This window comes from Ranitomeya variabilis, chromosome 5, assembly GCF_051348905.1.
Source record: "Ranitomeya variabilis isolate aRanVar5 chromosome 5, aRanVar5.hap1, whole genome shotgun sequence".
Lineage (NCBI taxonomy): Eukaryota > Metazoa > Chordata > Amphibia > Anura > Dendrobatidae > Ranitomeya > Ranitomeya variabilis.
Window position 1 is genome coordinate 549,641,856 of NC_135236.1, and position 144,179 is coordinate 549,786,034.

Genomic DNA, 144,179 nt, shown 5'->3' on the forward strand with positions numbered 1-144,179 from the left:
AGCTAAGCCTTGCTGTTCACGGGCTAGTGGGTTGTTGTTATCCTTGCCCATCCCGAAGAGGCCTTGGATGCACATTTCCATGGATTTTATTTCTGATCTCCCGGTTTCACAGAAAATGTCCGTTATCTGGGTTGTGTGTGACCGCTTTTCTAAGATGGTTCATTTGGTGCCCTTGCCTAAGTTGCCCTCCTCCTCTGAGTTGGTTCCTTTGTTTTTTCAGAACGTGGTTCGTTTGCATGGGATTCCGGAGAATATCGTTTCTGACAGGGGATCCCAGTTTGTGTCTAGATTTTGGCGGACGTTTTGTGCCAAGATGGGCATTGATTTGTCTTTCTCGTCTGCATTCCATCCTCAGACGAATGGCCAGACGGAGCGAACTAATCAGACCTTGGAAACTTATTTGAGGTGTTTTGTTTCTGCTGATCAGGATGACTGGGTTGCTTTTTTGCCACTGGCCGAATTTGCTCTTAATAATCGGGCTAGTTCGGCCACGTTGGTCTCTCCTTTTTTTTGTAATTCGGGGTTTCATCCTCGTTTTTCCTCTGGTCAGGTGGAGTCTTCGGATTGTCCTGGAGTGGACGTGGTGGTTGACAGGCTACATCACATTTGGAATCAGGTGGTGGACAATTTGAAGTTATCTCAGGAGAAGACTCAGCAGTTTGCTAATCGCCGTCGCCGCGTGGGTCCCCGACTTCTTGTTGGGGATTTGGTGTGGTTGTCTTCTCGTTTTGTCCCTATGAAGGTCTCTTCTCCTAAGTTCAAGCCTCGGTTCATCGGTCCTTATAGGATCTCGGAGATTCTTAACCCTGTATCTTTCCGTTTGGATCTTCCAGCATCGTTCGCTATTCATAATGTGTTCCATCGGTCGTTGTTGCGGAGGTATGAGGTGCCTGTTGTTCCTTCGGTCGAGCCTCCTGCTCCGGTGCTGGTGGAGGGAGAATTGGAGTATGTTGTTGAAAAGATCTTGGATTCTCATGTTTCCAGACGCAAACTCCAGTATTTGGTTAAGTGGAAGGGTTATGGTCAGGAGGACAATTCTTGGGTGGTCGCCTCCGATGTTCATGCGACTGATTTGGTCCGCGCCTTCCATAGAGCTCACCCTGATCGCCCTGGGGGTTCTCGTGAGGGTTCGGTGACCCCTCCTCAAGGGGGGGGTACTGTTGTGGATTCTGTTTGCGGGCTCCCTCTGGTGGTTACTGCTGGTACTGGGTGACTTTGGTGGGTTGCGGCCTTTGGTTTCCATCTGTCCATCAGAGGCTGGGTGTTTCCTATTTTACCTGGCCTCTCTGTCATTTCCCTTGCCGGCTATCAATGTGTTCAGATGTGCTCTGTTTGGTTCCTGCCTACCTGCTCCCAGATCTTTCAGGATAAGCTAAGTGCTGATTTTCAGTTGTTTGGTTTTTTGTCCAGCTTGCTTAGAATGTCTCTTTGTTAGCTGGTTGCTCTAGTGGACTGAGGTTTTCCCCATGTGCCATGAGTTGGCACATGGGTTCTTGTAATCTCAGGATGGTTTTTTTGATTAGGTTTTTTTGCTGACCGCTCAGTCCCCTTTTGTGTCATTCTGCTTTCTAGTTTTCAGCGGGCCTCTATTTGCTAAAGCTATATACATCATCTCTATGTGTGTGCCTTCCTCTCATTTCACCGTCAATACATGTGGGGGGCAACTATATCTTTGGGGTTAATTCCTCTGGAGGCAAGTGAGGTCTTTGTTTTCTCTGCAGTACTAGTTAGCTCTTAGGCTGGTGCGTGGCGTCTAGAACCAATGTAGGCACGCTCCCTGGCTATCTCTAGTTGCGTTTGTCAGGCGTAGGGCAGCGGTCAGCCCAGGTTCCATCACCCTAGAGCTCGTCCGATATTTATTATACTTTGCTCATCCTGTGCTATCCCTAGCCATTGGGGATTCATGACAGTTGCCTCTGGGAAGCCTGGCACACATGAGCTAATACATGCTGCCATGCCTGCGCATTAACTGCTGAGTTGCCCATGTTGTCAACAGTTCAGATTACTGGGTGGCCACCCTGCTGGATCCCTGCTACAAGGACAATGTATTGTCTTTACTTCTGCCACTGAAGTTTGAGCACAAAATGCATGAATACAAGCACACACTGGTAGAGAAACTACTGATGGCTTTCCCCCCGACTGACAGCATTGGCTCAGCTGAAGAACAAGGTTAAGGCAGAGGAGGAAGTCAGCAATGCAGGTGGGGCACCGCCAGCACCACAGAAGGCAGGATTAGCATGGTCGAAATGTGGCAAAACTTTATGAACACGCCACATCATACACCACCACTATGTAATATGGTCTGTTTTAGCAGGAACCAACATTTCAACAACATGGCGGAAGAGTACCTGTCCAGACATATCGATATGCTAACTGCTGTGTTAGCCTCATTTAACCGGAATATTGAAGCAGTTACTAAAACATGATGATCACCACTGGGTGATCTTCTTGGATGGCCAGTCAATGACCATAGTATGTAGCTGTAAGATGCTAGCAGGTGCGTAGGATGAAGTGACACACAGGAGGCAGAGCAAGGGTTAACAGATTTTGTCAAACGGTAATAGTACAAGCAGAGGGGGTAAAAGATGTGAACTTGTGGAAGGGAAAAGTCAATTTGCTGAAGATAATAGATTAACTTATCAGTCTCTAGGCACTTGAGGAAGGTGTCTGGAAGATCCCTTGGCGGCACCGCAGGTGGCACAATATGTCTCCGATCCGGTCCCGCAGAAGGGCAATGCACTGTCTCCTTGCGATGATGATTCCTCTGGGTCCTTCGGCACGTGATCTCCTGATCCGGGCACATGGTAGGGTAATGATGATAGTCGGCGGCACGGTGGAAGAAGCAGAGAGTTCAGTAGACAAGGCCACAGTAGAAGCACACAGTCCAGCGGACACAGCCACAGCCAGGGGCCTGTCCTTAGCAGGCACCGCAAGGATGGGACTAAGCGGGGCCTCCGCTGTGGTGAGCGGAGCCAAGGTATGCACTCCATCCTGGTCACTACCCAGTGTGGATGTCTCTCAGGCCTGAGGGTAGAATGTATTGGCAGTCTTGCTAGCCAGGGATATAGGCACAGCTAGCTGGTGTGGGTCCGTCGAGGGAGTCAACCATCTCACTGCTCACAAGCTCATTCCCCACCAAGTGTCTTGTCTTCCCGCTCAGACTGCTATTTATGTCGGACTCGCCCCCACCAGTCAGGTGTCCTGAGCTGCTCTGGTCCAAAATCTCTTCCCCCTGAAACAATGGTAACAGCCCCGACAGTTTTGGCCCAGGCAAGCAAGAGAGACCGTTAGCTTGGCCCTCCTATCTACATAGCCATAGCCACGGAAATGCCAAAAGCACAAGTGCATCATAAAGTGTAAAAATTAAAAAATATATATCTTATACGTGTAGTGCACCAATCTGAAAAGTTATCTTCACTGTCTGGAATTGGTATTGTTGAGCAATTCACGAAGGTTAGCTTCAGCAGCATCTGCAAAGAAATTAAAGGAATTTTCACCCTTTTGGCGAGAGAGATGTCCATAAAATTATTTTCTCCTCTGGAATCAAAATGCACTTGTTCCAAGAACAAAGAGGAACTGTAAGAAATGAACAAAAGCAGGAGTAAGATATCTGTATTGGGGGAAAAAGTTAATCTTAGATTGATACCTCCCATTTTGCCAAGGGTCTAAAATTCTCCCAGTTTGGGCTTCAGTTTCGAACAATTTGTATGATAGTGATCCCATTCACTTCAGTACAGAGTCCGACACTAAGGACAGTACTGGATCTTTTGACTGATGTTCATGGATTCCGTTTCAACAATTCTGGGAGGAGATTTTGAAAAAATGTTAGAATGTGAGACATAGGAATCAAGTGCTTTTTCCTTACACCATTTTTTAGAATGCAAGTTTACTCGGGTAGCAATGGAAACCAAGTAATCAATAGAAGATGGCAAATCTCTACCAGTGAGTTCATGCTTGATTCCAGGGAATAAAGTTGATGTAGAAGACAGCTAGGAGACCATCGTTGTTAGAGGTAAATTCAGGAGATAGGGTGCAGAACTGGATGTCATAAGGTCCAACAGATTTAGTTCCTTGTCTGAGCTGCAGTGTGGAATCAGCTGTGGAGTAGACATGACCCAGTTTATCAAATGCTTTACAGAAAGCAGAGAGGAAAGATAGTAGGGAGCACATTATAGGGTCATCTCAATCCCACAAATGGTGCAGCCCATGTGAAAGCATCCCCAGAGAGAAAAGAAAAAATGTGGGGCACTTTTAACCAGTCAGAAAAAAATTGCTAGGGACATAACTAAAAATATATAGTGCATTGTTTCACAAAGCTCTAGTAGGCCTTAATGTCTTCATCAAAATGAGCAGGAGTGGAAAAATGTAGTGATATTCCCCAAGCCGAATGTTTTAGGTAAGTATCAGGCTGTGGGAGGTGTGGCACGTAATGGAGCAAACCAAACATGTAACACTATAGTTGCAATCCTAAGATGCAGGTGTGTCTGAATGGGCCTTAGATACATCTAGGGAGATTATTTTAAAGATCCACTATGGAAACCTGCAAAACCTGACGGTAAGCATAGCAGAGGTCAGTGAACCCAGGGTAAGGAATCATTGCCTGGGATTCCTGGGATCCATTTGCTATTTGCTATTATGTGTTTATTTAACCATTTAATGGTATCAATCACTGACCACTTTTATTTTTAATTATTTTTCTATGTAATTGCTAACACAGTGCAAAGATCTATTTTTCATTGGGATTGTTAAACTTTTTTCTTGATGTCATGATTTGGCTTGCTGATATTAAACGAAAATTTTGTGTTACACCTACCTCCTCTTAGCTTAGCAAATCACCAGTGTATAGAATTTCTGTGGAAAATCTCCTGTGGGGTTTTATAGCAATGTCAGTCAGTAGACCATTGAAACATAGTGAAGAAGATCTACAAAAACATATTTGTTTAAAATTTTAAGTGAAATATTTTCCAACACTCAATGTCACTTTCATTTTGTGTTTTACTTCTTTTTCCTATGTCAAACTGATATGATAAATACAAATAATTCCTATCATAATTCAGGATATGTTGTACTGGAAATAAGAGTCACCTTTCAAACATTTTGTTTCAGTAGCCTCAGGCAAGTTCATTCCTCTGTTGTTTATGTCTTCCATGTCTAGTGAAATAAGAACAAATTCTATCCTTCTTTTCAGCTTTGAGCCACATCTATCAATTATTTGAACTTAACAATGAGACGAGATACTGATTTCAAATACCAAGCAATCCACATTGGCATCAAGAGAAGAAAAACCGTCTTCCACTCATACATCACGAAGCATCTTGTCAACGACTCATTTGATTAAAACATCCCTTAGGGGCCGTACATTCAATTGAAGTGGAATTGCTCTGAAACCATAACTTTTAAGAGACAGTCTGCTTCTTCGAGGAGCAAATATGTAGATGAGCTATTAATTCTATTGTTAGATTGAAATCTGCTCTTATGACTCTCGAAAGATAGAGGGATATTTCATGACAGCATTTGTTTATTAAGCAAGCCATAGCTTATATATTCCTCTATGTTACAATTGGAAACAGTATGCTAAAGCTCTAACCAAATGGGTAAATGCTATTTATAATGAAAGTCCTCTCCCCTCTGTACCAGCAAAGTCGGCGTCTCATGAAACCCGACCCGATCCCTGTGTGGGGTCGGCCATGCGGTATGCGACTTTCGCGCCAAAGTCACGTTTCAATGACTCTAAAAGCACCATTTCTCAGCCAATGAAGGTGGACGCAGAGTGTGGGCAGCGTGATGACACAGATCTCAGTCCCCACCATCTTAGAGAAGGGCATTGCAGTGATTGGCTTGCTTTCTCCCGCGTTACAGGGGCTATAAAGGGGCGTTCCCGCCGACCGCCATCTTACTGCTGCTGATCTGAGCGTAGGGAGAGGTGCCGCTTCATCAGAAGCAGGGATAGACAGTGTTAGGCAGGGTACATTCACCCCCAAACCGCTTGTGCTGTAGCGATTTCCACTGTCCAACACCACCTTTTGTTTGCAGGACAGTGGAAGCTACATTTTTTTTTCCTCAGCGCTGTAGCTCATTGGGCTGCCCTAGAAGGCTCCCTGATAGCTGCGTTGCTGTGTGTGTACGCCGCTGTGCAAACCAACTGCTTTTTTCAAAGCACAAATCCTGTTGTTCCTTCCTTTCTGCACAGCTATCTTGTTTGTTTGTCCACACTTTTGTGTGCAGCAGTCCTTTTTATAGCTGCCTGCCATACTTTTCTGAGATTACTGCAGGGAGATAAAGATTGGCAAGTCTGCCTCTGTGCCAGTGCTGTGTGTCGCATCTGTCTCTCATTGTGTGCCACAGAAAACCTAGTGTGTAATATTATTTTTTTGTTTTTTTGTTTTTTTTTAATTCTCCCTGAAAAAAAAATAAATAAATAGTGGGAGATAAAGATTGGCAAGTCTGCCTCTGTGCCAGTCCTGTGTGTGGCATCTGTCTCTCCTTGTGTGCCACCGAAAACCAGTGTGTAATATTGGGCCATTTTTTTTTTTTGGTAAATTCTCCCTGTAAAAAAAATAATTAATAGTGGGAGATAAAGATTGGCAAGTCTGCCTCTGTGCCAGTGCTGTGTGTGGTATCTGTCTCTCCTTGTGTGCCACCGGAAACCAGTGTGTAATATTGGGCCATTTTTTTGGGGGGGGTAAATTCTCCCTGTAAAAAAAAAAAATAATAGTGGGAGATAAAGATTGGCAAGTCTGCCTCTGTGCCAGTCCTGTGTGTGGCATCTGTCTCTCCTTGTGTGCCACCGAAAACCAGTGTGTAATATTGGGCCTTTTTTTTTTTTTGGTAAATTCTCCCTGTAAAAAAAAAAATTAATAGTGGGAGATAAAGATTGGCAAGTCTGCCTCTGTGCCAGTCCTGTGTGTGGCATCTGTCTCTCCTTGTGTGCCACCAAAAGCCAGTGTGTAATATTGGGCCTTTTTTTTTTCGGTAAATTCTCCCTGTAAAAAAAAAATTAATAGTGGGAGATAAAGATTGGCAAGTCTGCCTCTGTGCCAGTCCTGTGTGTGGCATCTGTCTCTCCTTGTGTGCCACCGAAAACCAGTGTGTAATATTGGGCCATTTTTTTTGGGGGGGGGGGTAAATTCTCCCTGTAAAAAATAATTAATAGTGGGAGATAAAGATTGGCAAGTCTGCCTCTGTGCCAGTGCTGTGTGTGGTATCTGTCTCTCCTTGTGTGCCACCGGAAACCAGTGTGTAATATTGGGCCATTTTTTTTGGGGGGGTAAATTCTCCCTGTAAAAAAAAAAAATAATAGTGGGAGATAAAGATTGGCAAGTCTGCCTCTGTGCCAGTCCTGTGTGTGGCATCTGTCTCTCCTTGTGTGCCACCGAAAACCAGTGTGTAATATTGGGCCTTTTTTTTTTTTTGGTAAATTCTCCCTGTAAAAAAAAAATTAATAGTGGGAGATAAAGATTGGCAAGTCTGCCTCTGTGCCAGTCCTGTGTGTGGCATCTGTCTCTCCTTGTGTGCCACCAAAAGCCAGTGTGTAATATTGGGCCTTTTTTTTTTTTTTGGTAAATTCTCCCTGTAAAAAAAAAATTAATAGTGGGAGATAAAGATTGGCAAGTCTGCCTCTGTGCCAGTCCTGTGTGTGGCATCTGTCTCTCCTTGTGTGCCACCGAAAACCAGTGTGTAATACTGGGCCTTTTTTTTTTTTTTTGTAAATTCTCCCTGTAAAAAAAAAAATAGTGGGAGATTAAGATTGGCATTTCTGCTTGAGTGCCGGTCCTGTGTGTGCCATCTGTCTAAAATTATTGGGGCACAGAAAACCTAGTGTGTAACATTGGGCCTGATTTTCCTTTCAGTGTCAGGAACCTATAAAGGTATATATAAATCCTACAGAAGTTTGAGTTCACCTTATAAGTTGTTTTACAGTAACAAATACCTTTACTTTGGTTACGTTTTGCAAACAATGAGGAAGCCTAGTTGAAGAGGTCGTGGCCATGGGCGGTCATTGTCAGCTGGTAATGATGGTAGTGGTGGTGGAGCATCAGGTGGTCGTGGTAAAAGCATTACAGCACCTAAGTCTCGAGTTGTTGAGCCAGGTTCGTCGTCTGGCTACACAAGGCCTCGAACGCTCTCTTTTCTGGGAGTAGGAAAACCACTTTTGAAGCCGGAGCAGGAGGAACAAGTATTGGCTTTCATTGCTGACTCTGCCTCTAGCTCTTTCGCCTCCTCCTCGGAAAGTGCCAAATGTCAGAGCAGTATATCGTCAGTGGATGCTCCCGGTCAGGAACAAGTCGCTTCCTTGTGTCCTTCACCCAGAACAACAGTGAAGGATGCGTCAGTCGACACAACAGGTTACTCCATGGAGCTCTTTACACATATCGTTCCTGGGTTAGACAGTGAAACAGTTAACAGGCCATGCCCATAAGAAGTTGAATCGGACATGGAGTGCACAGATGCACAGCCACAGCCAGATTACTATGCTGTTCCTTTGACTCAGACCAGAACATTGCCCTCGCAGTGTACTGAGGCAGAATCAAAACCAGCGGAGACTATGGTGCCCCGTCACGAACGCTATACCACCGACTTACACGGTGACACAGACGAAGTTGCACATGACATAGAAGAGGAGGTCATAGATGACCCAGTTGTTGACCCCGATTGGCAGCCATTGGGGGAACAGGGTGCAGGCGGCAGTAGTTCTGAAGCGGAGGAGGAGGAGCTACAGCAGGCATCAACATCACAACAGGTTCCATCTGCCGGGCCCGTATCTGGCCAAAAACGCTTGGCAAAACCAAAACCAGTTGTAGGACAGCGTGGCCATCCAGTTAAAGAAGCTCAGTCTGCAATGCCTGAAAAGGTATCCGATAGTAGAAAGAGTGCAGTCTGGAATTTTTTTAAACAACATCCAAATGATCAGCGCAAAGTCATCTGTCAAAAATGTTCAACTACCTTAAGCAGAGGTCAGAATCTTAAAAGTCTAAATACAAGTTGCATGCATAGACATTTATCCACCATGCATTTGCAAGCCTGGACTAACTACCAAACGTCCCTAAAGGTTGCAGCACCCTCAGCCAATGAATTTAGTCAGCAACGCTACATCCCTTCCCTCCCTGTAAGCCCACCATTTCCCGCACCACCTGCAGTATCTGTGCAGCTTTCGTCGCCAGGCCAAAGCAGTCAGGGAATCACCAGGTTAGTAGTAGGAAACACTGCATGTAGGGCACCGGCAAGAATACCATCTCCAACCCTCTCTCAGTCACCCATGTCCACCGGCACCCCCGCTAGTTCCACCGTATGTAGCTCTCCAGTCCAGCTTACCCTTCATGAGACTCTCGTTAGGAAAAGGAAGTACTCATCCTCGCATCCGCGTACACAGGGTTTGAATGCCCACATTGCTAGACTAATCTCATTAGAGATGATGCCCTACCAGTTAGTTGAAAGCGAAGCTTTCAAAGCGCTGATGGACTATGCTGTACCACGCTACGAGCTACCCAGTCGACACTTCTTTTCTAGAAAAGCCATCCCAGCCCTCCAACAGCATCGTCCATGCACTCAGGCAGTCTGTGACTACAAAGGTGCACCTGACAACAGATGCATGGACCAGTAGGCATGGCCAGGGACGTTACGTGTCCATCATGGCACACTGGGTGAATGTGGTGGATGCAGGGTCCACAGGGGACAGCAATATTGGGACAGTTCTGCCTAGCCCACGGTCAAGGAGAGAGTTGGCTGTAGGCGTTCGCCCCCCCTCCTCCTCTTCCTCGTCCTCCTGCAGAAGCGAGAGCTCGTCCACAGACCGCAGTCGCACATCCACTCCATCCGCAGCTGCCACTGTTGCACACCAGGTGTGCCATTATGGGACAGCTAGTGGCAAGTGTCAGCAGGCTGTATTGGCAATGAAGTGTTTGGGCGACAACAGACACACCACGGAAGTTCTGTCTGAGTTCTTGCAGAAAGAAACTCAGTCATGGCTGGGCACTGTACATCTTGAGGCAGGCAAGGTAGTGAGTGATAACGGAAGGAATTTCATGGCTGCCATAGCCCTTTCCCAACTGAAACACATTCCTTGCCTGGCTTACACCTTAAACCTGGTGGTGCAGTGCTTCCTGAAAATTTATCCGGGGTTACCCGACCTGCTCCTCAAAGTGCGCAGACTTTGCTCGTATATCCGCCGTTCGCCCGTACACTCCAGCCGTATGCAGAACTATCAGCGGTCTTTGAACCTTCCCCAGCATCGCCTAATCATCGACATTGCCACAAGGTGGAACTCCACACTGCACATGCTTCAGAGACTGTGCGAACAGAGGCGTGCTGTTATGTTTTTGTGGGAGGATACACATACACAGGCAGGCAGTTGGATGGCAGACATGGAGTTGTCAGGTGTGCAGTGGTCGAAGCTACAAGACCTGTGTCAAGTCCTTCAGTGTTTTGAGGAATGCACATGGCTGGTTAGTGCAGACAACGCCATAATAAGCATGAGCATCCCCCTAATGCGTCTGCTGATGCAAAGTTTGATGCACATAAAGGAGCAGGCGTCTGCAGCCGAGGAAGAGGAAAGCCTTGATGACAGTCAGCCAGTGTAGAGGACGCGGTAGCGGGCGAAGAGGAGGAGGAGGAGGACGAGGAGGATGATGGGGATGAGTACTTTTTTAATGAGGAAGCTTCTCCTGGGCCAACCGAAATTAGTGGCATTGCAAGGCCGGGTTCTGTTTTTTTAAGGGAGACAAGTGCCGTAGATTTGCCTGTAACTGCCCCTCAAACCAGCACAACCGCAGATTTGACAACTGGAACTTTGGCCCACATGGCGGATTATGCCTTACGTTTCCTCAAAAGGGACCCACGCATTATTAAAATGATGAGCGATGACGATTACTGGTTGGCCTGCATCCTTGACCCTCGCTATAAAGGCAAATTGCAAAATATTATGCCACATGAGAACCTCGAACAAATATTAGCAACCAAACAAGCTACTCTTGTAGACCGTTTGATTCAGGCATTCCCAGCACACAGCGCCGGTGATGGTTCTCACACGAGCTGCAGAAGGCTACAGGGCAGAGGTGTTAGAGGTGCACAAATCAGAAGTGGCGTTGGACAGAGGAGTTTTCTGACCAGGTTGTGGAGCGATTTCGCAATGACCGCAGACAGGACAGGTACTGCAGCATCTATTCAAAGTGACAGGAGACAACATTTGTCCAGTATGGTTACTAACTATTTTTCATCCCTTATCGATGTTCTCCCTCAACCGTCATTCCCATTTGATTACTGGGCATCCAAATTAGACACCTGGCCTGAATTGGCAGAATATGCATTGCAGGAGCTTGCTTGCCCAGCAGCTAGTGTGCTATCAGAAAGAGTATTCAGTGCTGCTGGTTCAATATTAACCGAAAAAAGGACTCGTCTGGCTACCCAAAATGTGGATGACCTAACCTTCATTAAAATGAACCACTCATGGATTTCAAATTATTTTGCCCCACCTTTCCCGGCTGACATCTAGCTTTCCTATAAAAAGGTCTTGCTTGTGGACTGGTCTTACTGAGTGTTCCAATCTGTTTGTCCAGCATACGACATCTTTACACCTCCCTCAATGGGAAAACTCCCCCCACGGGGCCGTGGTCTCGCCACTTGGCGCAAGCACCCGTTAGAGTGCCATTTGTCTGAAGAGGTGGGTGTGCCCGCTTTTGGTCGACGGCACTGCCACTGAGTCCCTCATAGTAAAATAAAGTGTCTCTGGCGGTGGTGGCACGCACCCAACGTCAGACACACCGTTGTAACATGAGGGGCCCTGGGACGGTACCGCCGGCCACAAGAGAGTTCACCCCCCCCAGCTCAAACTGTGCTCTACCACGTGCAAAATTATCTCTCACAGCTCCACCAATGTTTAGTCTATGCGCTGACATCATTCAATGCCTGGCACTGACAATACCAATTTGTTGACATCTATGATGCTAGTTAAAGTAGTCTGGGTCAGTGTCCTATATTGACGCCAGTAAATACTTACTGCCAAATTACTATGTCAGAAACTCAGCAGATGAGCCCACCCCTGTACCTGAGTATGCCACACTTTTTTTTTTTTGTTTTTTGGCGAGACATTAACATTAGTGTTGAGCATTCCAATACCGCAAGTATCGGGTATCGGCTGATACTTGCGGGTATCGGAATTCCGATACCGAGATCCGATACTTTTGTGGTATCGGGTATTGGTATCGAAACAACATTAATGTAAAAATGTGTAAAAGAGAGAATTAAAATAAAAAAATATTGCTATACTCACCTCTCCGACGCAGCCTGGACCTCAGCGAGGGAACCGGCAGCGTTGTTTGCTTAAAATTCGCGCTTTTCCTTCCTTACGTGAAGTCCCGGCTTGTGATTGGTCGCGTGCCGCCCATGTGGCCGCGACGCGACTAATCACAGCAAGCCGTGACGTAATTTTAGGTCCTTCAGGATTTTAAAATTATGTTCTGGCTTGTGATTGGTCGCGTCGCGGCCACATGGACGGCACGCGACCAATCACAAGCCGGGACTTCACGTAAGGAAGGAAAAGCGCGAATTTTAAGCAAACAATGCTGCCGGTTCCCTCGGTGAGGTCCAGGCTGCGTCGGAGAGGTGAGTATAGCAATATTTTTTTATTTTAATTCTTTCTTTTACACATTAATATGGTTCCCAGGGCCTGAAGGAGAGTTTCCTCTCCTTCAGACCCTGGGAACCATCAGGAATACCGTCCGATACTTGAGTCCCATTGACTTGTATTGGTATCGGGTATCGGTATCGGATTGGATCCGATACTTTGCCGGTATCGGCAGATACTTTCCGATACCGATACTTTCAAGTATCGGACGGTATCGCTCAACACTAATTAACATCTATTTATTTTTTGTGAGTACTAACTGTGTCAGACACTCCTTGCAATCGTCCTCCGCTGACCACACCAATGCTGCCTGTGTACCCCTGCGAGATAACTCTAAGTGCCTTGAGCCTATTTTTTTTTATTTTAGGCCTAGTAAGCCTGTCTGCGGTCTCTCCTTGCAATCCTCCTCCGCTGACCACAATGCTGCCTGTGTATCCATGTAACCGATTTAAAACTGCCTTGAGCCTATTTTAAGTTATTTTAGGCCTAGTACGCCTGTCTGCGGTCCCTCCTTGCAATCCTCCTCCTCCGCTGACCACAATGCTGCCTGTGTACCCCTGGAACCTATTTTAAAGTGCAAAGAGCCTATTTCTTTATTTTATGTAATATTAAAAAAGCCATGATGGACTACGCTGTCCCACGCTACGAGCTACCCAGTCGACACTTCTTTTGCAAGAAAAGCCATCCCAGCCCTCCACCAGCACCACCTCCATTGTCCATGCACTCTGGCAACCTGTGAGTACAAAGGTGCACCTGACAACAGACGCATGGACCTGTAGGCATGGCCACGGAAGGTTGCGTGTCCATTACGGCGCAATGGGTTAATGTGGTGGATGCATGGTCCACAGGGGACAGCCTACTAAGTCTGTCTGCAGTCCCTAATTCAAATTTTCTTCCACTGTCTAAATCTGAGCTTCAACCTTCTGGCTCTCATTAAGTGCTTTTTTAAAAAAAATTGGTGGTTGGGGCCTAATAACTATGTTTGCCACTCCCTGGTGTTGTCCTCAACTGAATAAATCTGAGCTTCAACCTTCTGGCTCTCATTAAGTGCTTTTTTTTTAAAAAATTGGTGGTTGGGGCCTAATACCTCTGTTTGCCGCTCCCTGGTGTTGTCCTCAACTGAATAAATATGAGCTTCAACCTTCTGGCTATCCTTAAGTGCTTTTTTAAAAAAAATTGGTGGTTGGGGCCTAATACCTCTGTTTGCCGCTCCCTGGTGTTGTCCTCAACTGAATAATTCTGAGCTTCAACCTTCTGGCTCTCCTTAAGTGATTTTTTAAAAAAAATTGGTGGTTGGGGCCTAATACCTCTGTTTGCCGCTCCCTGGTGTTGTCCTCAACTGAATAAATCTGAGCTTCAACCTTCTGGCTCTCATTAAGTGCTTTTTTTTAAAAAAATTGGTGGCTGGGGCCTAATACCTCTGTTTGCCGCTCCCTGGTGTTGTCCACAACTGAATAAATCTGAGCTTCAACCTTCTGGCTCTCATTAAGTGCTTTTTAAAAAAAAATTGGTGGTTGGGGCCTAATACCTCTGTTTGCCGCTCCCTGGTGTTGTCCTCAACTGAATAAATCTGAGCTTCAACCTTCTGGCTCTCATTAAGTGCTTTTTTAAAAAAAATTGGTGGTTGGGGCCTAATACCTCTGTTTGCCGCTCCCTGGTGTTGTCCTCAACTGAATAAATATGAGCTTCAACCTTCTGGCTATCCTTAAGTGCTTTTTTTAAAAAAATTGGTGGTTGGGGCCTAATGCCTCTGTTTGCCGCTCCCTGGTGTTGTCCTCAACTGAATAATTCTGAGCTTCAACCTTCTGGCTCTCCTTAAGTGTTTTTTAAAAAAAAATTGGTGGTTGGGGCCTAATACCTCTGTTTGCCGCTCCCTGGTGTTGTCCTCAACTGAATAAATCTGAGCTTCAACCTTCTGGCTCTCATTAAGTGCTTTTTTAAAAAAAAATTGGTGGTTGGGGCCTAATACCTCTGTTTGCCGCTCCCTGGTGTTGTCCACAACTGAATAAATCTGAGCTTCAACCTTCTGGCTCTCATTAAGTGCTTTTTAAAAAAAAATTGGTGGTTGGGGCCTAATACCTCTGTTTGCCGCTCCCTGGTTTTGTCCTCAACTGAATAAATCTGAGCTTCAACCTTCTGGCTCTCATTAAGTACTTTTTTTAAAAAAATTGGTGGTTGGGGCCTAATAACTATGTTTGCCGCTCCCTGGTGTTGTCCTCATCCTGAGTGTTCTCCTCCTCCTTGGTGTTCTCCTCTAGGTTGCCTTGTCTGAGCTTCAACCCTCTGTCTCTCATTAAGTGGTTTTTTAACAAAAAATTGGTGGTTACGGCCTACTAACGGTGTCTTCCGCTCCCTGGTGTTGTCCTCCACTGTATAAAGCTGAGCTTCAGTCTTTAGGCTTTCGGCCTATAGTATCAGATATTAAACTGCATTTGGCCTTCAACTTTGGATACGGCCTACTAACGGTGTCTGCCGCTCCCTGGTGTTGTCCTCAACTGTATAAAGCTAAGCTTCAACCTTCTGGCTCTCAATAAGTGCTTTTTTAACAAAAAATTGGTGGTTACGGCCTACTAACGGTGTCTGCCGCTCCATGGTGTTGTCCTCCACTGTATAAAGCTGAGCTTCAGTCTTTAGGCTTTTGGCCTATAGTAGCAGATATTAAACTGCATTTGGCCTACTAGTGTGGTTGGGCCCTTAAAACAGTGTCTGCTGCTCCTGGGTTTGCTACTCCACTGAACAAAGCAATGCCGCCTGTTTAGTCCTGTTACCAATTTTGAACTGCATTTAGCCTACTTTATTCTTTGGCCCTATATCTGTGTTTAGTACTCCTCATCCTGCCCATTGCCCAGCCACTGCTAGATGAGTCTGCTGGTACATTGACCTAGACCACTACATTCCCCTTGCACTCTACACAGCCAGAATCTGACCCTGCTGAAAGTAAGGTTCCCCTTCCCGCATGTTATACCACCTTACACAGAGGAAGGTGCAGATGAAAGTGCAGGCTCCTTCATCAGGTCGGGGGGCATACTCGTTGGCGACGTCACTGGCACAGGGCCCCTCAGAGTATGCAAAAATGTCTCTGCTGGTGGGAGGCGCCCCCGCTGTGCAAACACACCGCTGTACTTTGAGTGGCCCTGTGCCAGTGCCAATGCCAACGAGTGGGCCCCCCCTGCTTGCTTAGGATCACAGCACGTAGTCCACGTTTCCTGGGCCCACTAAAACCTTGAACCAGCCCTACCCCCCCACAACTTTTGCCAAATGACCCCCAATTTCCAATGCCCAACTATTATTATAAAGTTAATTAAGATTGACAAGCTTCAGAAACAAGAATGGATGTTTTTGGCATTAAAATGGGCACTGTAGGTGTTTTCCTGGCCTCCACTCACTGCCGACTATGCTTCCCCATTGACTTGCTTTGGGTTTCGTGTTTCGGTCGATCCCCGACTTTTAGCGATAATCGGCCGACTGCACTCGACTCGACTTTGGACAAAGTCGGGTTTCGCAAAACCCGACTCGATCTTAAAAAAATGAAAGTCACTCAACCCTAATCTTCAGTCTAGGCAATGCTCCTATACAGCCTGGACTCTAAACTGCTACATTGCAGGTAACTGTCATAGAGTTTACTGCAGACTGCAATTCAGTGCCTAGACCTATTCAGACTATATAGCTAGGCTGTGAGTGTGCAACTCTTAAAGGGAACCTGTCACCTGAATTTGGCGGGACCGGTTTTGGGTCATATGGGCAGGGTTTTCCGGTGTTTGATTCACCCTTTCCTTACCCGCTGGCTGCATGCTTGCCGCAATATTGGATTGAAGTTCATTCTCTGTCCTCCGGAGTACACACCAGTGCAAGGCACTGCCACCGCATGCAGGTAATCATTACATACGCCATCTATTGAATGCTACTTTAGGCAGAAATTTTGTCCCATAAATAGGCTATTTAAGATACCTAATGGATCATCTATTTATTGTATCACAGGGTTAAACCACAAGGTTTTTTCATTAATTTATATAGGGTTGATTGCCCCTTTCTCTTTATTCACAAGCCTTTTTACTTGCTTTACTATGGGCAATAACATACCATGCCTTTAGGATATATGTATTCTTTTTTGGTGAACATATGGATTCTTATACGTACATTTACTGTATATTCCACTGCTTACATCTATGCATATAGTTACTAAATATTTCATGGCACTGGTCATGCAGCTTAAGAATCTTATTTTTTTGATTTTTTTGATTTTTTGCGTATTATATTCTATCTATATTGGCATATATTTATTATAGTAATTTACTAATCTTGATTCTTTTGACATCAAAAGAGATCTTACCTTTGCCTATGTGGTGGTTGGCGTTTTCTGTATAGTTTTCCCCATTTTTTCACGTTTATTATTGTATGAACTATTTTTAACTATTCTAATAAAATTTTGTAATTTTACGGCCATGATGCTTCCATGTTCTTCTTTTGATATGTGTCGTCACTACACCTGTCGATAAATTCTGAAAGGGGTATAATTTCAAAAATGGGAGAGTTGTACTCACTGTTGTGAGATACTGTATGAAGAGTGCAGAAGAGGTTTATTCTCAGGCTGAAGTTTTGTATTATGCACCATAGTAACAGCAATAGCTGCAGCAGCTGTAGAAGTTGCAGTTGGTAAGAAGATCATTCTGAACCAGAGATGAACCTCAGGCAAAGATGGCTGACAAACACGGACACTGGAGGAAGAGGGGAAAGGTAACTTGCATCAGAGCTGGACTACAGGAAGAGAGACAGGACAAACACGTTTTAGTTAATTATTCTAAATAACTAACAAAATAACTATTATATTGACTAGGTATTAAAATGAATCAAATGTCTGAAGCATTGAACAGCAGAGAACTACAGATTGCGTTAGCGAATTGAAGCATGAATGTCCCAAATAAGCTCTTATAAGGATTACATTCCATAACAGTGACTGCAGGCTCCAGCTTCATTTATATCCTGCAGATAAAGAACAACACCAGGGAATACTAGGACAGCCTTGATGATCTGTGTATGGAACATAAAAATCTCAAGGGTGCAAATACTTATATTTTAATAACCATAAGACCTAAATATCAAATCATGCAGATTTGAACTTCCAGCACTCATCTAATACAAATTAACTCAAGTCAAAACTGCAGACCATTTTCTGACATAACCTCCTTGAGAGATCCATTTAAAGAAGATTCTTAGAATACATCTTCACTGTCGTATGTGAAAAATAAAAATAAGATACTTGAAGAAATCAAGACTAAGCCCCCTGGTGAGTTTGGTAACAGGAAAAATAATCCGACAATGAAGAAACTTACCTAGTGGACACCTATTGCTATGGGCTGCTGTGCACCATGTGTACATTGCTCCATCTGAATTGAGGGCACAGGTCAGTTTATACCAAACCTCATAGAGAAAAGTAAAAGCCTGCACTGAGAACTATGGGTAGATATAATAATGTGACCTTGAAAGCTCATTCATTCTATCCCCCGGTCTCCGGAGATTGTAAAGGTTTAAGCTTTGACCCATTACTATAGCAATACAAGAACATTAGTCATTGACATTAAAGGTCACTTTACTCTTTTAGAGCCCTGGCATATAAATGATACTGCATATTATTCTCAGTCTGTACCATAAAATACACTTATTGATATAGGAGAAGCAGCATGGATAAGTCATGAGGGACAAGAGGACTTCAAATGCCCAGCTCATTGTCATTTGGGGTTGTCATGGGGTAAAGGGATATGAATAATTAAATTCCTATTCCCATCAGAGTTATTTATGGTAAATCCAAATTCCAACGCCGGAACGTAATTTTAAAATCCTGAAGGACCTGAGATTACGTCACGGCTTGCTGTGATTGGTTGCGTCCCGGCCACATGGGCGGCGCGCGACCAATCACAAGCCGGGACTTCGCGTAAGGAAGTTAAAGCGCGAATTTTAAGCAAACAACGCTGCCGGTTCCCTCGGTAAGGTGCAGGCTGCGTCGGAGAGGTGAGTATAGCAATATTTTTTATTTTAATTCTTTATTTTACACATTAATGTTGTTTCGATACCGATACCCGATACCACAAAAGTATCGGATCTCGGTATCGGAATTCCGATACAGCAAATATCGGCCGATACCCGATACTTGCGGTATCGGAATGCTCAACACTATTCATGATACAAAATGCTTCTGAAAGATCTATAAGACTGTGACAAATTTTTGTTGCTCCTATACCTTATTATTTCTTTTTAAGTTGGGAAATTACAAAAAGGTAGCCTCAAAGCTAAATAACTTCTTTTAACTGATTAAAAACTAAACAGCCATGTTTATTTTTTTTTGCTTTCCTCTCATTATCCAAATCTTATAAGAGCCATATTTTGCTATTCAGTCAACATAACTGCATGCAAATTAGCTTTTTAAGGGACAAGTTGCAGTTTTGAATGCAAAATAAGGTATCATATAATGCAATAAACATAGAATAGAATGGAGAAAGAACTCAAAACAGTAGTTGAAAAATGGTATTAAAATGTTCAGATAAAAAATTTGCTTACTAGGCTGAAAGGTATTTCTCTGTAGCATTTTCGGATATACACTATAAACATTGAGCCGTAGAAATCTGCATCGTGTGCTGTATCCTTATCCTTATATGTTAACAACACAGAAAAGAAAAAGAAATACGATATTGATGCACACACCTAAAATTCTGACTAGTGTCGAGCCACCCCCCTAGTGTTCGAGTTCGGTTCGGTTCATCGAACTGGGGCGTGTTCAACGAATGTTCGTCGAACACCGTCGAACCCCATTGAAACCAATGGCAGGCAAACACAAACACATACAAACACATAGAAAACACCTTAAAAGGTGTCCAAAAGCTGACAAACCGCTCAGAAGACACAACAAACACATGGAAAAGTCACAACTACATGAAAAGAAAAGAGGTGGAGGTGTAAAAGGAGGAGGAGACACAGATATAGGCATGTCATGCCCTTCTAAAATCAAGAAAGGCTGGAGTAAAAATCTAAAATTACCAACACCCAGACATTGTGACAAAAAAAACTAAAACATAAATATGTTTAGGTAGAATAGCAGCGGGTCCATTCAGAACACTTTCCTTAGAAGACGTAGTGGTACCCCCGTTGGGAGTTGTGCCAAAAAAGGAACCTAATACATTCAGACTAATCCACCATTTGTCATATCCAAGGGGAAGGTCAGTAAATGACAACATCGACGCGGAACCAAGTACAGTACTATGTACTGTACCTCCTTTGACGAGGCAATCAGGTGGGTCAAGAAGTTGGGAAGGCGCACCTTAATGGCCAAAACAGACATTGAGGGGGCGTTCCGGTTAGTACCTGTGCCTCCAAATAGTGTCCTCCCATTGGGCTGCTTCTGTGAAGGAGCATACTACATAGATCGCTGTTTGCCCATGGGATGCTCCATATCCTGCTCACTATTTGAGGCGTTTAGTTGCTTCCTCGAATGGGTCGTCATGGACGTTTGTAAGGCAGCACATATGATCCATTACCTCGACGACTTCTTATGCCTGGGCCCAAAATGCTACTATGCCCAAAAGAATTTCTTGGGCTAGAGGCAGTTAAAATTAGTAATTAGATAAACAGGCGGTGTAGCTTGCTTCATGGGTGGAGTACTCTGCTGAGTAGCACAAAATGCTACTATGCCCAAAAGGATTTCCTGGGCTAGATGCAGTTAAAAATTAGTACTTAGTTAAACAGGCAGTGTAGCTTGCTTCATGGGTGGGGTACTCTGCTGAATAGCACAAAATGCTACTAGGCCCAAAAGGATTTCCTGAGCTAGATGCAGTTAAAAAATAGTACTTAGGTAAACAGGCTGTGTAGCTTGCTTCATGGGTGGGGTACTCTGCTGAGTAGCAGAAATTGCTACTAGGCCCAAAAGGATTTCCTGGGCTTGATGCCGTTAAAAAATAGTACTTAGGTAAACAGGCGGTGTGGCTTGCTTCATGGATGGGGTACTCTGCTGATTAGCAGAAATTGCTACTAGGCCCAAAAGGATTTCCTGGGCTAGATGCAGTTAAAAATTATTACTTAGATAAACAGGCGGTCGGTGGGTGGGCTACTGTGATGTGATGCAATGTGATGTAAAACACAGCAAGGGGACTCAATAAAGAGTCTCCATTTTTTCCAAATATTCGGCCAAAGACACCACTTAAGTGGCATCAATTTCGCCAGAGTTTTTTAAAACGGTTGGTGATGGGATTTTCAAAAGTCATCAAGCTTTTAGTCTCCCCAGGATGACACAGGGGTAGAAAAGTCCTTGCGGATCCAGGATTTGTTCATCTTGATGAACGTTAGTCTGTCTACATTGTCACTGGACAGCCGCGTGCGCTTATCTGTCAGCACACCACCAGCAGTGCTGAACACATGTTCAGAGAGAACGCTGGCTGCGGGGCATGACAAGATCTCCAAGGCGTGAGTGGCGAGCTCAGGCCATTTTTCAAGATGGGAATCCCAAAATGAGCAAGGGTCCATTTCCACAGTCGTGGCACCGATGATAACTTGGAGATACTCTTGTACCATCCTCTCTAGGTGTTGGCTGTGTGTCAGACTTCTTGTCTCCTGTGGCCTTGCAAAGGATGGTCTAAAAAAATCTTGAAACAATTGGAAAAAATTGCTGCTACCACCAGATACGATGTTACTGTTACGGTTTGAGTGATGACTCGATAGTCCCACGGTTGGCAAGTTAGAACTCAGAGATTCACTACGTGCACCACTGGTGTTTTGTGGAAAAGCAGATGTAAGATTCTGTAACAGCCTCTGCTGATACTCCTGCATGCGTGAATCCCTTTCTATGGCAGGAATTATTTCACCAAATTTACTTTTGTACCGGGGATCTAAGAGTGTGGCAACCCAATAGTCGGCATTACTTCGGATTCTGACAATCCGAGGGTCATGTTGCAGGTAGTGCAGCAAGAAGGCACTCATGTGTCTTGCGCATCCAGGAGGACCAAGTCCTTGTTGTCTTGGTGGAGGCGAGGTGAGAATCATGCTTCCTTCCTCTGCCCTCTCCCCCCAACCTCACACAACAGGAATTTGATCAAGGTCTCCCTCATCTGATGAGTCTTCCATGCCCAGCGCCAGTTTGTCCTCCACTTCTTCCTCACCTCCTGCACCATCCTCAACAGTTTGGCTGCTACCATGCACCCTCGGTAATCCCTCTCCCCCAGCCTCCAATGCCATCCACCTTGGTTGCTGCCAACCATCTGGACCTTGGAGATATTATCCCTTCCGCATATGACTCCTCCTGTTCCTCCTCCTCCTCCTCTTGTTCCACCACCTGACTCCGAATACTGTTAAAGGTGTGCTCCAGCATGTAAATCACCTGAATAGTCATGCTGATAATGGCATCGTCAGCACTAAACATCTTTGTCGCTATTTCAAAACTGTGCAGAAGGGTGCATAGGTCCCTGATCTGAGACCACTCCTGCAGCATGATTTGCCCCACCTCTGGATCTCGTTGGCCCAGGCTATACGTCATAACATATTGCACCAGGGCTCCTCGGTGCTGCCACAGTCGCTGCAACATGTGCAGAGTTGAATTCCACCATGTGGTCACATCGCATTTCAGCCCGTGAACTGGCAGGTCCAACGACTTCTTTAAAGATGTATGTCGTTGAGCTGCGGGATGCGAACGGCGGAAGTGAGCACACAGCGACTGTGCCCTCTGCAGAAGCCCATCTAGTCCGGGATAGTTGGATAAAAATTGCTGGACAACCAGGTTCAAAACATGAGCCATACAAGGCACGTGTGTGACATTGCCCTGGTGAAGGGCTGCACCCAGGTTTACAGCATTGTCGCACACAGCCTTCCCTGACTGCAGGTTGAGTGGAGACAAACATTGATGGAACTTGGTCTCCAGAGCTGACCACAACTCCTCAGCTGTGTGACTCACATTTCCCAGACATTTCAATGTAAACTCCGCCTGATGCCGTTGAGCACTGGTGACAGCATAGTAAGGAGGTGTGCAGGATTCATTCTGCACAGTTAGAATGCGGGTGGCATTACCAGACAGGCTTTGGGTGCAGGTGGCGGACCGAGAGGAGGTTGAGGAGGCAGAAGCAGTGGAGGAACTTCTAGATACAGAGGATCGACGAGCAACTCGTGGGGACGGCAAGACTTGGACAGCAGCCCCATCTCCTGATGTCACAATAGTTACCCAGTGCCCAGTCACCAACATGTAACGCCCCTATCCATGTCTACTCGTCCAAGTGTCTGTGGTGAAATTCACCCTGTCACACACAGAGTTTCTCAAGGAAGTGGTGATGTTGTGCGTGACATGCTGTTGTAGTGCAGGCACAGCTTTCTTTAAGAAGTAGTGGCGACTGGGCATCTGGTACTGGGGCACTGCCATGGACATAAGGTCTCGAAAATCCTCTGTGTCCACCAGGTGGAAAGGCAGCATTTCTGTAGCCAACAGCTTGCAGATGGTGAAATTCAACCTCTTAGCTTTGTCATGGCTAGGAGGAAATGGTCTTTTACTTGTCCACATCTGAGGGACTGAGGGCTGGCTGCCGTGCTTAGAAGGAGTTGAGTAGGGTGTCCTCAGCAAACTGCTGGTCTGTGAGGAAGGTGCACGTGGAGATGCTATGTTGCCTTGATCAAAATGTGGTCTCGATGTCGGATAGCGCTCAACACCAGCAGGTGTTTCCACTTGTAAATATCCGGACGACCTTCCAATCACACTGGCTGTTGTGGGTAAAAAGGTGGAAGGTCTGTGTCCAAAACCTATCGTCCTCAGAGCCAACCTCTTCCTGCCCTGACTGAAAAAGTCAAGTTTTCGTTCCAATCAGGTATCTCAGTCTCATCATCATCTTCCTCATTGTCTCCACCAACAGAAGTTACAGTTTGGGAACGAGGGTCTACATTATGCTCAGAACCTTCTTCATCTGGGCCTGGATCCGACTCACAAAGATTCTGGGCATCAGTGCAGATCATTTCCTTGTCTGGATTCACAGGAGCTCTGGAGCAGACCTCTGATTCCCAGGCTATAGTATGAGTAAACAGCTCTGCAGACTCAACCATCTGTGTTACCCCATACACATACGGGTGGCTTGGGACTTGGGAGCTGTGAGGAAGCAAGTGTGATTGGTGTGACAACTCTGAGGACTGGAGTGTGATGTTGAAGTTGACATGGAGGAGAGAGAGTGCACTTGAACGAGCACTTGATATCCGTTCAAGCACCTGCTGTTTTTGTGCCTCATCTGGAAATTTTGGCGATGCTCGTAGCCATGGTCGTAAGAAAGGGATCATATCAGATTGTCCACGAAAATAAGTAGACATCTTACTTTGGCTGGAAGATGGTCTTTCTTCTGCAGATGTTACTGTTTCTTTACCACCTACCCCACGGATAAAACCTTTTTTTCCCTATCCAACATGCCTATTCCCCTTTCCACCAGCAGCAGGCCCTTTGCCACTCATTTTGGTGCTTAACTAATTGGCAACTCTGTATCTGTAGTTGTTGGCACAAAAACCGAAGGATGAAAACCGAGCAGAACTGAGTGGCCAAACTGTGGTACTAGGCCCAAAAGGATTTACAGGGTTAGATGCAGTAAAAATTTAGATACACAGGCGGTGTAGCTAGCTTCACAGCCGGGCTACTCCGCTGACGTGCAGACACTGCTACTAATTCCAAAATGATTTACTGGGTTAGATGCAGTAAAAATTTAGTTGCACAGGCGTGCAGACACTGCTCCTAGGCCAAAAACTAATTACTGGGTTAGATGCAGTAAAAATTTAGATACACAGGCAGTGTAGTTAACTTCACAGACGGGCTACTCCGCTGATGTGCAGACACTGCTCCAAGGCCCAAAACTATTTACTGGGTTAGATGCAGTAAAAATTTAGATACACAGGCAGTGTAGTTAGCTTCACAGGTGGGCTTCTCCGCTGATGTGCAGACACTGCTCCGAGGCCCAAAACTATTTAATGGGTTAGATGCAGTAAAAATTTAGATACACAGGCAGTGTAGTTAGCTTCACAGATGGGCTACTCCGTTGATGTGCAGACACTGCTACTAGTCCCAAAATGATTTACTAGGTTAGATGCAGTAAAAATGTAGTTACACAGGCATGCAGACACTGCTCCTAGGCCCAAAACTAATTACTGGGTTAGATGCAGTAAAAATTTAGATACACAGGCGGTGTAGTTAGCTTCACAGGCGAACTACTCCACTGACGTGCAGACACTGCTCCTAGGCCAAAAACTATTTACTGGGTTAGAAGCAGTAAAAATTTAGATACACAGCCGGTGTAGTTAGCTTCACAGGCGGGCTACTCTGCTGACGTGCAGACACTGCTCCTAGGCCCAAAACTATTTACTGGGTTAGAAGCAGTAAAAATTTAGATACACAGGCATGCAGACACTGCTCCTAGGCCCAAAACTAATTACTGGGTTAGATGCAGTAAAAATTTAGATACACAGGCATGCAGACACTGCTCTTAGGCCCAAAACAAATTACTGGGTTAGATGCAGTAAAAATTGAGATACACAGGCGGTGTAGCTAGCTTCACAGGAGGGCTACTCTGCTGACGTGCAGACACTGCTACTAAGCCTAAAATGATTTACTGGGTTAGATGCAGTAAAAATTTAGATACACAGGCGGTGTAGCTAGCTTCACAGGCGGGCTGCTCAGATGACTACCAGGACAATGCTACTAGCCCAAAAGGATTGGCTGAGCTAGATTACACCAAATGCTGTGACAAACACTTGCACAGCACTGGCACAGACCTGCTTGGCAAAAAGTGCTACGAACTGCTGTAACCTACCCTGAAAAGGGCTGATATTACAACTAGTCCCGACTCCCGACTCCCTAAACCTATCTCTCAGTAAATTTGCTCCAAAAAAAAAACTCTTAGTATGTTTAGCGCTCACAGCAGCAGCGGTGCCATCTAACACTAAGCTGAAGCAGTGAGGAAATGGTGGCGACGGGGAAAAAGGCTGGTTCTTATAGGGCAAGGACATGTGACGTACACAGCCAATGACACATGCCCTTTCTTGTGTGCATCACATGCACATTGCTGTGTGTGTGTGTGCACTGCTGATAGGCTGAGAGACTGCACCACCCCACTGTAAATGTGGGAAAGAAAAAAAAATGGAGATCGGCATTATTTCAGCACAGATCTATTCCCCGCCCACTATACACTGAAACAGTCTATTAAAAATCCATAACACTTTTTTCCAATCTTCCTCTGTCCAATATTTGTGTTCTTTTGCCCATATTAAGAAAAAGGACATAATACCACAGTAACCAAAAACCACTGTTAAATAGTTTATTAATTATATAACAAAGATTTAAAAATGGAGGAACTAACAAAATAATCCACAATACATATTACTTTTTCAAAAGACATCAAATAGGGTACAGATCAACCATACTGGAGAATAATCCCCAATGAGACAGATAAACATATATACATATCATAAGAGGTCCTAACACCAAATAAAGTGCAAAAAAAGTCTCTAAACATTAATACCAGTGAAGAGATGATCCATGGTTCCCCAAGACTCCAGCTCCAACGTACGTTTTGCCTCTGTGGCTTTTTCAAGGAGTCTGTATTCTATTTTATACAGGTCTCAACCACTCAACCACAGTAAAAAATATTTTCTTCTGTTACTAACTAGAAACAGTAGGAGAGATCTCAGGTTGAAATTGTTTGGAGCATATCTTCAATGTTATACAGGCCTCATCCGCACTAAAAAATACTTTATTCTGTTACTAGCGTTATACAGTAGGGGAGATCTCAGTTTAAAATTGATTTGAGCATATAGTCTTTGTTAAACAAGCCTAATCCGCACTAAAAAAAATAATTTTGTCTGTTACTAATGTGATACAGTAGGGGAGATGTCATGGATCCCAATGGCTGGGGATCGCACTGGACAAGCAAAATAACATAAATAACGGACGAGCTCTAGGGTGATGGAACCTGGGCTGACCGCTGCCCTACTCCTGACAAACACAACTAGAAATAGCCAGGGAGTGTGCCTACGTTGATTCTAGACGCCACGCGCCAGCCTAAGAGCTAACTGGCACTGCAGAGGAAATAAAGACCTAGCTTGCCTCCAGAGGAATGAACCCCAAAAGGTATAGTTGCCCCCCACATGTATTGACGGTGAAATGAGAGGAAGGCACGCACATAGAGATGAAAATAGATTTAGCAAAATGAGGCCCGCTATAACTAGAAAGCAGAATGATACAAAAGGGGTCTGAGCGGTCAGCAAAAAACCCTAATCAAAAACCATCCTGAGATTACAAGAACCCATGTGCCAACTCATGGCACATGGGGAGAACCTCAGCCCACTAGAGCTACCAGCTAGCATAGAGTCATAATTAGCAAGCTGGACAAAAAACCAAACAACTAAAAAACAGAACTTAGCTTATCCTGAGAGATCTGGAAGCAGGTAGTCAGGAACCAAACTGAGCACATCTGAGTACATTGATAGCCGGCAAGGGAATGACAGAAAAGCCAGGTTAAATAGGAAACACCCAGCCTCTGATGGACAGGTGGAAAGCAGAGACCGCAACCCACCAAAGTCACCCAGTACCAGCCGTAACCACCAGAGGGAGCCCAAAAACAGAATCCACAACAGTACCCCCCCCTTGAGGAGGGGTCACCGAACCCTCACGAGAACCCCCAGGACGATCAGGATGAGCTCTATGGAAGGCGCGGACCAAATCAGTCGCATGAACATCAGAGGCGACCACCCAGGAATTATCCTTCTGACCATAACCCTTCCACTTAACCAAATACTGGAGTTTACGTCTGGAAACACGAGAATCCAAGATCTTCTCAACAACATACTCCAATTCTCCCTCCACCAGCACCGGAGCAGGAGGCTCAACCGAAGGAACAACGGGCACCTCATACCTCCGCAATAACGACCGATGGAACACATTATGAATAGCAAACGATGCTGGGAGATCCAAACGAAAAGATACAGGGTTAAGAATCTCCAAGATCTTATAAGGACCGATGAACCGAGGCTTGAACTTAGGAGAAGAGACCTTCATAGGGACAAAACGAGAAGACAACCACACCAAGTCCCCAACAAGAAGTCGGGGACCCACGCGGCGACGGCGATTAGCAAACTGCTGAGTCTTCTCCTGAGACAACTTCAAATTGTCCACCACCTGATTCCAAATCTGATGTAGCCTGTCCACCACCACGTCCACTCCAGGACAATCCGAAGGCTCCACCTGACCAGAGGAAAAACGAGGATGAAACCCCGAATTACAAAAGAAAGGAGAGACCAAAGTAGCAGAACTAGCCCGATTATTAAGGGCAAATTCGGCCAGTGGCAAAAAGGCAACCCAGTCATCTTGATCAGCAGAAACAAAACACCTTAAATAAGTTTCCAAGGTCTGATTAGTTCGCTCCGTCTGGCCATTCGTCTGAGGATGGAATGCAGACGAGAAAGACAAATCAATGCCCATCTTAGCACAAAAAGTCCGCCAAAATCTAGACACAAACTGGGATCCCCTGTCAGAAACGATATTCTCCGGAATCCCATGCAAACGAACCACGTTCTGAAAAAATAAAGGGACCAACTCAGAAGAGGAAGGCAACTTAGGCAAGGGTACCAAATGAACCATCTTAGAAAAGCGGTCACACACAACCCAGATAACGGACATTTTCTGTGAGACAGGGAGATCTGAAATAAAATCCATGGAAATGTGCGTCCAAGGCCTCTTCGGGATAGGCAAGGATAACAACAACCCACTGGCCCGAGAACAGCAAGGCTTAGCCCGAGCACACACTTCACAAGACTGCACAAAGGTGCGCACATCCCTTGACAAGGAAGGCCACCAAAAAGACCTGGCCACCAAGTCTCTAGTACCAAATATTCCAGGATGACCAGCCAACACAGAAGAATGGACCTCGGAGATGACTCTACTGGTCCAATCATCCGGAACAAACAGTCTTTCTGGTGGACAACGATCAGGTTTATCCGCCTGAAACTCCTGCAATGCACGTCGCAAGTCTGGGGATACGGCGGACAATATTACCCCATCCCTAAGGATACCAGTAGGCCCAGAGTCTCCAGGAGAGTCAGGCACAAAACTCCTGGAAAGAGCATCTGCCTTCACATTCTTTGAACCTGGCAGGTATGAAACCACAAAATTGAAACGAGAAAAAAACAACGACCAACGAGCCTGTCTAGGATTCAGACGCCTGGCAGACTCAAGGTAAATCAGATTTTTGTGATCAGTCAAGACCACCACACGATGTCTAGCACCCTCAAGCCACTCCTCAAATGCCCACTTCATGGCCAAAAGCTCCCGATTACCCACATCATAATTGCGCTCGGCGGGCGAGAATTTTCTAGAAAAGAACGCACATGGCTTCATCACCGAGCCATTGGAACTTCTCTGTGACAAAACCGCCCCCGCTCCAATCTCGGAAGCATCAACCTCAACCTGAAAAGGAAGTGAAACATCTGGTTGACACAACACAGGAGCAGAAGAAAACCGGCGCTTAAGTTCCCGAAAGGCCTCCACAGCCGTAGGAGACCAATTAGCAACATCAGCACCCTTTTTAGTCAAATCAGTCAAAGGTTTAACAACACTGGAAAAATTTGTAATGAACCGACGATAAAAATTAGCAAAACCCAAGAACTTCTGAAGACTCTTAACAGATGTAGGTTGTGTCCAGTCACAAATCGCCTGAACCTTGACGGGATCCATCTCAATAGTAGAAGGAGAAAAAATCTACCCCAAAAAAGAAATTTTCTGGACTCCGAAGAGACATTTTGAGCCCTTCACAAACAGAGAATTGGCCCGCAGGACTTGAAACACCTTCCTGACCTGTAGAACATGAGGCTCCCAGTCATCAGAAAACACCAAAATATCATCCAAATACACAATCATAAACTTATCCAGATATTCACGGAAAATATTGTGCATAAAGGACTGAAAGACTGAAGGAGCATTAGAAAGTCCAAAAGGCATTACCAAATACTCAAAATGGCCCTCAGGCGTATTAAATGCGGTTTTCCACTCATCACCCTGTTTTATCCGCACAAGATTATACGCACCGCGAAGATCTATCTTAGTGAACCACCTAGCCCCCTTAATGCGAGCAAACAAATCAGTCAATAATGGCAATGGATACTGATATTTGACTGTATTCTTATTCAGAAGGCGATAATCTATACAAGGCCTCAGGGAACCATCTTTTTTTGCCACGAAAAAAAAACCTGCTCCCAGAGGGGACGAAGATGGACGAATATGTCCCTTTTCCAAGGACTCCTTAATATAATTCCGCATAGCAGTATGCTCTGGCACTGACAGATTAAATAAACGACCCTTAGGGAACTTACTGCCAGGAATTAATTCTATAGCACTGCCCCATCCCTATGAGGAGGGAGCGAATTGAGCTTAGGCTCCTCAAAAACATCCCGATAGTCAGACAAAAACGCAGGGACCTCAGAAGGAGTAGATGAAGCGATTGAAATCAGAGGTTCATCATCATGAACCCCCTGACATCCCCAGCTTAACACAGACATTGTTTTCCAATCCAGGACAGGATTATGAGTTTGTAACCATGGCAGACCAAGCACTAGTACATCATGTAAATTATACAGTACAAGGAAGCGAATCACCTCCTGATGAACGGGAGTCATGTGCATGGTCACTTGTGTCCAGTACTGCGGTTTATTCATAGCCAATGGTGTAGAGTCAATTCCCTTCAAAGGAATAGGAACTTCCAGAGGCTCCAGACTAAAACCGCAGCGTTTGGCAAACGACCAATCCATAAGACTCAGGGCAGCGCCCGAATCCACATAGGCATCGACGGAAATGGATGACAGTGAACAAATCAAAGTTACAGACAAAATGAACTTAGACTGCAGAGTACTAATGGCAAAAGATTTATCAACCTTTTTTGTGCGTTTAGAGCATGCTGATATAACATGAGCTGAATCACCACAATAAAAACACAATCCATTTTTCCACCTATAATTTTGCCGTTCACTTCTGGACTGAATTCTATCACATTGCATAGTCTCAGGTGCCTGTTCAGAAGACACCGCCAACTGGTGCACAGGTTTGCGCTCCCGTAAATGCCGATCAATCTGAATGGCCATAGTCATAGACTCATTCAGACCTGTAGGCGCAGGGAACCCCACCATAATATCCTTAATGGCCTCAGAAAGACCATCTCTGAAGTTTGCAGCCAGGGCGCACTCATTCCACTGAGTAAGCACCGACCATTTCCGAAATTTTTGACAATATACTTCCGCTTCATCATGCCCCTGAGAGAGGGCTAATAAAGCCTTTTCAGCCTGAATCTCCAGGTTAGGTTCCTCATAGAGCAATCCCAGTGCCAGAAAAAACGCATCCACACTGAGCAATGCAGGATCCCCTGGTGCCAATGCAAATGCCCAATTCTGAGGGTCGCCCCGCAGGAAAGATATTACAATCTTGACCTGCTGAGCAGGGTCTCCAGAGGAGCGAGATTTCAAAGAAAGAAACAATTTGCAATTGTTCCTGAAATTCAGGAAGGTAGATCTATCTCCAGAAAAAAACTCTGGAATAGGAATTCTAGGTTCAGACATGGGAGTGTGAACAACAAAATCCTGTATGTTTTGAACTTTTGCAGCAAGATTACTCAGGCTGGAAGCCAAACTCTGGACATCCATGTTAAACAGCTAAGGTCAGAGCCATTCAAGGGTTAAGAGGAGGTAAGAAGCAGCTAGACAGCAATTAAGGGCTAGGCAGCAAAACTCTGAGGGGAAAAGAAAAAAAAAAAACACTTTTTTCTCCTGCTTCAGCCCAAACAATTAACACTTTGTTGGCCGGCTATACTGTCATGGATCCCAATGGCTGGGGATCGCACTGGACAAGCAAAATAACATAAATAACGGACGAGCTCTAGGGTGATGGAACCTGGGCTGACCGCTGCCCTACTCCTGACAAACACAACTAGAAATAGCCAGGGAGCGTGCCTACGTTGATTCTAGACGCCACGCGCCAGCCTAAGAGCTAACTAGCACTGCAGAGGAAATAAAGACCTAGCTTGCCTCCAGAGGAATGAACCCCAAATGGTATAGTTGCCCCCCACATGTATTGACGGTGAAATGAGAGGAAGGCACGCACATAGAGATGAAAATAGATTTAGCAAAATGAGGCCCGCTATAACTAGAAAGCAGAATGATACAAAAGGGGTCTGAGCGGTCAGCAAAAAACCCTAATCAAAAACCATCCTGAGATTACAAGAACCCATGTGCCAACTCATGGCACATGGGGAGAACCTCAGCCCACTAGAGCTACCAGCTAGCATAGAGTCATAATTAGCAAGCTGGACAAAAAACCCAAGCAGAGACCGCAACCCACCAAAGTCACCCAGTACCAGCCGTAACCACCAGAGGGAGCCCAAAAACAGAATCCACAACAGGGAGATCTCACTTTTAAATTTTTGCAGCGTGTCTTCTATGGTATACAGGCCTCATCCACACTAAAAAAAATATTTTTCTGTTACTAATGTGATACAGAATGGGAGATCTCAGTTTGAAATTGTTTAAAGCATATCTTCTGTGTTATTCAGGCCTCATCCACATAAAAAAAATATTTTCTTCTGTTACTAACACGATACATTAGGGGAGATCTCACTTTTAAATTGTTTGGAGCATGTCTTCTATGGTATGCAGGTCTCATCCACACTTAAAAAATATTTTTATGTTACTAATGTGATACAGTATGGGAGATCTCAGTTTGAAATTGTTTAAAACATATACCTTTTTTCTGTTACTAATGTGATACAATAGGGAAAATCTCAGTTTGTAATTGTTTGGAGCACATATTCTTTTCTATACAGACCTCATCCACTGTAAAAAAATTCTTTCTTTTGTTACTAACGTGATTCAGCAAACCATATTTCATGTTGTCATTTAGTGCCTCTGAAATTCAGCTGTATGCAGAGCTGGTGCAAAGTAAAAAATCTAATTTTTCGTTGCTAATAGTATGCTCCTACCACATTATCTGAGCAAAAGGAGTGGGAAAAAGAGAGGTTGTGGTGGAAGGGAAAATAGGCTTAGTGTTCAAGGTGTATGTGGAATAGGTCGTAATGTTAGTGAAAGCACTAGAGAACCAACACCATAACGTCCTATCCAAACACAACTGCTAACTTCTGTTACAGGATAGGCTACTCCACTCTCTTTCTTTGGCAGCCTCACAGTGGTATGCCTTGATGAGGGCCAGAAAGAGCATGTGCTCAAGTGAATGGCAAGCGCAGCTTCAAGTGGCTTCTCTTCCTCTTCTTCCACATCAACATCACACACAGTACAGTCCACAGAGGTGGCACCCCAATTACCCTTGCTTCCCCTCACATCACAACTCTCCAACTGCCCAACTGACTGTAGGGAACCAAAGATCAGTGAGTCTGCAGAGCTGTTCACACATTCAATGCCATGGTGTCACCGGTATGACAGAGGCTGCAGACAGTCGCACCGCATATAGTTGCAGAAGGTCTCAGCGGTTGACTTAGAAGACTCCTTCCTAGTTCCTCTGACTTTAGGACCCACTGGCAACCTCCCCCAGCTCTAGTTGATACACCTGGATTGGGGTGTTTATAACCCCCAGCTTGCTGCTGGGAGTTGCGGTTGATATTTTTATTTCCATTTCCTTGTTGAGGCTTGGAGCTTTAGCAGTCGGCTACCTTCCTTCTTTTTGTTGCTGGAGGACATCTGTGTTTTCCTCTACACCTAATCAAGCTAGGTGTTCTTCTGCTTTGTCTATCCCTTCTGTCTTTAGTGGTAGTTGGGATTTACTATTGTGCATCCTGTTCTTCCCGATGCAGGGCTTATCGCCAGGTTCTGTCAGGGATTGGGTATCCTGCTCAACGATAGGTGCGGAACCTATATAGGGATGACAGAGCAGACAGGGTGATGTTAGATCTGCCTATGGTTCTCTGTTGTGGATTCTGTTTGTGGGCTCCCTCTGGTGGTTACTGCTGGTACTGGGTGACTTTGGTGGGTTGCGGCCTTTGGTTTCCACCTGTCCATCAGAGGCTGGGTGTTTCCTATTTTACCTGGCCTTTCTGTCATTCCCTTGCCGGCTATCAATGTATTCAGATGTGCTCTGTTTGGTTCCTGCCTACCTGCTCCCAGATCTTTCAGGATAAGCTAAGTGCTGATTTTCAGTTGTTGGTTTTTTTGTCCAGCTTGATTATTATGTCTCTATGCTAGCTGGTAGCTCTAGTGGACTGAGGTTCTCCCCATGTGCCATGAGTTGGCACATGGGTTCTTGTAATCTCAGGATGGTTTTTTGATTAGGGTTTTTTGCTGACCGCTCAGACCCCTTTTGTATCGTTCTGCTTTCTAGTTTACAGCGGGCCTCAATTTGCTGAACCTATATATATCATCTCTATGTGTGTGCCTTCCTCTCATTTCACCGTCAATACATGTGGGGGGCAACTATACCTTTTGGGGTTCATTCCTCTGGAGGCAAGTGAGGTCTTTATTTTCTCTGCAGTACTAGTTAGCTCTTAGGCTGGTGCGTGGCGTCTAGAACCAACGTAGGCACGCTCCCTGGCTATCTCTAGTTGCGTTTGTCAGGCGTAGGGCAGCGGTCAGCCCAGGTTCCATCACCCTAGAGCTCGTCCGATATTTTGTATTACTTTGCTTGTCCCTTGCTATCCCTAGCCATTGGGATTCATGACAGTATAGCCGGCCCACAAAGTGTTAATTGTTTGGGCTGAAGCAGGAGAAAAAGAAGTGTTTAAGGGAAATTTATTTATTTTTTTTTTTCCTTCAGAGTTTTGCTGCCTAGCCCTTAATTGCTGTCTAGCTGCTTCTTACCTCCTCTTAACCCTTGAATGGCTCTGATATTAGCTGTTTAACATGGATGTCCAGAGTTTGGCTTCCAGCCTGAGTAATCTCGCGGCAAAAGTTCAAAACATACAGGATTTTGTTGTTCACACTCCCATGTCTGAACCTAGAATTCCTATTCCAGAGTTCTTTTCTGGAGATAGATCTACCTTCCTGAATTTCAGGAACAATTGTAAATTGTTTCTTTCTTTAAAATCTCGCTCCTCTGGAGACCCTGCTCAACAGGTCAAGATTGTAATATCTTTCCTGCGAGGCGACCCTCAGAATTGGGCATTTGCATTGGCACCAGGGGATCCTGCATTGCTCAATGTGGATGCGTTTTTTCTGGCATTGGGATTGCTCTATGAGGAACCCAACCTGGAGATTCAGGCTGAAAAGGCTTTATTAGCCCTCTCTCAGGGGTATGATGAAGCGGAAATATATTGTCAAAAATTTCGGAAATGGTCGGTGCTTACTCAGTGGAATGAGTGCGCCCTGGCTGCAAACTTCAGAAATGGTCTTTCCGAGGCCATTAAGGATATTATGGTGGAGTTCCCTACGCCTACAGGTCTGAATGAGTCGATGGCTATGGCCATTCAGATTGACCGGCGTTTACGGGAGCGCAAACCCGTGCACCAGTTGGCGGTGTCTTTTGAACAGGCACCTGAGACTATGCAATGTGATAGAATTCAGTCCAGAAGTGAACGGCAAAATTATAGGCGGAAAAATGGATTGTGTTTTTATTGTGGTGATTCAGCTCATTTTATATCAGCATGCTCTAAACGCTGCGGTTTTAGTCTGGAACCTCTGGAAGTTCCTATTCCTCTGAAGGGAATTGACTCTACACCATTGGCTATGAATAAACCGCAGTATTGGACACAAGTGACCATGCGCATGACTCCCGTTCATCAGGAGGTGATTCGCTTCCTTGTACTGTATAATTTACATGATGTACTAGTGCTTGGTCTGCCATGGTTACAAACTCATAATCCTGTCCTGGACTGGAAAACAATGTCTGTGTTAAGCTGGGGATGTCAGGGGGTTCATGATTATGCACCTCCGATTTCAATCGCTTCATCTACTCCTTCTGAGATCCCTGCGTTTTTGTCTGACTATAGGGATGTTTTTGAGGAGCCTAAGCTCAATTCGCTCCCTCCGCATAGAGATTGTGACTGTGTTATAGAATTGATTCCTGGCAGTAAGTTCCCTAAGGGTCGTTTATTTAATCTGTCACTGCCAGAGCATACTGCTATGCGGAATTATATTAAGGAGTCCTTGGAAAAGGGACATATTCGTCCATCTTCGTCCCCTCTGGGAGCAGGTTTTTTTTTCGTGGCAAAAAAAGATGGTTCCCTGAGGCCTTGTATAGATTATCGCCTTCTGAATAAGATTACAGTCAAGTATCAGTATCCATTGCCATTATTGACTGATTTGTTTGCTCGCATTAAGGGGGCTAGGTGGTTCACTAAGATAGATCTTCGCGGTGCGTATAATCTGGTGCGGATAAAACAGGGTGATGAGTGGAAAACCGCATTTAATACGCCTGAGGGCCATTTTGAGTATTTGGTAATGCCTTTTGGACTCTCCAATGCTCCGTCAGTCTTTCAGTCCTTTATGCACAATATTTTCCGTGAATATCTGGATAAGTTTATGATTGTGTATTTGGATGATATTTTGGTGTTTTCTGATGACTGGGAGTCTCATGTTCTACAGGTCAGGAAGGTGTTTCAGGTTCTGCGGGCCAATTCTCTGTTTGTGAAGGGCTCAAAGTGTCTCTTCGGAGTCCAGAAGATTTCTTTTTTGGGGTACATTTTTTCTCCTTCTACTATTGAGATGGATCCCGTCAAGGTTCAGGCGATTTGTGACTGGACACAACCTACATCTGTTAAGAGCCTTCAGAAGTTCTTGGGGTTTGCTAATTTTTATCGTCGGTTCATTGCTAATTTTTCCAGTATTGTTAAACCTTTGACTGATTTGACTAAAAAGGGTGCTGATGTTGCTGATTGGTCTCCTGCGGCCGTGGAGGCCTTTCAGGAACTTAAGCGCCGGTTTTCTTCTGCTCCTGTGTTGTGTCAACCAGATGTTTCGCTTCCTTTTCAGGTTGAGGTTGATGCTTCCGAGATTGGAGCGGGGGCGGTTTTGTCACAGAGAAGTTCTAATGGCTCGGTGATGAAGCCATGTGCATTCTTCTCTAGAAAATTCTCGCCCGCCGAGCGCAATTATGATGTGGGTAATCGGGAGCTTTTGGCCATGAAGTGGGCATTTGAGGAGTGGCGTCATTGGCTTGAGGGTGCTAAACATCGTGTGGTGGTCTTGACTGATCACAAGAATCTCATTTACCTTGAGTCTGCCAGGCGTTTGAATCCTAGACAGGCTCGTTGGTCGTTGTTTTTTTCTCGTTTCAATTTCGTGGTTTCATACCTGCCAGGTTCAAAGAATGTGAAGGCAGATGCTCTTTCCAGGAGTTTTGTGCCTGACTCTCCTGGAGACTCTGGGCCTACTGGTATCCTTAGGGATGGGGTAATATTGTCCGCCGTATCCCCAGACTTGCGACGTGCATTGCAGGAGTTTCAGGTGGATAAACCGGATCGTTGTCCACCAGAAAGACTGTTTGTTCCGGATGATTGGACCAGTAGAGTCATCTCCGAGGTCCATTCTTCTGTGTTGGCTGGTCATCCTGGAATATTTGGTACTAGAGACTTGGTGGCCAGGTCTTTTTGGTGGCCTTCCTTGTCTAGGGATGTGCGTACCTTTGTGCAGTCTTGTGAAGTGTGTGCTCGAGCTAAGCCTTGCTGTTCTCGGGCCAGTGGGTTGTTGTTATCCTTGCCCATCCCGAAGAGGCCTTGGACGCACATTTCCATGGATTTTATTTCTGATCTCCCGGTTTCACAGAAAATGTCCGTTATCTGGGTTGTGTGTGACCGCTTTTCTAAGATGGTTCATTTGGTGCCCTTGCCTAAGTTGCCTTCCTCCTCTGAGTTGGTCCCTTTATTTTTTCAGAATGTGGTTCGTTTGCATGGGATTCCGGAGAATATCGTTTCTGACAGGGGATCCCAGTTTGTGTCTAGATTTTGGCGGACGTTTTGTGCCAAGATGGGCATTGATTTGTCTTTCTCGTCTGCATTCCATCCTCAGACGAATGGCCAGACGGAGCGAACTAATCAGACCTTGGAAACTTATTTGAGGTGTTTTGTTTCTGCTGATCAAGATGACTGGGTTGCTTTTTTGCCACTGGCCGAATTTGCTCTTAATAATCGGGCTAGTTCTGCCACGTTGGTTTCTCCTTTTTTTTGTAATTCGGGGTTTCATCCTCGTTTTTCCTCTGGTCAGGTGGAGTCTTCGGATTGTCCTGGAGTGGACGTGGTGGTGGACAGGCTGCATCAGATTTGGAACCAGGTGGTGGACAATTTGAAGTTATCTCAGGAGAAGACTCAGCAGTTTGCTAATCGCCGTCACCGCGTGGGTCCCCGACTTCTTGTTGGGGATTTGGTGTGGTTGTCTTCTCGTTTTGTCCCTATGAAGGTCTCTTCTCCTAAGTTCAAGCCTCGGTTCATCGGTCCTTATAGGATCTCGGAGATTCTTAACCCTGTATCTTTTCGTTTGGATCTCCCAGCATCGTTTGCTATTCATAATGTGTTCCATCGGTCGTTGTTGCGGAGGTATGAGGTGCCCGTTGTTCCTTCGGTTGAGCCTCCTGCTCCGGTGCTGGTGGAGGGAGAATTGGAGTATGTTGTTGAGAAGATCTTGGATTCTCGTGTTTCCAGACGCAAACTCCAGTATTTGGTTAAGTGGAAGGGTTATGGTCAGGAGGATAATTCCTGGGTGGTCGCCTCCGATGTTCATGCGACTGATTTGGTCCGCGCCTTCCATAGAGCTCACCCTGATCGCCCTGGGGGTTCTCGTGAGGGTTCGGTGACCCCTCCTCAAGGGGGGGGTACTGTTGTGGATTCTGTTTGTGGGCTCCCTCTGGTGGTTACTGCTGGTACTGGGTGACTTTGGTGGGTTGCGGCCTTTGGTTTCCACCTGTCCATCAGAGGCTGGGTGTTTCCTATTTTACCTGGCCTTTCTGTCATTCCCTTGCCGGCTATCAATGTATTCAGATGTGTTCTGTTTGGTTCCTGCCTACCTGCTCCCAGATCTTTCAGGATAAGCTAAGTGCTGATTTTCAGTTGTTGGTTTTTTTGTCCAGCTTGCTTATTATGTCTCTATGCTAGCTGGTAGCTCTAGTGGACTGAGGTTCTCCCCATGTGCCATGAGTTGGCACATGGGTTCTTGTAATCTCAGGATGGTTTTTTGATTAGGGTTTTTTGCTGACCGCTCAGACCCCTTTTGTATCGTTCTGCTTTCTAGTTTACAGCGGGCCTCAATTTGCTGAACCTATCTATATCATCTCTATGTGTGTGCCTTCCTCTCATTTCACCGTCAATACATGTGGGGGGCAACTATACCTTTTGGGGTTCATTCCTCTGGAGGCAAGTGAGGTCTTTATTTTCTCTGCAGTACTAGTTAGCTCTTAGGCTGGTGCGTGGTGTCTAGAACCAACGTAGGCACGCTCCCTGGCTATCTCTAGTTGCGTTTGTCAGGCGTAGGGCAGCGGTCAGCCCAGGTTCCATCACCCTAGAGCTCGTCTGATATTTTGTATTACTTTGCTTGTCCCTTGCTATCCCTAGCCATTGGGATTCATGACAGTTCTCCACTCCCCTTTTCCCTAGTGTTTGGTTTCCATTCCTTTATCCCTTCATGTTGAACTTAGCCCTTTTTACACATTGTGTGACACATGGGTATCAGAAGTGTACTCCAAAGATACACAGAGTCAAGAGGAGGAAATCAAATGCACCCATGCCCAAATTTTTTTTAGTTTGGATATGGGCAGGAAAAATTAGGGTGTGAGCAGAATCCTGACCCTCGTCACCAGATGTTAACCCCTGAAGGGGGAGGTGATCCTGATGAGACTCAGATATCTGAGGCTCACACGGACTGTTCTGTGCTATGAGGGCAGGAAGAGGAGGAGAGTGACTGTCAGGACAAGGAATGGGATAACACAGTGGATGATCATGAGGTCACAAATCCCACTTTGTGTGGGAACCCAAAGGCACACAGTTGAGTAGGTCATCTGAGGAGGTGGAGGAGGGGAAGACAAGGAGGTTACATTGCGTCCTATGGCTCAGAAAGGGAGCGATGCAACCACAACAAGAGATACATCCTCAGCCACAACTGTGGCTGTGGCCAGCAGTGTTCGCGGGTCTGCAGCTCACAGTGGCGGCAAGGGTTACCTAGCCTGAGCCTGTTTTACACCGCAAAGGATGAGTCAACGCACATTGTCTGCCAACTTTGCAAAAAAACTGAGTGGAGGGGAAATGTCCAATAATTTGACTACTACATGCATGAACCTTCACATGCGCCATTAATATGCATTACACTGGCAATCCCACTACGAAAAAATGCAGACCAGCAGATCTCACCAACCATCAGTCCCCTCATCAACCGCATCTGCTGCTTCTTCCTCCTTCTCTGTTACCGTGCCAAGTAGTGTTACGCAGGTCTCTGACCTAAGAATCTTGGGTTCTTTTTCCACTCCAGTCAGGCTGAGTGAGAGCCCATAAGTTGTATGGGAAACTGACATGCGTGCTGGTTTTGACCGATCTCAGAGAACAAGCACACCGCAACTTTATCAGTCCACCATAACATCTCCATCTGCGCCTCAACCATTGCCTTAATGGGAAACGAGTTCCAACAGTGCAGAGGGAATCCCTACCACCTTCTTACTGCGTGGCCAGGGCTCACTGCATATAGGCAGTGTTAAAATTGATATGCCTTGGAGATTACAGTCATATAGCTGATGAGTTGTGGAGAGCTCTCCAGGCCAAGTTTGAAAAATGACTGTCTCCGCTGAACCTTCATCCAGGGAAGGCTGTGTCCAATAACAGATGTGCCTTGCATGGTTTACATCCTTAACCTGGTGGTACAGCATTTTCTCCACCACTATCCTGGCCTGGGTGAGTTGCTGCAGAAAGCACAGAAGCTGTGTGCTCACTTACACCATTTGCACCCGGCAGGTCATCAACTTGAATCAATGCAGAAGTCTTTGTCCATGCCAGTTAACAGGTTGATATGCGATGTGCCAATACAGTGGAATTCCACTTTGCACATGTTGCAGCGACTGTGGCAGCAGCAATGAGCCCTGACGCAGTATGTCATGTTGTATAGTAATGCAGTACGGATGTGGGGCATACCACATTTATGGAGTGGGCACAGATTGAGGACCTCTGCACCTTTCTGCACAGTTTCAAAATGTCTACTAAGATGGTTAGTGCTAACAATGCCATCATCAGCATCACTGTTCCGGTCATCTACAGGTCCTTCTCAAAAAATTAGCATATAGTGTTAAATTTCATTATTTACCATAATGTAATGATTACAATTAAACTTTCATATATTATAGATTCATTATCCACCAACTGAAATTTGTCAGGTCTTTTATTGTTTTAATACTGATGATTTTGGCATACAACTCCTGAAAACCCAAAAAACCTGTCTCAATAAATTAGCATATTTCACCCGTCCAATCAAATAAAAGTGTTTTTTAATAACAAACAAAAAAACCATCAAATAATAATGTTCAGTTATGCACTCAATACTTGGTCGGGAATCCTTTGGCAGAAATGACTGCTTCAATGCGGCGTGGCATGGAGGCAATCAGCCTGTGACACTGCTGAGATGTTATGGAGGCCCAGGATGCTTCAATAGCGGCCTTAAGCTCATCCAGAGTGTTGGGTCTTGCGTCTCTCAACTTTCTCTTCACAATATCCCACAGATTCTCTATGGGGTTCAGGTCAGGAGAGTTGGCAGGCCAATTGAGCACAGTAATACCATGGTCAGTAAACCATTTACCAGTGGTTTTGGCACTGTGAGCAGGTGCCAGGTCGTGCTGGAAAATGAAATCTTCATCTCCATAAAGCATTTCAGCCGATGGAAGCATGAAGTGCTCCAAAATCTCCTGATAGCTAGCTGCATTGACCCTGCCCTTGATGAAACACAGTGGACCAACACCAGCAGCTGACATGGCACCCCACACCATCACTGACTGTGGGTACTTGACATTGGACATCAGGCATTTTGGCATTTCCTTCTCCCCAGTCTTCCTCCAGACTCTGGCACCTTGATTTCCGAATGACATGCAAAATTTGCTTTCATCAGAAAAAAGTACTTGGGACCACTTAGCAACAGTCCAGTGCTGCTTCTCTGTAGCCCAGGTCAGGCGCTTCTGCCGCTGTTTATGGTTCAAAAGTGGCTTTACCTGGGGAATGCGGCACCTGTAGCCCATTTCCTGCACACGCCTGTGCACGGTGGCTCTGGATGTTTCCACACCAGACTCAGTCCACAATCTTCCTCAGGGTCCGGTCACCTCTTCTCGTTGTACAGCGTTTTCTGCCACATTGTTTCCTTCCAACAGACTTACCATTGAGGTGCCTTGATACAGCACTCTGGGAACAGCCTATTTGTTGAGAAATTTCTTTCTGGGTCTTACCCTCTTGCTTGAGGGTGTCAATGATGGCCTTCTTGACATCTGTCAGGTCGCTAGTCTTACCCATGATGGGGGTTTTGAGTAATGAACCAGGCAGGGAGTTTTTAAAAGCCTCAGGTATCTTTTGCATGTGTTTAGAGTTAATTAGTTGATTCAGAAGATTAGGGTAATAGGTTGTTTAGAGAACCTTTTCTTGATATGCTAATTTATTGAGACAGGTTTTTTGGGTTTTCAGGAGTTGTATGCCAAAATCATCAGTATTAAAACAATAAAAGACCTGACAAATTTCAGTTGGTGGATAATTAATCTATAATATATGAAAGTTTAATTGTAATCATTACATTATGGTAAATAATGAAATTTAACACTATATGCTAATTTTTTGAGAAGGACCTGTACATGCTTGCGCAAACTTTGAAAAGCCTGCAGAAAAAGGTGGAGGACACAGATGAAGAGGAGGAAGCAGAGGAGGATGTGGAAGGGATAACAATGTCTCAAAGTTCCAGACTGTCGTCACACAGGTGGGTGCCAAGGGAAAGTGGATTACTGCTATCGAGGAGGATGATTATACCAGACAAACTGTTAGTTCAGGTGCAAGAATCGAGGAACAAATTGAGAAAGAGGTGATGGGTGAACAACTGTCAGGAGATGAAGAGGGTAATCCTCCCCTCTCTGTTGTTCGTGGTTGGCGGGAGGGGACGGAGGAAACAAGTATCACTGTTACCCAGCCAGCAACACAGCATGGACTTGGACCTCATGGAAGAGCCCGACATATGAGTGTCTTCTTACTGCACTATCTGAAACATGATCCCCATATAGTTATGATTCAAAATAGTGCTGACTACTGGGTTGCCACTCTATTAGATCCACATTATAAGAGTACATTTTACAAGATGATTTCCTCCCAGGAAAGGGAGAAGAGAATGCTGGAGTATAGGGTTGAGCGAAACGGGTCGGCCATTTTCAGAAGTCACCGACTTTTGGCAAAGTCGGGTTTCATGAAACCCAACCCGACCCCTGTGTGGGGTCGGCCAAGAGGTCGGCGATCTTCTGAATCTGGTATCGGAATTCCGATACCGAGTTCCGATATGTTTGCGATATCGGGAATCGGTATCGGAATCCATATTTAAGTGTTAAATAAAGAATCAAAATAAAAAATATTGATATACTCACCCTCGGACGCGCCCTGGTACTAACCGGAAGGCTTCCTTCCTAAGAATGAGCGCGTGAATGACCTGCGGTGACGTCGCGGCTTGTGATTGGTCGTGAGCGGTCACATGGACAAGCCGCAACGTCATCTAAGGTCCTTCACGCGCTCATTCTTAGGAAGGAGGGCTGCCGGAAAGAAGCAGGGCGCGTCCGAGGGTGAGTATATACCTAATAGGAATATACTCACCCTCGGACGCGCCCTGCTTCTTTCCGGCAGCCTTACTTCCTAAGAATGAGCGCGTGATGGACCTTAGATGACGTCGCAGCTTGTCCATGTGACCGCTCGCGACCAATCACAAGCCGCGACATCACCGCAGGTCATTCAAGCGCTCATTCTTAGGAAGGAAGCCTGCCGGTTAGTACCAGGGCACGTCCGAGGGTGAGTATATCAATATTTTTTATTTTGATTCTTTATTTTACACATTAATATGGATCCCAGGGCCTGAAGGAGAGTTTCCTCTCCTTCAGACCCTGGGAACCATAGTATCCCATTGCACTGCATTGGGTTTCGTGTTTCGGCCGACCCCGACCCCGACTTTTTTATAGGATCGGCCGATTTCACTCGACCCGACTTTTGAGAAAGTCGGGTTTCGTGAAACCCGGCCCGATCCTATAAAAATAAAAGTCGCTCAACCCTACTGGAGTATAGAAAATGCTTGTACACAACCTTAAAGGGAAGCTGTGACCCCCAAAATTGCAGATGAGCCAAGCCCACAGGCATCAAGGGCTTATCTACAGCATTCTGGATTGCTGTAGATAAGCCCCCGATGCATCCTGAAAGATGAGAAAAAGAGGTTATATTATACTCACCCAGGGGCGGTCCTGCTGCTGTCTGATCCGATGGGCGTCGCGGTCCCATCTCCTTATGATTTTGGGGGTGACAGGTTCCCTTTAAGAGAGGTTTTCCCCAAAACAGCACTAAGGCACACAGTGTGCATTGCAGCTCTAGACTTCCAACCTCCGTCATGTCAGTTCGTCAACATCAAAACATTAGCAGCAGAAGCTGTGTAAGTGGCAGAAGCAATCTCTGTGAGTCCTTTGACATATTTTTTAGACCAGCTCATGCACCAGCACGTGGTTGAATGACTGGAAAGGATGGTGCAGTAGTTTATAGAACTCAATATCAATACCATCAGGGATGGTTTGCACCCTTTTAAAATTTGGTCTTGTGACTTGAGTTTGCCTGTCACACCTTGGATATTTCATCATGTCTGGCAGCCAGTATTCTTTCAGAACATGTCTTCAGCACTGCTGGTCTTGTCCTGATGGATAAACACATCCAGCTGTCTCCTGAAAGTGTAGACCACCTAATGTTCATCAAGATAAACAAGTCATGGATCTCCAAGGACTTTTGCACCGCATTTGCAGACTGTACAGACTAGACGATGGTGTTTTTAATGTGATGCATTTTTCTTACTTAATTGCAGTCTGTGATATCTTTAGTGGGGCTTCTGTGCCTGTTGTTGCTGCTGCTGCTGCAGATGTTAACACTAATTTGTCAAAATGTGAACACTCCTGGTTGGGTCTCTCCAATTTCTAAGTTGGCGTTGGCTATAGTGGAAAAAATGTCGCTCTCCATTATACTATTTCTACTCTGGTGAAATTGATGCCACTTTGGTGGTGTCTGCCCCTAAATATTTTAATTTGAAGACTCCTGACCTGATTGGGTCTCAATTAGTGTTGAGCATTCCGATACCGCAAGTATCGGGTATCGGCCGATATTTGCTGTATCGGAATTCCGATACCGAGTTCCGATATTTTTGTGATATCGGAAATCGGAATCGGAAGTTCCCAGTGTATGGTTCCCAGGGTCTGGAGGAGAGGAGACTCTCCTTCAGGCCCTGGGATCCATATTCATGTAAAAAATAAAGAATTAAAATAAAAAATATGGATATACTCACCCCTCCGGCGGACCCTGGACCTCAGCGATGTAACCGGCAGCCTCCGTTCCTAAGAATGCAGTGAGTTTAGGACCTGCGATGACGTCGCGGCTTGTGATTGGTCGCGTGAGCGGTCACATGAGCGGTCACGCGACCAATCACAAGCCGCGACATCATCGAAGGTCCTTAACTCTGCATTCTTAAGAACGGAGGCACCGCTAAGAGCAGGGGCCGCCGGAGGGGTGAGTATATCAATATTTTTTATTTTTATTCTTTATTTTATACATGAATATGGATCCCAGGGCCTGAAGGAGAGTTTCCTCTCCTTCAGACCCTGGGAACCATTCCGATATTTTGTGTCCCATTGATATGCATTGGTATCGGGTATTGGTATCGGCAAGATCTGATATTTTGCCGGTATCGGCTGATCCAATCCGATACCGATACTTTTGCATATCGGAAGGTATCGCTCAACACTATTCTCAGTCTGCTGGATTAGCTGTAGTGGAAGAGATGTCGGTCCCCATTATTCTGTTTCTACTCTGGTGAAATTGATCCACTTTGGAGGTCCCTGCCACTAATTTTTGGAAATGTGGAGACTCCTGATTGGGTCGCCATCTGCTGGATTGGCTGTAGTTCAAATGGTGTTGGTCTCCATTATACTATTTCTACTGTGTTGAAATTGATGCCACTTTGGCGGTGCCTGCCACTAATTTATTAAAAAATGGAGACTCCAGATTGGTACTCCATCTACTAAGTTGGCTGTAGTGGAAGACTTGTCAGTCCCTATTATACTATTTCTACTCTGGTGAAATTGATGCCACTTTGGCGGTGTCAGGCCCTAATTTTTGAAAATGTGAATAGGGTTGAGCGACTTTTACTTTTTTGGGGTCGAGTCGGGTTTTGTGAAACCCGACTTTGTCAAAAGTCGAGTCGAGTGAAGTCGGCCGATTATCGCGAAAAGTCAGGGATCGACCGAAACATGAAACCTAATGCAAGTCAATGGGGAAGCATAGTCGGCAGTGAGTGGAGGCCAGGAAAACACCTACAGTGCCCATTTTAATGGCAAAAACATCCATTCTTGTTACTGAAGCTTGTCAATCTTAATTTACTTTATAATAATAGATAGGCATTGGAAATTGGGGGTCATTTGGCTAAAGTTGTGGGGGGTAGGGCTGGATCAAGTTTTTAGTGGGCCCAGGAAACGTGGACTACGTCACGGCGGTGGAGCAGTGAGAGGTAAGTATGTCAAGTTTGCAAGTGCCGTGATCCTGAGCAAGCAGGGGGGGCCCACTTGTTGGCATTGGCACTGGCACAGGGCCCCTCAAAGTACAGCGGTGTGTTTGCACGGCGGGGGCGCCTCCCACCGGCAGCGACACTTTTGCGTACTCTGAGGGGCCCTGTGCCAGTGACATCGCCAACGAGTATGCCCCCCCACCTGATGAAGGAACCTGCACTTTCATCTGCACCTTCCTCTTTGTCCCTGTGTAAGGTAGTATAGCATGCGGGAAGGGGAACCTTACTTTCAGCAGGGTCAGATTCTGTCTGTGTAGAGTGCAAGGGGAATGTAGTGGTCTGGGTCAATGTACCAGCAGACTCATCTAGCAGTGGCTTGACAATGGGCAGGATGAGGAGGAAACACAGATATAGGGCCAAAGAATAAAGTAGGCTAAATGCAGTTCAAAATTGGTAATAGGACTAAACAGGCGGCATTGCTTTGTTCAGTGGAGGAGCAAACCCCGGAGCAGCAGACACCGTTTTAAGGGCCCAACCACACTAGTAGGCCAAATGCAGTTTAATATCTGCTACTATAGGCCAAAAGCCTAAAGACTGAAGCTCAGCTTTATACAGTGGAGGACAACACCAGGGAGCGGCACACATCGTTAGTAGACCCCAAACAAAGTTGAAGGCCAAATGCAGTTTATTATCTGGTACTATAGGCCGAAAGCCTAAAGACTGAAGCTCAGCTTTATACAGTGGAGGACAACACCAGGGAGCGGCACACACCGTTAGTAGGGCCCAACCAAAGTAGTAGGCCAACTGCAGTGTGGCATTAAAAAATACTTAATGAGAGCCTGAAGGTTGAAACTCAGACAAGGAAACCTGGAGGAGAACACCAAGGAGGAGGAGAACACCAAGGAGCGGCAGACACCATTACTAGGCCCCAACCAAAGTAGTAGGGCAACTGCAGTGTGACATTAAAAAATACTCAATGAGAGCCTGAAGGTTGAAGCTCAGACAAGGAAACCTGGAGGAGAACACCAAGGAGCGGCAGACACCGTTACTAGGCCCCAACCAAAGTAGTAGGGCAACTGCAGTGTGACATTAAAAAATACTTAATGAGAGCCTGAAGGTTGAAGCTCAGACAAGGAAACCTGGAGGAGAACACCAAGGAGGAGGAGAACACCAAGGAGCGGCAGACACCGTTACTAGGCCCCAACCAAAGTAGTAGGGCAACTGCAGTGTGACATTAAAAAATACTCAATGAGAGCCTGAAGGTTGAAGCTCAGGCAAGGAAACCTGGAGGAGAACACCAAGGAGCGGCAGACACCGTTACTAGGCCCCAACCAAAGTAGTAGGCCAACTGCAGTGTGACATTAAAAAATACTTAATGAGAGCCTGAAGGTTGAAGCTCAGACAAGGAAACCTGGAGAACACCAAGGAGCGGCAGACACCATTACTAGGCCCCAACCAAAGTTGTAGGCCAACTGCAGTGTGACATTAAAAAATACTTAATGAGAGCCTGAAGGTTGAAGCTCAGACAAGGAAAAGTGGAGGAGAACACTAAGGAGGAGGAGAACACCAAGGAGCGGCAGACACCGTTACTAGGCCCCAACCAAAGTAGTAGGGCAACTGCAGTGTGACATTAAAAAATACTTAATGAGAGCCTGAAGGTTGAAGCTCAGACAAGGAAACCTGGAGGAGAACACCAAGGAGGAGGAGAACACCAAGGAGCGGCAGACACCGTTACTAGGCCCCAACCAAAGTAGTAGGGCAACTGCAGTGTGACATTAAAAAATACTCAATGAGAGCCTGAAGGTTGAAGCTCAGGCAAGGAAACCTGGAGGAGAACACCAAGGAGCGGCAGACACCGTTACTAGGCCCCAACCAAAGTAGTAGGCCAACTGCAGTGTGACATTAAAAAATACTTAATGAGAGCCTGAAGGTTGAAGCTCAGACAAGGAAACCTGGAGAACACCAAGGAGCGGCAGACACCGTTACTAGGCCCCAACCAAAGTAGTAGGGCAACTGCAGTGTGACATTAAAAAATACTTAATGAGAGCCTGAAGGTTGAAGCTAAGACAAGGAAACCTGGAGGAGAACACCAAGGAGGAGGAGAACACCAAGGAGCGGCAGACACCGTTACTAGGCCCCAACCAAAGTAGTAGGCCAACTGCAGTGTGACATTAAAAAATACTTAATGAGAGCCTGAAGGTTGAAGCTCAGACAAGGAAACCTGGAGGAGAACACCAAGGAGGAGGAGAACACCAAGGAGCGGCAGACACCGTTACTAGGCCCCAACCAAAGTAGTAGGGCAACTGCTGCCTTTTTGGAAGTGCATTTGAACAGCAAGGTGGCTTGTTGTTGAAGGGAAATAGAGGGAAAAAAATAAATAAAAAAAAAATCTTTAAATCATCAGCATAGCGATTGTGAGCGAGCTGAGTGTGACCTGAGCGTAAGTGTGGACGGCGGTAAGTGTAACTTGTGACTCAGTGAAGAGGTATTTGGAAGGCCTTTAACAAATACCTGTGTGAATTTGTGTGAGTTATTGAATTTGGAGTAGCTATATTCACAAGGGGTTAACTTAGGGTGGGCGGTCATAATCAAGGGTTTATAAGGGGCAGCTGTTTGAGGCTCAAGTCCTTTTTGGAAGTGCATTTGAACAGCAAGGTGGCTTGTTGTTGAAGGGAAATAGAGGGAAAAAAAAAAATTAAAAAAAATCTTTAAATCATCAGCATAGCGAGTGTGAGCGAGCTGAGTGTGACCTGAGTGTAAGTGTGGACGGCGGTAAGTGTGACTTGTGACTCAGTGACTTTGGAATCAGGGATTTTCCATAGGAGGAATTGCTGTTCCAAGTGTTAATTAATACTTTGTATTTATTTTTATTTAACGTTTCTGTCTGGTGAAATCCCCATTAGGAAATGTGCTCCACAATTGTTAATGCCATCCAGTGCACATCTTGCCACATGTATGCAGTCCTTGATCAGCCGGTCGAGGGTGCATACTGCTGTGCGAGATGTGAGCACGTTGTGCATTTGGAAACCCAGATACTGGATCTAAATGTGCAGCTGGCAACACTGAGATCCATAGACAATATGGAGAGGAGTCTTCTGCTCACAGAGCAGACGCTCAATGGGATAGATGAGGAGGGGGATGGTAGGATGGAGCTGCAGGACAGTGAGGCAGTTAGCTGGGTGACAGTTAGGAAGCGGGGTAGAGGGAAGAGTGCCAGGGAGGCTAGTCCTGATCTTTCACACCCCAATAAGTTTGCTAAGTTGGCAGATGAGGGGGGTGCCAGTACAGGGGTAGCACTGCTGCAGCCAGGCATGTCCTCTGAAAGCCGGAGGAGTGACTGCTCCAGTAAGGAGGGAAATAGGAGAGCAGGGCAGGCCAGACAGGTGCTGGTAGTGGGGGACTCAATTATTAGGGGAACAGATAGGGCAATCTGTCACAAAGAAAGGGATCATCGAACGGTGTGCTGCCTACCTGGCGCACGAGTCCGACACATCGCTGATCGGGTGGACAGATTACTGGGAGGGGCTGGTGAGGACCCAGCGGTCATGGTGCACATTGGCACAAATGACAAAGTTAGAGGTAGGTGGAAGGTCCTTAAAGATGATTTCAGGGAATTAGGCTGCAAGCTGAAAGCAAGGACCTCCAACGTGGTATTTTCTGAAATACTGCCTGTACCACGTGCCACGCCAGAGAGGCAACGGGAAATTAGGGAGGTTAATAAGTGGCTCAAGAATTGGTGTAGGAAGGAGGGGTTTGGGTTCCTGCAGAACTGGGCCGACTTCTCAGTTGGCTACAGGCTCTACGCTAGGGATGGGCTGCACCTCAATGGGGAAGGTGCAGCTGTGCTGGGGGAGAAAATGGTTAGAAGGTTGGAGGAGTGTTTAAACTAGGGAATGGGGGGAGGGTATTAATTTTATAGGTGGGGAAGATAGTGCAGATAGAGACCTGGGCACAAATAAGGAAGTTGGGGGTGGCGGAGGCATGGGGGGTGGGGTTAGAACAGTTAGTAATTTAAGAAAGAATAGAGGTACAGAGAGGAACATCAAGTGCATGTATACTAATGCCAGAAGCCTCGCCAACAAAATGGACGAATTAGAACTAATGTTGTTGGAACATAATTATGACATGGTGGGGATATCTGAAACATGGCTGGATGAGAGCCATGACTGGGCTGTTAACTTGCAGGGCTATAGCCTTTTCAGAAATTACCGTACAGATAAGCGAGGGGGTGGGGTGTGTCTGTTTGTAAAATCGACCTTAAAACCCATCCTGCGTGATAATATAGGTGAATCTAATGAAAATGTAGAGTCCCTGTGGGTGGAGATAAGGAGAGGGGGAAAAAATAATAAATTACTGATAGGGGTTTGTTATAAATCTCCAAAAATAATGGAAGCAATGGAGAATATCCTTGTAAAGCAAATAGATGAAGCTGCGACTCAAGGAGAAGTCATTATTATGGGGGACTTCAACTACCCTGAAATAGATTGGGGAACAGAAACCTGCAGTTCCAGTAAAGGTAATCGGATTTTGACAACTATGAGAGACAATTACCTTTCACAACTGGTTCAGGACCCAACAAGAAGGGGTGCACTGCTAGACCTAATATTAACCAACAGGCCAGACCGCATATCAAATATAAGGGTTGGGGGTCACTTGGGGAATAGTGATCACAAAATAATAAGTTTTCATGTCTCCTTTAATAAGATGTGTAGTAGAGGGGTGACAAGGACACTAAACTTCAGGAGGGCAAATTTCCAACGGATGAGAGAGGATCTTGGTGCAATTAACTGGGACGATATCCTGAGACATAAAAGTACACAAAGAAAATGGGAGACATTTATTAGCATCCTGGATAGGACCTGTGCACAGTATATACCGTATGGGAATAAACATACTACAAATAGGAGGAAACCAATATGGCTACATAGAGCTGTAAGGGGCGCAATAAGGGACAAAAAGAAAGCATTTAGAGAATTAAAGGAAGTAGGTAGTGAGGAGGCATTAAATAAATACAAAAAATTAAATAAATTATGTAAAAAGCTAATCAAGGCAGCAAAGATTGAGACAGAGAGACTCATTGCTAGAGAGAGCAAAAATAACCCCAAAATATTCTTTAACTACATAAATAGTAAGAAACTAAAAAATGATAGTGTTGGCCCCCTTAAAAATAGTCTGAGTGAAATGGTGGATGAGGATGAGGAAAAAGCCAATATGCTAAATGACTTTTTTTCATCAGTATTTACAAAAGAAAATCCCATGGCAGCCAATATGACTAGTGATAATAATTCCCAATTTAATGTTACCTGCTTAACCCAGCAGGAAGTACGGCGGCGTCTAAAAATCACAAATATTGACAAATCTCCGGGCCCGGATGGGATACACCCCCGAGTACTGCAGGAATTAAGTACAGTCATTGATAGACCATTATTTTTAATCTTTAAAGAGTCCATAATAACAGGGTCTGTACCACAGGACTGGCGTATAGCAAATGTGGTGCCAATATTCAAAAAGGGGGCAAAAACTGAACTCGGTAATTATAGGCCAGTAAGCTTAACCTCTACTGTGGGTAAAATCCTGGAGGGCATTCTAAGGGATGCTATGCTGGAGTATCTGAAGAGGAATAACCTCATGACCCAGTATCAGCACGTGTTTACTAGGGACCGATCATGTCAGACTAATTTGATCAGCTTCTATGAAGAGGTAAGTTCCGGTCTGGACCAAGGGAACCCAGTAGATGTAGTGTATATGGACTTTTCAAAAGCTTTTGATACGGTGCCACACAAAAGGTTGATACATAAAATGAGAATAATGGGGATAGGGGAAAATATGTGCAAGTGGGTTGAGAGTTGGCTCAGGGATAGGAAACAAACGGTGGTTATTAATGGAGCACACTCGGACTGGGTCACGGTTAGTAGTGGGGTACCACAGGGGTCAGTATTGGGCCCTCTTCTTTTTAACATATTTATTAATGACCTTGTAGGGGGCATTCAGAGTAGAATTTCAATATTTGCAGATGACACTAAACTCTGCAGGGTAATCAATACAGGGGAGGACAATTTTATATTACAGGCTGACTTATGTAAACTAGAAGCTTGGGCTGATAAATGGCAAATGAACTTTAATGGGGATAAATGTAAGGTCATGCACTTGGGTAGAAGTAATAAGATGTATAACTATATGCTTAATTCTAAAACTCTGGGCAAAACCGTCAATGAAAAAGACCTTTGTGTATGGGTGGATGACAAACTCATATTCAGTGGCCAGTGTCAGGCAGCTGCTACAAAGGCAAACAAAATAATGGGATGCATTAAAAGAGGCATAGATGCTCATGAGGAGAACATAATTTTACCTCTATACAAGTCATTAGTGCGACCACACTTAGAATACTGTGCACAGTTCTGGTCTCCGGTGTATAAGAAAGACATAGCTGAACTGGAGCGGGTGCAGAGAAGAGCAACCAAGGTTATTAGAGGACTGGGGGGTCTGCCATACCAAGATAGGTTATTACACTTGGGGCTATTTAGTGTGGAAAAACGAAGACTAAGGGGTGATCTTATGTTAATGTATAAATATATGAGGGGACAGTACAAAGACCTTTCTGCTGATCTTTTTAATCATAGACCGGTGACAGGGACAAGGGGGCATCCTCTACGTCTGGAGGAAAAAAGGTTTAAGCATAATAACAGACGTGGATTCTTTACTGTAAGAGCAGTGAGACTATGGAACTCTCTGCCGTATGATGTTGTAATGAGTGACTCATTGCTTCAATTTAAGAGGGGACTGGATACCTTTCTGGAAAAGTATAATATTACAGGGTATATATATTAGATTCCTTGATAAGGCGTTGATCCAGGGAACTAGTCTGATTGCCGTATGTGGGGTCGGGAAGGAATTTTTTAACCCCATGATGGAGCTTACTCTTACCACATTGGGTTTTTTTTGCCTTCCCCTGGATCAACATGTTAGGGCATGCTAGGCTATGGGTTGAAGTAGATGGACTTAAAGTCTTCCTTCAACCTTAATAACTATGTAACTATGTAACTATGTAACTTATATAAACAACTACTTCTTGAGAGCCTGAAGGTTGAAGTTCAGCTTTTTCAGTGGAGGACAGCGTGATTGAGTGGCGCCGCAGACAGACAAAGGTAGTATGTGTTAACCAAAAAAGTTGGCTCTATGCATTTTTAAATTAGTTACAGGGGTACACAGGCAGCATTGGTGTGGTTAGTGGAGGACAATTGGAAGGAGGGACCGCAGACAGACTTCCTAGGCCTAAAATAATAAAATAGGCTCAATGCAGCTTCCATTAGGTGGCAGGGGTACACAGGCTGCATTGGTGTGCTCAACGTAGGACAATTGGAAGGAGGGACCGCAGACAGATTTCCTAGGCCTAAAATAATAAAATAGGCTCTATGCAGCTTCCATTAGGTGGCAGGGGTACACAGGCAGCATTGGTGTGGTCAGCGGAGGACAATTCGAAGGAGGGACCGCAGACAGACTTCCTAGGCCTAAAATAATGAAATAGGCTCTATGCAGCTTCCATTAGGTGGCAGGGGTACACAGGCAGCATTGGTGTGGTCAGCGGAGGACAATTCGAAGGAGGGACCGCAGACAGACTCCCTAGGCCTAAAATAATAAAATAGGCTCTATGCAGCTTCCATTTGGAGGCAGGGGTACACAGGCAGCATTGGTGTGGTCAGTGGAGGACAATTGGAAGGAGTGTCTGACACAGTAAGTACTCCGAGTCCCAAAACATAAATTGATGTTAATGTATCCCAAAAAAAAACAAAACAAAAAAACAAAAAAAAGGGTGGCATACTTAGGTACAGGGGTGTGCTTCTATGCTGACTTTCAGACATTGTAATTGGGCTCAAAGTATTTACTGGTGTAAATATAGGACAGGGCTCCTGACTATTTTAACTAGCATCATACATGTCAACAAATTGTTATTGTCTGTGCCAGGCACGGAAGGATTTCAGCGCATAGACTAAACAGTGGTGGCGCTGCGACAGATAATTTTGCAAGTGGTAGAGCACTGTTTGACCTTGGGGGGGACACTCTCTCCTGGCCGGCGGTACAAGCCCAGGGCTCCTCATGTTACAACGGTGTGTCTGGCATTGGGTGCGCACCCCCACCGCCAGAGACACTTCATTTTACTATGAGGGACCCAGTGCCAGTGCCGTCGACCAAAAGTGGGCACACCCACCTCTTCAGACAAACGGCACTCTGACGGGTGCTTGCGACAAGTGGCGAGACCACGGCCCCATGGGGGGAGTTAGGCCATTTAGGGAGGTGTAAACATGTCGTATGCTGGACAAACAGCAGCTGTTAATTAAGAGATTGGAACAGTCAGTAACACCAGTCCCAAAAGCAAGACCTTTTTACAGGAAAGCTATGTGTCAGCCGGGAAATGTGGGGCAAAATAATTTGAAATCCATGAGTGGTTCATTTTAATGAAGGTTAGATCATCAACATTTTGGGTAGCCAGACGAGTCCTTTTTTCGGTCAGTATTGAACCAGCAGCACTGAATACTCTTTCTGATAGCACACTAGCTGCTGGGCAAGCAAGCTCCTGCAATGCATATTCAGCCAATTCAGGCCAGGTGTCTATTTTAGATGCCCAGTAATCAAAGGGGAATGACGGTTGAGGGAGAACATCGGTAATGGAGGAAAAATAGTTAGTAACCATACTGGACAAATGTTGTCTCCTGTCACTTTGAATGGATGCTGCTGTACCTGTCGTGTCTGCGGTCATTGCGAAATCACTCCACAACCTGGTCAGAAAACCCCTCTGTCCTATGTCACTTCTGATCTGTGAACCTCTAACACCTCTGCCCTATTGCCCCCTGCAGCTCGTGTGAGAACCATCACCAGCGCTGTGTGCTGGGAATGCCTGAATCAAACGGTCTACAAGAGTAGCTTGTTTGGTTGCCAATATCTGTTCGAGGTTTTCATGTGGCATGATATTTTGCAATTTGCCTTTATAGCGAGGATCAAGGAGGCAGGCCAACCAGTAATCGTCATCTGTCGTCATTTTTATAATGCGTGGGTCCCTTTTGAGAATACGCAAGGCATAATCTGCCATGTGGGCCAATGTTCCAGTTGTCAAGTCAGTGCATATGCTGGGTTGAGGAGCACTTTCTGGCAAATCAACGTCACTTGTCTCCCTCAAAAACCCTGAACCCGGCCTTGCACCGCCAGCAGTTTCTATTGCCCCCTGAGAAGCTTCCTCATCCAAAAAATAGTCATCCCCATCATCATCCTCCTCGTCCTCCTCTTCTTCGCCCGCCACCTCGTCCTGTAGACTTCCCTGAGCAGACAATGGCTGACTGTCATCAAGGCATCCCTCGTCCTCGGCTGCAGACGCCTGTTCCTTTATGTGCGTCAAACTTTGCATCAGCAGACGCATTAGGGGGATGCTCATGCTTAATACGGCGTTGTCTGCACTAACCAGCCGTGTGCATTCCTCAAAACACTGAAGGACTTGACACAGGTCTTGGAGCTTCGACCACTGCACAGCTGACAACTCCATGTCTGCCATCCAACTGCCTGCCCATGTATGTGTATCCTCCCACAAATACATAACAGCATGCCTCTGTTCGCACAGTCTATGAAGCATGTGCAGTGTGGAGTTCCACCTTGTTGCAACGTCGATGATTAGGCAATGCTGGGGAAGGTTCAAAGACCGCTGATGGTTCTGCATATGGCTGGAGTGTACGGGCGAACAGCGGATGTGAGAGCAAAGTCTGCGCACTTTCAGCAGCAGGTCGGGTAACCCCGGATAACTTTTCAGGAAGGACTGCACCACCAGGTTTAAGGTGTGAGCCAGGCAAGGAATGTGTTTCAGTTGTGAAAGGGCTATGGCAGTCATAAAATTCCTTCCGTTATCACTCACTACCTTGCCTGCCTCAAGATGCCCAGCCATGACCGAGTTTCTTGCTGCAAGAACTCGGACAGAACTTCCGCTGTGTGTCTGTTGTCGCCCAAACACTTAATTGCCAATACAGCCTGCTGACGCTTGCCACTAGCTGTTCCATAATTGGACACCTCGTGTGCAACAGTGGCAGCTGCGGATGTAGTGGTTGTGCGACTGCGGTCTGTGGACGAGCTCTCGCTTCTGCTGGAGGATGAGGAGGAGGAGGGGGGACGAACGCCTACAGCCTACTGTTTCCTAGACCGTGGGCTAGGCAGAACTGTCCCAATATGGCTGTCCCCTGTGGACCGCGCATCCACCACATTAACCCAGTGTGCCGTGATGGAGAAGTAACGCCCCTGGCCATGCCTACTGGTCCATGCATCTGTTGTCAGGTGCACCTTTCTACTCACAGATTGCCTGAGCGCATGGACAATGCGGTCTTTTACATGCTGGTGGAGGGCTGGGATGGCTTTTCTCGAAAAGAAGTGTCGACTGGGTAGCTCGTAGCGTGGTACAGCATAGTCCATCAGGGCTTTGAAAGCTTCGGTTTCAACTAACCGGTAGGGCATCATCTCTAACGAGATTAGTCTAGCAATGTGGGCGTTCAAACCCTGTGTACGCGTATGCAAGGATGAGTACTTCCTAACGAGAGTCTCATGTAGGGTGAGTTGGACTGGAGAGCTGCATACGGTGGAACTAGCGGGGGTGCCGGTGGACATGGGTGACTGAGAGAGGGTTGGTGATGGTATTCTTGATGGTGCCCTACATACAGTTTTTCCGACCACGAACCTGGTGATTCCCTGACTGCTTTGGCCTTGTGACGAAACTGCCACATTATCTGCAGGTGGTGTGGTAAACGGTGGGCTTACAGTGAGGGAAGGGATGATGCGTTGCTGACTAGCCTCATTGTGAGAGGGTGCTACAACGTTAAGGGACGTTTGGTAGTTTGTCCAGGCTTGCAAGTGCATGGTGGTTAAATGTCTATGCATGCAACTTGTATTTAAATTTTTAACATTCTGACCTCTGCTGAAGGTCCTTGAGCATTTCTTACAGATGACTTTGCACTGATCATTGGGATCTTGGTTAAAAAAATTCCAGACTGCACTCTTCCTATCGGATACCTTTTCAGGCATTACACACTGAGCTACTTTAACCTGATGGCCACGCTGTCCTACAACTGTTTTTGGCTTTGACACACGTTTTTGGCCAGATACAGGACTGCCAGATGGAACCTGTTGCGATGTTGATGCCTGCTGCGGCTCCTCCTCCTCCGCTTCAGAGCTACTGCCAGCGTCACCCTGTTCCCCCAATGGCTGCCAATCGGGGTCAACAACTGGGTCATCTATGACCTCCTCTTCTATGTTCTGTGCACCTTCCTCCGGGTCACCGTGTAAGCCGGTGCTATAGAATTCGTGACGGGGCTCCATAGTCTCATCGGGGTCAGTTTCTGGATCAGTACACTGCGAGGGCAATGTTCTGATTTGAGTCAAAGGAACAGCATAATAATCTGGCTGTGGCTGTGCATCTGTGCACTCCATGTCCGATTCATCTTGTAATGGGCATGGCCTGTTAACAATTTCCCTTTCTAACCCAGGCACGGTATGTGTAAAGATCTCCATGGAGTAACCAGTTGTGTCGCCTGATGCATCCTTCACTGTTGTTCTGGGTGAAGGACACAAGGAAGCGACTTGTTCCTGACCGGGAGCATCCACTTACGACGCACTGCTCTGACATTTGGCACTTTCGGAGGAGGAGGCGAAAAAGCTAGAGGCAGAGTCAGCAATGAAAGCCAATACTTGTTCCTGCTGCTCCGGCTTCAAAAGCGGTTTTCCTACTCCCAGAAAAGGGAGCCTTCGAGGCCTTGTGTAGCCAGACGAGGACGCTGGCTCAACAACTCGAGACTTAGGGGCTATACTGCTTTTCCCACGACCACCTGATGCTCCACGACCACCACCACTACCATCATTACCAGCTGCCAATGACCGCCCATGGCCACGACCTCTTCCACCAGACTTAATCATTCCTGGAAAAATGTTACCAAACTAACAACCGTATGTGGTCCTGTAAAACCAGGTACAAGGTGTGCGTGAACTTGTTGGGAATGTAAATCTCCCTTTTTTATGTGTGGGAGAATGCAGTGAAAAATGAGGCCCACTGTATTACACTGGACAGTTTGATTAGCAGAAAGAGTCTGGCAGACATGGCACTAACAGGAGTGACGCAGATAAAAACACTGGCAATAGAAATGACCCTCTTTATGTGTGGGAGAATGCAGTGAAAAATCAGGCCCACTGTATTACACTACACTGTTTGATTGGCAGAAAGAGGCTGGCAGATATGGCACTAACAGGAGTGATGCAGATGCACACACTGGCAGTAGAAATGTCCCTCTTTATGTGTGGGAGAATCCAGGGAAAAATCAGGCCCACTGTATTACACAACAACACAGTTTGATTAGCAGAAAGAGGCTGGCAGATATGGCACTAACAGGAGTGACGCAGATGCACACACTGGCAGTAGAAATGTCCCTCTTAATGTGTGGGAGAATCCAGGGAAAAATCAGGCCCACTGTATTACACTACACTGTCTGATTGGCAGAAAGAAGCTGGCAGATATGGCAATAACAGGAGTGACACAGATAAAAACACTGGCAATAGAAATGACCCTCTTTATGTGTGGGAGAATGCAGGGAAAAATCAGGCCCACTGTATTACATAACAACACAGTTTGATTAGCAGAAAGAGGCTGGCAGATATGGCACTGACAGGACTGACGCAGATGCACACACTGGCAATAGAAATGTCCCTCTTTATGTGTGGGAGAATGCAGGGAAAAATCAGGCCCACTGTATTACATAACAACACAGTTTGATTAGCAGAAAGAGGCTGGCAGATATGGCACTAACAGGAGTGACGCAGATAAAAACACTGGCAATAGAAATGTCCCTCTTTTTTTTGATATGGGAGACAAGGGATTGAATCAGGCCCTCTATATCACGGTATAGTTCCTGTGGCACAAAATGACTGACAGATACCACAGACAGCACTCGCACAGATGCACAGGTTTGGCAAGATTATTCTCCCTTTATTATAATTTTTTGGGGGGATATGTGAGACAAGTGATTTAATCTAGCCCACTGTTATACAGTAGGTTTTCTGTGGCAGAAAAAAAAAATGCCACACACAGGACTGGCACTAATGCAGATTTGCCAATCTTAATCTCCCAATTTTATTTTTTTTTCTGGGAGAATTGTGAAGAAATCAGACCCACTGTTACACAGTAGGTTTTCTGAGGCAGAAAAAAAATGCCACACACAGGACTGGCACTAATGCAGATTTGCCAATCTTAATCTCCCAATTTTATTTTTTTTTCTGGGAGAATTGTGAAGAAATCAGGCCCACTGTTACACAGTAGGTTTTCTGTGGCAGAAAATAAACAAAATGCCACACACAGGACTGGCACTAATGCAGATTTGCCAATCTTAATCTCCTACTTTTATTTTTTTTTCTGGGAGAATTGTGAAGAAATCAGACCCACTGTTACACAGTAGGTTTTCTGAGGCAGAAAAAAATGCCACACACAGGACTGGCACTAATGCAGATTTGCCAATCTTAATCTCCCACTTTTATTTTTTTTTTCTGGGACAATTGTGAATAAATCTGGGCCACTGTATTAGAGTATATTTTCTGTGGCAAAAAGTGGCTTGGCTTGAAGAGATATAAAAAAAAGGGACTGTACTACAATTACTATCTCCCTACAGTTATATCAGAAAAGTATGTCAGGCAGCAATAAAAAGGACTGCTGCACACAAAAGTCAAAAGTGTGGACAAACAAACAAGATAGCTGTGCAGAAAGGAAGGAGCAACAGGATTTGTGCTTTGAAAAAAGCAGTTGGTTTGCACAGCGGCGTACACACAGCAACGCAGCTATCGGGTAGCCTTATAAGCTACAGAGCTGTTGCACAGAAATCGAGCCTCCACTGTCCCAAAAAGAAAAGGTGGTGTTGGACAGTGGAAATCGCTACAAAACAAGCGGTTTGGGGCTTAATTTACCCTGCCTAACGCTATCCCTGCTTCTGACGAAGCAGCAGCAACCTCTCCCTATGCTCAGATCAGCAGCAGTAACATGGCGGTCGGCGGGAACGCCCCTTTATAGCCCCTGTGACGCCGCAGAAAGCAAGCCAATCACTGCCATGCCCTTCTCTAAGATGGTGGGGACCAGGATCTATGTCATCACACTTCCCACACTCTGCGTGCACCTTCATTGGCTGAGAAATGGCGCTTTAAGCGTCATAGGCAACGCGACTTTGGCGCGAAGATCGTGTACCACATGGCCGATCCCACGCTGGGATCGGGTCGGGTTTCATGAAACCCGACTTTACCAAAAGTCGGCGACTTATGAAAATGACCGATCCGTTTCGCTCAGCCCTAAATGTGAAGACTCCTAATTGGCTCGCTATATGCTGGGTTGATTGTAGTTGAAAACGTGTTAGTCCCTATTATATTATTTCTACACTGATGAAATTGATGCCACTTTGGCGGTGTCAGGCCCTAATTTTTAAAAATGTGGAGACTCCTTTTTCTGTCTCCATCTACTGCGTTGGCTGTAGAGGAAGAGATGTCGCTCCCCATTATACTATTTCTACTCTGCTGAAAGTGATGCCAATTTCATGGTGTCTGCCTCTTATTATTTTAAATTTGAAAATTCCTAATTGGTTCTCTCCATCTACTGTGTTGGCAGTAGTGGAAAAGGTGTTGGTCAAATTATGTTATTTTTACTCTGGTGAAATTGATGCCTCTTTGGCGGTGTCAGGCCCTAATTTTTGAAAATGTGGAGACTCTGGATTGGGTCTCTATTTGCAGGGTTGGATGTAGTTGAGGCCATGTTGGACCCTATTATACTATTTCTACCCTGGTGAAATTGATGCCACTTTGGTGTTGTCAGGCCCTAATTTTTAAAAATGTGGAGACTCCTTACTGGGTCTCCATCTACTGAGTTGGCTGTAGTGGAAGACATGTTGGTCCCTTTTACACTAATTCTTCTCTGGTAAAATTGATGACACTTTGGTGGTGTACGCCACTGCTTTTTGGAAATGTAGAGACTCCTGATTGGGTCTCTCGATCTCCTGAGTTGGCTGTAGAGGAATAGGTGTCGATCTCCATTATACTATTTCTACTCTGGTGAAATTGATGCTACTTTGGTGGTATCTACCACTAATTTTGGGAAATGTGGACACTCCTGATTGGTTCTCTCCATCTGCTGAGTTGGCTTTAGTGGAAGACTTTGTTGGTGTCTGCCACTAATATTTCTAAATGTGAACACTCCTAGTTAGGTCCCCATCTGCTGAGTTAGCTGTAGTGGAAGTGGTGTCAGTCCCTATTATAGTATTTCTACTCTGGTAAAATTGATGACACTTTGGTGGTGTCTGCCACTAATTTATGGAAATATGGAGACTCCTGATTGGGTCTCTCCATCTGTTGGTTTGGTTGTAGTGGAAAAGATGTTGCTCCCCATTATGCTATTTTTACTCTGGTGAAATTGATGCCACTTTGGGGTGTCTGCTTCTAATTATTTTGAATTTGAATACTCCTGATTGGGTCTCTATCTGCTCGGTTGGGTATAGTGGAAGAGGTGTCACTTCCCATTATACTATTTCTACTCTGGTGAAATTGATGCCGCTTTGATGGTGTCTGCCCCAAATTATTTTAAATTTGAAGACTCCTGATTGGGTCTCTCCTAGTGATGAGCCAGTGTACTCATTGCTCGGGTTTAGTTTTCATTGCGGCAGCTGAATGATTTACAGCTACTAGCCAGGCTGAGTACATGTGGGGGTTGCCTGGTTGCTAGGGAATCCCCACATGTAATCAAGCAGGCTAATAGCTGTAAATCATTCAGCTGCCGCGATGAAAACTTAATCTCTGAGCAGTCATAAAGACTTGGAGGTCACCCGAGCGTGCTCGGGAAAACTCGAGCAACGAGTACACTCGCTCATCACTAGTCTCTCCATCTGCTGGTTTGGCTGTAGTGGAATAAGTGTTGGTCTGTGGGGTTGAGCGAAACGGATCGGTCAATTTAATAAATCGCCGACTTTCGGCAAAGTCGGGTTTCATAAAACCCGAGCTGTTCCCAGTGTGGGATCGGCCATGCGGTCGGCGATCTTCGCGCCAAAGTCGCATTTCATATGATGCGTTCAGCGCCTTTTCTCAGCCAATGAAGGTGGACGCAGAGTGTAGGCAGCGTGATGACATAGGTCTCGGTCCCCACCATCTTAGAGAAGGGCATTACAGTGATTGGCTTGCTTTCAGCGGCATCACAGGGGCTATAAAGGGGCGTGCACGTCGACCGCCATCTTACTTCTGTCGATCGTAGCATAGGAAGAGGTTGCTGCAGCTTCATCAGAAGCAGGGATATTGTTAGGGAGGAAAGATTAACCTCCAAACCGCTTGTGCTGTAGCGATTTCCACTGTCCAACACCACCTTTTCTTTGCAGGGACAGAGGAGGCTAGATTTCTGTGCATCAGCTCTGTAGCTTATAAGGCTCCCTGATAGCTGCATTGCTGTTTGTATGCCGCTGTGCAAACCAAGTGCTTTTTTCAAAGCAAAAATCCTGTTGCTTCTTTCTGCACAGTTCTCTTGTTTCTTTGTCCACACTCTTGTGTGCAGCAGTCCTTTTTATTGCTGCCATACTTGTCCTTTGATCATTGCAGGGAGTTTGAAATTCTACTACAGCACTTGTATTTTTTGATATATCTGCCAGCCACTTTCTGCCAATCAAACTGTGTAGTGTAATACAGTGGGCCTGATTTTTTCCTGCATTCTCCCACACATAAAAAGGGAGATTTAAATTGCCACTGAGTGCATCTGTGTCAGTCCTGTTTGTGGCATATCTGCCAGCCACTTTCTGCTACTCAAACTGTGTAGTGTAATACAGTGGGCCTGATTTTTCTGCTGTCGCCCACACATAAAAAGGGAGATTTATATTGCCACTGAGTGCATCTACGTCAGTCCTGTTTGTGGCATATCTGCCAGCGACTTTCTGCCACTCAAACTGTGTAGTGTAATACAGTGGGCCTGATTTCTTTCTGCATTCTCCCACACATAAAAAGGGAAATTTCCATTGCCACTAAGTGCATCTGTGTCAGTCCTGTTTGTGGCATATCTGTCAGCCAATTTCTGACACTGAAACTGTGTAGTGTAATACAGTGGGCCTGATTTTCCCAGCAGTCTCCCAAACCTATAAACGGAGATTTATATTGCCACTGAGTGCATCTGCGTCAGTCCTGTTTGTGGCATATCTGCCAGCCACTTTCTGCCACTCAAACTGTGTGGTGTAATACAGTAGGCCTGATTTCTTTCTGCTGTCTCCCACACATAAAAAGGGAGATTTATATTGCCACTGAGTGCATCTTCGTCAGTCCTGTTTGTGGCATATCTGCCAGCGACTTTCTGCCACTCAAACTGTGTAGTGTAATACAGTCGGCCTGATTTCTTTCTGCATTCTCCCACACATAAAAAGGGAAATTTCCATTGCCACTAAGTGCATCTGTGTCAGTCCTGTTTGTGGCATATCTGTCAGCCACTTTCTGACACTGAAACTGTGTAGTGTAATACAGTGGGCCTGATTTTCCCAGCAGTCTCCCAAACCTATAAACGGAGGTTTATATTGCCACTGAGTGCATCTGCGTCAGTCCTGTTTGTGGCATATCTGCCAGCCACTTTCTGCCACTCAAACTGTGTAGTGTAATACAGTGGGCCTGATTTCTTTCTGCTGTCTCCCACACATAAAAAGGGAGACTTATATTGCCACTGAGTGCATCTGCGTCAGTCCTGTTTGTGGCATATCTGCCAGCCACTTTCTGCCACTCAAACTGTGTAGTGTAATACAGTGGGCCCGATTTCTTTCTGCATTCTCCCACACATAAAAAGGGAGATTTATATTGCCACTGAGTGCATCTGCGTCAGTCCTGTTTGTGGCATATCTGCCAGCCACTTTCTGCCACTCAAACTGTGTGGTGTAATACAGTGGGCCTGATTTCTTTCTGCTGTCTCCCACACATAAAAAGGGAGATTTATATTGCCACTGAGTGCATCTTCGTCAGTCCTGTTTGTGGCATATCTGCCAGCCACTTTCTTCCACTCAAAATGTGTAGTGTAATACAGTGGGCCTGATTTCTTTCTGCTGTCTCCCACACATAAAAAGGGAGATTTATATTGCCACTGAGTGCATCTGCGTCAGTCCTGTTTGTGGCATATCTGCCAGCCTCTTTCTGACACTCAAACTGTGTAGTGTAATACAGTGGGCCTGATTTTTCTGCTGTCTCCCACACATAAAAAGGGAGATTTATATTGCCACTGAGTGCATCTGCGTCAGTCCTGTTTGTGGCATATCTGCCAGCCACTTTCTGCCACTCAAACTGTGTAGTGTAATACAGTGGGCCTGATTTCTTTCTGCATTCTCCCACACATAAAAAGGGAGATTTATATTGCCACTGAGTGCATCTGCATCAGTCCTGTGAGTGGCATATCTGCCAGCCACTTTCTGCTACTCAAACTGTGTAGTGTAATACAGTGGGCCTGATTTCTTTCTGCTGTCTCCCACACATAAAAAGGGGGATTTATATTGCCACTGACTGCACCTGCGTCAGTCCTGTTTGTGGCATATCTGCTAGCCATTTTCTGCCACTCAAACTGTGTAGTGTAATACAGTGGGCCTGATTTTTCTGCTGTCTACCACACATAAAAAGGGAGATTTATATTGCCATTGAGTGCATCTGCATCAGTCCTGTTTGTGGCATATCTGCCAGCCACTTTCTGCCACTCAAACTTTGTAGTGTAAAACAGTGGGCCTGATTTCTTTCTGCTGTCTCCCACACATAAAAAGGGAGATTTATATTGCCACTGAGTGCATCTGCGTCAGTCCTGTTTGTGGCATATCTGCCAGGCACTTTCTGCCACTCAAACTGTGTAGTGTAATACAGTGGGCCTGATTTCTTTCTGCATTCTCCCACACCTATAAAGGGAAATTTCTATTGCCACTAAGTGCATCTGCATCAGTCCTGTTTGTGGCATATCTGTCAGCCACTTTCTGACACTGAAACTGTGTAGTGTAATACAGTGGGCCTGTTTTTCCCAGCAGTCTCCCACACCTATAAAGGGAGATTTAAATTCACAACAAGTTTACGTACACCTCCTACCTGGTTTTTCAGTACCATATAACGGTTGTTAGTTTGGTTACATTTTTCCAAGAATGAGGAAGTCTGGTGGAAGAGGTCGTGGCCGTGGGCGGTCATTGCCAGCTGGTAATGATGGTAGTGGTGGTGGAGCATCAGGTGGTCATGGGAAAAGCAAAATAGCACCTAAGTCTCTAGTTGTGGAGCCAGCGTCATCGTCTGGCTACACAAGGCCTCGAAGGCTCCCTTTTCTGGGAGTAGGAAAACCGCTTTTAAAGCCGGAGCAGCAGGAAAAAGTTCTGGCTTTCCTTGCTGACTCTGCCTCTAGCTCTTTCGCCTCCTCTTTGGAAAGTGCAAAATTTAAAAGCAGCGCATCGTCAGTGGATGCTCCCGGTCAGGAACAAGTCGCTTCCTTGTGTCCTTCACCCAGAACAACAATGAAGGATGTGTCAGGTGACACAACAGGTTACTCCATGGAGCTCTTTACACATACCGTGCCTGGGTTAGAAAGGGAAATTGTTAACAGGCCATTGCCATTACAAGATGAATGGGGCATGGAGTGCACAGATGCACAGCCACAGCTAGATGATTATGCTGTTCCATTGACTCAGATCACAACATTGCCCTTGCAGTGTACTGAGCCAGAATCTGACCCTGATGAGACTATGGTGCCCTGTCCCGAACGCTATAGCACCGGCTTACACGGTGACACAGAGGAAGGTGCACAGGACATAGAAGAGGAGGTGATAGATGACCCAGTTTTTGATCCCGATTGGCAGCCATTGGGGGAACAGGGTGCCGCTGGCAGTAGCTCTGAAGCGGAGGAGGAGGAGCTGCAGCAGGCATCAACATCGCAACAGCTTTCATCTGGCAGGCCCGTATCTGGCCAAAAACGTGTGTCAAAACCAAAAACAGTTGTAGGACAGCGTGGCCATCCAGTTAAAGTAGCACAGTGTGCAATGCCTGAAAAGGTATTCGATAGTAGGAAGAGTGCAGTCTGGCAATTTTTTAACCAAGATCCGAATGATCAGTGCAAAGTGATCTGTAAGAAATGCTCAAGGACTTTTAGCAGAGGTCAGAATGTCAAAAATTTAAATACAAGTTGCATGCGTAGACATTTAACCACCATGCACTTGCAAGTCTGGACTAACTACCAAACGTCCCATAACGTTGTTGCACCCACTCACAATGAAGATAGTCAGCAACGCTACATTCCTTCCCTCACTGTAAGCCCACCGTTTATGACACCACCTGCAGCAAATGTGGACGTATCGCCGCAAGGCCAAAGCAGTCAGGGAACCACCAGGTTCTTTGTAGGAAACACTGTATGTAGGCCAACAGCAAGAATACCATCACCAACCCACTCTCAGTCTGCCATGTCCACCACCACCCCCGCTATTTCCACCATATGCAGCTCTCCATTCCAGCTCACCCTACAGGAGACTCACGTTAGGAAAAGGAAGTACTCGTCCTTTCATCTGCATACACAGGGTTTGAATGCCCACATTGATAGACTAATCTCGTTAGAGATTATGCCCTACCGGTTGGTTGAAAGCAAAGCTTTCAAAGCCCTGATGGCCTACACAGTACCACGCTATGACCTACCCAGTTGACACTTTTTTGCTAGAAAAGCCATCCCAGCCCTCCACCAGCATGTCAAAGATCGCATTGTCCATGCACTCAGGCAATCTGTCAGTAGAAAGGTGCACCTCACAAAAGATGCATGGACCAGTAGGCATGGCCAGGGATGTTACGTGTCCATCATGGCACACTGGGTTAATGTGGTGGATGCAGGGTCCACAGGGGACAGCCATATTGGGACAGTTCTGCCTAGCCCATGGTCTAGGAAACAGTTGGCTGTAGGCGATCGCCACCCCTCCTCCTCGTCCTCCAGCAGAAGTGAGAGCTCTTCCACAGCCCGCAGTCGCACGACCACTCCATCCGCAGCTGCCAGTGTTGCACACGAGGTGTCCCATTATGGAACAGCTAATGGTAAGCGTCAGCAGGCTGTGTTGGAATAGAAGTGTTTGGGCGACAACAGACACACCACGGAAGTTCTGTCCGAGTTCTTGCAGCAAGAAACTCAGTCATGGCTGGGCAGTGTACATCTTGAGGCAGGCAAGGTAGTCAGTGATAACGGAAGGAATTTTATGGCTGCCATAGCCCTTTCACAACTGAAACACATTCCTTGCTTGGCTCACACCTTTAACCTGGTGGTGCAGTGCTTCCTGAAAAGTTATCCGGGGTTACCCGCCCTGCTCCTGAAGGTGCGAAGACTTTGCTCGCACATCCGCCGTTCGCCCGTACACTCCAGCCGTATGCAGAACCATCAGCGATCTTTGCAGCTTCCCCAGCACCGCCTAATAATCGACGTTGCAACAAGGTGGAACTCCACACTACACATGCTTCAGAGGCTGTGCGAACAGAGGCGTGCTGTTATGTATTTGTGGGAGGATACACATACACGGGCAGGCAGTTGGATGGCAGACATGGAGTTGTCAGGTGTGCAGTGGTCGAAGCTACAAGACCTGTGTCAAGTCCTTCAGTGTTTTGAGGAATGCACACGCCTGGTTAGTGCAGACGACGTCATCATAAGCATGAGCATCCCCCTAATGCGTCTGCTGATGCAAAGCTTGACGCACATAAAGGAGCAGGCGTCTGCAGCCGAGGACGAGGGAAGCCTTGATGACAGTCAGTCATTGTCTGCTCAGGGAAGTCTCCTGGATGAGGTGGCGGACGAAGAGGAGGAGGATGAGGAGGATGATGGGGATGAATATTTATGGGAGGAGGAAGCTTCTCAGGGGGCAATAGAAACTGGTGGCATTGCAAGGTCTGGTACAGGGTTTTTGAGGGAGACAAGTGATGTTGATTTGCCAGAAAGTGCTCCTCAACCCAGCACAAGCAGTGAATTGACACCTGGAACATTGGCCCACATGGCGGATTATGCCTTGCGTATCCTAAAATGGGACCCCCGCATTATCAAAATGATGACCGATGACGATTACTGGTTGGCCTGCCTCCTGGATCCACGCTATAAAGGGAAATTGCAAAATATCATGCCACATGAGAACCTTGAGCAAATATTGGCTACCAAACAAGAAACTCTTGTAGACCATTTGGTTCAGGCATTCCCAGCACACAGCGGCGGTGATGGTTCTCACACGAGCTGCAGGGGGCAACATGGCAGAGGTGTTAGAGGTGCACAAATCAGAAGTGGCGTTGGACAGAGGGGTTTTATGACCAGGTTGTGGAGTGATTTCGCAATGACCGCAGACACGACAGGAACTGCAGCATCAATTCAAAGTGACAGGAGACAACATTTGTCCAGTATGTTTACTATTTTTCCTCCCTTATCGATGTTCTCCCTCACACGTCATTCCCATTAGATTACTGGGCATCCAAAATAGACACCTGGCCTGAATTGGCAGAATATGCATTACAGGAGCTTGCTTGCCCAGCTGCTAGTGTGCTATCAGAAAGAGTATTCAGTGCTGCTGATTCAATACTGACCGAAAAAAGGACTTGTCTGGCTACCCAAAATTTTGATGATCTAACCTTCATTAAAATGAACCAATCATGGATTTCTAATTATTTTGCCCCACATTCCCTGCTGACACCTAGCTTTCCTTTAAAAAGGTCTTGCTTTTGGACTCATCTTACTGACTGCTCCAATTTCTCCATTTGCAGCTGCTGTATGTCCACCATAGGCCATTTTTACACCTCCCTAAATGGGCTGACTCCCCCCATGGGGCCGTGGTCACCACTTGGCGCAAGCACCCGTGCGAGTGTCGTTTGGCTGAACAGGTGGGTGTGCCCACTTTTGGGCGACGGCACTGGCACAGGGTCCCTCATAGTACAATGAAGTGTCTCTGGCGGTGGTGGTGCACACCCAACGTCAGACACACCGTCGTAACATGAGGGGCCCTGGGCCAGTACCGCCGCCCAAGAGAGTGTTCCCCCCAGCTCAAACAGTGCTCTACCACTTGCAAAATTACCTCTCGCTGCTCCACCACTGTATAGTCTGTGTTGTTAAATCCTTCAATGGCACTGCCAATACCAATTTGTTGACATGATTGATGCTAGTAAAAATATTCAGGGGCCCTGTCCTACATTTACACCAGTTAATGCTTTGCACTAACTACCACTGTCTGCAAGTCAGCAGAGGAGCTCACCCCTGTACCTAGGTATGCCACCTGTGTATTTGTGAAAAAAATTTTTTGCCAGACATTAACCTCACTTTATTATTTTGGCCTACTAACTGTGTCAGACACTCCTTACAGTTGTCCTCCACTGAACAATGCTAGGCCGCCTGCGTACTCCTGCAACCTATTTTTAACTGCATTTTGCCTATTACTTTTTTGGCCCTACTAACTAGGTCTGCCCCTCATTGCAATCGTCCTCCGCTGAACACACCAATGCTGCCTGTGTACCCCTGTAACCTATTTTAAACTGCATAGAGCCAACTTTTTTATTTTAGGCCTAGTAAGTCTGTCTGCGGTCCCTCCTTGCAATCGTCCTCCGCTGACCACACCAATGCTGCCTGTGTACCCTTGTAACCTATTTTAAACTGCATAGCGCCTACTTTTTTATTTTAGGCCTAGTAAGTCTGCGACACTCCTTCCAATTGTCCTCCGCTGACCACACCAATGCTGCCTGTGTACCCCTGTAACCTATTTTAAACTGCATTGAGCCAACTTTTTTGGTTAAGGCCTACTACCTGTATCTGTCTGCGCCACTCAGTACAGCTGTCCTCTGTTGTGAATTCCATTCTGCAGCTCCCTCCTGTGGTTGCTAATGGCATTTTTGTGAGTTCTGCCCTTGGGCTCCCTCTGGTGGTTTCGAGTGGAACTGCTGCTCCGTTAGGTAGCTGTAGCAGCTGCCATCACTGATCGCCTTGCCTGGGTTTGTTATTTAAACCTGCTCTGGGCTTTAGTTCATGCCAGCTGTCAATGTCTTAGGTTGGATTTGGTTCTCTCCTTGGATTTCTCATATGGCCTGTCCTTGTCAGCAAAAGATAAGTTCTCCTAGTTCTTGTTCGTCCATTTGCTTTGGACATTATTGCTTTGCAAATATGTCTCTTTTTGTCCAGCTTGTCACTATGTCATATTCAGGCTAGCTGGAAGCTCTGGAAAGCAGATTTGCCCCTCCACACCATGAGTCGGTGTGGAGTTCATTTTTTGTAAACTCTGTGTGGATTTTTGTAGTTTTTAATACTGACCGCACAGTATCCTTTTCTCTCTGTCTATCAAGTTTAGTATTGGCCTCCTTTGCTGAAAACTGATTTCATTTCTGTGTATGTCATTTCCGTCTCCACTCACAGCCAATATTTGTGGGGGGCTGTCTTTCCTTTTGGGGTTTTCTCTAAGGCAAGATAGCTTTCTATTTCCTTCTTTAGGGGTAGTTAATTCTTAGGCTGTGAAGAGGTGTCTAGGGAGAGTCAGGAACATCCCACAGCTATTACTAGTGTTGTTGTTAGGATTAGGGATTGCGGTCAGTAGAGATACCACCTCCTCAGAGCTCGTCCCATGTTGAGTTTTAGCCACCAGGTCATATCGGTGTGGCCTCTTAACCACCAGGTCATAACAGTACAGCTAGCCCACAATGTGTTAAATGCATCTCAAAAGAGGGAAAATAAAGTTCTGAGTCATTTTTTTTTCCTTTGTAGCTTGTTTTGTCTTTTTTTCCCCTTAATCTCTGGGTGGTTCAGGATTTTGGTGCTGATATGGAGGTTCAGGGTCTGTCCTTGCGCGTGGATCAACTCGCTGCAAGGGTACAGAGTATCCAAGATTATGTTGTCCAGACTCCGGTATTAGAGCCTAGAATTCCTATTCCTGATTTATTTTCTGGGGATAGATCTAAATTTTTGAATTTTAAAAATAATTGCAGATTGTTTTTTGCTCTGAGACCCCGTTCCTCTGGTGACCCCATTCAGCAGGTGAAGATTGTTATTTCTTTGCTGCGTGGCGACCCGCAGGACTGGGCATTTGTTATGATCCGGTGGTAGGATCTCAAAACTGACCTGATACATATAACCAGAATGTTAGGACAAGTTCTGGGGATGTGGAAGCTATACTGACCGCAATCCTGATCCTATCCACACACACTAAAGGCAGCCGTGGAGCGTTACCTAAAAACCTAGACACCTCTTCACAGCCTGAGAAACTGACTGCCCCTAGAGAGAAAGCAAAGACCTCACTTGCCTCAGAGAAATAACCCCAAAGTTTTAGACAGCCCCCCACAAATAATAACGGTGAGTTAAGGGGAAAATAGAAACGTAGAAATGAAACAGGTTTAGCAAATGAGGCCCGCTAACACTAGATAGACAGAAAATAGATAAACCACGCAGAGAATACAAGAACCCCCACACCGACTCACGATGTGAGGGGCGCACTCTGCACCCCAGAACTAACCAGCAAGCGAAAAATCACATAAAAGCAAGCTGGACTGAACTCATCATATACTGAGAAACGTTTTCAAGGAAATAATGAGCAAAATGAACAAGCAAACTTAGCTTCTCCAGCAGGAGACTGGTCACAAGGAATATTCAGGAGAGCTCAGAATCAGGACTGAATACACTGACAGCAGGCAACAAATGAAGGTCCAGGTGAGTTAAATAGGCCCAGCATAGCAGGAAATGAAGCAGCTGAGCCCAGCCAAGACCAGCCATATCGCTAAAGGCCACAAGAGGGAGCCCAAGAACAAACTCACACAGTACCACTCATGACCACAGGAGGGAGCCCGAGAACGGAATTCACAACAGGCATTCTCCCTTGAGCCAGGAAATCCTGCATTGCTCAATATTGACGCATTTTTTCAAGCGCTTGGATTGCTGTATGACGAGCCTAATTCTGTGGATCAAGCAGAAAAAACTTTGCTGGCTCTGTGTCAGGGTCAGGAAGCAGCAGAAGTATACTGCCAGAAATTTAGAAAGTGGTCTGTGCTCACAAAATGGAATGAGTATGCCCTGGCAGCGATATTCAGAAAGGGTCTTTCTGAAGCCCTTAAAGATGTTATGGTGGGGTTTCCCACGCCTGCTGGTCTGAATGAGTCAATGTCTTTGGCCATTCAGATTGATCGGCGCCTGCGCGAGCGCAAGGTTGTGCACCATATGGCAGTGTCCTCTGAGTCCTGAGCCTATGCAATGTGATAGGATTTTGACTAGAGCAGAAAGGCAGAAATTCAGACGTCAGAATGGCCTGTGTTTTTACTGTGGTGATTCTGCTCATGCTATTTCTGATTGCCCTAAGCGTACTAAGAGGGTCCCTAGGTCTGTTACCATAAGTACTGTACAGCCTAAATTTCTTTTGTCTGTTACCCTGATTTGCTCATTGTCGTCCTTTTCTGTTATGGCATTTGTGGATTCTGGCGCTGCCCTGAACTTAATGGAGTTAGAATTTGCCAAGCGCTGTGGTTTTTCCTTGGAGCCTTTGCGGAGCCCTATTCCCTTAAGGGGGATTGATGCTACGCTATTGGCCAAGAATAAACCCCAGTACTGGACACAGTTGACCATGTACATGGCTCCAGCACATCAGGAAAATATTCGCTTTTTGGTGTTGCATAATTTGCATGATGTTGTTGTGCTGGGTTTTCCATGGTTACAGGTACATAATCCAGTGCTGGATTGGCGATCTATGTCTGTAACTGGTTGGGGTTGTCAGGGGATACATAGTGATATTCCTTTGATGTCCATTTCCTCGTCCCCTTCTTCTGAAGTTCCTGAGTTTTTGTCGGATTTCCAGGATATATTTGATGAGCCCAAGTCCAGTTCCCTGCCTCCTCATAGGGACTGCGATTGTGCCATTAATTTGATTCCTGGCAGTAAGTTCCCTAAGGGCCGACTTTTCAATCTGTCTGTGCCAGAGCATGCCGCTATGCGGAGTTATGTAAAGGAATCCTTGGAGAAGGGGCATATTCGCCCGTCTTCGTCACCATTGGGAGCGGGATTTTTTTTTGTTGCCAAGAAGGATGGTTCCTTGAGACCCTGTATAGATTATCGCCTTCTCAATAAGATCACGGTCAAATTCCAGTACCCTTTACCTTTGCTTTCTGATCTGTTTGCTCGGATTAAGGGTGCCAGTTGGTTTACTAAAATCGACCTTCGAGGGGCGTATAATCTCGTGCGTATTAAACAAGGTGATGAATGGAAAACAGCATTTAATACGCCCGAAGGCCATTTTGAATATCTTGTGATGCCATTCGGGCTCTCTAATGCTCCATCGGTATTTCAGTCATTTATGCATGATATCTTCCGGAATTATCTGGATAAATTCATGATTGTGTATTTGGATGATATTTTGTTTTTTTCCGATGATTGGGAGTCTCATGTGAAGCAGGTTAGGATGGTATTTCAGGTCCTTCATGCTAATGCGTTGTTTGTGAAAGGGTCTAAGTGCCTCTTTGGAGTTCAGAAAGTTTCTTTTTTGGGTTTAATTTTTTCTCCCTCGGCTATTGAAATGGACCCTGTTAAAGTCCAGGCCATTCATGATTGGACTCAACCCACATCTGTAAAGAACCTTCAAAAATTTTTGGGCTTTGCTAATTTTTATCGCCGCTTTATTGCTAATTTTTCTAGTGTGGTGAAGCCTCTGACCGATTTGACGAAGAAAGGCGCTGATGTGATGAATTGGTCCTCTGCGGCTGTTGAGGCCTTTCAGGAGCTTAAACGCCGTTTTACTTCTGCCCCTGTGTTGCGTCAGCCAGATGTTTCTCTCCCTTTTCAGGTTGAGGTTGGTGCTTCTGAGATTGGGGCAGGGGCCGTTTTGTCTCAGAGAAATTATGATGGCTCTTTAATGAAACCATGTGCTTTCTTCTCCAGAAAGTTTTTGCCTGCTGAGCGTAATTATGATGTCGGCAATCGGGAGTTGTTGGCTATGAAGTGGGCATTTGAGGAGTGGCGACATTGGCTTGAGGGAGCCAAGCATCGCGTGGTGATCTTGACTGATCATAAAAATTTGATTTACCTCGAGTCTGCTAAGCGGTTGAATCCTAGACAAGCTCGGTGGTCTCTGTTTTTCTCCCGTTTTGATTTTGTGGTCTCGTATATTCCGGGATCTAAGAATGTGAAGGCTGATGCCCTTTCTAGGAGTTTTTTGCCTGATTCTCCGGGAGTTCCTGAGCCGGCTGGGATTCTCAAGGAGGGGGTGATTCTTTCTGCCATCTCCCCTGATTTGCGGTGGGTACTTCAGGAGTTTCAGGCTGATAAACCTGACCGCTGTCCAGTGGGGAAACTGTTTGTTCCTGATAGATGGACTAGCAGGGTAATTTCTGAGGTTCATTGTTCGGTGTTGGCTGGTCACCCTGGGATTTTCGGTACCAGAGATTTGGTGGCTAGGTCCTTTTGGTGGCCTTCCTTGTTGCGGGATGTGCATTCGTTTGTGCAGTCCTGTGGGACCTGTGCTCGGGCTAAGCCTTGCTGTTCCCGTGCCAGTGGGTTGCTTTTGCCTTTGCCTATTCCTGAGAGGCCCTGGACGCATATTTCCATGGATTTTATTTCTGATCTTCCTGTTTCTCAGAAGATGTCTGTCATCTGGGTGGTTTGTGACCGGTTTTCTAAGATGGTCCATTTGGTACCGTTGCCTAAGTTGCCTTCCTCCTCTGATTTGGTTCCATTATTTTTTCAGCATGTGGTTCGTTTGCATGGTATTCCGGAGAATATTGTGTCTGACAGAGGTTTCCAGTTCGTATCTAGGTTTTGGCGGTCCTTTTGTGCTAGAATGGGCATTGATTTGTCTATTTCTTCAGCATTCCATCCTCAGACAAATGGCCAAACGGAGCGAACCAATCAGACCTTGGAAACCTATTTGAGATGCTTCGTGTCTGCTGATCAGGATGATTGGGTGACCTTTTTGCCGTTGGCCGAGTTTGCCCTTAATAATCGGGCTAGTTCTGCTACCTTGGTTTCGCCTTTTTTTTGTAACTTTGGTTTTCATCCTCGTTTTCCTTCAGGGCAGCTTGAGCCTTCTGACTGTCCTGGTGTGGATTCCGTGGTGGACAGGTTGCAGCAAATTTGGACTCATGTGGTGGACAATTTGACGTTGTCTCAGGAAAAGGCTCAACGTTTTGCTAACCGTCGTCAGTGTGTTGGTCCCCGGCTTCGTGTGGGGGATTTGGTCTGGTTGTCTTCTCGTCATGTTCCTATGAAGGTTTCTTCCCCTAAGTTCAAGCCTCGCTTTATTGGGCCTTATAAGATTTCTGAAATTATCAATCCGGTGTCTGTTCGTTTGGCCCTTCCAGCTTCTTTTTCCATTCATAATGTGTTCCATAGATCCTTGTTACGGAGATATGTGGTACCTATGGTTCCCTCCGTTGATCCTCCTGCTCCGGTGTTGGTTGAGGGGGAATTGGACTATGTGGTGCAGAAGATTTTGGATTCTCGTTTTTCGAGACGGAAGCTTCAGTATCTGGTCAAGTGGAAGAGTTATGGCCAGGAGGATAATTCTTGGGTTGTTGCCTCCGATGTTCATGCTGCCGATTTGGTTCGTGCTTTCCATTTGGCTCGTCCTGATCGGCCTGGGAGCTCTGGTGAGGGTTCGGTGACCCCTCCTCAAGGGGGGGTACTGTTGTGAATTCCGTTCTGGAGCTCCCTCCTGTGGTTGCTAATGGTATTTGTGTGAGTTCTGCCCTTGGGCTCCCTCTGGTGGTTTCGAGTGGAACTGCTGCTCCGTTAGGTAGCTGTAGCAGCTGCCATCACTGATCGCCTTGCCTGGGTTTGTTATTTAAACCTGCTCTGGGCTTTAGTTCATGCCAGCTGTCAATGTCTTAGGTTGGATTTGGTTCTCTCCTTGGATTTCTCATATGGCCTGTCCTTGTCAGTAAAAGATAAGTTCTGCTAGTTCTTGTTCGTCCATTTGCTTTGGACATTATTGCTTTGCAAATATGTCTCTTTTTGTCCAGCTTGTCACTATGTCATATTCAGGCTATCTGGAAGCTCTGGGAAGCAGATTTGCCCCTCCACACCGTGAGTCGGTGTGGAGTTCATTTTTTGTAAACTCTGCGTGGATTTTTGTAGTTTTTAATACTGACCGCACAGTATCCTTTTCTCTCTGTCTATCAAGTTTAGTATTGGCCTCCTTTGCTGAAAACTGATTTCATTTCTGTGTATGTCATTTCCCTCTCCACTCACAGCCAATATTTGTGGGGGGCTGTCTTACCTTTTGGGGTTTTCTCTGAGGCAAGATAGCTTTCTATTTCCTTCTTTAGGGGTAGTTAATTCTTAGGCTGTGAAGAGGTGTCTAGGGAGAGTCAGGAACATCCCACAGCTATTACTAGTGTTGATGTTAGGATTAGGAATTGCGGTCAGTAGAGATACCACCTCCTCAGAGCTCGTCCCATGTTGCGTTTTAGCCACCAGGTCATATCGGTGTGGCCTCTTAACCACCAGGTCATAACAGTCATCCTCTGAAAAAAGCTGAGCTTCAATTGTCAGGTTTTCAGCCTATAGGAATTTGAAAACTGCATTGGGGCTACTAGTTTGGTTGGGCCTACTAACGGTGTATGCCACTCCTGTTTTTTTATCCTGAGCTTCTATCTTCAGGCTTTCGGCCTGTATTTATAATATTAAACTGCATTTAGGCTACTAGTTTGGTTGGGCCCTACTAACGGTGTCTGCCGCTCCTTGGTGTTCTCCTCCACTGAACAAAGCTGAGCTTCAATCTTCAGGCTTTCGGCCTACATTTACAAATTTTAAACTGCATTTGGCCTACTAGTTTGGTTGGGCCCTACTAACGGCGTCTGCCGCTCTTTGGTGTTCTCCTCCACTGAACAAAGCAGTGCCGCCTGTTTACTTCTGTTACCAATTTTGAACTTTATTTGGCCCACTTTATTATTTGGGCCTACTAACTGTGTCTGCCTCTCATTACAATTGTCCTCCACTGAACAAAGCAATGCCGCCTGGTTAGTCCTGTTACCAATTTTCAACTGCATTTAGCACACTTTATTATTTGGGCCTATATCTGTGTTTCCTCCTCATCCTGCCCATTGCCCAGCCAGTGCTACATGAGTCTGCTGGCATATTGACCCAGACCACTACATTCCCCTTGCACTCTACACAGCCAGAATCTGACCCTGCTGAAAGTCAGGTTCCCCTTCCCGCATACTATACCACCTTACACGGGGACAAAGAGGAAGGCGCAGATGAAAGTGCAGGTTCCTTCATCAGGTGGGGAGGGCATACTCGTTGGCGACATCACTGTCACAGGGCCCCTCATATTACGCAAAAGTGTCTCTGGCGGTGGGAGGCGCCCCCGCCGTCAAACACAACGCCGTACTTTGAGGGGCCCTGTGCCAGTGCCAATGCAAACGAGTGGGCCCCCCTGCTTGCTCAGGATCACAGCACTTGCAAAGTTGAAATACTGACCTCTCCCTGCTCCACCGCCATGACGTAGTCCGCGTTTCCTGGGCCCACGAAAAACTTGAGCCAGCCCTACCCCCCCCCCACAACTTTAGGCAAATGACCCCCAATTTTCAATGCCTAACTATTTTTATAGGGTAAATTAAGATTCACAAGCTTAAGTGACACAAATTGATGTTTTTGACATTAAAATGGCCACTGTAGGTGTTTTCCTTTCCTCCGCTCACTGCCGACTTTGCTTCCCCATTGACTTACATTGGGTTTCGTGTTTCGGTCGATCCCCGACTTTGCGCGATAATCGGCCGATTTCACTCGACTCGACTTTTGACAAAGTCGGGTTTTGCGAAACCCGACTCGATCCTAAAAAAGTTAAAGTTGCTCAACCCTATTGGTCTGTATTATACTTTTTCTATTCTGGTGAAATTGATGCCACTCTGGTGGTGTCTGACCCTAAATATTTTAAATTTGAAGACTCCTGATTGGGTCTTCATCTGTTGGGTTGGTTGTAGTGGAATAAGTGTTGATCCCTATTATACTATTTCTACTCTGGGGAAATTGATGCCACTTTGGTGGTGTCTGCCACAAATTTTTGGAATTATGGTTACCTGATTGTGTATCTCCATCTATTGGGTTGGCTGCAGTGGAAGAGATGAGACTTCAAATTATACCACTTCTACTCTGTTGAAATGGATGCCACTTTGGTGGTGTCTGCTCCTAATTATTTTATGTTTGAAAACTCCTGATTGGGTCTCCATCTACTAGGTTAGCTTCAGTGGATGAGGTGTGTGTCCCTATTATAGCATTTTAACTCTGGTGAAATTGATTCCACTTTGTTTCTGTCTGCCACTAATTTTTGGAAATGTGGATACTCCAGATTAGGTCTCTCCATCTGTTTAGTTGGCTGTAGTAGAAAAGGTGTCAGTCCCTATTATACTATTTCTACTTTTGTGAAATTGATGCCACTTTGTTGGTGTCAGGCCCTAATTTTTGGAAATGTGGAGACTCCTGATTGAGTCTTCATCTGGTGGGTTGGCTGGTGTGGAAAAAGTGTTGGTCCCTAGTATAATATTTCTACTCTGGTAAAATTGATGCTACTGTGGTGGTGTCTGCCACTATTTTTTAGAAATGTGGAGACTCCTAATTGGGTCTCTCCAACTGCTGGGTTGGCTGTTGTGGAATAGGTGTCAGTCCCTATTATACTAGTTACTTGCTATTGAACCCGTTCTATGCCCGGGTGACAAGTATTTAAATTGGTATACGGTCTCCATCCTGGTATGTGCTGTTCCCATCCTGCTCCCCCATCCTGTCATGTGGTGCTCCCATCCTGCATCCCCATTCTGTAATTCTCTATTTGTTTTTGATTATAGGTTCCTCTGAATGTCTTGCATATTAAGTGGGCATGTTTCCATCTTACCCACATATGGACCGTAGTCTACTGCCTTCCTATGGGTGATTCATGCTACTTCCGGATTGGACCATGGATACACTGCGTGGCCTCTTTGGGACTTCCTTTGAGTGTCTTGTATACTAAATTGACACGTTTCCACTTTGCTCACATATGGACCATATTCTATGACTTCCCTATGGCTGACTTACTTTTTCTCCGGATTGGACTGGGGATATACTATATGGCTCTTTGGGACTTGCTTCCCTGGATATGTTGTGCAATATTTATTTTGGTGGGCCACCCTGTAGGGAGCAGATAACTTTTTAGGTTTATGAGGGCATCAATGTCCCCATGCTCGCCTATGTTTGTGTCTTTCCTACTCATTGGTGGGACCTTTGACATGCGTTTCCATCCCTATTCTCTCATTATTTCATATATCTCTGATTTTCGGTGGGTCTGTTGGCCCCGCATCCTCATCTCCAATGCACCTTAGACCATTTTAGGGCTTTTTTGCCCTTTGTTAAGGCCTTGTTGCCCTTTGTTGTTTCTATATTCCATTAAATTTTACTCTCACCTATAGGGTGTCTAAGAGGGTAACTTTCTATATTATCTTATAAATAGATTGCTCTATGGTTCTTTTGTTGTGTTTATTTCTGGGCGGATTGGGTGTGGGTTATTTGCGCATCTATATTTACATGTATTTATCTTTTTATAAACCAATAAACATCTTTACAATGATATATGGATGGCTCAGCTACATGCCCGTGTTTTGCTTTAAATTGCATATATCTGTTGTATGTATTTATTGTGATATGGCTCTGCACGCGTTCATGTATGTTTCCTGCATGTCTCGTTTATATCTGCTGTGTCCCCTGTGTCTGTGTCCTTTGTATTACATGTCTGTTTGTTCATCGCTGTAGTCTGTGTGTCATCAGGTTCGTCTTCCCAGCACATGTTTTGGCTCCTTCTCCAGACTCCCGGGAGCTGCGAAAATTCTTACAACATCTGGGTATATTGGTATATTTGTCCTTCTGATCCACACTATTATCGAGGCTCATTCATATTTTCCCTTGACTTACTTTTATTATATTTAACACATGCTCTGGCCTTTGGGATATATATATATATATATATATATATATATATATATATATACACTCACCGGCCACTTTATTAGGTACACCTGTCCAACTTCTTGTTAACACTTAATTTCTAATCAGCCAATCACATGGCGGCAACTCAGTGCATTTAGGCATGTAGACATGGTCAAGACAATCTCCTGCAGTTCAAACCGAGCATCAGTATGGGGAAGAAAGGTGATTTGAGTGCCTTTGAACGTGGCATGGTTGTTGGTGCCAGAATGGCTGGTCTGAGTATTTCAGAAACTGCTGATCTACTGGGATTTTCACGCACAACCATCTCTAGGGTTTACAGAGAATGGTCCGAAAAAGAAAAAAAATCCAGTGAGCTGCAGTTCTGTGGGCGGAAATGCCTTGTTGATGCCAGAGGTCAGAGGAGAATGGGCAGACTGGTTCGAGCTGATAGAAAGGCAACAGTGACTCAAATCGCCACCCGTTACAACCAAGGTAGGCCTAAGAGCATCTCTGAACGCACAGTGCGTCGAACTTTGAGGCAGATGGGCTACAGAGCAGAAGACCACACCGGGTACCACTCCTTTCAGCTAAGAACAGGAAACTGAGGCTACAATTTGTACAAGCTCATCGAAATTGGACAGTAGAAGATTGGAAAAATGTTGCTTGGTCTGATGAGTCTCGATTTCTGCTGCGACATTCGGATGGTAGGGTCAGAATTTGGCGTAAACAACATGAAAGCATGGATCCATCCTGCCTTGTATGGAGCATCTTTGGGATGTGCAGCCGACAAATCTGCGGCAACTGTGTGATGCCATCATGTCAATATGGACCAAAATCTCTGAGGAATGCTTCCAGCACCTTGTTGAATCTATGCCACGAAGAATTGAGGCAGTTCTGAAGGCAAAAGGGGGTCCAACCCGTTACTAGCATGGTGTACCTAATAAAGTGGCCGGTGAGTGTATATATATATATACTGTATATATATATATATATATATATATATATATATATATATATATATATATGTGTGTGTGTGTGTGTGTGACATTTTTTCCTTGCATGTGTAATGGCTTTGACTGGATTTGGGCTATGTTGATCATTAGGTTGTATTGATGCTGGTACTTTTTGCTCCTACTGTTGTAGGTTACATCTTTACTTCTACATATTCAGGGTTACCATGGGGTCGTCCACCTTACCTTATTATTACTATATTTCCATATTGTCTAGGGTGCATTGGATATTTTGCATATTGCATATGCTTTCATGTACATTACAATTATTTATTTGGCATGTATGTAATCTATCTCTCCTGTGGCACCCTGTTTGTATATTATATATGATGGGGGGCTGATGAGTGGGGCTCCTGTATTATTTTACTTATGTTTTATGTTTTATTATGGTGTACCAAATAAAGTTTGCTATTTTTCCATATTACTTTTGTGTGGTGTAGTGTGCAGGCATTACGGTAGTGCTGTCTCTCTTCTCTTTTTCTTATACATTGTTATTTACTACCGGCTTTTTGCCCCACCCTCATATTATATTCATTAAGAGTTGTGCGCCTTATTCTAAATTATACCCATTCTGTAATGTGCTGCTCCCTCATCCTGCCGTGTGCTGCTCCCATCCTGCGCCCCCATCCTGTCATGTGCTGCTTCCATCCAAATGCCCCGTACGCTGCTCCATAAAGGTTGATATCCCCCATAAGATGCTCCATAGCATAATATGCCCCATATGCTGCTCCATAAAGGTTGTTGACCCCCATAAGGTGCTCCATAGTATAATATGCCCCGTATGCTGCTGCGATTAAAAAAAAAATTACATACTCTCTAGTGTTGAGCGATACCTTCCGATACTCAAAGGTATCGGTATCGGATGGTATCGGCTGATATCCCAAAAATATCAGATATCGCCGATACCGATACCCGATACCAATGCAAGTCAATGAGACACAAGTATCGGAAGGTATCCTGGATGGTTCCCAGGGTCTGAAGGAGAGGAAACTCTCCTTCGGGCCCTGGGATCCATATTCATGCAAAAAATAAAGAATTAAAATAAAAAATATGGATATACTTACCCCTCCGGCGGCCCCTGGACCTTACCGATGTAACCGGCAGCCTCCGTTCCTAAGAATGAGGAGTGAAGGACCTTCGATGATGTTGCGGCTTGTGATTGGTCGCGTGACCGCTCACGCGACCAATCACAAGACCGCGACGTCATCGCAGGTCCTGTACACTCACTGCATTCTTAGGAACGGAGGCTGCCGGCTGCACCGCTGAGGTCCAGGGTCTGTCCAAGGGTGAGAATATCCATATTTTTTATTTTAATTCTTTATTTTTTACGTGAATATGGATCCCAGGGCCTGAAGGAGAGTCTCCTCTCCTCCAGACCCTGGGAACCATACACTGGGAACTTCCGATTCCGATTTCCGATATCACAAAAATATCGGAACTCGGTATCGGAATTCCGATACAGCAAATATCGGCCGATACCCGATACTTGCGGTATCGGAATGCTCAACACTAATACTCACCTATCGTCGCTGGGCGCCGAGTGCCGGGGGCCTGAGCAGGCGGGGACACCGGCGCATTATGGGGTTAAGGTTCCGGAGTCGCCACTGGCTCAGGCCCCCGACACTTGCTATAGCCACCTGTCCCTGTTCCACCACTGCGCGCCACTCCATCTTCCGGGTCCTCTGGCTTTGACTGTTCAGGCAGAGGGTGGCACACACTAACCACGTCATCGCCCCCTCTGACCTGAACGTCATTTAGATGGTTAAATCCACCCCTTTCCTTTTTCAAAAATAGAGATAAAAAAACATATTTAGTATTATGTACAAAAAAGTCCGATCTATCCAATAATAAAATAATTTAAACTGTACGTTAAACAGCGAATCAAAATGTCATATGTACCTCAAAGTGGAATCAATAAAAGCATCCGCTAAGGAAACAAAAAAGAACCCTCATATGGCTTGCTCTACGGTAAAATAAATAAGGTACAGAACTCAGAAAATGGTGACACAAACAATAATTCTATTTTCTTTTGCAAATTTGAGAACACTTTTTTCACCACTTAGTACTTGTATCGTAAAATAAAATAGCTGAATTTGAAACTATAACTTGTCCCACAAAAATACAATCCCTTCCATGGCTATCTTGATGAAAAAGTTTTGGCTTTTGGAATGGAAAACTAAAAGACAGAAAAAATGCTGAGTTCTTAATGAAATAATATTTTCAAAGCATCAGTATATAACATAGATGGCACTAAAGTGTAGAAATAAAGCTCACAATTGTTATCATAATCAAGAATAACTGAAGCCAGCTGTCTCCTAGATTCAGAAAAGGAAATCATGTTTAAAGACCAGCTACAACAGCCAGCTATGGAGCAATTACAAAGTTGAGAAGCATATGAAAGGATGGGTTAGAATAAACATTATGGGAGGCAAAATATAATAAGACAATAAACTCAGTAATTCACACATCAGTTCATACCAACCTATACTTTTAGCAGTATGTAATTAGGTATTTTTCAGCTTTTAATTAACGGAGGTCTGAAATCTGAAAGAGGATTATTCTTCTGCTTGATTACACAATAATTTCAGGTTATTGAATCAGTCAGTGGTAAATTCACTTTTGAAACATCGATTGTTTCATATTTCACATGCAGAGTTTATGATATAATGTTATGAATTTACCAATGTTCTTCTTTAAACAGCTTTCTTAGTAATGGTTATTCTAATACATAATGTCACGGTTCCACCCTTCAGTGTCTTTGGAATACAGTTACAGACAGCTCAGTCTTCAGTCAAATACAGGAGCTGGCTGAAGCTGCCAGTGCTTTGATTGACAGCTCAGTCATCCAGTTTGGTGCAGGTGTATGCTGAGCTGTCAGTGTATTGATTGACAGCTTGGCTATCCAATCTGAGACTGGGAGGTGCTGGTTGTCTCCATGTATTCATTGTCACAGGTGATTGCCATGCTTAACTAGGATGTTACTCCCATACCTCTGCCAGACGTACTTTCTTCTACTATGTGGTTTGTCCTCTCTGTGCCTTGCATTCTGTTTGTTGATATCTCATTGCCTGACTTTGGACCTCGTATTGACCATCCCTTTGTTTAACCCCTTCTGCTCAGATCTGCCATCCTCCTGGTATTCCAACCTCAGAATGTTACCTGACTATGCCTTTGTCTTTTCCTTCTGTTTATGACATACACTCCTGGCTTCTGACATCGGACTCCTTGACTATCCAATCTCACAACTTGGCTGTGAGAGGGGACTCAGCGTCACATTATTTCCTGGCCAATACGTTTTTCTTTTTCGCCAGTATGGAGCCGGTTCACACTCTCTGTGCCCAGGTGGTGAATTTGACGCAGATGACTCAGGATCTTGCTAAAGAATGCCAGAGTCTGGAATCATAACAATGTTAGTGGCAAGGTAAAGTTATTTTGATGAAGACTGTGGCTGTGACCTCAGTACCCTATGATGTACAGTTGGTCTCTCTCAAACCGGTAATGGCCCTACCTGATAAAGTTTCAGTTGAGAATCACCAGTTTAGGGTATTCAGGGAGAGCTGTAGGTTATTTTTTTAATGTGCGCCCCCAGTCATAAGGGGAGGAGTTCTAGCAAGTGGGAATAATCATGTCCCTACTGCAAATGAGTTGTAGAAAGTCTTCATACCCGGGCATTTTCCTTGTCCTCAAAAGTCCCATGGTTTTCTGTTGATGCCATTTTTGACAGTTTAGGTCTGATATATGATGAACCTGACAGGATCTAGGTCGCTGAGGATAGAATCAACCTGGCACAGAGGGGTTGCACAGCTGAAGCCTAGTGTACTGAGATCCGGCAGTGGTCCACTGATGTACTGTCGAACGATGCAGCTCTCAGGTGCCAGTTCCACAATGGTCTTTCTAAAACACTTAAAGATGCTCTGGCCCTTGATAATCCCCCTTGTTCTCTGGCAGAGACCATGACCTAGGCCATACGAATGGACCACAGATTCCATGTGAGATGTGGTGAACAACAGGATGCCCAATATACTTCCCCAGAGCAGGTCAATTTACCAGAGGTGAAGCCATTGGCGATTAGAGTGTGTTGTGGATAAAAGACATAGACAAGATCTCAGACTATTTCTGTACTGCATTCTCTCTGGACATTTTCTTAAGAACTGCCCAAACCTTTGTCATCCTCTGAAAAAGTGCTGATAAATATGGTGTAATCCTTTGAGAACCAGGTGTTATCAATATTGGCGTTCATTGACTGTGGTTCTGCTGCTAAATTTATTGATTCAGGACTGATCCTGGAGTTATGTTTAGGGACAGTTAGTTTAGAAAGATGCATTCAAGTCTTCACCCTTGGCAAAACACCATTGGCGCAAACTTTGGTCAAGAGAGTAAGGGTGGATTTCATGCTCCAAGGGGGAGCACTCAACTCTGAATCCATCTCCTGTTTTGTGTTGGCTAATTTACCTGCTGGATTAGTACTGGGGCTTCAATGGTTGCAGATTCACAATCCTGTTATTGATTTGTAGCAGAAGGAGATTGTTAAATGGAGCGCCAATTGTTGAAATAAATGTCTTAAAACTGTACAACTATGCTTTGCTAGTCTAAAGGGTCTGCCGGGGTACCTGAACAAATTTGGAGATGTGTTCTCAGAAAAAGAGGTGAATACTTTGGAGGTCAGAATAGAAGTTTTATTGCAGTAGCGCAAAACTCTGAGCTGCTGTCACACTAGCAGTATTTGGTCAGTATTTTACATCAGTATTTGCAAGCCAAAACCAGGAGTGGGTGATAAATGCAGAAGTGGTGCATATGGTTCTATTATACTTTTCCTCTATTTGTTTCACTCCTGGTTTTGGCTTACAAATACTGATGTAAAATACTGACCAAATACTGCCAGTGTGACGGCAGCCTGACTAACTTGCGTCCATGTGCTTTCTTTTGTAAAAAAAAATTTAACTGGCAGAAATAAATTCTGATGTTGGGAATCATTAATTACTTGTTGTCAAATTGGCCTTTGAGGGAGGGAGAGGTTCATCCAGTTACTGTGGTCACTGATCATAAGAATATAGCTTACATTGAATCAGCTAAAAGGATAACTCCTAGACTGGCCAGATGGTCCTTTTTTTTCTGTAAGCTTAATTTTTCGATTACATTAAGGTCGGGGTGTAAGAATGAGAAAGCTGATGCATATCTAGTGATCTCAATTCAGTTTCTCCTCCAGAACCTCCATCCTGCATTACTCCTTAGGGTATTGCGGTTTCCATGGTAACTTTGGATTTGGAAGAGGTGATCTGTAAGGTCCAGACGTTGGCTCCTTCTGCAACCCCAGGGTCCAAATTATTTGTGCCTTTGTACCTAGGATTGTGGGTGTTACAAGAATTTCATGACTCCATCTTAAGGGGTCATTCTGGGGTTACTGCTGCACAGAAAGCCATTGCCAGTCTTACTTTTTGTGGCAGTCTATGTTGCCAATTCCAGAAAGACCATGGAATCATTTGTCCATGGATTTCATGATGGATTTGCCTCTGTCTGGGGGAAAAACTCCTACATGGGTGGTAGTTGACAGATTTAGCAAACAAGCTCATTTTGTTTCTTTGTCAGTATTACCTAATGCAGACACTCTACGGGTTGTTTATTTTTCATGTTTGAAGGTTACATGGGATCATTCTTAACATCGTGTCTGATAGGAGAGTGCAATTTGTCTATAAAGTCTGGAGAGATTTTTGTAGTCATCTTAGGATTGACTTGTCTTTTTCATCTGCTTACCACCCTGAAACACCCTGAAACAAATGGTCAGAATGAGAGGACAAACCAATCTTCGGAACAAATTTTAAGGTGCTTTTTGGCAACTCGGCAGTAAACAGGTTTTCACTGAATAGTTTGAGCAGGGATACATGGAATACAGGATGTATTTTCAGGCTGTTTGGAAGTCTTAAATGGAAAGCAACTGGGTTAATTTGTGCAGAAATTTTAAATTGTCCTATGAATTTTTGACCCACTTTAGAAAACGGTATGTTTGTTTTCAGATATTTTGTAGATAGCTAAACCTTATCTCCAACCTGGAGTGTAGGAGGGGCTTTGTGATGTTTATCCATAGCAAAAAATGGGCTTTGGGATGTAGAACTGTGCTTGGAGTTATTATAGGCAAATTCTACTGTTGGTAAATAGTCCACTCAGTCATCTTGTAGGTAAGAAATAAAACAGCGCAGGTTACATAGTTACGTAGGTTGAAAAAAGACCTAGCTCCATCAAGTTCAACCTTTTTCCACCAATTGTACATTTCATCACTAATTTAACTATAACTCGCATTGTTATGTGTATCAAATAAAATGGTCCAGCCCTTTTTTTAAAAGCTGTTATAGTGTCTGCCATTACTACCTCTTCTGGTTGGGCATTCCACAGTCTGACTGCTCTAACTGTAAAGAACCCATTCTTATTTAGCTGCCGGAATCGCCTTTCTTCCACCTGTAAGGAGTGTCCCCCGGTCTTCAGTTTGGTCTTTGGATGGAATAAGTCATGTGCCAGTTCTCTGTACTAGCCACACATATATTTATACATGTAAATGAGATCTCCTCTGAGGTGTCTTTTTTCTAAGATAAACAAGCCCAACTTTTCCAACCTCTCCTCATATGAGAGGCCTTTCATCCCTTCTAATAATCTAGTTGCCCATCTTTGAACTGATTCTAACTTCTGAATATCTTACTTAAAATGTGGAGCCCAAAACTGTGTGTCATATTCTAGATGTGGCCTCATCAGTGGTTATAAAGGTGTAATAATATGTTGGGATTGCAGGGTTTTATCTCTCTTTTTATTCTTCCTAAAATTTTGTTTGCTTGACATTAAATGCTGCTGCTCAGTTTACTTGTAATGAGAACACCAAAGTCCTTCTCCTGTTCTGTAGTCCCGAGTATACGCCCATTTAATGTATATGCAGCACTAGGATTACTCCGTCCTAGGTGCATTACTATACATTTATCTACACTTGCTAAGTGTTTGCCCATTCAGATATCTTATTTAGAATATTTTGCAATATTGTAATGTCAAGGTCAGATTTTAATATCCTACAGTTTGGTGCCGTCAGCAAAGACTGACACTTTACTCTCAATCCCATTCACAAAGTCAATAATAAAGAGATTAAAAAGAGTCGGTCCTAGCACAAGACTTTTAGCCAATTCCTTACCCATCTGCATATAGTTTCCCACAGTCCTTGCTTCTGTAGTTTCCGTATAAGGCTATAATGTGGAATTTTATGAAATGCCTTTGCAAAGTCCAGATAAATCACGTCAACCGCGTTACCTACTTCCGGATCCGCACTTACCTCCTCATAGAAACCCAACATGTTAGTTAGACACGACTTATTCTTCATGAATCCATGCTGGTTGTCAGGTTATCTACCATATATTTCTGCAGGTCCTCTCTTATAATGCCCTAAAAATTTTGCACACTACTGATGTCAGGCTTACCTGACGGTAGTTGCCCGGATCCAACTTCTTACCTTTCTTGAATATCGGTACCATGTGAGCCATTCTCCAATCCTGTGGCTCTAGCCTTGCCAAAAGAGAGTCTAAGAATATGAGATACAGCCTAATATAGAGGCGATCTGATGACCTCTATGTAGCAGAGACGATCGGGTTGTGTCAGCTTCTGGTCTCCCATGGAGACTATTGAAGCATGCCAAAAGTAAAAAAAAATGTTTTTAAAAATATTAAAAAAATATAAAAGTTCAAATCACCCCCCCTTTCGCCCCATTCAGAATAAAACAATAAAAAAACAAAACATACACATATTTGGAATTGCCGCATTCAGAATCGCCCGATCTATCAATAGAAAAAAGGATTAACCTGATCGCTAAACGGCGTAGCGAGAAAAAAAGTCAAAACGCCAGAATTACTTTTTTAGTCACTGTGACATTGCATTAAAATGTAATAAAGGGTGATCAAAAGATTGTGTCTGCACCAAAATGGTATCATTAAAAATATGAGCTCGGCGCACAAAAAACAAGCCCTCACCCAACCCGAGATCAGGAAAAACGGAGACGCTAAGGGTATTGGAAAAAGGCACAATTTTTTATTTATTTATTTTTTACAAAGTTTGGAATTTTTTTCACCACTTAGGGTACCATCTCACTATACGATTTACCAACAATCACGACCTGCGATACGACCTGGCCGTGATCGTTGGTAAGTCGTTGTGTGGTCGCTGGGGAGCTGTCACACAGACCGCTCTCCAGCGACCAACGATGCTGAGGTTCGCTGGTAACCAGGGTAAACATCGGGTTACTAAGCGCAGGGCCGCGCTTAGTAACCCGATGTTTACCGTGGTTACCAGCGTAAAAGGAAAAAAAAAAAAACTGTACATACTCACCATCTGATGTCCGTCAGGTCCCTTGCCGTCTGCTTCCCGCTCTGACTGAGTGCCGCCGTACAGTGAGAGCAGAGTGCAGCGGTGACGTCACCGCTGTGATCTGCTCTCACTTTCCGGCCGGCAGACAGTCAGAGCGGGAAGTGAGTGGAGGCCAGGAAAACACCTACAGTGCCCATTTTAATGGCAAAAACATCCATTCTTGTTACTGAAGCTTGTCAATCTTAATTTTGCAATTTCACTACACTTGGAATTTTTTCCTGTTTTCTAGTACACGACATGGTAAAAATGGTGTTTTTCAAAAGTACAACTCGTCCCGCAAAAAAACAAGCCCTCACATGGCCATATTGACAGAAAAATATAAAAGTTATGGCCCCGAGAAGAAGGAAAGCAAAAAACGAAAATGCAAAAACGAAAAAAGCTCCGGGGGTTAAGGGGTTAATGTCGTTGGTGATTTGTTACTCTATAGATAACTTTGCTAGCTTGATTTCTTTTTTACATTTCTTATTTAGATCTTTATATTCCTGTAATGCTGTTTCAGTATTCTTGGCTTTCAAGATTTTGAGTACCCTTTGCTTTTGTCTTATTAAACTTTGTAAACTTATATTGTTTTTCTTGTGAAATTCTTAATAAGTTTGATGTGTCACATGACCCTCTTCCCGTTGTAAAAAATAAAGTTGGATCCAAAATGGCCAACTTCAAAATGGCTGCCATGGTCAACACCCATCTTGAAAAGCCCCCCCTCCTATATACTAATGTGCCACAAACAGGAAGTTGATGTCACAACCATTCCCATTTTATTTACAGTAGGTGTATCCATATAAATGGCCCACCCTGTATTTCCCTGTAATCAATATATGGCCGCAGGGTTGAGTCCTTCTTTTCTACAAAAAACAAGGGTGCTCCAGCTGGCGAAGAAGAAGGTTGAATGAAGCCTTTCTCTAAATTTTCATCTAGGCATTACTTTAGTACTTTCAATTCTTGTTCAGGAAAATTAAAAATTTGTACAAACAGAATAGAAGTTCCAGGAAGTATTTCAATGGGACAGTTGTTAGAACGATGAGGAGGCTTTCTTCCTACAGCAGCCCTCAAAGAACTGCTGGTAATAAGGTGGTAGTTTATAATCATTCTGCTGAGAAATCTCGGATACTTGAATTTGTTTGAGAACAGATAAATTAGCATGTCAATTGTTCTTACAGTATGCAGGGAAAGGTAATGGTCCTCAATGCCCAGTTGATAGATGGGTTATGGGTTGAAAACCAGTGAATTCCTAGAATAATTGGAAATTTTGGAGAGGAAAAATCATGGAAACTAACAGCTTTATGATAATTAGGTTCAATACAGATTACAAGTTCAATTGTCTCGTGAGTAACAGATCAAGAAGATAAAGGTGATCCATTCACATTTTCCATATCGATTGGCATGGATTTAGTACTACTTGCTATATTATTATCAACTGTAAATTGTAAGTCCATAAAATTTCCTCCTGTTCCAAAATCTAACATGGCAGAGCATTGGATTTTTTAGTTCCCAATTATGACCTGTATGGGAACGACAAAATGAGACAATGGTGATTGCTCTTTGCCTTTATCCTGCATTACAGTTGAGATGGTCTGCATAACCGGATCTGGCCATTCATAGAGGTCTAAATCGCTTTCGATTTCTGCATTTGGTGAAAGCTATGGTTCTTTTATTTTATTTGAACAGTTTATGGCAAAATGTACAGTGCCTCCACAATAGAGCCATACATATTGTTTACGCTGCCTTTCCTTCTCTACTGCAGAGAGAGGTTTACCGATTATATCAATTTTCATAGGATTAGGAACACTTTCCATTTCCTGATGGTGTTTTAAGGCTGATTGACTACAGGAGTAGTTAGGGGTGTTTCCAAATACTCACAGTTTTTTCTTTCTTCGTTCAATGAGTCTCTGATCAATTTGGATGCAAAGTTGAATAAAGTCCTCTAAAATATCAAAGGTTTCAACCCTTGCATGTTCATCCTTAATTTGCTCTGATAATCCTCATCAAAATTAACACCTGTTGGCAGCTAAATTCCATGTGGTGTCTGCCGCCAAGCAGCGAAATTAAGAAGTATATTCAGCCACACAGCACCGCTTTTTACATAGGTTATGCAATTTGGTTTCAGCAGTAGCACAACTATTTGGATAATCAAACACTTTATAGCAGTGATGAAGGAAACTAAGTAATTTAGGAGTTATTTTCCACATACTGTAAGGTCAGGCTCATGCAAGAGCATCATCAGTTAGGAGAATAATAATAAAAAAAAAATTCCTATCACTGGTAAAAAGAGAAGATTGTGATAATGAAAACAATCCCAACTGTATTCTATGGGCAGCGGCATGCATGCATTTGATTCCGAGCCTTTGTAACTCTATAATTTCCTTTTTGATGACCACATGTATGTGGCACTGAAATTCTGAAGTTCAGCGACTTCTTGTCTCAGTTGGGCTGAAACAGACTCCATTTTGTGTGCGTGATTATTTTTTTAATGACTGACGTGAGTTGGAGTAGTGTTATTGCAACCACAAGGGGCAGCACTAGTGGGTAGCTTCATCAGTATATAGCCAGTGGTCGGTACATGGAGCAACAATGTAGTTGGAAGGATAATCACTAATCGTAGTCATGAAATAGTCAGAGGTCAGTACACAGAACAACAGATCTTGAAGATAAGAGGGAATCATAGTCAGGATATAGCCAGGGGTCAGTACACTGAGCAGCAGTAGTATCTTCAGGATAAGCATCAGTTGGGAAGAAGCTAGACAAAAGGCTGGGAGCTCAATAATTTCGCAAAGAAGGAAGTGGAGTGCCTTATTTAAGTAGGGTGATCAATCAGGAGATCACAGTGCGAACCAATCAGGAACTTGTAGTGGAGACATCAGAAACAACCCAGGTACTAGTATCAGACGAGGGGCCATAAACCCCTAGAAAATAAAAGCCACAAGGATTTAGATCAAACCACCACCGGCATAGTTTCAGTAAACCTTAATTTTTACAATGACAAACAGCAAACATATAGAGGTTTAGAACTGTCTGTGAAGTGAATAAACAAACATTTATCAAGATTGTGTCACTATGAGCATTGTCTGTCACATCTCTAAATGTTTTACAAGAAATGCAGCTATGTGATTGTCTGAATGCATTCGGTATACAGTATTTCAATCTTGTTTACAAATCGCCATTTGTATATTCTCCATTTGTACATTTGAGGCAGACAAAGTTAAGGCTCGCAAGGAGAGAAACAAATATAATGGACAAAGCTATAATTTTAATGAACTACTGAGGCAAAGCAACAGCATTACTTCCTCAAATTTATATGAAGTGTATTGTGTCCAATGTTAGCAACCAGGCAACACAAAAAGGAGCTTTTCAAGTGAGCTCTTTAAGGTACACAAATGTTATGAAGTGTTTTCCAAGAAGGATGTGGTTTCACCAATGGGGGGTAACTTTTGTAAAATAGACTAGTCCCATCACAGCCCCCCTGACCAAACTTCACCAGCCTATAACAGTACAAAGCACATTCACCCTGGTGATCTAGTGACTAGGGTTGAGCGAAACGGATCGGTCATTTTCAAAAGTCGCCGACTTTTGGCAAAGTCGGGTTTCGTGAAACCCGACCCGACCCCAGCGTGGGATCGGCCACACGGTCGGCGATTTTCGCGCCAAAGTCGCGTTTCGTATGATGCTTTCCCCGCCATTTTTTCAGCCAATGAAGGAGTGTGTGCAGCGTGATGACATGGGTTCCGGCTCGCTTTGTGCGGCATCACAAGGGGTAAAACCGCCATCTTAACGTTTGGGATATAGCGATTCCCACAGTGAAACACAAATTTTGCAGGGATGGAGGAGAGAGAGAGAGAGAGAGAAGAAAAAAAATAAAATAAAATAAATAATCCCAATTGACTTGCATTGGGTTTCGTGTTTCGGTCGGCCCCCCCGACTTTTCACAATAATCGGCCGATTTCACACGATCCGACTTTCGAGACAGTCGGGTTTCACGAAACCTGACTCAATCCTAAAAAAGCAAAAGTCGCTCAACCCTACTAGTGACAATTAAACAAGAGACATTGCAGGAGCCAGAGTTAAGAAGTAGGCCCAATGGAAGGCCATGCCCAATTCCCCAATGTGGGGTCCTTTTTGGACTGATTAAAATAGTGCCATCACAGCCCCCTACACCTAAATGCCCTGTACAGACCACGTTCAACCTGGTCATATAGTGGCAGTTAAAGGACACATTGCAGGAGACAAACTTAAGAAGTAGTCCCAATGTAATCTAATGCCGAATTCCCCAATGTGAGGTCCCGTTTTTACAAACTGAAATAGTGCCTTCACAGCCCCAGTGCCCAAGAATCACCGGCGTATAACAGTACTGAGCATGTGCACCCTGGTCATGTCATCAAAGATAGGGAAGAGACATTGCAGGAGATAGAGTTAAGAATTAGGGCTAATGTAGTGGTGTGGGCCTCTGAGATTTTAATGCAATGCATGATCTGCCAAACAATTCCCCAATGGCGGTACCTTTTTTAAAAATACACTAGTACCATCGCATGCCCCTAGCCCAAAGGTCAACTGCCTATAACAGTACTAAGCACTAGGGTTGAGCGACTTTTACTTTTTTGGGGCCGAGTCGGGTTTTGCGAAACCCGACTTTGTCAAAAGTCGAGTCGAGTGAAGTTGGCCGATTATCGCAAAAAGTCGGGGATCGACCGAAACATGAAACCTAATGCAAGTCAATGGGGAAGCATAGTCGGCAGTGAGTGGAGGCCAGGAAAACACCTACAGTGCCCATTTTAATGGCAAAAACATCCATTCTTGTTACTGAAGCTTGTCAATCTTAATTTACTTTATAATAATAGATAGGCATTGGAAATTGGGGGTCATTTGGCTAAAGTTGTGGGGGGTAGGGCTGGTTCAAGTTTTTAGTGGGCCCAGGAAACGTGGACTATGTCACGGCGGTGGAGCAGTGAGAGGTAAGTATGTCAAGTTTGCAAGTGCTGTGATCCTGAGCAAGAAGGGGGGGCCCACTAGTTGGCTTTGGCACTGGCACAGGGCCCCTCAAAGTACAGTGGTGTGTTTGCACGGCGGGGGCGCCTCCCACCGGCAGCGACACTTTTGCGTACTCTGAGGGGCCCTGTGACAGTGACGTCGCCAACGAGTATGCCCCCCACCTGATGAAGGAACCTGCACTTTCATCTGCACCTTCCTCTTTGTCCCTGTGTAAGGTGGTATAGCATGCGGGAAGGGGAACCTTACTTTCAGCAGGGTCAGATTCTGGCTGTGTAGAGTGCAAGGGGAATGTAGTGGTCTGGGTCAATGTACCAGCAGACTCATCTAGCAGTGGCTGGGCATTGGGCAGGATGAGGAGGAAACACAGATATAGGGCCAAAGAATAAAGTAGGCTAAATGCAGTTCAAAATTGGTAACAGGACTAACCAGCCGGCATTGCTTTGTTCAGTGGAGGACAACTGTAATGAGAGGCTGACACAGTTAGTAGGCCCAAGTAATAAAGTGGGCCAAATGAAGTTCAAAATTGGTAACAGGAGTAAACAGGCAGCACTGCTTTGTTCAGTGGAGGAGAACACCAAGGAGCGGCAGACACCGTTACTAGGCCCCAACCAAAGTAGTAGGGCAACTGCAGTGTGACATTAAAAAATACTTAATGAGAGCCTGAAGGTTGAAGCTCAGACAAGGAAACCTGGAGGAGAACACCAAGGAGCGGCAGGCACCGTTACTAGGCCCCAACCAAAGTAGTAGGGCAACTGCAGTGTGACATTAAAAAATATTTAATGAGAGCCTGAAGGTTGAAGCTCAGACAAGGAAACCTGGAGGAGAACACCAAGGAGGAGGAGAACACCAAGGAGCGGCAGACACCGTTACTAGGCCCCAACCAAAGTAGTAGGGCAACTGCAGTGTGACATTAAAAAATACTTAATGAGAGCCTGAAGGTTGAAGTTCAGACAAGGAAACCTGGAGGAGAACACCAAGGAGCGGCAGACACCGTTACTAGGCCCCAACCAAAGTAGTAGGGCAACTGCAGTGTGACATTAAAAAATACTTAATGAGAGCCTGAAGGTTGAAGTTCAGACAAGGAAACCTGAAGAACACCAAGGAGCGGCAGACACCGTTACTAGGCCCCAACCAAAGTAGTAGGGCAACTGCAGTGTGACATTAAAAAATACTTAATGAGAGCCTGAAGGTTGAAGATCAGACAAGGAAACCTGGAGGAGAACACCAAGGAGCGGCAGACACCGTTACTAGGCCCCAAGCAAAGTAGTAGGGCAACTGCTGTCTTATTTAAACAACTACTTAATGAGAGCCTGAAGGTTGAAGTTCAGCTTTTTCAGTGGAGGACAGCGTGATAGAGTGGCGCCGCAGACAGACAAAGGTAGTATGTGTTAACTAAAAAAGTTAGCTCTATGCATTTTTAAATTAGTTACAGGGGTACACGGGCAGCATTGGTGTGGTAAGTGGAGGACAATTGGAAGGAGGGACCGCAGACAGACTTCCTAGGCCTAAAATAATAAAATAGGCTCTATGCAGCTTCCATTAGGTGGCAGGGGTACACAGGCAGCATTGGTGGGGTCAGTGGAGGACAATTGGAAGGAGGGACCGCAGACAGACTTCCTAGGCCTAAAATAATAAAATAGGCTCTATGCAGCTTCCATTAGGTGGCAGGGGTACTCAGGCAGCATTGGTGTGGTCAGCGGAGGACAATTGGAAGGAGGGACCGCAGACAGACTTCCTAGGCCCAAAATACTAAAATAGGCTCTATGCAGCTTCCATTAGGTGGCAGGGGTACACAGGCAGCATTGGTGTGGTCAGTGGAGGACAATTGGAAGGAGGGACCGCAGACAGACTTCTTAGGCCTAAAATAATAAAATAGGCTCTATGCAGCTTCCATTAGGTGGCAGGGGTACTCAGGCAGCATTGGTGGGGTCAGCGGAGGACAATTGGAAGGAGGGACCGCAGACAGACTTCCTAGGCCCAAAATACTAAAATAGGCTCTATGCAGCTTCCATTAGGTGGCAGGGGTACACAGGCAGCATTGGTGTGGTCAGTGGAGGACAATTGGAAGGAGAGACCACAGACAGACTTCCTAGGCCTAAAATAATAAAATAGGCTCTATGCAGCTTCCATTAGGTGGCAGGGGTACACAGGCAGCATTGGTGTGGTCAGCGGAGGACAATTGGAAGGAGGGACCGCAGACAGACTTCCTAGCCCTAAAATAATAAAATAAGCTCTATGCAGCTTCCATTAGGTGGCAGGGGTACACAGGCAGCATTGGTGTGGTCAGTGGAGGACAATTGGAAGGAGGGACCACAGACAGACTTCCTAGGCCTAAAATAATAAAATAGGCTCTATGCAGCTTCCATTAGGTGGCAGGGGTACACAGGCAGCATTGGTGTGGTCAGCAGAGGACAATTGGAAGGAGGGACCGCATACAGACTTCCTAGGCCCAAAATACTAAAATAGGCTCTATGCAGCTTCCATTAGGTGGCAGGGGTACTCAGGCAGCATTGGTGTGGTCAGCGGAGGACAATTGGAAGGAGGGACCGCAGACAGACTTCCTAGGCCTAAAATAATAAAATATGCTCTATGCAGCTTCCATTAGGTGGCAGGGGTACACAGGCAGCATTGGTGTGGTCAGCGGAGGACAATTGGAAGGAGTGTCTGACACAGTAAGTTCTCCAAGTACCAAAACCTAAATTGATGTTAATGTATCCCCAAAAAAACCAAAACAAAACAAAAAAAAAAGGGTGGCATACTTAGGTACAGGGGTGTGCTTCTATGCTGTCTTTCAGACATTGTAATTGGGCTCAAAGTATTTACTAGTGTAAATGTAGGACAGGGCCCCTGACTATTTTAACTAGCATCATACATGTCAACAAATTGTTATTGTCTGTGCCAGGCATTGAAGGATTTCAGCGCATAGACTAAACAGTGGTGGAGCAGCGACAGATAATTTTGCCAGTGGTAGAGCACTGTTTGACCCTAGGGGGGGGACACTCTCTCCTGGCCGGCGGTACAAGCCCAGGGCCCCTCATGTTACAACGGTGTGTCTGACGTTGGGTGCGCGCCACCACCGCCAGAGACACTTCATTGTACTATGAGGGACCCAGTGCCAGTGCCATCGACCAAAAGTGGGCACGCCCACCTCTTCAGACAAACGGCACTCTGACGGGTGCTTGCGACAAGTGGCGAGACCACGGCTCCGTGGGGGGAGTTAGGCCATTTAGGGAGGTGTAAACATGTCGTATGCTGGACAAACAGCAGCTGCAAATTAAGAGATTGGAACAGTCAGTAACACCAGTCCCAAAGCAAGACGTTTTTACATGAAAGCTAGGTGTCAGCCGGGAAAGGTAGGGCAAAATAATTTGAAATCCATGAGTGGTTCATTTTAATGAAGGTTAGATCATCAACATTTTGGGTAGCCAGACGAGTCCTTTTTTCGGTCAGTATTGAACCAGCAGCACTGAATACTCTTTCTGATAGCACACTAGCTGCTGGGCAAGCAAGCTCCTGCAATGCATATTCGGCAAATTCAGGCCAGGTGTCTATTTTGGATGCCCAGTAATCAAAGGGGAATGACGGTTGAGGGAGAACATCGGTAATGAGGAAAAATAGTTAGTAACCATACTGGACAAATGTTGTCTCCTGTCACTTTGAATGGATGCTGCTGTACCTGTCGTGTCTGCGGTCATTGCGAAATCACTCCACAACCTGGTCAGAAAACCCCTCTGTCCTACGCCACTTCTGAATTGTGCACCTCTAACACCTCTGCCCTGTTGCCCCCTGCATCTCGTGTGAGAACCATCACCGGTGCTGTGTGCTGGGAATGCCTGAATCAAACGGTCTACAAGAGTAGCTTGTTTGGTTGCCAATATCTGTTCGAGGTTCTCATGTGGCATGATATTTTGCAATTTGCCTTTATAGCGAGGATCAAGGAGGCAGGCCAACCAGTAATCGTCATCTGTCATCATTTTTATAATGAGAACATACTGACCATGCAGTTTTTAAACTCCTCTTAGTCAAGAAGCGTTATTGAATTTTAATAACCAAATTTCTTTATTAACATACAAAACACACACATTTAAAATAATGCCTCACAATCAAGAAAAATATCAAAACAGAGATCAGCGAAAAAATAAATAAATAAATAGAGTGTGCCCAGGTAAACCTCAATACCTCAATCCTATTACATTGTATACAATTTAGTATTTCATAAAAATCAGTGCAATGGAGAAGGAATCAATTTAAATATGGATATACATTATACAGCCCTATTATCCCAAAAAGAACGTAGGGAACAATAGATTACTCCACCAATCAATAGGGCAAATGCCCAAATCAAGTTGGAGTGAAAAGTATTTTTAGACACTAATAGTCCCCCAACACGTAGATCATATAATGGATAAGCCCATAGTAGACAAAATGGGCGGACCACCAGCCTGACAGGCAAAGCAACCCGGTCAAATGAAATAAAATGAATTGCCCCAGGAGGAAGCAGATGCGAAACGCCCGTCGGGGTGACGGAGTTTCAGCGTGCCACGAGGCTGTGATCTTGTCATTTCAGTGATTGTGCTCAGGTAATATGTATTGGAACCGGCGTCATATTTATGATTTCCACTCTTTGCAGTAACATTTATTTTGCAGTATGGGTAGTGCAGGTGTGGATTAGCTGGGAGCAATTCATTTTATTTCATTTGACCGGGTTGCTTTGCCTGTCAGGCTGGTGGTCCGCCCATTTTGTCTACTATGGGCTTATCCATTATATGATCTACGTGTTGGGGGACTATTAGTGTCTAAAAAAATACTTTTCACTCCAACTTGATTTGGGCATTTGCCCTATTGATTGGTGGAGTAATCTATTGTTCCCCACGTTCTTTTTGGGATAATAGGGCTGTATAATGTATATCCATATTTAAATTGATTCCTTCTCCATTGCACTGATTTTTATGAAATACTAAATTGTATACAATGTAATAGGATTGAGGTTTACCTGGGCACACTCTATTTATTTATTTATTTTTTCGCTGATCTCTGTTTTGATATTTTTCTTGATTGTGAGGCATTATTTTAAATGTGTGTGTTTTGTATGTTAATAAAGAAATTTGGTTATTAAAATTCAATAACGCTTCTTGACTAAGAGGAGTTTAAAAACTCCATGGTCAGTATGTTCTCATTAAGTTTGAAGTGTTGCCCATCTGTGAGATAGAGGAAATGGGCTGGTGTGTTGTGCTTACTATCATTTTTATAATGCGTGGGTCCCTTTTGAGGATACACAAGGCATAATCCGCCATGTGGGTCAATGTTCCAGTTGTCAACTCAGTGCATATGCTGGGTTGAGGAGCACTTTCTGGCAAATCAACGTCACTTGTCTCCCTCAAAAACCCTGAACCCAGCCTTGCACCGCCAGCAGTTTCTATTGCCCCCTGAGAAGCTTCCTGATCCCAAAAATACTCATCCCCGTAATCCTCCTCGTCCTACTCCTCTTCGCCCGCCACCTCGTCCTGTAGACTTCCCTGAGCAGACAATGGCTGGCAGTCATCAAGGCTTCCCTCGTCCTCGGCTGCAGATGCCGGTTCCTTTATGTGCGTTAAACTTTGCATCAGCAGACGCATTAGGGGGATGCTCATGCTTATTACAGCGCTGTCTGCACTAACCAGCCGTGTGCATTCCTCAAAACACTGAACGACTTGACACAGGTCTTGGAGCTTCGACCGCACAGCTGACAACTCCATGTCTGCCATCCAACTGCCTGCCCGTGTATGTGTATCCTCCCACAAATACATAACAGCACGCCTCTGTTTGCACAGTCTATGAAGCATGTGCAGTGTGGAGTTCCACCTTGTTGCAACGTCGATGATTAGGCGATGCTGGGGAAGGTTCAAAGACCGCTGATGGTTCTGCATACGGCTGGAGTGTACGGGCGAACGGCGGATGTGAGAGCAAAGTCTGCGCACTTTCAGCACCAGGTCGGGTAACCCCGGATAACTTTTCAGGAAGCACTGCACCAGCAGGTTTAAGGTGTGAGCCAGGCAAGGAATGTGTTTCAGTTGTGAAAGGGCTATGGCAGCCATAAAATTCCTTCCGTTATCACTCACTACCTTGCCTGCCTCAAGCTGTACAGTGCCCAGCCATGACTGAGTTTCTTGCTGCAAGAACTCGGACAGAACTTCCGCTGTGTGTCTGTTGTCGCCCAAATACTTCATTGCCAATACAGCCTGCTGAAGCTTGCCACTAGCTGTTCCATAATTGGACACCTTGTGTGCTACAGTGGCAACTGCGGATGGAGTGGTTGTGCGACTGCGGTCTGTGGACGAGCTCTCACTTCTGCTGGAGGACGAGGAGGAGGAGGGGTGACGAACGCCTACAGCCAACTGTTTGCTGGACCGTGGGCTAGGCAGAACTGTCCCAATATTACTGTCCCCTGTGGACCCTGCATCCATCACATTAACCCAGTGTGCCGTGATGTAGACGTAACGCCCCTGGCCATGCCTACTGGTCCATGCATCTGTTGTCAGGTGCACCTTTTTACTGAGAGATTGCCTGAGCACATTGACATTGCGGTCTTTTACATGCTGGTGGAGGGCTGGGATCGCTTTTCTGGAAAAAGTGTCGGCTGGGTAGCTCGTAGCGTGGTACAGCGTAGTCCATCAGGGCTTTGAAAGCTTCGCTTTCAACTAACCGGTAGGGCATCATCTCTAACGAGATTAGTCTAGCAATGTGGGCGTTCAAACCCTGTGTACGTGGGTGCGAGGATGAGTACTTCCTTTTCCTAACGAGAGTCTCATGTAGGGTGAGCTGGACTGGAGAGCTGCATAGGGTGGAACTATCGGGGGTGACGGTGGACATGGGTGACTGAGAGAGGGTTGGTGATGGTATTCTTGCTGTTGCCCTACATACAGTTTTTGCTACCACGAACCTGGTGATTCCATGACTGCTTTGGCCTTGCGACAAAACCGCCACATTACCTGCAGGTGGTGTGGTAAACGGTGGGCTTACAGTGAGGGAAGGGATGTCGCGTTGCTGACTAGCTTCATTGTGAGAGGGTGCTACAACGTTAAGGGACGTTTGGTAGTTTGTCCAGGCTTGCAAGTGCATGGTGGTTAAATGTCTACGCATGCAACTTGTATTTAGATGTTTAACATTCTGACCTCTGCTGAAGAGCCTTGAGCATTTCTTACAGATGACTTTGCACTGATCATTGGGATCTTGGTTAAAAAAAATGCCAGACTGCACTCTTCCTACTATCGGATACCTTTTCAGGCATTGCACGCTGAGCTACTTTAACCGGATGGCCACGCTGTACTACAACTGGTTTTGGTTTTGCCACACGTTTTTGGCCAGATACGGGCCTGCCAGATGGAACCTGTTGCGATGTTGATGCCTGCTGTGGCTCCTCCTCCTCCGCTTCAGAGCTACTGACGCCTGCACCCTGTTCCCCCAATGGCTGCCAATCGGGGTCAACAACTGGGTCATCTATGACCTCCTCTTCTATGTCCTTTGCACCTTCCTCTGGGTCACCGTGTAAGCTGGTGCTATAGCGTTCTTGACGGGGCTCCATAGTCTCATCGGGGTCAGATTCTGGATCAGTACACTGCGAGGGCAATGTTCTGATCTGAGTCAAAGGAGCAGCATAATAATCTGGCTGTGGCTGTGCATCTGTGCACTCCATGTCCGATTCATCTTGTAATGGGCATGGCCTGTTAACAATTTCCCTTTCTAACCCAGGCACGGTATGTGTAAAGAGCTCCATGGAGTGACCAGTTGTGTCGCCTGACGCATCCTTCACTGTTGTTCTGGGTGAAGGACACAAGGAAGTGACTTGTTCCTGACTGGGAGCATCCACTGACGACGCACTGCTCTGACATTTGGCACTTTCCAAGGAGGAGGCGAAAGAGCTAGAGGCAGAGTCAGCAGAGAAAGCCAATACTTGTTCCTGCTGCTCCGGCTTCAGAAGCGGTTTTCCTACTCCCAGAAAAGGGAGCCTTCAAGGCCTTGTGTAGACAGACGATGACGCTGGCTCAACAACTCGAGACTTAGGGGCTATATTGCTTTTCCCATGACCACCTGATGCTCCACGACCACCACCACTACCATCATTACCAGCTGGCAATGAACGCACACGGCCACAACCTCTTCCAACAGACTTCCTCATTCTTGGAAAAATGTTACCAAACTAACAACCGTTATGTGGTCCTGTAAAACCAGGTACAAGGTGTGTGTGAACTTGTTGTGAATGTAAATCTCCCTTTTTTATGTGTGGGAGAATGCAGGGAAAAATCAGGCCCACTGTACTACACTAGACAGTTTGATTGGCAGAAAGAGGCTGACAGATATGACACTGACAGGTCTGACACAGATGCACACACTGGCAATAGAAATATCAGGCCCACTGTATTACACTACACTGTTTGATTGGCAGAAAGAGGCTGTCAGATATGGCACTAACAGGAGTGACGCAGATAAAAACACTGGCAATAGAAATGTCCCTCTTTATGTGTGGGAGAATGCAGTGAAAAATCAGGCCCACTGTAATACACTACACTGTTTGATTGGCAGAAAGAGGCTGGCAGATATGGCACTAACAGGAGTGACACAGATAAAAACACTGGCAATAGAAATGTCCCTCTTTATGTGTGGGAGAATGCAGGGAAAAATCAGGCCCACTGAATTACACTACACTTTTTGATTGGCAGAAAGAGGCTGGCAGACATGGCACTAACAGGAGTGACGCAGTTAAAAACACTGGCAACATAAATGTCCCTCTTTATGTGTGGGAGAATGCAGGGAAAAATCAGGCCCACTGTATTACAGTAGACAGTTTGATTGGCAGAAAGAGGCTGGCAGATATGGCACTAACCGGACTGACGCAGATGCACACACTGGCAATAGAAATGTCCCTCTTTATGTGTGGGAGAATCCAGGGAAAAATCAGGCCCACTGTATTACACAACACAGTTTGATTAGCAGAAAGAGGCTGTCAGATATGGCACTAACAGGAGTGACGCAGATAAAAACACTGGCAATAGAAATGTCCCTCTATGTGTGGGAGAATGCAGTGAAAATTCAGGCCCACTGTATTACACTACACTGTTTGATTGGCTGAAAGAGGCTGGCAAATATGACACTGACAGGACTGACGCAGATGCACACACTCTCAATAAAAATGTCCCTTTTTTTGTGTGGGAGAATGCAGTGAAAAATCAGGCCCACTGTATTACAGTAGACAGTTTGATTGGCAGAAAGAGGCTGGCAGATATGGCACTAACCGGACTGATGCAGATGCACACACTGGCAATAGAAATGCCCCTCTTTATGTGTGGGAGAATCCAGGGAAAAATCAGGCCCACTGTATTACACAACACAGTTTGATTAGCAGAAAGAGGCTGTCAGATATGGCACTAACAGGAGTGACGCAGATAAAAATACTGGCAATAGAAATGTCCCTCTTTATGTGTGGGAGAATGCAGTGAAAAATCAGGCCCACTGTATTTCACTACACTGTTTGATTGGCAGAAAGAGGCTGGCAGATTTGGCACTAACAGGAGTGACGCAGATAAATACACTGGCAATAGAAATGTCCCTCTTTATGCGTGGGAGAATGCAGTGAAAAATCAGGCCCACTGTATTACACAATACACAGTTTGATTAGCAGAAAGAGGCTGGCAGATATGGCACTAGCCGGACTGACGCAGATGCACACACTGGCAATAGAAATGTCCCTCTTTTTTTTATATGGGAGACAAGGGATTGAATCAGGCCCACTATATCACGGTATAGTTCCTGTGGCACAAAATGACTGACAGATACCACAGACAGCACTCGCACAGATGCACAGGTTTGGCAAGATTATTCTCCCTTTATTTTAATTTTTTGGGGGGATATGTGAGACAAGTGATTTAATCTGGCCCACTGTTATACAGTAGGTTTTCTGTGGCAGAAAAAACAAAAAAAGATGCCACACACAGGACTGGCACTAATGCAGATTTGCCAATCTTAATCTACCACTTTTACTTTTTTTTCTGGGAGAATTGTGAAGAAATCAGGCCCACTGTTATACAGTAGGTTTTCTGTGGCAGAAAAAACAAAAAAAAGATGCCACACACAGGACTGGCACTAATGCAGGTTTGCCAATCTTAATCTACCACTTTTACTTTTTTTTCTGGGAGAATTGTGAAGAAATCAGGCCCACTGTTAGACAGTAGGTTTTCTGTGGCAGAAGAAAAAAAAAGATGCCACACACAGGACTGGCACTAATGCAGATTTGCCAATCCTAATCTCCCACTTTTATTTTTTTTTCTGGGAGAATTGTGAAGAAATCAGGCCCACTGTTAGACAGTAGGATTTCTGTGGCAGAAAAACAAAGACAGATGCCACACACAGGACTGGCACTAATGCAGATTTGCCAATCCTAATCTCCCACTTTTATTTTTTTTTCTGGGAGAATTGTGAAGAAATCAGGCCCACTGTTAGACAGTAGGATTTCTGTGGCAGAAAAACAAAGACAGATGCCACACACAGGACTGGCACTGATGCAGATTTGACAATCTTTAATCTCCCACTTTTATTTTTTTTTTCTGGGAGAATTGTGAATAAACTGTATTAGAGTATATTTTCTGTGGCAAAAAGTGGCTTGAAGAGATATAACAAAAAAAAAAAAAGGGACTGTACTACAATTACTATCTCCTTACAGTTATCTCAGAAAAGTATGTCAGGCAGCAATAAAAAGAACTGCTGCACACAAAAGTCAAAAGTGTGGACAAACAAACAAGATAGCTGTGCAGAAAGGAAGGAGCAACAGGATTTGTGCTTTGAAAAAAGCAGTTGGTTTACACAGCGGCGTACACACAGCAATGCAGCTATCAGGGAGCCTTATAACCTACAGAGCTGTTGCACAGAAATCGAGCCTCCACTGTCCCAAAAAGAAAAGGTGGTGTTGGACAGTGGAAATCACTACAGCACAAGTGGTTTGGGGGTTAATTTACCCTGCCTAATGCTATCCCTGCTTCTGATGAAGCGGCAGCAACATCTCCCTATGCTCAGATCAGCAGCAGTAACATGGCGGTCGGCGTCAATGCCCCTTTATAGCCCCTGTGACGCCGCAGAAAGCAAGCCAATCACTGCCATGCCCTTCTCTAAGATGGTGGGGACCAGGACCTATGTCATCACGCTGCCCACACTCTGCGTGCACCTTCATTGGCTGAGAAATGGCGCTTTAAGCGTCATAGGAAACGCGACTTTGGCGCGAAGATCGTGTACTGCATGGCCGATCCCACGCTGGGATTGGGTCGGGTTTCATGAAACCCGACTTTGCCAAAAGTCGGCGACTTATGAAAATGCCCGATCCGTTTCGCTCAACCCTACTGAGCACTTTCACCCTGGTGATCTAGTGGCAGGTACATTTTGAATTGCAGGAGACTGAGTTAAGAAGTCGGCCCAATGTAATGTCATGCCCAATTCCCCAATGTAAAATTCTTTTTTTTTTAAAAGAAAAGAGTGCCATCACCGGCCCCTTGGCCAACATGCACGTACAGAGCACTTTTACCCTAGTGATCTACTGGAAGGTGCAGGACAGATTGCAGGAGACCGAGTTAAGAAGTAGGCCCAAAGAAATGTCATGCCCAATTCCCCAATGTGTTGTCCTTTTTTCAAAAATAAAAGAGTGCAATCATAGCACCCTTGGCCAAAATGCACCGTACAGACCACGTTCACCCTGGTGATCTACTGGCAGGTACAGGACAGATTGCAGGAGACAGAGTTAAGAAGTCAGCCCAATGTAATGTTATGCCCAATTCCCCAATGTAAAATCCTTTTTTTAAAGAAAAGAGTGCCATCACAGGCCGCTTGGCCAACATGCACCGTACAGAGCACGTTCACCCTGGTGATCTCCTGGCAGGTACAGGACAGATTGCAGGAGACCGAATTAAGAAGTAAGCCCAAAGAAATGTCATGCCCAATTCCCCAATGTGTTGTCCTTTTTTTTCAAAAATGCGTGCCATCACAGCACACTTGGCCAAAATGCACCATACAGACCACTATCACCCTGGTGATAGAGTGGCTTTGGATGAGGAGGATGAGGATAAGGAGGAGGATAGTAACAAACAGACCAAATATGGAAGCGTATGCTTATGTGTGGTTGTGAACAGGTGCATGAGAATACACCTCCCCAAAACAAAGAATGTATTTGAGGTTATGTTTCGCTGGTTTCACTTGGTGGTACAGAAGTCTTTCCCAATCCAGGCCTTGTTCATTTTGATAAGAGTCAGCCTGTCAGCATTTTCAGTTGACAGGCGGATGCGCCTATCTTATAATTCAACCAGCGGAACTAAAAACCCTCTCTGACAGAATGCTAGCAGCAGGGCAGGCCAGGACCTCAAAGGCGTAGAGAGCCAATATATGCCACGTGTCCAGCTTGGATACCCAATAATTAAAAGACACAGAGGAATCACGGAGGACGTTTGTACGATCTGCAAGGTACTCCCTCACCATCTTCCCAAACATTGCACTTCTTGTGACAGCACCTCTTGCCTCTGTGCCGCCACGATGGGAGGGCCTGAGAAAACTGTCCCAGAACTTGGCTATTGCTCCCCTGCCTGAACTGGATTGTACTTTTGTCTCTCTCGCTTGGAGTCCTTTGTTGTACAACAAACTCTGATGTCTGCTGCCAGCACTCTCACATGGGAATTTTCTAAGTAATTCCGCTACAAGGGCCCTCTGGTACTGCCACATTTTTGTACACCTCTCTGCCTCAGGCAGAAGAGATTGAACTTTCTCCTTGTAGCATGGGTCTAGAAGTGTCACCAACCAGTAATGAGTGTCACCCAAACTTTTGATAATCCGAAGATCACGTGAAATGCAGTGCAACATAAAGTCAGCCATGCGTGCCAGACTGCTAACAGGCAAGACTTCCGTGTCCTCGCAACAGGACGACTGCCCATGCTGTCCTTCTCCTCATGCTCATCCTCCTCCTCCCTGTCCTCAGGCCATCCCCGCTGAACAGACGCTAATACAGATGTGTTTGTAGTACCGTCTATAGTGCATGAAAGTAGCTCCTGTTCTTCCTCCTCCTCCTCCTCATTACCTACCAATCCGCATTGAGAAGACATGAGGCTGGGCTGAGTGTAATCCCCCTGTATGTTTCCTTGCTCCATGTCCTCATGCTCCGCCTGCAATGCATCTTTTTTGATTGTGAGCAGAGAGTTTTTCAGAAGGCTGGATGGTGATGATAATTATGGCGTCATCGCCGCTCACCATCTTGGTGCAGTCCTCAAAGTTTTGGAGGATGTTACATATGTCTGACATCGATGCCCACTCCTGAGGTCTTATGTGTGGAGTCTGACCTGAAATTCGACAGCCTTGTTGATGTTGGTAGTCAACAACGGCCCTATGCTGCTCACAAATTGTTTCCAACATATGAAGCATAGAGTTCCAGCGCGTGAGGACATCACACAACAGTCGGTGAGCTGGAAGCTGAAACCGCTGCTGTAGCACAGCAAGGGCGGCTGAAGCTGTAGCTTACTTTCTAAAATGTGCAGACAGATGGCGTACTTTCACTAGCAGACCATGCCTGGCTGTAGGTTCAGCAGTGTCATCCAAACATCTGACTGCTCTTTCAGTGCTGTCCACAACTCTTCTGCATTGTGCCGTTTGTCACCTATGCAGATTAGCTTTAGCACAGCCTGTTGCCGCTTGGCTGAGGCAGTGCTGCAGTTCTTCCAGCTTCTGACTGATGTGTTGATTTCAGACATCGAGGATGAAGGGGAGGAGGAGGAGGTGCCGAAGCTGTAGACTGTGGGGGCAACCCTGATTGATGTAGCGCCAGCAATCCTCGGTGTGGGGAGGATGTGTTCCATCCCAAGGTCCGACTGGGTCCCACCTTCCACTATGTTAACCCAGTTTGCCATCATTGAGATGTACCGTCCCTGCCCACAAGCATTTGTCCACATGTCCATGGTTAGGTGGACTATCCCGGTAACAGCATTGTTGAGGTCATGGGTATTGTTGTGGGACACATGCTGGTGTAATGCTGATATGGCACACCGGGAGAAATAATGGGGACTGGGGACCGAGTACCTAGGGACGGCCGCCGCCATCAGGTTGCGGAAAGCTTCCGTCTCAACAAGCCTAAATGGCAGCATTTCTAGTGCAAGCAGAAGAGAAATATTAGAATTGAGGACTGTGGCCTGTGGGGCATTGGCTGGGTGTTTCCGCTTGCGTTCCAAAGACTGGGTTATAGACAACTGAACTATGTGCTGGGACAGGGACGTGGACACGCTTGCTAATGGTGCTGCTTGACTGTTGGCCACAACAGGTGCAGGGCTAGAGGCATCGTCACATGCACGGTGTACTGGGGATTGGCTTCTATGCAAAACAGTGGAAGAAGCAGTGGTGTGACAGCAGGCAGTGGTCCTGGAGCCTGGGGTTTGGCCCACAAAGTCAGGTGCTTTGCTTGCATGTGCCTGATCATGCTGGTGGAGGTCAGACTGGAGTCTTTAAAAAATAGCCAGACTCGGGAAGATCTCACAGGTGGAATGGCAACTTCACTCATGTTGGTGTTATGAGGAACGGATGCACGCCTTCTGTCTGTGGCCACCACACTGCTTCTTCCTATCTGTTGGGGGGGAATATGCCTCCTTCCCCATTTGTGCTGCTGTCCCCGCTATGCATATCCTCCTGCCAGGTTGGGTCAGTCACTATGTTATCCACCACCTCGTCTTCCACATCCGCACCCTGCTCCTCCTCCTGACGTTCTGGCAATTGTGTCTCATCATCGTCCACCTCTTGTGACACTTTCCCACCATCGCCTCGTGTGACCGGGGCTGGTCAAAGCTTTGGGCAACTCTACATGCAATCTCATCTTTCCCCACTTCAAGTTGACAGGCAGCAATTTCTGAATCTTGAAATGGAAAACTGAACAGCTCTTCAGAGTGTCCAAGTATGGGATCAGTTGTCTCAGTGCACTCGGTATGGTGGGAGAAAGGAGGATCAGGGTGAGGAATATCCTGACCACACTCACGGCTACCCAGACTTGACCATGTGGAAGACAAGGTGGTGGTGGTGGCTAAGTGACTGGAAGCATTATCCGCTATCCAACCAACAACTGTTTCACACTGCTCTGGCTTTAATAGTGGTGTGCTGTGGTCCCCTAGGAACTGGGACAGGAAGGTCGAGCGAGAAGATGTGCGTCTTCGTTGTTGCCCACTTTCTCCTTGCCCACGGCCTCATCCTCTGGATGCACCATCAGTATCACATCCACGTCCCCATCCCTTGCCCCTTGCCCATTTTAAATGGCCTGGAAATCTATGATTTTTCAAACCCAAACACCAGGCAGGCATCAGCCTGACATCACAGACTGTATTCAATTTTTTTTTTAAGTTAATTTATGCAAAATAGCGCTGTACAGGATTTGAGTATCTCACAGCCAAAAAATAAGTACACCGGCCTCCAATGCCAAAACTTGGAGCAGAGACATATGACGGCTGTAACAGAAATACCACACTGGCAAATCTGTGGCCTTTCAAATTTTGTTTAGACTGAATAGCGCTGTGTAGAATTTGAGTATCACACAGCCACAAAGTAAGTACACCAGCCTCCAATGGCAAAACTTGAAGCAGAGATATATGACAGCTGTAACAGAAATACCACACTGGCAAATCTGTAGCCTTTCAAATTTTTTGAGGGGTTAAATAGCGCTGTATAGAATTTGAGTATCACACAGCCACAAAGTAAGTACACCGGCCTCCAATGGCAAAACTTGGAGCAGAGGTATATGACGGCTCTAACAGAAATACCACACTGGCAAATCTGTGGCCTTTAAAAAAAAATTTAGGCTGAATAGCGCTGTATACAATTTGAAAAACTTGGAGCAGAGATATACAAGGTTTTTTTGGTAAATTTAAAACACCCCCCCAAAAAAAGGGGCACAAGGGTAGCACACACAACTATGATATGTATGCCTGACAAACTATAATTTTTCAACAGGCCTCAGTCTGACAGAAAAGACTGTATTTTTTTTTTAGGGGGGGGGAATTTGGGGAAAAAAAAAAGGTATATAGACAGTAAATAAGCTGCAGCAGCAGGCAGTTATGGAGCTTTGGGAAGGATGCAGTGGGAGCAATGGACGCACATACAGTGCCTGCAGGCCTTGCACTGATGTGGATATGCTGTGCCCTGCCTACCTAGCGCTGCAATAACGGGACCCACAAATTAGCTCTAAAAAGGACTTTTGGTTTCTCAGGAGTTGTGGATGTAAGAGTTGCAGTCCCACACTAACTCTAAAAACCACGATTCTGACCCTATCTCGGCACCAGCTCTCCCTACTCTCGCTGAATCCAGAGCAGAATGCGGCGAGCAGGGCGGCGCTAGGTCTCTTATACTCGGGATGATGCTGTGTGGCCCAGCCAGTCACTGCACGACCACAACAAAGATGGCTGCGGCATTTCATGGCCTGACAGACAATCCCTGCACCGTGATTGGGCTCTAAAGTCCACCAAAAATGCGGGGTGGAGACTGCAGTTACCTGTCAAATAATCCCGGAAATGCTAGCTGCTCGGCGACTACCCCGATACTCGGGTGAGTAACGAATAGTGGCAAGCACGTTCGCTCATCACTATGCGTTACCTTCATTTCATTAATTCCCCAGTCTTTTACAGCCGGGAGTGGCTGCAATAGCATCGCTCCTGGCTGTAAATGTATTTAACCTCTTCAGATGGATTTTGTCATGTCGGACGCTGTTCAGACCAGGTCGTTCGACAGACAGCGGTAATTCCGCTTTTGACCACTATTTGCTCATTGGCGTTGGCTAGGTTTTGTCCAGCTGTTCCAGGGTTAATTTACCTGATCCTTGGATTGGAAGCTGGGCCATGCCCATGGCCTTTAAATAGTTCTCCAGGATCATTGGGCGTCGCCGATTATAGCTTCTGTCTTGCGTTGTTATCTCGGTCTGGAGTGGAGAGCTGGTTGTTGGAGAATCGTTGCTGGTGGTGTATTTTCCTTTGTCTTATTTACTCCTTCCTATATTTGTGTTTATTTTGCCCTGCACATTTATAGTGTATTCCTGAGTGACTGCAGCGTGGTGTATATTTTCCTTTATCCTTGTCTGTGCTAACTGTGGGTATTGGTGTATTACATTCACTGGGTGGAGGGCGGAGGTGTTCAGCTTAGGGCTGTAACAGGAGGCAGGGTGAGGTTTGAGGCCTGGACATGCATACCATCAGTGTAAACTTCAGGTAGAGGGTCAGTCAGCATTTCCCTAGTCTGAGGGAAATTGCAGGGGCCCGGGTTATTAGCTCTCACCCACCTAGTCTCCCCGTGACATTATAATCGGCCCAACAACAACAACAAAAAAAGGGGTTTCTTTTTTTTGTGTTTTGTCATGGATCCCATGACTTCCATAACCCGCCAGTTGGAGGCGCTGTCCCTACAGGTCACGGAGTTGAGAGGGGCAGTACAGCAACAGGGACTAGCAGTATCTAATGTGCAAGCTAGAGCGACAGAAAGAGTTGCTGAGCCTAAATTTCCTTTGCCTGAAAAATTTGCTGGGGAACGCAGTAAATTTGTTTCTTTTCGTGAAGCTTGCAAACTATATTTCCGTATGCGCCCGATCGCCTCAGGTAATGAGGCTCAGCATGTGGGCCTGGTGTTGTCATTGTTAAGCGGGGATCCCCAAGCATGGGCGTTTTCTTTTCCATCTGATTCTGCGGCATTTGACTCTGTGGAGAGTTTTTTTTCTTCTCTTGGGAAAATCTATGATGAGCCTGACAGAATGGCTCTGGCAGAATCTAAGATATGCTCCATTCGCCAGGGGGAGCGAGTAGCAGAGGATTACTGTTCTGAATTCCGCCGCTGGGCGATCGATACCCAATGGAATGAGCCAGCAATGCGGAGTCAGTTTATTCATGGGGTTTCTGGAAGGGTTAAAAAAGCCCTTCTGATGTACGAGACTCCTGCTTCTCTAGATTCCGCTATGAGTCTGGTTGTCCGCATTGATTGCCGTCTGCGTCAGGGGGAGCATGAGACACCGCCTGTGGGTGAAGGTTTAGGTTCACGTGAGGTTGCTGCAGGTGAGCCCACGGAGCCTATGCAAATTGCAGGGGTGTCACATGTAAAGCGTCGAGCCCCAGAGATCAGGAAGCAGGGAGCCTGTTTTTACTGTGGTAAAATTGGTCATTTTATTAACATCTGTCCTCTGCTCTAAGAAAAACGCAACGGCGGAAAACTTCTAAGCTCAGAGGGTGTGGAGGAGACCAATCTGAGCTTATGTATATCCTCCATGGTGGTTTCTCAATGCATGCTCCCTGCTAAGGTTTTTATCGCTGGCAGTGAGCTGCCAATTACTGTTTTTGTGGATAGTGGTTCAGCCACAAATCTCATTGATGAGGAGTTTGCATGCACAGCAGGTTTTAGGATTGAAAAACTGTCTCATCCTATCCGTGTGGTCACCATCAATGCTGCTCCTCTCTCTCAGGGGGAGATTACTGAATTTGTGGCTGAGGTGAAACTCCACATTGGGGTTCTACATTCCGAGCGGGTTACATGTAAGGTGCTCAGGAATCTTCCTGCTCAGGTGGTTTTGGGTTTTCCTTGGTTGTCCATGCACAACCCGGTAATTGACTGGAAAACTCAGGACATAATTCAGTGGAGCGAGTTCTGCCAGGAGAATTGCCTGGCTACATGTGTGGCTGCGGTGACTTCAAGCGTTCCGGAGTCACTTCTGGATTTTGTGGATGTGTTTTCTGAAAAGGGTTGCTCAGAGATGCCGCCACATCGTCCCTATGACTGTTCTATCAGGTTTAAACCAGGGGCCAAGTTGCCTAAAGCAAGGGTGTTTAACATCTCCGGTCCGGAGAGACAAGCGTTAAAAGATTATATTGCTGAAAATTTGAGCAAAGGGCACATCAGGCCATCATCCTCGCCGGTGGCAGCAGGGTTCTTCTTCGTGAAGAAGAAAGATAGCGGATTACGCCCGTGTTTGGATTTCAGGGAGTTGAACCAGATTACGGTTGGTGATCCATACCCGATGCCACTAATACCAGATTTGTTCAACCAGGTGGCGGGTGCTAAGTGGTTTACCAAGCTTGACCTCAGGGGGGCGTACAACCTCATAAGAGTCCGTCAAGGTGATGAGTGGAAGACGGCTTTTAATACCCCTGAGGGTCATTTTGAAAATTTGGTGATGCCTTTTGGGTTGACTATCGCACCTGCAGTGTTCCAACATTTCATCAATGATGTTTTCTCGCATGTTTTGGGGAAATTCGTTATCGTGTACCTAGATGACATCCTCATATATTCTTGCGACCGTGATGCTCATTTAGATCCTGTCAGGCAGGTGTTACAGCTTCTCAGAGAGAATAAGCTGTATGCTAAACTTGAGAAATGTGTATTTTCTGTTCAAGAGTTGCTTTTCTTGGGTTATAATGTGTCTGCTTCTGGTTTTAAAATGGACGCCGCTAAGGTGCAAGCGGTGCTGCATTGGGAACGGCCTGATAACCTGAAAGCACTTCAGCGGTTCCTTGGGTTTTCTAACTACTATAGGAAATTTATCAAGGATTTTTCCATCATTGCTAAACCGCTAACTGACATGACTAAAAAGGGTACAAATTCTCCGTTTGGCCTGAGGCTGCTGTGCGCGCATTTGAATTTCTTAAGAACAGTTTTGTTTCAGCCATCATTCTTGTGCAGCCAGACGTATCAAAACCCTTTGTTGTGGAAGTCGATGCGTCTGAGGTTGGTGTGGGGGCGGTACTATCTCAAGGCTCATCTTTGAGTGGTTTGCGTCCGTGCGCCTATTTCTCCAAGAAACTGTCGTCCACCGAACGTAACAACGATATCGGCAACAGGGAGTTGTTGGCAATCAAGTTGGCCTTTGAGGAATGGCGACACTTCTTGGAGGGGTCGGTACATCAGGTTACTGTTATTACCGATCATAAGAATCTGCTGTATTTGGAGTCAGCCAAGCGTCTGTCCCCAAGGCAGGCTCGCTGGGCATTGTTTTTCACGCGGTTCAATTTTGTTGTCACTTACAGACCGGGATCTAAAAACACTAAGGCGGATGCTCTGTCCAGGTGTTTTCTGGGGGGTGAACCTCCGGAGGATCCAGTACCCATCCTCCAAAAGGGTGTTGTGGTTTCGGCTCTCACTACCGAGGTTGAGGCTGAGATTGCCGAGGCTCAGTACGAGGTACCATCTGAGCTTCCCATCAACAAATCTTTTGTACCGCTTCATCTCCGCCTAAAGGTTTTGGCAGAGCATCATGATGCTGTCCTGGCTGGCCACCCAGGGGTTAGAGATACCTTGGATTTGGTGTCACGTCGGTTTTGGTGGCCCAAGATCCGACAGGATGTGGTCTCATACATGTCAGCTTGTACCACGTGCGCTAGGCCTAAGACGCCCCGCTCCCATCCTGTTGGCACTCTACTTCCTCTTGAAGTACCTAGTAAGCCATGGACGGAAATCTCCATGGATTTGCCCTCATCAGCTGGGAACAGGGTCATCTTGGTGATTGTTGATCGGTTTTCAAAAATGTCGCACTTTGTGCCTTTGCCTTCGTTGCCTAACGCTAAGACTCTGGCTCAGGTATCTGTGCAGGAGGTGGTCAGACTTCATGGGGTTCCATCTGACATCGTGTCTGATAGGGGGTCTCAGTTTGTGGCAAAATTTTGGAGAGCATTTTGCTCACGGCTGGGGATCAAGTTGTCTCATTCTTCGGCATTCCATCCTCAGTCAAATGGTCAGACTGAGCTTATGAAACAAAATTTGGAACAGTACTTACACTGCTTTGTCTCTGATAACCAGGAGGAGTGGTCTACCTTTCTTCCTTTGGCTGAGTTTGCCATCAATAATCACCGCCAGGAGTCGTCTGGGGAGTCTCCGTTTTTTTGTGTTTATGGGCTACATCCTCAATTTTGTACCTTGAGTCAGAGGGGCTCTTCCGGCGTTCCAGAGGAGGATCAGTTAGGAGCACAATTATCATCAGTCTGGAGGAGAGTTAAACAGCGCCTGTTGAGTGTGGGTGCTAGGTACAAACGTGTGGCTGACAGTAGGCGTGTGCCAGGTCCAGTCCTGAGTGTGGATGACTGGGTGTGGTTATCCACAAAAAACATAAGACTCAAAATACCATCCCTTAAATTGGGTCCACGGTTTATTGGTCCATTTAGGGTCACCACCGTCATTAACCCAGTAGCGTACCGATTGGAGCTCCCTACAGTGTATAAGATACACAACGTGTTCCACAGGTCTCTTCTAAAGAAGGTGGTGGGTTCTGTGGACGCGGCGCCTGTGCCACCTCCAGTCTTGGTGGATGGTAATTTGGAGTTTGAAGTCTCCAAGGTGGTTGACTCTCGTGTAGTGCATCGTACTTTACAGTACTTGGTACACTGGCGTGGTTATGGGCCTGAGGAGAGGTGTTGGGTACCATCCTCGGATATTCATGCGGATCGGCTGGTCAGGTTTTTTCATCGTCGCCATCCAGACAAGCCGGGTCCTATAAGCCGTGAGGGCCCTGGGGTCCCTCGTAGAAGGCGGGGTACTGTCATGTCAGATGCTGTTCAGACCAGGTCGTTCGACAGACAACGGTAATTCCGCTTTTGACCACTATTTGCTCATTGGCGTCGGCTAGGTTTTGTCCAGCTGTTCCAGGGTTAATTTACCTGATCCTCGGATTGGAAGCTGGGTCATGCCCATGGCCTTTAAATAGTTCTCCAGGATCATTGGGCGTCGCCGATTATAGCTTCTGTCTTGCATTGTTATCTCGGTCTGGAGTGGAGAGCTGGTTGTTGGAGAATCGTTGCTGGTGGTGTATTTTCCTTTGTCTTATTTACTCCTTCCTATATTTGTGTTTATTTTGCCCTGCACATTTATAGTGTATTCCTGAGTGACTGCGGCGTGGTGTATATTTTCCTTTACCCTTGTCTGTGCTAACTGTGGGTATTGGTGTATTACATTCACTGGGTGGAGGGCGGAGGTGTTCAGCTTAGGGCTGTAACAGGAGGCAGGGTGAGGTTCGAGGCCTGGACATGCACACCATCAGTGTAAACTTCAGGTAGAGGGTCAGTCAGCATTTCCCTAGTCTGAGGGAAATTGCAGGGGCCCGGGTTATTAGCTCTCACCCACCTAGTCTCCCCGTGACAGATTTACAGCATGGGACATGACTGTACGGCGGACAGGTATGGGATATTGTTGCTATTTTATTTTGAATTTTTTTTACTGGAGAACGAGGGTCTTCAGTTGGATTGAGCGTACAATAAAGATAATAAAACCCTGTGTCTTTCTTTCATTAAAACACTTTATTCTTAATGTACGTGTGTTGTTTTAACCCTTTCCTACTATTGGATTAATAATGGAGAGGTGTCTTATTGACACCTCTCCATTATTAACCAGGCTTAATGTCACCTTACAGTAGCAAGGTGACATTAACCCCTTATTACCCCATATCCCACTGCTACATGGGAGTGGGAAGAGAGAGGCTAAGTGCCAGAATAGGCCAGATTGGTGCACTAGAACCAATGTTTCTCTATGGGGCAGCTTCCATCAGCCGTATATTTCTCGACCGTATTTAACGGGCTGAGAAAATCGCAGCATGCTGAAAGTCAGCGTATTTCTCCAAAAATACGCCAATGCAAGTCTATGGGGGCGAGAAAAATAGGGATTATACACGAACCACACGTGTGACTTGCGAGAAATATGCAACAGTGTCCTATAGAAAAGCCGGTAATTCAGTGTGGTGTACAGTAAATGCACACTGACAGGTTTTAAAAATAGAATAGATAAAATAAATGTCTACATATAGTGTATATATGTCATTGACACATATATATTGTTAAAAGACAGGGTTCCCTCCACGAATTACTAAACTTATAGTTACCAAAAGGGGGAACTCTCCCTACTAACGTTGAGCGAAACGGATCGGTCATTTTCATAAATCGCCGACTTTTAGGCAAAGTCGGGTTTCATGAAACCCGAACCGATCCTAGTGTGGGATCGGCCATGCGGTCGGCGACCAGGGCGCCAAAGTCGCGTTTCGTATTACGCTGTTACCGCCGTTTTTCATCCAATGAAGGAGGACGCAGAGTGTGGGCAGCGTGATGACATAGGTCTCTGTCCCCACCATAATTCTCATGGCAGTGATTGGCTTGCTGTCTGCGGCGTCACAGGGGCTATAAAGGGGCGTGCACGCCGACCGCCATCTTACTTCTGCCGATCTGAGCATAGGGAGAGGTTGCTGCAGTTAGTCAGAAGCAGGGACAGAGTTAGGGAGGAAATATAAACCCCCAAACCGCTTGTGCTGGAGCGATTTTCACTGTCCAACACCACCTTTTTTGTGCAGGGACAGTGGAGGTTGTATTTTAGTGCAGCAGCTGCATAGCTGTGTGCACAGTGCTGTGCAAACCAACTGCTTTTTTCAAAGCAAAAATCCTGTTGCTCCTTTCTGCACAGTTACCTGTCTTGTTTATTTGTCTACCAATTTTTTTGTTCAGCAGTCCTTTTTATTGCTGCCATACTTGTCCTGAGATCATTGTAGGAAGCTTGTTATTGCAGTAATTTTTTTTTTTTTATAATAATTACAGCCACTTTCTGCCACGTTCATAGTGTTGTGTTATACCACTGGGCCAGAGTTGTGGTTCAGTGTCTCCCCCCAAAAGTGAGATAGTAATTCTCACACAGTTTATATTCTGCAGTACTGCTAGTGTGTCATATATCAGGCAGCCACTTTCTGCCACGTACATAGTGTTGTGTTATACCACTGGGACAGAGTTGTGGTTCAGTGTCTCCCCCCAAAAGTGAGATAGTAATTCGCACACAGTTTATATTCTGCTGTACTGCTAGTGTGTCGTATATCAGGCAGCCACTTTCTGCCATGTTCATAGTGTTGTGTTATACCACTGGGCCAGAGTTGTGGTTCAGTGTCTACCCCAAAAGGGAGATAGTAATTCTCACACAGTTTATATTCTCCTGTACTGCTAGTGTGTCATATATCAGGCAGCCACTTTCTGCCACGTTCATAGTGTTGTGTTATACCACTGGGCCAGAGTTGTGGTTCAGTGACTCCCCTCCAAAAATGAGGAAGTCTGGTGGAAGAGGCCATGGGCGGGGGTTGCCAGCTAGTACTGTTGGTGGTGGTGGTGCTGCATCTGGTGGTAGTGGCAAAAGCACAGTAGCACCTAAGGCTGGAGGTGTTGAGCCTGCGTCATCATCTGGCTACACAAGGCCTCGAAGGTTCCCTTACCTGGGAGTACGAAAACAGCTTTTAAAGCCGGAGCAGCAGGAAAAAGTTTTGTCTTTCCTTGCTGACTCAGCCTCTAGCTCTTTCACCTCCTCTTCCCAAAGTTCAAAATCCATCAGTGGATGCTTCCAGTCCGGAAAAAGACGTTTCCTTGTGTCCTTCTCCCAAACCAAAAGTGAAGGATGCGTCAGGCGACACTACAGGTTACTCCATGAAGCTCTTTACCCATACCGTGCCAGGGTTAGAAAGGGAAATTGTACACTGGCCATTACAAGAAGAATCGGACTTGGAGTGCACTGATGCACAGCCACAGCTAGATTATGATGCTGTTCCATTGACTCAGATCACTACATTGACCTCGCAGTTTCCTGAGCCAGAATCTGACCCTGATGAGACTATGGTGCCCTGTCCCGAATGCTATAGCACCGGCTTACACGGTGACACTGAGGAAGGTGCACATGACATTGTGGAGGAGGAGGCGATAGATGACCCAGTTCTTGACCCAGATTGGCAGCCATTGGGGGAAGAGGGTGCCGCTGGCACTAGCTCACAAGCGGAGGAGAGTTATCCGCAGCAACACCAATCTACATCGCAACAGCTGTCATCAGCCAGGCCCGTATCAGGCCCAAAACGTGTGACAAAAACAGTTTTAGGACAGCGTGGCCGACCGCTGAAATTTGCACAGCGTGCAATGCCTGAAAAGGAATTCCATAGTAGGAAGAGTGCAGTGTGGCATTTTTTTGACCAAGATTCCAATGATCAGTCTAAAGTGATCTGTAAGAAATGCTCAAAGACCTTTAGCAGAGGGAAGAATCTTCTAAATTTAAATACAACGTGCATGCTTAGACATTTAACCAGCATGCACTTGCAAGCCTGGACTAATTACCAAACGTCCTGTACCGTTGGTGCACCTGGTCAGAATGAAGGTAGTCAGCAATGCTACATTGCTTCCCTCACTGTAAGCCCACCAGTTCGGACACCACCAGCAGCAAATGTGGAGTGATCGTCGCAAGGCCAAAGCAGACAGGGAATCAGAAGGTTATTGGTAGGAAGCACTGTATGTAGGCCAACATCACCAACTGTCTCTCAATCTGCCATGTCCACCACCACCGCCACTGCTAGTTCCACCATCTGCAGGTCTCCTGTCCAGCTCACCCTAGAAGAGACTCTCGTGAGGAAAAGAAAGTACTCATCCTCTCATCCGCGTACACAGGGTTTGAACGCCCACATTACCAGATTAATCTCGTGAGAGATGATGCCTTACCGGTTGGTCGAAAGCAAAGCTTTCAAAGACCTGATGGCCTACGCAGTACCACGCTATGACCTACCCAGTCGCCACTTCTTTGCGAGAAAAGCCATCCCAGCCCTCCACCAGCATGTCAAAGACCGCATTGTCCATGCACTGAGGCAGTCTGGCAGTGGAAAGGTGCACCTCACTACAGATGCATGGACCAGTAGGCATGGCCAGGGACGTTTCGTGTCCATCACGGCGCACTGGGTTAATGTGGTGGATGCAGGGTCCACAGGTGACAGCCATAGTGGGACAGTTCTGCCTAGCCCACGGTCTAGGAAACAGTTGGCAGTAGGCGTTCGACACCCCTCCTCCTCCTCCTCCAGAAGCGAAAGCTCGTCCACAGAGCGCAGTCGCCTGGCAACTCCATCCGCAGTTGCCAGTGTTGCACACGAGCTGTCTCATTATGGAACAGCTAGTGGTAAGCGTCAGCAGGCTGTGTTGGAAATGAAGTGTTTGGGCGACAACAGACACACCACGGAAGAACTGGCCGAGTTCTTGCAGCAAGAAACTCAGTCATGGCTGGGCAGTGTACATCTTGAGGTGATAACAGAAGGAATTTTATGGCTGCCATAGCCCTTTCACAACTTAAACACATACCTTGCTTGGCTCACACTTTGAACCTGGTGGTGCAGTGCTTCCTAAAAAAATTATCTGGAGTTACCAGCCCTGCTCCTGAAGGTGCGAAAACTTTGTTCGCACATCCGCTGGTCGCCCGTACACTCCAGCCGTATGCTGAACCATCAGCGATCGCTAAATCTTCCACAGCACTGCCTAATTATAGGTGTTGCAACAAGGTGGAACTCCACACTGCACATGGTTCAGAGGCTGTGTGAACAGGCGTGCTGTCATTTATTTGTGGGAGGATACGCATACACGGGCAGGCAGTAGGATGGCAGACATGGAGTTGTCTGGTGTGCAGTGGTCGAAGCTACAAGACCTCTGTCAATTCCTTCAGTGTTTTGAGGAATGCACACGGCTGGTAAGTGCAGACGACACCATCATAAGCATGAGCATCCCACTTATGCGTCTGCTGATGCAAAGTTTGACGCACATTAAGGAGCAGGCGTCTGCAGCCGAGGAGGAGGGAAACCTTGATGACAGTCAGCCATTGTCTGGTCAGGGAACTGTCCAGGACGAGGTGGCGGACAAAGAGAATGAGGAGGAGTATGATGGGGATGAATATGTATGGGAGGAGGGAGCTTCTCAGGGGGCAATAGAAACTGGAGCCGTTGCAAGGTCTGGTACAGGTTTCTTGCGGGATACTTGTGATGTAGATGTGCAAGAAAGTGCTCCTCAACCCAGCAGAAGCAGTGAATTGACACCTGAAACATTGGCCCACATGGCTGAGTATGCCTTGCGTATCCTAAAAAGGGACCCCCGCATTGTCAAAATGATGACCGATGACGATTACTGGTTGGCCTGCCTACTGGATCCACGCTATAAAGGTAAATTGCAAAATATCATGCCAGATGAGAACCTTGAGCAAATATTGGCCAGGGGCGTAGCTAGAGCTTTTGCCGCCCGTGGCTGTTCCCGAGTTTGGCGCCCCCCCCCCCAGAATGTATGCGATTTGCACACTTAGGCTACTTTCACACTAGCGTTAACTGCAATACGTCGCAAATGCGTCGTTTTGCCGAAAATACGCATCCAGCAAAAGTTCTTGCTGGATACGTTTTTTCGTCATAGACTAACATTAGCGACGCATTTGCGACGCATTGCCAAACGTCGCGTCCGTTTTGCGACGCTTGGGCGTGTGGTAGCGGACCGTCGTGAGAAAAAAAACGTTACATGTAACGTTTTTTGCTCACGACGGTCCGCTTTTTCCGACCGCGCATGCGCGGCCGGAACTCCGCCCCCACCTCCCCGCACCTCACAATGGGGCAGCGGATGCGTTGGAAAAATACATCCGCTGCCCCCGTTGTGCGGCGGAGACCACGCTAGCGTCGGGAACGTCGGCCCGACGCACAGCGACGGGTCTTTCCCGACGCTAGTGTGAAAGTAGCCTTAGTCATGTACCGACGAGCTCCTCTCCCTTAAGCTCCCAATGTTCAGTAAAAACTGAGAGAAGCAGAAGAGAAGCTTGTTGTTACAGGACCATGAGTATGAAAGCCGCATATGAGTGAAGTGTCCATGTGTCGACTACTGGAACCTGCAGAGCTGAATCCTGACATCGCAGCTTCTGAATTCTCACATCGAATGCACTGCATACTTTTAGGATTCTCCCTTGCCGGTGGACGGTCATGTCAGCACAAGTATGTGATTTGTATACTTCTGACCACATTCCGACTAGACGTGCCCGGCCTCGCTCAGTTCGTTTTCATTGAGTGAGGCCACACATGTCTAGTCAGCACGTGACTACATGTATGTAAATCGCCGGCACGAGAGAATCCTGACAGTGTGCAGGGCGCACTGGGAGAATTCAGAAGTCTGCAGTCACAAAGAATGACTGCAGACTCATCACAAACCTGGACATCCCCTTTAATGCTCCTAACATAAATAAAAACATGAGTTAGTCAGTATCACACATAACCTTTACATCCAGGTACCTTATAGATGACGTCGCCTCTGGAGTTGTTCTCCTTCTTTTCTTCATCTTGTCCAGACCCCATGATGAGTTTTCTCATCCACAGCCGTCTCTGCCGACTTCCATCTTCTCCGCTCTTTTGCAGAAAATCTCCACATGACGCCCTTAAAGATACAAGTGTCATTATAATGCTCCTGAATAAAAAATTGCCCCTCACTATATTGTCTGCATAAAATATGACCCCCACACTGTCCCTCTTATGGTACATGCTCTTCACACTGACCTCCCCTTTCTATACCGGACCCCTCTTCACACTGTCCTCTCACACTGAGTCCCCCCTATAGGGCCCAGTATTTAAACTGTACTCTCTCATCACACTCCCCCTCCTTGGTATACTGTCCCCTCCTGGCTGTGCCCTTACACTGTCCCCCATGCTACGCATGCACACATCCCAACACCCTCACTCCCCGTACTCTGTCCACATAAGTTTTTCACATCGCTACTCATACTGTGTCCGCATACATTCCCCCGTTTGACCCCAAACTGTCTGCACCCATCCCCCCATACTGTTTCCTCATATATGCCCCCCCCATCTCCCCCTTTGCTCTTCATTTTGTGTCCTTAGATCTCCCCCACACATTAAATCCCCCCATCCCCATGACAAATCTCCTCCCACACACATTCAATCCCCCATCTCCACTCCAATTCTCCCCACACACAATAAATACCCCCATCTCCACTCACATTAAATCTCCCCCCACAATAAATCCCCCCATCTCCACTCATATTAAATCTCCCCCAACAATAAATCCCCCCTCCCTACTCACATTAAATCCCCCCCCACAATAAATCCCCCCTCCCTACTCACATTAAATCTCCCCCCACAATAAATCCCATCTCCACCCATATTAAATATCCCCCATCCAATAATATATCCCACCATCCCCACTCACATTAAATCCCCCCACCCCCACTCACATTAAATCCCCCCACAATATATCCCCCATCCCCACTCACATTAAATCCCCCCACAATATATGCCCCCCATCCCCACTCACATTAAATCCCCCCCAATATATGCCCCCCATCCCCACTCACAGTAAATCCCCCCACAATATATGCCCCCCATCCCCACTCACAGTAAATCCCCCCACAATATATGCCCCCCATCCCCACTCACAGTAAATCCCCCCACAATATATGCCCCCCATCCCCACTCACAGTAAATCCCCCCACAATATATGCCCCCCATCCCCACTCACAGTAAATCCCCCCACAATATATCCCCCCCATTCCCACTCACAGTAAATCCCCCCCACAATATATGCCCCCCATCCCCACTCACATAAAATCCCCCCACAATATATCCCCCCCATCCCCACTCACAGTAAATCCCCCCCATCCCCACTCAGTAAATCCCCCCACAATATATGCCCCCCATTCCCACTCACAGTAAATCCCCCCACAATATATCCCCCCCATCCCCACTCACAGTAAATCCCCCCACAATATATGCCCCCCATTCCCACTCACAGTAAATCCCCCCACAATATATCCCCCCATCCCCACTCACAGTAAATCCCCCCATCCCCACTCACAGTAAATCCCCCCACAATATATCCCCCCCATCCCCACTCACAGTAAATCCCCCCATCCCCACTCACAGTAAATCCCCCCACAATATATCCCCCCCATTCCCACTCACAGTAAATCCCCCCACAATATATGCCCCCCATCCCCACTCACATAAAATCCCCCCCATTCCCACTCACAGTAAATCCCCCCACAATATATGCCCCCCATCCCCACTCACATAAAATCCCCCCCACAATATATCCCCCCCATCCCCACTCACAGTAAATCCCCCCCCCATCCCCACTCACAGTAAATCCCCCCACAATATATCCCCCCCCATCCCCACTCACAGTTAATCCCCCCCTGCACCTTCGGTGTCTTCAGCTCCACTGGAGCACTTAGCACCGCTCTGTGTCTCCTGCTCTGCCGCGCAGGTGAGTGACGTCAGCAGCGTGATCACATGACCTGATCACGTTGCTGGCGTCGCTCTGACCCGGCAGTCAGAGCTTCAATTGTACTCGCATCTCAGATGCAGTACAATTGAACACTGGGAGCCGGCGCGCCGCAGCTTCTCTGTGCCGGCTGTCAGCTTGACAGTCGGCACAGCGAACAGCTGACTCCCAGTGCGGGGGGTGACAGAATGCAGCCGCCGGGGGGGACACTGCGGACTGCCGCTTTAGGCGGCCCGACCGCGCCCCCCTGCCGGCTGCGCCCGGCCGGGGCGCATGCCCCGGCTGCCCCCCCCCCCTAGATACGCCAGACTGACGACCTCACCCCTGCATTGTGCCGCCCCCCCGCATTGTGCCGCCCGGGGCAGCCCGCCCCCCCCGCACCCCCCTTCCTACGCCACTGATATTGGCTAACAAACAAGCAACTCTTGTAGACCGTTTGGCTCTGGCATTCCCAGCACACAGCGGCGGTGATGGTTCTCACACGAGCCGTAGGGGGCAACATGGCAGAGGTGCTAGCGGTGCAGAAATCCGAAGTGGCGTTGGACAGAGGGGTTTTATGACAAGGTTGTGGAGTGATTTTTCAATGACCGCTGACACGACAGGGACAGCTGCATCGATTCAAAGTGACAGGAGACAGCATTTGTCCAGTATGGTTACAGACGACTTTTCCTCCCTTATCGATGTTCTCCCTCACAGGTCATTCCCCTTTGATTACTGGGCATCTAAACTAGACACCTGGCCTGAATTGGCAGAATATGCATTACAGGAGCTCGCTTGCCCTGCTGCCAGTGTGCTATCAGAAAGAGTCTTCAGTGCTGCTGGTTCAATACTGACCAAAAAAAGGACACGTCTGGCTACCCAAAATGTTGATGATCTAACCTTCATTAAAATGAACCAATCATGGATTTCAAATTCTTTTGCCCCACCTTCCCCTGCTGACACGTAGCTTTCCTTTAAAAAGGTCTTGCTTTTGGACTCCTCTTACTGACTGCTCCAATTCCTCCATTTGCTGCTGCTGAATGTCCACCATAGGCCATTTTTAACACCTCCCTAAATGGGCTGACTCCCCCCACGGGCCTGTGGTCACCACTTGGCGCAAGCGCCCGTGCGAGTGCCGTTTGCCTGGACAGGTGGGTGTGCCCACTTTTGGCCGACGGCACTGGCACAGGGTCCCTCATAGTACAATTAAGTGTCTCTGGCGGTGGGGGTGCACACCCAACGTCAGACACACCGTCGTAATATGAGGGGCCCTGGGCCAGTACCGCGGCCCACGAGAGAGTGTCCCCCCCAAGCTCAAACAGTGCTCCAGCGCTGTTTAGTCGGTGCTGTTAAATCCTTCAATGGCACTGCCAATACAAATTGAGAGATGATAGTAAATATATACAGGGACCATGCCCTCCATTTTGACCTGTGAATACTGTGCGCGAACTACCACTATCTGGTACTCAGCAGAGGAACCCACCCTTGTACGTTGCTTTGCCACCTGTTTATTTACGAACATTTTTTTTGCAGACATTTAGCCCGCTTTACTATTTAGGCCAACGTACTGTGTCAGCCACTTATTCCAGTTGTCCTCCACTGAACAAAGCAGTGCCACCAGTTTACTCCTGTTACCAGTTTAGAACTGCATTGAGCCAACTTTTTTTATTTTAGGCCTAGTAAGTCTGTCTGCGCCACTCCTAGCAATCGTCCTCCGCTGACCAAACCAGTGCTGCCTGTGTACCCCTGTTACCCATTTTAAACTGCATTTAGCCAACTTTTTTATTTTAGGCCTAGTAAGTCTGTCTGCGCCACTCCTACTAATCATCCTCCGCTGACCAAAACAATGCTGCCTGTGTACCTGTTACCCATTTTGAACTGCATTGAGCCTACTTTTTTATTTTAGGCCTAGTAAGTTTGTCTGCACCACTCCTAGCAATCGTCCTCCGCTGACCAAACCAGTGCTGCCTGTGTACCCGTTACCCATTTTGAACTGCATTGAGCCTACTTTTTTATTTTAGGCCTAGTAAGTCTGTCTGCGCCACTCCTACTAATCGTCCTCCGCTGACCAAAACAATGCTGCCTGTGTACCTGTTACCCATTTTGAACTGCATTGAGCCTACTTTTTTATTTTAGGCCTAGTAAGTCTGTCTGCGCCACTCCTACTAATCGTCCTCCGCTGACCAAAACAATGCTGCCTGTGTACCCGTTACCCATTTTGAACTGCATTGAGCCTACTTTTCTATTTTAGGCCTAGTAAGTCTGTCTGCGCCACTCCTACTAATCGTCCTCCGCTGACCAAAACAATGCTGCCTGTGTACCTGTTACCCGTTTTGAACTGCATTGAGCCTACTTTTTTATCTTAGGCCTAGTAAGTCTGTCTGCGCCACTCCTAGCAATCGTCCTCCGCTGACCAAACCAGTGCTGCCTGTGTACCCCTGTTACCATTTTAAACTGCATTGAGCCAACTTTTTTATTTTAGGCCTAGTAAGTCTGTCTGCGCCACTCCTACTAATCGTCCTTTCGCTGACCAAAACAATGCTGCCTGTGTACCTGTTACCCATTTTGAACTGCATTGAGCCTACTTTTCTATTTTAGGCCTAGTAAGTCTGTCTGTGCCACTCCTACTAATCGTCCTCCGCTGACCAAAACAATGCTGCCTGTGTACCTGTTACCCGTTTTGAACTGCATTGAGCCTACTTTTTTATCTTAGGCCTAGTAAGTCTGTCTGCGCCACTCCTAGCAATCGTCCTCCGCTGACCAAACAAGTGCTGCCTGTGTACCCCTGTTACCATTTTAAACTGCATTGAGCCAACTTTTTTATTTTAGGCCTAGTAAGTCTGTCTGCGCCACTCCTAGCAATCGTCCTCCGCCTAACAAAACAATGCTGCCTGTGTACCCCTGTTACCCATTTTTAACTGCTTTGCGCCTACTTTTTTATTTTAGGCCTACTAAGTCTGTCTGGGCCACTCCAGTCCTGACAATCGTCCTCCGCTTAACAACGCTCTGCCGCCTGTGTACCCCTGTAACCAATTTTAAACTGCATTGAGCCAACTTTTTTAATTTAGGCCTACTACCTGTGTCTGTCAATACAGCTGTCCTTCACTGCACAAAGCAGAACCTCAATTTGCAGCCGATATCACATATTAATGTGCATTTGGCCTACTAGTTTGGTTGGGCCTACTAACGGTGTCTGCCGCTCCTTGGTATTCTCCTGTGTTTTTCTCCTGAGCTTCAATCTTCAGGCTTTCGGCCTATAGGAATTTTAAAACTGCATTTGGCCTACTGGTTTGGTTGGGCCTACTAACGGTGTCGGCCGCTCCTTGCTGTTCTCCTCCACTGAACAAAGCAGTGCTGCCTGTTTACTCCTGTTACCAATTTTGAACTGCATTTAGCCTACTTTATTCTTTGGGCCTATATCTGTGTTTCCTCCTCATTCTGCCCATTGCCCAGCCACTGCTAGATGAGTCTGCCGGTACATTGACCCAGACCACTACATTCCCCCTGCACTCTGCATAGCCAGTATCTGACCCTCCAGAAAGTCTGGTTCCCCTTCCCGCATACTATACCACCTTACACGGGGACAAAGAGGAAGGTGCAGATGAAAGTGCAGGTTCCTTCAACAGGTGGGGGGGCATACTCATTGGCGACGTCACTGGCACAGGGCCCCTCATAGTATGCAAAAGTGTCTCTGCCGGTGGGAGGCGCCCCCGCCGTCAATCACAACGCCTTACTTTGAGGGGCCCTGTGCCAGTGGCAATGCGAAGGAGTGTGACCCCCCTGCTTGCTCAGGATCACAGAACTTGCAAAGTTGAAATACTTACCTCTCCCTGCTCCACCGCCGTGACGTAGTCCACGTTTCCTGGGCCCACGAAAAACTTGAGCCAGCCCTACTCCCCCCGCAACTGTTGCCAAATGACCCCCAAATTTTCAATGGCTAACTATTATTATAAGGTAAATTAAGATTGACAAGCTTAAGTAACAAGAATTGATGTTTTTGGCATTAAAATGGGCTCTGTTGGTGTTTTCCTGTCCTCCACTCACTGCCGACTTTGATTCTCCATTGACTTGCATTGGGTTTCGTGTTTCGGTCAGATCCCCGACTTTTCGAAATAATCGGCCGATTTCACCCGACCCGACTTTTGACAAAGTCAGGTTTCGCGAAACCTGACTCGATCCTGAAAAAGTTAAAGTCGCTCAATTCTACTCCCTACGCCTCTATGGAGGTCCGATATTAACTATTGTTGCCAAACTTGACTATTAGTAATTAATATCCAACTAAATATGCCTCAACGTTATCTTTTCCTTATACTATATACTAACTGAGATGCGCGGCCTCAGGAAGATGGCCACCGCCACAGAGAAAGCCGTGATTCACCCGGCTCTGCTACTCGCCTTGGATACCGGGCTGCGGCATCACCTCACCTGTGGAAGGGACTCACGCCATACTGCTCACCTCACCACGCCTCATCATCCCCGCACCTCTGCCGCCGCCACACTACTGCCACAACCAACCGGGTTAGCCTGCATTCGAACTATAAGACTCACCCCCCATTTTCCTCACAATTTAGGGGGGGAAAAGTGCATCTTATAGTCCATAAAATATGGTAAATACTCACACATACTGTGTGTACTTAGAAGATAAAGGATAGATGTAGAAAGCATCCTGTGGGAATTGTAGTGAGTGCTTGTCAAACTGTTGTACTCACTGTGCCTCCTGTTTACTAAGTGATTAAATGATCCATTTGCCTAAAATTGAAAAAGATTTTCAACTAATAAACAGAATGCCTGAAGAAATATATTTTTTGTCTGCTGGTTTTCTTTTTCAAGAGAATGTTGAGTACACATTCTGCATAATAGATCAAGCACTCGTTTTATATTGGATGATATTCGTCACTTGCTTACAAAATGTTATAAGATAAAAGCAGATTGTTCATAAACAACTCCCTGTAGGCTACTTTTAAATTGTGTTCTGTATCTTCATTCAGCATGTAAGTCATATAAGTTACACAATGACCAAAGTTAATAAAACTTATGTAACCTCTCACTTTGTCTCTCTCTTAACTGCAGGAATTGATAGTGAGCCTACTGTTGTATTGAGTAGAGATGAGCGGATCAGACAAAGTTTGAATTTGTCTGTTCAAGCAGATTTTTCTAAGAAATTTGATTAGCAAAGAAATTATTCCCCGCCAATGTAATGTTCCTTATGTTGTGGGGACATAAAAAATAAAAAAATGCTTATATTCACCACACCGCTCTTCTAGCCAGCTGCTCCCACGGCTCCCTTCTCATTGTCCCATTCTCCACAGGGCCCGGTGGTCATTGTAGGCTGGGACTTCTGGCAATGAGCAGGCCCAAAAGCGTATGCAATGAACTCTAGGAACATTTCACCCGGCTGGAGATGTAACGCAACAGCCCTCTACAATTAAACAAGATGGCAGCCACAGCTGACGGCAATTTTACTAAATTTTTGTGGAGCAAATTAAGAAAAAAATTAATATACGGATAGAATTTGAGTAGAATTCAATTCCACTCAAATAAATTCTCCCATCTCTATCATTCAGATCTTTTGTAGAATAAATTTGAAGCTGCATCTACTGTACAGAAACTACTTTACATTTTGCTGTATGAAGTCTATATGCTATCCAAGTCTAATGTTTTGAAAAGTACTTGAAATATATCTCATCTAACATTATAAGTTTTAAAACAGATTCAGGATTTGTACACTTTTGCAACTATTTTAATTCATATACAGTGGGGCAAAAAAGTATTTAGTCAGTCAGCAATAGTGCAAGTTCCACCACTTAAAAAGATGAGAGGCGTCTGTAATTTACATCATAGGTAGACCTCAACTATGGGAGACAAACTGAGAAAAAAAAATCCAGAAAATCACATTGTCTGTTTTTTTATCATTTTATTTGCATTTTAGGGTGGAAAATAAGTATTTGGTCAGAAACAAACAATCAAGATTTCTGGCTCTCACAGACCTGTAACTTCTTCTTTAAGAGTCTCCTCTTTCCTCCACTCATTACCTGTAGTAATGGCACCTGTTTAAACTTGTTATCAGTATAAAAAGACACCTGTGCACACCCTCAAACAGTCTGACTCCAAACTCCACTATGGTGAAGACCAAAGAGCTGTCAAAGGACACCAGAAACAAAATTGTAGCCCTGCACCAGGCTGGGAAGACTGAATCTGAAATAGCCAACCAGCTTGGAGTGAAGAAATCAACAGTGGGAGCAATAATTAGAAAATGGAAGACATACAAGACCACTGATAATCTCCCTCGATCTGGGGCTCCACGCAAAATCCCACCCCGTGGGGTCAGAATGATCACAAGAACGGTGAGCAAAAATCCCAGAACCACGCGGGGGGACCTAGCGAATGAACTGCAGAGAGCTGGGACCAATGTAACAAGGCCTACCATAAGTAACACACTACGCCACCATGGACTCAGATCCTGCAGTGCCAGACGTGTCCCACTGCTTAAGCCAGTACATGTCCGGGCCCGTCTGAACTTTGCTAGAGAGCATTTGGATGATCCAGAGGAGTTTTGGGAGAATGTCCTATGGTCTGATGAAACCAAACTGGAACTGTTTGGTAGAAACACAACTTGTCGTGTTTGGAGGAAAAAGAATACTGAGTTGCATCCTTCAAACACCATACCTACTGTAAAGCATGGTGGTGGAAACATCATGCTTTGGGGCTGTTTCTCTGCAAAGGGGCCAGGACGACTGATCCGGGTACATGAAAGCATGAATGGGGCCATGTATCGTGAGATTTTGAGTGCAGACCTCCTTCCATCAGCAAGGGCATTGAAGATGAAACGTGGCTGGGTCTTTCAACATGACAATGATCCAAAGCACACTGCCAGGGCAACGAAGGAGTGGCTTCGTAAGAAGCATTTCAAGGTCCTGGAGTGGCCTAGCCAGTCTCCAGATCTCAACCCTATAGAAAACCTTTGGAGGGAGTTGAAAGTCCGTGTTGCCAAGTGAAAAGCCAAAAACATCACTGCTCTAGAGGAGATCTGCATGGAGGAATGGGCCAAAATACCAACAACAGTGTGTGGCAACCTTGTGAAGACTTACAGAAAACGTTTGACCTCTGTCATTGCCAACAAAGGATGTATTACAAAGTATTGAGATGAAATTTTGTTTCTGACCAAATACTTATTTTCCACCCTAAAATGCAAATAAAATGATAAAAAACAGACAATGTGATTTTCTGGATTTTTTTTTCTCAGTTTGTCTCCCATAGTTGAGGTCTACCTATGATGTAAATTACAGACGCCTCTCATCTTTTTAAGTGGTGGAACTTGCACTATTGCTGACTGGCTAAATACTTTTTTGCCCCACTGTATAACTTGATTTGCAAAGCTTAAAAGTAGTGCCTCTTTAGGAGCTCATCATTTTAATTATCAATGAACAGATGTGAAAGCATATTGTAGTATATTCTCATAATTCAGTTCATTCGTGTCTTCCCTTTTGCTCACAGGGGAGCACACAGGGGAGATCTTAGTGTAATGGGAACGTATTTTCGACAATGGAGGCTAAAGCCCAATCCATCAAAAACGGAAGTATGTTGCTTTCATTTACACAACGCAAGTGCTAAGACTGAACTCAAAGTACGTTTTGAAGGTCAACTTGTCAAACACAACTTCAATCCCAAGTATTTAGGCATAATCCTTGATAGAAGCCTAACCTTCAAATCTCACTTGGAAAAGACGGCACAGAAACTGAAAGCACGCAACAATATTATTCAGAAACTCTGCGGATCCTCCTGGGGTTCCTCCACACCTGTCTTGCGAACGTCTACCCTTGCCTTGGTGTACTCTACCGCAGAATATTGTGCTCCAGTATGGCTGAATAGTTGTCATGTGAATGCAATCGACAATCAGTTGAACAACTCTATGCGCATAATTTCTGGTGTTATCAGACCTACGCCCATCCACTGGTTACCTGTCTTGACCCATATCGCACCTGCAAATCTGAGAAGACAAAAGCTCCTACTTAAAGAATACACCAAAGTATTGAATAATGAAAATCTCCCAATACATCAAAATATCCAAGATGTTCAAATACAGCGACTGAAATCAAGACATCCACCCATCCGAACAGCAATTACCCTGTATGATCATGATTTCAATTTAGAAGAGAAATGGCGTGAACTTTGGGTCAGTGCAGTAGACGGTGAGCCTCAAGCGTTTCCTCACTTTCAAAATCCACCACCAGGCTTCAATCTGCCAAGGAAAACCTGGGTCACTTTGAATCGTATCAGAACAAACTTTGGTGTCTGTGATCTTATGCATAAGTGGGGAAAATCTGACTCTCCTGCCTGTGACTGTGGAGCTGACCGTCAAACAATTCAGCACATTGTCGAGGAATGTCCCCTTAGATCTTATACTGGTGACTAGTGTTGAGCGATACCTTCCGATATCGGAAAGTATCGGTATCGGAAAGTATCGGCCGATACCGTCAAAGTATCGGATCTCGCCGATTCCGATACCCGATCCCAATGCAAGTCAATGGGACGAAAATATCGGAATTAAAATAAACCCTTTCTTTCCTTGTAGGTTCATTCTATATGAAGGAAAACAACTAAGAATAATGTAGGATGTATTGGGGGACGTGGCGGAGACATTAAAGGCATAGAGGTTTAGCCCAATCAAATAGAATAGCAGGAATTTTATTTTTTTTTAAAGACGTTCGGAGTTACAAAGATATTGACTATGTTAAGATTTTTTTTATTTTGTCAGATATTGATGTTTCACTACTTCCACGCCCTTCACCCTCTTTTTTACTTCTCCCACACTTTCTTCTTCATCATCATCAGCATCTTTGACATCAACTTCTTCTTCACCTTATTCATCTTCTTCATCTTCTACCTATAATTTTTTTTTTTACATTGTTCATATTCTTCTTATTTAACTATTATTCTTCTTCATATTCAACTTCTTCATCATATTCTTATTTGTGACAGGCATTCCCGTAGTTGTTATCTATAAAAGTTTGAAGATTACACCTTCCGTTCTGCCTGTCACAAAAGAGTTACATTTGTCCGCGTTCAGTTTGGCCTGCAGCATCAGGCTTTATCCAGGGGCACCACGAGGAGGAACGGACTCACCCCCATACACTGCTTAGTCTTCTTCTGCTTATAATTTAGATAATATCTTTTGCTCTGATATTTAGTGTTATGCTTAATGTTCTTCTGCTCTTTGTTCTGCAGCCTCTTGTTCTTCTGCTTCTCGGTCTCCCATGTCGTCGTCGTCTCCAGGGTCGTCGTCTCCAGGGTCGTCGTCTCCGGGGTCGTCATCATCGGTGTGGTCTTCAGGGTCATCGTCTCCAGGGTCGTCGTCATCTCAGTGGTTGTCGTCTCTGGTGTCGTCGTCATCTTAGGGGTGGTCTTCCGGCTCGTCGTCTTTAGGGTCTTGAACTTGGAAATGTAGCAGAAGGTACAAGAAGGCTGAGAAAATGCCGAGAAACAGCGGATGGAACTGGAACTCGGATGGCTACCCGAAGGTCCAAGAGCCAATGGAACTACCGAGGACCAGCTGACGTTACTGGAACCCGGTTACTAAGCAGGAGGTACCCGTGCCTGAAAGCACTACCAAGGACCACCTGACATTGGTGGAACTCGGATACCCAGAGGGAGGCACCTAAGCCAAAGGCTCTGCCCGGAACCAGCTGACGGTACTGGAACCAGGATGGGGAGCAGAAGGTACAAGAGCAAAAGACACTGCCGAGAACCAGCTGACGGTACTGGAACCCAGATGGGTAGCCGAAGGTCCAAGAGCCAATGGAACTACCGAGGACCAGCTGACGTTACTGGAACCCGGTTACTAAGCAGGAGGTACTCGTGCCTGAAAGCACTACCAAGGACCACCTGACATTGGTTGAACTCGGATACCCAGAGGGAGGCACCTAAGCCAAAGGCTCTGCCCGGAACCAGCTGATGGTACTGGAACCAGGATGGGGAGCAGAAGGTACAAGAGCAAAAGACACTGCCGAGAACCAGCTGACGGTACTGGAGCCCGGATGGGTAGCCGAAGGTCCAAGAGCCAATGGAACTACCGAGGACCAGCTGACGTTACTGGAACCCGGTTACTAAGCAGGAGGTACCCATGCCTGAAAGCACTACCAAGGACCACCTGACGTTGGTGGAACTCGGATACCCAGAAGGAGGCACCTAAGCCAAAGGCTCTGCCCGGAACCAGCTGACGGTGCTGGAACCAGGATGGGGACCTATTCAAGCTTGTCTTCCTAGAGCCCCAACTAGCAGTGTTGGAGCAAAGGGTCAGCAGGGGGAGCAGAGTGTAGGCCGAAGCCTGCACTGGAGGCATTTGTAGGTCTGTTGTGTCTGCATGGCGTTTGCAGGACAAGATGCCGGCTACACAGTAGGGGAACAGCTGGCGGTGCTGAACCCCGCTGACACATTGGCGAGGTGTTTGGCTCTGTGCAGCTAGCAGTACCGGGCACCAACTGGTGGTGTTAGAGCCCAGGCTCTGCAGGGGGAGCAGAGTGTAGGCCGAAGCCAAATTGAACTAATTTTAAAGGTAACCTTTAACCCCCCCCTCAGGTGTTACAAACTAGAAGAGCCACGCCTTATGCAGCAGTAGTGCTGCACAAGTCAAAGGTTGCTCTTTTAATTTTGTTCCTTGCACAAGCTGAATGAAACACGTACAACATTTTGGCCCTTATACAGTCAATCTGTCTTGGAGGCGGGAGTTCCCTTCGTAATGAGACGCAGCACAGCTGGCAAAAATACCACCTTGGTGCTGGGCGCGGCCTCCTGAGCATCGCATTTTGATGTACAGGAGTCTGCGTTGTTGCGTTATCCCTTGGCCATGCGCTGCCCGTCTTCTGACATAATTTCATGTCGGCCGGTGCGGTTCGCGATGCCCATGAATCCCAGCCCCGCAGTGTCTTTACAGTGTTTCACACTGCGGGGCTGGGATTCATGGCCTGGCGCAGTACATATGTTCGCCTCTCGCTCGGGTCCTTACACCTGCTACAGACTGTGCGGCGTCAGCTGATCCCTTATCGCATGCCACGGCCATGAAGCCGCACAGTCTGAAGAAGGCGGAAGGAGATGAGTGACAACAGGCGAATATATGCACTGCTCATGCCCGTCAATCACACCCTCGCAGTCAAAATAAATAAGACACCGAGGGGCGTTGTGTGGGGCAGGGCGGCCACAGAGGCGCAGCCAGCCAAACAATGATGTCAGAAGAAGGGCTGTGCTACCAAGGGGGTCGTTGCGTGTCATTACAAAGGAAAGTCACACCTCAGGGACGTTTTAATGGTCTCAGGGGACACATTGTAGACGTGTTCCATTCCACGTGTGCAATGAGAATAAGTTTATGAGCCACCTTGCACACATGCAGCATTACTGCTGTACAAGGTGGCTGTAAAACATACAAACGCCTGGGGGAGGGGGGACAGGTTCCCTTCAATTTGAGTTCTTGTGTCTGCGTGGCTTTTGCAGGACACGATGCTGGCTACACAGCAGGGGAACAGCTGGCGGTGCTGAACCCCACTGACACATTGGCTGGTGTTTTTCTCTGTGCAGCTAGCATTACCGGGCACCAACTGGCGGTGTTAGAGCCCAGGGTCAGCAGGAGGAGAGGGAGCAGAGTGTAGGCCGAAGCCTGCACTGGCAGCAGCTTTGTGTCTGCGTGGCTGTTGCAGGACACGTTGCCAGCTACACAGCAGGGGAACAGCTGGCGGTGCTGAACCCCACTGACACATTGGCGGGTGTTTTTCTCTGTGCAGCCAGCACTTCGGGGCACCAACTGGCGGTGTTAGAGCCCAGGCTCTGCAGGGGGAGCAGAGTGTAGGCTGAAGCCTAATTGAACCAATTTTAAAGGTAACCTTTAACCCCCCCTCAGGTGTTACAAACTAGAAGAGCCACGCCTTATGCAGCAGTAGTGCTGCACAAGTCAAAGGTTGCTCTTTTAATTTTGTTCCTTGCACAAGCTGAATGAAACACGTACAACATTTTGGCCCTTATACAGTCAATCTGTCTTGGAGGCGGGAGTTCCCTTCGTAATGAGACGCAGCACAGCTGGCAAAAATACCACCTTGGTGCTGGGCGCGGTCTCCTGAGCATCGCATTTTGATGTACAGGAGTCTGCGTTGTTGCGTTATCCCTTGGCCATGCGCTGCCCGTCTTCTGACATAATTTCATGTCGGCCGGTGCGGTTCGCGATGCCCATGAATCCCAGCCCCGCAGTGTCTTTACAGTGTTTCACACTGCGGGGCTGGGATTCATGGCCTGGCGCAGTACATATGTTCGCCTCTCGCTCGGGTCCTTATACCTGCTACAGACTGTGCGGCGTCAGCTGATCCCTTATCGCATGCCACGGCCATGAAGCCGCACAGTCTGAAGAAGGCGGAAGGAGATGAGTGACAACAGGTGAAGATATGCACTGCTCATGCCCGTCAATCACACCCTCGCAGTCAAAATAAATAAGACACCGAGGGGCGTTGTGTCGGGCAGGGCGGCCGCAGAGGCGCAGCCAGCCAAACAATGATGTCAGAAGAAGGGCTGTGCTACCAAGGGGGTTGTTGCGTGTCATTACAAAGGAAAGTCACACCTCAGGGACGTTTTAATGGTCTCAGGGGACACATTGTAGACGTGTTCCGTTCCACGTGTGCAATGAGAATAAGTTTATGAGCCACCTTGCACACATGCAGCATTACTGCTGTACAAGGTGGCTGTAAAACATACAAACGCCTGGGGGAGGGGGGACAGGTTCCCTTCAATTTGAGTTCTTGTGTCTGCGTGGCTTTTGCAGGACACGATGCTGGCTACACAGCAGGGGAACAGCTGGCGGTGCTGAACCCCACTGACACATTGGCTGGTGTTTTTCTCTGTGCAGCTAGCATTACCGGGCACCAACTGGCGGTGTTAGAGCCCAGGGTCAGCAGGAGGAGAGGGAGCAGAGTGTAGGCTGAAGCCTGCACTGGCGGCAGCTTTGTGTCTGCGTGGCTTTTGCAGGACACGTTGCCAGCTACACAGCAGGGGAACAGCTGGCGGTGCTGAACCCCACTGACACATTGGCGGGTGTTTTTCTCTGTGCAGCCAGCACTTCGGGGCACCAACTGGCGGTGTTAGAGCCCAGACTCTGCAGGGGGAGCAGAGTGTAGGCCGAAGCCTAATTGAACCAATTTTAAAGGTAACCTTTAACCCCCCCCTCAGGTGTTACAAACTAGAAGAGCCACGCCTTATGCAGCAGTAGTGCTGCACAAGTCAAAGGTTGCTCTTTTAATTTTGTTCCTTGCACAAGCTGAATGAAACACGTACAACATTTTGGCCCTTATACAGTCAATCTGTCTTGGAGGCGGAGTTCTCTTCGTAATGAGACGCAGCATAGCTGGCAAAAATACCACCTTGGTGCTAGGCGCGGCCTCCTGAGCATCGCATTTTGATGTACAGGAGTCTGCGTTGTTGCGTTATCCCTTGGCCATGCGCTGCCCGTCTTCTGACATAATTTCATGTCGGCCGGTGCGGTTCGCGATGCCCATGAATCCCAGCCCCGCAGTGTCTTTACAGTGTTTCACACTGCGGGGCTGGGATTCATGGCCTGGCGCAGTACATATGTTCGCCTCTCGCTCGGGTCCTTACACCTGCTACAGACTGTGCGGCGTCAGCTGATCCCTTATCGCATGCCACGGCCATGAAGCCGCACAGTCTGAAGAAGGCGGAAGGAGATGAGTGACAACAGGCGAAGATATGCACTGCTCATGCCCGTCAATCACACCCTCGCAGTCAAAATAAATAAGACACCGAGGGGCGTTGTGTGGGGCAGGGCGGCCGCAGAGGCGCAGCCAGCCAAACAATGATGTCAGAAGAAGGGCTGTGCTACCAAGGGGGTCGATGCGTGTCATTACAAAGGAAAGTCACACCTCAGGGACGTTTTAATGGTCTCAGGGGACACATTGTAGACGTGTTCCGTTCCACGTGTGCAAGGAGAATAAAAGTTTATGAGCCACCTTGCACACATGCAGCATTACTGCTGTACAAGGTGGCTGTAAAACATACAAACGCCTGGGGGAGGGGCGACAGGTTCCCTTCAATTTGAGTTCTTGTGTCTGCGTGGCTTTTGCAGGACACGATGCCGGCTACACAGCAGGGGAACAGCTGGCGGTGCTGAACCCCACTGACACATTGGCTGGTGTTTTCCTCTGTGCAGCTAGCAGTACCGGGCGCCAACTGGTGGTGTTAGAGCCCAGGGTCAGCAGGAGGAGTAGAGGGAGCAGAGTGTAGGCCAAAGCCTGCACTGGCGGCAGCTTTGTGTCTGCGTGGCTGTTGCAGGACACGATGCCGGCTACACAGCAGGAAAACAGCTGGCGGTGCTGAACCCCACTGACACATTGGCGAGGTGTTTGGCTCTGTGCAGCTAGCAGTCCCGGGCACCAACTGGCGGTGTTAGAGCCCAGGCTCTGCGGGAGGAGCAGAGTGTAGGCCGAAGCCTAATTGAACCAATTTTAAAGGTAATCTTTAACCCCCCCTCAGGGGTTACAAACTAGAAGAGCCACATCTTGGGCAGCAGTAATGCTGCACAAGTCAAAGGTTGCTCTTTTAAATTCTGTTCCTTGCACACGCTGAATGAAACACGTATGACATTTAGCCCCTTAAACAATCAAAACTGTCTTGGAGGCGGGAGTTTCCTTCTTAATGAGACGCAGCACAGATGTCAAGAATCCCACCTTGGTGCTGGGCGCGGCCTCCTGAGCGTCGTTATTTGCTGTACAGGAGTCTGCGCTGTTGTGTTATCCCTTGGCCTTGCGCTGTTAGCGCTGCCCGTCTTCTGACATCATTTAATGTCGGCCGGTGCGGTTCGCGATGACCATGAATTCCAGCCCCGCAGTGTCTTTACAGTGTTTCACACTGCGGGGCTGGGATTCATGGCCTGGCGCAGTACATATGTTCGCCTCTCACTCGGGTCCTTACACCTGCTTCAGACTGTGCGGCGCCAGCTGATCCCTTATGGCATGTCACGGCCATGAGGCCGCACAGTGTGAAGAAGGTGGAAGGAGATAAGTGCCAGGCGAAGATAGCCACTGCTCATGCCCATCAATCACACCCTCACAGTCTAAAGAAATTAGACACCGAGGGGCGTTGTGTCGGGCAGGGCTGCCGCAGAGATGCAGCCAGCCAAACAATGATGTGAGAAGACGGGCAGCGCTACCAAGGGGGTTGCTGCGTGTCATTACAAAGGAAAGTCACACCTGAGGGACGTTTTAATGGTCTCAGGGGACACATTGTAGACGTGTTCCGTTCCACGTGTGCAAGGAGAATAAGTTTATGAGCCACCTTGCACACATGCAGCATTACTGCTGTACAAGGTGGCTGTAAAACATACAAACACCTGGGGGAGGGGAGACAGGTTCCCTTCAATTTCAGTTCTTGTGTCTGCGTGGCTTTTGCAGGACACGATGCCGGCTACACAGCAGGGGAACAGCTGGCGTTGCTGAACCCCACTGACACATTGGCTGGTGTTTTTCTCTGTGCAGCTAGCATTACCGGGCACCAACTGGCGGTGATAGAGCCCAGGGTCAGCAGGAGGAGAGGGAGCAGAGTGTAGGCCGAAGCCTGCACTGGCGGCAGCTTTGTGTCTGCGTGGCTGTTGCAGGACACGATGCCGGCTACACAGCAGGGGAACAGCTGGTGGTGCTGAACCCCACTGACAGAGTGGCGGGTGTTTTGCTCTGTGCAGCCAGCACTTCCGGACAGCAAATAGCAGTGTTGGAGCCCGGGATCAGCAGGAGGAGGAGAGGGAGCTTTGTGTAGGCCGAAGCCTGCACTGGAGTAAGTTGAAAGGGAACCTTTAACCCCCCTTCCCAGGCGTTTGTAGCTGAAAGAGCCATATTGTACAGCACTGCTGGAAAAGGTAAACTTAGCTCTTTTAATTATGGTCCTTGCAAACGCTGAACCTAACACTTATGAAATGTGTCCCCTCACACCGTTAAACCGTCCGGTTGGTGGAACTTTCCTTTGTCATGTGACGCAGCACAGCTGTCATTCTTACCCCCTAGGCGCCGTGCTCCGCCTCCTCAGCGTTGTTTGAATCTGTCCCGGAGCCTGCGCTGTTAGGTTAGCCCTTGGCCATGCACACATTTTGCGCTGCCCGTCTTCTGACATCATTTGGTGTCAGGCTGGCTACGCCTCTGCAGCCGCGCTGGACAAGATCCCACCTCGCTGTGTCATCTAATGTAATCACTCTGCGGACCTGGGATCCATGGGCATGAGCAGTGCATATCCTCGCCTCTCACTCCCCTCCCTACGGCTTCTTCAGACTGTGCGTCGTCACGGCCGTGGCATGCTATTAGGGATCAGCTGACGGCGCACAGTCTGAAGAAGGCGTAGAGAGATGAGTGAGAGGCGGAGATTCAGATATGCACTGCGCATGTCCATGGATCCCAGGCCCGCAGTGTGATAAAATCAGAAGACACTGCGAGGCGGGATCTCGTCCTGCGCGGCTGCACAGGCGCAGCCAGCCTGACACCAAATGATGTCAGAAGACGGGCAGCGCAAAATGTGTGCATGGCCAAGGGCTAACCTAACAGCACAGGCTCCGGGACAGATTCAAACAACGCTGAGGAGGCGGCGCATGGCGCCAAGGGGGTAAGAATGACAGCTGTGCTGCGTCACATGACAAAGGAAAGTTCCACCGACCGGACGGTTTAACGGTGTGAGGGGACACATTTCATAAGTGTTAGGTTCAGAATGTGCAAGGAGCACCGCGAAAAGAGGCACTTTTTCCTTTTGCATCATTACTGCTGCAGAAGGTGGCTCTTTCAGTAACAAACGCCTGGGGGGGACAGGTTCCCTTAAATTTAAGTTGTTGTGCCTGCGTGGCGTTCGCATGACACGTTGCCGTATACACAGCAGGGGAGCAGCAGGCATTACTGAACCCCACTAACACATTGGCGAGATGTTTGGCTCTGTGCGGACAGCACTTCTGGACAGCAACTAGCGGTGTTGGAGCCCAGGGACAGCAGGAGGAGGAGGTGGAGGAGAGAGGAGGGATTGCCACACACACAGCTGGGGAACAGCTGACGTTACTGAACCCCAATAACAGAGGAGTGACTGTTGACTGTGCGGACAGCACTTCTGGACAGCAACTAGCGGTGTTAGAGCCCAGGGACAGCAGGAGGAGGAGGTGGAGGAGAGAGGAGGGATTGCCACACACACAGCTGGGGAACAGCTGACGTTACTGAACCCCAATAACAGAGGAGCGACTGTTGACTGTGCGGACAGCACTTCTGGACAGCAAGTAGCAGTGTTGGAGCCCAGGGACAGCAGGAGGAGGAGGTGGAGGAGAGGGGTGGGATTGCCACACACACAGCTGGGGAACAGCTGACGTTACTGAACCCCAATAACAGAGGAGCAACTGTTGACTGTGCGGACAGCACTTCTGGACAGCAAGTAGCGGTGTTGGAGCCCAGGGACAGCAGGAGGAGGAGGTGGAGGAGAGAGGTGGGATTGCCACACACACAGCTGGGGAACAGCTGACGTTACTGAACCCCAATAACAGAGGAGCTACTGTTGACTGTGCGGACAGCACTTCTGGACAGCAACTAGCGGTGTTGGAGCCCAGGGACAGCAGGAGGAGGAGGTGGAGGAGAGAGGAGGGATTGCCACACACACAGCTGGGGAACAGCTGACGTTACTGAACCCCAATAACAGAGGAGCGACTGTTGACTGTGCGGACAGTACTTCTGGATAGCAACTAGCGGTGTTGGAGCCCAGGGACAGCAGGAGGAGGAGGTGGAGGAGAGAGGAGGGATTGCCACACACACAGCTGGGGAACAGCTGACGTTACTGAACCCCAATAACAGAGGAGCGACTGTTGACTGTGCGGACAGCACTTCTTGACAGCAAGTAGCGGTGTTGGAGCCCAGGGACAGCAGGAGGAGGAGGTGGAGGAGAGAGGTGGGATTGCCACACACACAGCTGGGGAACAGCTGACGTTACTGAACCCCAATAACACGGCAGCAAGTGTTGACTGTGCGGACAGCACTTCCAGGCACCAACTAGCATTGTTGGAGCCCAGGGACAGCAGGAGGAGCAGAGGAACACAGTGTAGGCCGAAGCCTGATTGGAGAAAGTCGAAAGGGAACCTTTAACCCCCCCCCAAGGCGTTCGTAGCTGAAAGAGCCAGCTTGTGCAGCACAAAGGATGCAAAAGGAAAAGGTGGCTCTTTTCATTATGCTCCTTGCAAACACAGAGCTAAACACTTATAAAATGTGTCCCCTGATACCGTGAGACCGTCCCGGAGGTGGGACTTTCCTTCGAAATATGACGCAGCACAGCCATCATTCCTACCCCCTTGGCGCCGTGCCCCGGCTCCTCAGCGTTGTTTAATTCCGTCCCGGAGCCTGCGCTGTTATGTTATCCCTTGGCCAGGCACACTTAGCGCTGCCCATCTTCTGACATCATTTGGTGTCAGTCTGGCTGCGCCTGTGCGTCCGCGCTGGCCGAGATCCCGCTTCGCAGTGTCGTCTAATGTAATCCCACCGCGGGCCTGGGATCCGTGGCCATGCGCAGTGCATATCCTCGCCTCTCACTCCCCTCCCTACGGCTTCTTCAGACTGTGCGGTGTCACGGCCGTGGCATGCTATTAGGGATCAGCTGACGGCGCACAGTCTGAAGAAGGCGAAGGGAGATGAGTGAGAGGCGGAGGTGAAGATATGCACTGCGCATGCCCATGGATCCCAGGCCCGCAGTGTGATTAAATCAGAAGACACTGCGAGGCGGGATCGCGGCTGCACAGGCGTAGTCTGCATGACACCAAATGATGTCAGAAGAGGGGCAGCGCTAAGTGTGCCTAGCCAAGGGATAACATAACAGCGCAGGCTTCGAGACAGAATCAAACAACGCTGAGGAGCCGGCGCACGGCGCCGGGGGGGTAAGAATGACGGCTGTGCTGCGTCACATTACGAAGGAAAGTCCCACCTCCGGGATGGTTTTACGGTATCAGTGAACACATTTTATAAGTGTTAAGTTCTGCATGTGCAAGGAGCTAAACAAAAATAGCTACCTTTTCCTTGTGCAGCATTACTGCTGCACAAGGTGGCTCTTTCAGTAACAAACGCCTTGGGGGGGGGGACAGGTTCCATTACATTTCAGTTGTTGTGTCAGCGTGGCGGACGCAGGACACATTGCCGGCTACACAGCTGGGGAACAGCTGACGTTACTGACACCCAATAACACTGGGTTGTATGTTTTGACTGTGCAGACGGCACTTCTGAGCCTCAACTGGCGGTGTTGGAGCCCAGGAATTAAAGTTCAGGTGGTAGAAAGATGAACACAACTGGAGACCTGGATACTGTAGACAGTCACCTAATTATTTAATCAGGAAGAGGAGTGGCAAAGTCCTGCGAGATCCAGGCCTGGTTCATTTTCAGGAAAGTAAGCCGGTCAATGTTATCGGAGGATAGTCGCATGCGACGGTCAGTTAGTACACCACCTGCAGCACTAAAGACGCGTTCCGATAGTACACTAGCCGCAGGGCAATCCAGCACCTC

At 46.4% G+C, this 144,179-nt stretch overlaps 1 long non-coding RNA gene across 1 annotated transcript; it reads right to left on the reverse strand.

Moving 5' to 3' along the window:
* Positions 1-17,166: 17,166 nt before the first annotated feature.
* Positions 17,167-84,359, reverse strand: LOC143773831 (uncharacterized). Its single transcript, XR_013215387.1, has 3 exons — positions 84,223-84,359; positions 83,132-83,195; positions 17,167-17,334 (listed from the first exon to the last, which is right to left on the reverse strand). It is a non-coding gene; the product is annotated as an uncharacterized LOC143773831 (long non-coding RNA).
* Positions 84,360-144,179: the final 59,820 nt, after the last annotated feature.